Raw genomic sequence first — 144,179 nt, forward strand, 5'->3', positions numbered from 1 at the left:
GTTGGAACCAAATTTTGCCACCCAGTCGTGTGTGTACAGGGAATATAGTAGGGGGCTAAGTACGCAGCCTTGCGGGGCCCCGGTATGGAGGACTATTGTGGAGGAGGTGTTGTTGTTTATTCTTACGGATTGTGGTCTGTGGGTCAGAAAGTCGAGTATCAAGTTGCAGAATGAGGAGCCAAGTCCTAGGTTTTGGAGCTTTGATATGAGCTTGGCTGGGATTATGGTGTTGAAGGCGGAGCTGTAGTCAATAAATAGGAATCTGATGTCAGAATCTTTGTTGTCAAGATGCTCCAACGGTATGAGAATTGCAGTGGATCAAGGCGTTCTGGGAGTATGGAGGTGATGCGCTTCATGACCAACCTCTTGAAGCACTTCATTACGACTGAAGTCAGGGCCACAAGACAGTAGTCATTGAGGTACATTGCCTGGTTCTTCTTTGTGTCATGTGAGAGTACCTGTAAGAAATGGATGTTTAAGCAATGTACCTTTAAGAAATGGAGCTGATCATATTACTGAAGTGATGTCAGAGAGTGAGGGGAGCTGAGCTCACTTCTGTTTTCTGAGTTTCAGTTGAGAACGCAGCTGGGAGTGTCCGTGTGTTTTCCTGAGAGCTGCAGGAAGAAACACAGAGCTGGTCTGTTGATGTCTGCAATCCAAGGACCATAAATATGTTGAATGTAACCTGGTGTGTTCTTATTTTTGAAGGTTTGAAGTCTTTGGTATGTTTAAAGGAACAGTTTGAAGGATTATTTAGTGTTGTAGTTTTTTGGGGTTATCTTTGAAGTAATGGGTGTTAAGATATTCAATTTTTGTTTTTAAAAGGTTAACTTGATTTCATAGAATAAACATTGTTTTGTTTTAAAAACCATTTGTCCATAATTGCTGTATCACACCTGGAGAGTACGCAGTGTGCTTCCCACACCACAATCTATTAAAAGTTGTGGTCGGTTGAACTCCATGAAACACTTTACGGTTCTGTAAACGCATAACATTTGGCACTGGTATGATGGTGGTCTTCTTGAAGCGGGTGGGGACCTCGGAGTGGGATAGGGACAGGTTAAAGTTGTCCGCGAACACATCTGTCAGCTGGTCCGCACAGGCTCTAACTGCACGACCAGGTATCCCGTCCGGACCTGTCACCTTCCGAGGGTTCACTTTCAGGAAAGCCAGTCTGACTTCAGAAGCTGTGACGGTGGGCATGGGTGTGTTATGGGTTGCTGGGGCACTTGACAGCGGATCATTGGTTTCCTGATCCAACCGAGCAGAGAATGCATTGAATTAATCAGGGAGGGGTGCGCTGCTGCTGAAGTACTGCCAGGCTTCGCTTTGTAGGCCATTATGTTGTTTAGGCCTTGCCACAACTGGCAAGAGTCTGTAATGCTAGTCTGTGACTCTAGCTTGATCTGATACTCTTGGCATCTCGGATGGCTTTGCGGAGGCCATACCTGGGTTTCTTGTATAGGTTAGGGTTGCCTGACTTGAACACCTTAGATCGGTGGTGTTGTCGACAGTGTGGAAGGATGTAGCAGGTTACAGAGGGACATAGATAAGCTGCAGAGCTGGGCTGAGAGGTGGCAAATGGAGTTTAATGTAGAGAAGTGTGAGGTGATTCACTTTGGAAGGAATAACAGGAATGCGGAATATTTGGCGAATGGTAAAGTTCTTGGAAGTGTGGATGAGCAGAGGGATCTAGGTGTCCATGTACATAGATCCCTGAAAGTTGCCACCCAGGTTGATAGGGTTGTGAAGAAGGCCTATGGAGTGTTGGCCTTTATTGGTAGAGGGATTGAGTTCCGGAGTCAGGAGGTCATGTTGCAGCTGTACAAAACTCTGGTACGGCCACATTTGGAGTATTGCGTACAGTTCTGGTCACCGCATTATAGGAAGGACGTGGAGGCTTTGGAGCGGGTGCAGAGGAGATTTACCAGGATGTTGCCTGATATGGAGGGAAAATCTTATGAGGAAAGGCTGATGGACTTGAGGTTGTTTTCGTTGGCGAGAAGAAGGTTAAGAGGAGACTTCATAGAGGCATACAAAATGATCAGGGGGTTAGATAGGGTGGACAGTGAGAGCCTTCTCCCGCGGATGGAAATGGCTGGCACGAGGGGACATAGCTTTAAACTGAGGGGTAATAGATATAGGACAGAGGTCAGAGGTAGGTTCTTTACGCAAAGAGTGGTGAGGCCGTGGAATGCCCTACCTGCAACAGTAATAAACTCGCCAACATTGAGGGCATTTAAATGTTTATTGGATAAGCATATGGATGATAATGGCATAGTGTAGGTTAGATGGCTTTTGTTTCGGTGCAACATCGTGGGCCGAAGGGCCTGTACTGCGCTGTATCGTTCTATGTTCTATGTTCTATCTGTCCTTCAGCACGGAGTCAATCTCGCGAATGAGCCATCTTCCATTATATACCAATGTAACTCCTTCAGGAAGACAGATTTCCTTGTAGATTGGGAGACAGCCCAATTCCGATAAGTTTAAACGTCACTGTGACATTGAATTTCTATACCTGTGGGATATTCCAGGGCCCTCCAGTGGGCATGTCTGGTATCTCAAATGCAAACACTCACAAGTGCATAATGGAATTCTCCAATGTCTTGTTCACAAGAGCCAATGCAATTCACCACAGACACTGAGAGCCAGGCAACCAGGTCTGTGAGATTTGCTGCCATTATGAGAATTCTTCTGATAGAAAGGCAATTGACTGCACACATGTGGGGCTATAAACCGCCTGGGATTATTCAGCTTTCATTTTCCAACAAAACTATTGCTGCCTTATCATCATGTAAGGTGATGTCCCGTTTAAGACCGGGCTTGTAACCCTGGGGACTCCGCCTCTGGCTCCGCCCATCTGGGAGCCATACTTAAGGGCTGCCTCATGGTCTGTAACAGTCAGCTCTCGTCTCTAGCTCTAGCATAGTTATTAGTCTAATAAAGCCGTCTTTACAGTTTAATCTCTAAGCGTCATTATTGAGGGTACCTCAATTTATTAGGCTAAACTCGATTCAGGATGGACGCAGGCCTAAAACCAGAGAAGCTCAATCTGGAAGCACGAATGCCGGAGGCAAAGGAAATTTTTTAATACTGGCTGCGGTGCTTCGAGGCCTACCTGGACTCCGCAGAGATTCCCATCCTGGGGCCACGCAAGCTGCGTCGACTCCACGCCCGGGTGAGTCACAGAATCTCCGCCACGCTCGAAAAGGCGACGACTTATGAGGAAGCGATCGAGTTGTTCCGCAAGCGGTTTGTCAAACCCATCAATGAGGTGCACGCCCAATCTGCTCTCTACCTGCCGGCAGCGCTCGGGGGAATCGCTCGACGAGTTTGTTGAGAAACTCACCGCGCTTGCCAGGGACTGTGACCATCAGGATGTGACAGGGGAAGTCCATATGAACCTGCACATCAGGGATGCTTTCGTGTCCGGCATCTGCTCGACCTACATCCGGCAGCGGCTGCTCAAAAACGGGGCAAAAGACCTCCAGGAGATGCTAACGCTCGCCTCCTCGCTGAAGGTGGCCCGACATAACTTGGGTACGTACCCCGCGGACTCTGCCAGCCCCCTCCGGACTTCCTCAGACTCAACTGTATTACAGGCCTGCGCCACGCGGCGACCCGCTCACCATGGGGGCACACCATGCTACTTTTGCGGGTAGGGCCAGCACCCACGCCCACGCTGCCCAGCCCGCTCCACGATCTGCAGCGACTGCGGGAAGAAAGGGCACTTTGCGAGGGTCTGCCTGGCCAGACCCAGGGGCCAGAAAAACAAAGAACAACCGGCCCGAAAATCAGGCTCTCAGGCCCGCAAGCCTCGCAATGCTGCTGCGCACCGACCCGACACGTCCTCTTCTGACACGTCATCAGCCACGTGCGAATCATGGGAGCGGCCATCTTGTCGGCGGCCATCTTCTCGACCTGACACGCGCAGCCGGTGACGGCGGCCATTTTAAGAGTCCGACTCAGCTGACGACTCCAACTACCTGCGACTGGGTGCGATCACCCTCGATCAAACTCGGCAAAAACACCTGCAGAACTCCATGATGCAGGTGCAGGTCAACGGGCACGACACTGCATGCCTCTTCGACTCCGGGAGCACGGAGAGCTTTATCCACCCTGAAACGGTAAGGCACTGCTCCCTACGCACCCATTCCGCATCCCAAACCATAGCCCTCGCATCTGGGTCCCACTCGGTACAAATCACGTGGTACTGCATTGCGGATCTCTCGATCCAGGGTGCCAAATACACCCGTTTCAAATTTTATATCCTCCCTCACCTCTGTGCCCCCCTGCTGCTCGGACTGGATTTCCAGTGCAGCCACCGAAGCCTGACACTGAAGTTCGGCGGACCCTTGCCCCCCCTCACGGTGTGCTGCCTTGCGACACTGAAAGTCGCACCCCCCTCGCTATCCGCAAACCTCACTCCTGACTGTAAGCCCGTCGCCACCAGGAGCCGGCGCTACAGGGCCCAAGTGCCCCTTCTGCACTGTAAATTCTATGATATGGCTTTTATCAAGTCAGAGGTCCAGCGTTTACTGGGAGAGGGGGTCATCGAGGCTAGCAACAGCCCTTGGAGAACGCAAGTGGTGGTAGTCCGGTCCAGGGAGAAGAAACGGATGGTCGTGGATTATAGCCAGACCATAAACCGATTCACGCAGCTCGATGCGTACCCCCTTCCTCGCATCGTGGAAATGGTAAATCGGATCGCCCAATACCGAGTCTTTTCCACGGTCGACCTCAAATCTGCCTACCACCAGCTCCCCATCCGACCAAAAGACCGCCCCTATACTGCCTTCGAAGCAGCCGGCCGGTTCTTCCACTTCCTCAGAGTCCCCTTTGGTGTCACAAATGGGGTCTCCGCCTTTCAAAGGGCGATGGACCAAATGATGGACCAGTACGGTTTGCGGGCTACATTCCCGTACTTGGACAATGTCACCATCTGCGGCCATGATCAGCAGGACCATGACGCTAACCTCAAAAAGTTCCTCCAGACCGCCCGAGCCCTTAACCTGACCTATAAAGAGGAAAAATGTGTTTTCCACACCACCCGGCTGGCCATCTTCTGCTATGTCGTGGAAGACGGTGTCCTAGGTCCCGACCCCGACCGCATGCGCCCCCTTAAGGAACTCCCTCTCCCCCGCAGCCTCAAGGCCCTCAAACGGTGCTTGGGGCTTTTCTCCTATTATGCCCAGTGGGTCCCCAAGTATGCGGACAAAGCCCACCCACTCCTAAAGACCACCACTTTTCCCCTCTCGGCTGAGGCTCAATTGGCCTTCAATCGCATCAAGGCCGACAGCATCAAGGCCGCCATGCACGCGCTGGACGAAACCATCCCTTTCCAGGTAAAGAGCGATGCATCAGACATTGCCCTGGCTGCTACCCTCAATCAAGGAGGCAGACCAGTAGCGTTCTTCTCCCGAACCCTCACCGCCTCCGAGGTTCGACACTCTGCAGTCGAAAAGGAGGCACAAGCCATTGTGGAGGCTGTACGGCGCTGGAGACACTACCTAGCCGGAAGGAGGTTTACCCTCGTCACCGACCAACGGTCGGTCGCCTATATGTTCGGTAACACGCAACGGGGCAAAATAAAAAACGATAAAATTTTGAGGTGGAGGATCGAACTCTCCACCTACTGGTACGTCCAGGGGAGCTCAACAAGCCCCCAGATGCCCTGTCCCGCGGCACATGCGCCAACGCGCAGCAGGACCACCTGCAAGCCATCCACAATGACCTCTGCCACCCGGGGGTTACCCGGCTCGTCCATTTCATTAAGTACCGCAACCTACCTTACTCAACCAAGGCGGTCAAGGCCATGGTCAGGGCCTGCCAAGTCTGTGCGGAGTGCAAACCACACTTCTATCGGCCAGACAAGGTTCGGCTCGTGAAGGCCTCGGGCCCCTTTGAGCGACTGAGCGTGGACTTCAAGGGGCCCCTCCCGTCCACCAACCGTTATGCCTATTTCCTCACCGTGATCGATGAGTTCTCCCGTTTCCCATTCGCCATTCCCTGCCCCGACATGACCTCAGCCACGGTGATTAAGGCACTGCACAGCATCTTCACCCTGTTCGGTTTCCCCGCTTATATCCACAGCGACTGGGGTACATCGTTCATGAGCGATGAACTGCGTCAGTATCTGCTCAGCAAAGGAATCTACTCGAGCAGAACGACCAGTTATAACCCGCGGGGAAACGGGCACGTGGAGAGGGAGAACGCGACAGTGTGGAAGGCTGTCCTTCTGGCCCTGCGGTCGAGAAATCTCCCAACCACCCGCTGGCAGGAGGTCCTACCCGATGCCCTACACTCCATTAGGTCACTCCTCTGCACGGCCACGAATGAGACCCCTCACAACCGATTGTTTCTCTTCCCCAGGAAGTCTACCTCCGGGTCTCGCTTCCACCTTGGCTGAGGCTCCGGGACCTATTCTTCTCCGGAGGCACGCGAGGAGCCGTAAAACGGACCCCCTAGTTGAAAAGGTCCGACTGCTCCACGCCAACCCCTAGTTACGCCTACGTGGAGTACTCCGACGGCAGGCAAGATACGGTTTCCCTCCGGGATCTGGCACCCGCTGGATCCTCCACCACAGACGCCCCTTCCTGCGCCGCTCCCCTGCAGGACCTGTTGCCCCCTACAACACACCCCCTTCCGGCCCTACCACCCGTTGGTGAGCCCCTACTGTGCTCCCCCTTTACACAACCTGCCGACATCAGCTCCGCTACCCCCGGCCCTGCCTAGTTCCCCTGCCCCGACCCGGACCGAAGCTCCGACCGCTGTTCTCCCGGATGTGCCCTCAACCGGGACGTCCGTGCCCGCCGCATCACCGCCCGAATTGAGGAGGTCGAGGAGGATGATCCGGCCACCGAGACGGATGGACCTATGATGGCACTTCACCCCCGCCGGACTCCTTTTTAAACAGGGGGTGAATGTGATGAACGGTTACTGCCTTATCATCATGTAAGGTGATGTCCCCTTTAAGACCGGGCTTGTAACCCTGGGGACTACGCCTCTGGCTCCGCCCATCTGGGAGCCATATATAAGGGCTGCCTCATGGTCTGTAACAGTCAGCTCTCGTCTCTAGCTCCAGCATAGTTATTAGTCTAACAAAGCCTTCTTTACAGTTTAATCGCTAAGCGTCATTATTGAGGGTACCTCACTGTCTCAATGCGCTGCTGCTCTGTGATCACTACAAATGAATCCTTCAGCTGTGTGCTCACATCCCAGGACATTGTCATAATTCATATCCTCAGTCACTCTCAGAGACCAGGGACGGGATTTCCATCGGCCGACGGTGAATTCAGGAAAGGCGACTGAGTGGAGAATCGGTCTTGATGCTGAAATTGTGGCCGCGTTCAGTCCGAATCGCAATGTTCTGGTGCCTCGACAGTGGTGCCAATGCATTCTACTCTGTACGTATAGTAAACACTGCAGATTATTAGCTGACCTGACCTGGTATTCTCCGGGGCCTCCGCGATCCTCCACCAGTTGAATTTGTGACGATGAAGTTCACTTGTGCTTTTAAAAATCAGGAAACAGGCACCGTGGCTGATGATGGAGAGCGAGGAGGGAGGAGATGCAGAGTGGGCTGCCGGTCCTGACACTGGCTGGGCTGGCTTGGGGTGGCTCCTGTGAGGGCCAGTGGGGAGAGGGGGGCAGCGAGGGTGATGGGTTGACCAGGAGATGGACCGTGGGGCCGGGGTGACCCCCACGGAACCAGGATGTCGACTCACAGACAGCCATTGCCACGGCCTGCAAGCCACCATCTTGCTGCGCACCCCACTGACTACCTACCTTGGCCTGTGGTTCTGCAGAGTGTCACTGGCCGTATGGTGCCAACACCGCACGAGCCCCCACACCCAACCAGCCCCACCCTCGACTGTCCTGGCACCCCATCCTCCTCCATAACAACCCCCTCCTTTAAACGGCTGCTATCCTCCAGCGGGGCATCACGCACCACACCCAAGGGCAACACCCACAGTAGCCCCTATAGGGTGGTGCCGTATGGGGCCATGGAGTGTACTACTGACAAGGGCAGCACCAACCGATGGCACCCCTGGTTGCAGGGGTGGGCGTTAAGGCCAGAGGCCCTCTTGGTGTCGGGCACTGATAGGGCCAGGGATGCGTAGATGGGGGATGGGGGTGTTATGCGGGCTCAGGAGGATATGCTGTGCAAACCAGGGATATCATGTAGTCCGTTGGACCAGGTTGGGCATGGGGGGTACACTCCGTGCTGACATGTCGGCCTTTCACCCTTTGCAAACAATGGATATTGGAATTCAACCAGGAATGGCGTCCTTCCTCCTAGTCGCTGCAGGCCTGGGGGATGCACTGTGGCTGTACGAGCTGGAGCTGCTCGAGGAGGAGAATCATTCAGCAGCTGAGCGTGCCCCAGTGGAACAGGGGGCAGCCAGTGAGGATGTAAAACCGGCTTCCCACCAGGCCGAGGAGGAGGTTGGAAGGAGGTACAGCATCAGGCCCTGTGTGCACCGGGCCTGCCATCAAAGACTCCGGCTGAGCTGAGAGACAGTGACCTGAACAGTGGTATGCCAGAACACGGCATACATGTCTCTGGGGGGAATTAGGGAGGACATCCGCTCCCATGAGTCATCAAGGAGACGGTCATCCTGAACTTCTACGCCACAGGGTACTTCCAGTGGGGGCCTGTCCGCAATCCCACAGCGCTGGATGCACAGGTGCATCATTGCCGTCACGAAGGCCCAATATTACTGGTTGCCGCAATGCATCAATTTCAATGTGGACCGAGCCCACCTGAATGCATGAGCAGTCGGGTTAGTAGCCATCGCCGAGGTGCTCTGGGTCCAGGGGATGATCGACGGGATGCATGTCCCCATACGAGCAACTGCAGGTGACAGGCAGCACTTCACAAACCCGCGATGAGCTCTTGTGCACCACACATTTGCCAATGTCTGAGCCCTGCCCACAGTGGCAGTTTCCACCGTCCACCTGGGTGATCCCTGCATGCAAACTGACCATTCCTTCATGCGGTCCCACCAAACCCCTGGTGTGGCAAAGGGGGACGTGAGGGTGATTTGGGTGTGGGGCACAGGAACAGTGACCGCTGGCTGTACTGGAGTCCATGGCCCAAGCCCCCTCCCACACTCTGCCCACCACCCCACACGCCCCCAGCCCAGCTCTGCAGCCAGCCCAGCCCATCCTACACACCCTTCTGACAGAGCACCGAGATAGGTTGTAACATAGTGAACAGGTGTTTATTCTGAACATATATGAACAGGTTTGTGCCCTTGCCACTATCAATATGCTGCACCCAAGCCAACCTAACTGGTGTCTACCTTTCTGGCCTTACGGTACCTAACCCTTGGTCCAGGTGGATGCCCAAGCGGTACATCAGGAGTGGAGGCGGCCTGCTGCGATTACCACCCTGTGATCTGGGCCCCATTCGGCGGCTGTCTTCTGGGGTGATCGGGATGCTGCTCGTGTGTCCCAGGTAGCGTGGTGCTGCCCTGTTCTGCCCGCTGCCTGTGTAATGTACCAGGGACAGGAGGGGGGTGTCCGAGGCGCTGTGGTGATCTGTCACCTCGCCTGCTGCCGACATCGGCATGGATCCCATCACCTCCTCCTCCCTCGGAGTGCCAGATGGCCCCTGGGCTACTCCATGGGACGGCGGTGTGAGCGGAGGTAACCGCCACCTGGCACTGCCAGTCCTGGAGTCCCACTCTTGGCCCGACCAGGGTCTTCATGCTTTTGGCCAATGACTGGACCACCTCCCTCTGGGCTGTGCCGCATCACGCTGTGACTGTGCCACCGCCTTGTGGGTCTGTGCCACATCAGCCAGTGACTGAGCCATCTCTCTCCGGGACTGGGCCAGCTAAATTTATGTCTGTGCCAAGTCGGCCAATACCAAGGTAATGCTGCCGACAGTCTCAGTTATGTCCCGCTGTGAGTGGGACAGGCTCTGGAGTTCCGCTGCAATGTCCAGGTGGTTCTGGGATATGGCTGCCTGTGGTAAGGCAGCACTGACCTGGGCCTTGCCCACTGCCTGCACAGATTGCCCCAGGCCTTGGACATCTTGACCCAGGGCTGAAAACTTCGCCCCCAGGGCCTCACCGCAGACATCACTCGTGCGGTGCTGGCCTGGGTGGCACGAATGGTCAGCACTACCACCTGCTCCTGCTGATGGTTGGATTCCTCCATCTACTCCAGCAGGTACTGAATGGTTCCGACACCCCATTTTACAGCCCTGGCTCTTTGACTGCAGCTCCACTATCGATGGGACCGTCCGTTACAGAAGCCCAAAACCCATCTGGACAGCATCTAGTCCCTGGGGTCAGCCCACCCTCCGACCGTCTGTCCGCTCAGGAGTCCCTACCTCCACCTGCTGTACCGGAGCATGTGTGTCTGATGCACACCAGATAGTGCTCCAGGAGCATTTTCACTAAAGTGCCCAACCAGGGTGAATGTCTCTGAGATGATGGAGGGTGTTGGAAAAAGCTGCAATGGAAAGTCGGTGTCTTCCCCGGAATTGAGCTCCAGGGTGTCACAGGATGCGAGTCGAGGACTTCCGTCGCTGTCTTGTTGTTCTGGTAGTGGTCGGGGCGGTACACACCAGAAGGGCCTGTACCATCGCCAGGACCTCCTACAAGACCCAAGACAGGCCGCATGATTGGTTTGTGATCCAGGGGGGAGTGTGACGGGTGGGGTGTGTGAGAGGGAGGTGGGTGGAGGAGAGGTGTGGGGAGATGGTGGTGGGGAGAGGGTGTGTGGGGTGAGGTGCATGTGCAGTGGTGGTGGGGGGGGGTGACACAACTGCCATGGGGAACCGCAGCGTTGAGGGGTCTCAGTTCCTTGCCCAATGCCGACCTTTGCCTTGGTGACTGCGATCTCTCTGAGCCTACTGACCATGTCCAGTGCCCTCTGCTCCGCTGCGGTCCCCCTCCAGCCTTCTTTCTCTCATGGCGATTATGAAAAGTAGATTATTAAAAGTAGAGAAGTGTTGTTGCAAGTGTAGAGGGTGGAGTGTATCTGGAGTAGTGGAATGTATCGGGTTGGGTGTATCTGGAGTACTGCAGTGTAGAGGGTGGAGTGTATCTGGAGTACTGGAGTGTATAGGATAGAGTGTAACTGGAGGACTGGAGTATATAGGTAGAGTGTATCTGGAGCACTGGAGTGTATAGGTGGAGGGTATCTGGAGTACTGCAGTGTATAGGTTAGAGTGCATCTGGAGTACTGGAGTGTATAGGTGGAGTGTATCTGGAGTACTGGAGTGTATAGGTGGAGTGTATCAGGAGCACTGGAGTGTATAGGGTGGAGTGTATCGGGAGTGCTGGAGTGTATAGGGTGGAGTGTATCTGGAGTACTGGAGTTTATAAGGTGGAGTGTATCTGGAGTACTGCAGTGTAGAGGGTGCAGTGTATCTGGAGTACTGCAGTGTAGAGGGTGGCGTGTATCTGGAGTACTGGAATGTATACATAGAATTATAGAATTTACAGTGCAGAAGGAGGCCATTCGGCCCATCGAGTCTGCACCGGCTCTTGGAAAGAGCACCCTACCCACGGTCCACACTTCCACCCCATCCCCATAACCCAGTAACCCCATCCAACACTAAGGGCAATTTTGGGCACTAAGGGCAATTTAGCTTGGCCAATCCACCTAACCTGCATATCTTTGGACTGTGGGAGGAAACCGGAGCACCCGGAGGAAACCCACGCACACACGGGGAGAACGTGCAGACTCCGCACAGACAGTGACCCAAGCCAGGAATCGAACCTGCGACCATGGAGCTGTGAAGCAATTGTGCTAATCACAATGCTACCGTGCTGCCCAACTTAGGTTTAGGGTTAGGGTATACGGTGGGTTGTATCTGGAGTACTGGAGTGTATACGCTGGAGTGTGTCTGGAGCACTGGAGTGTATAGGGTGGAGTGTATCGGGAGTGCTGGAGTGTATAGGGTGGAGTGTATCTGGAGTACTGGAGTTTATAAGGTGGAGTGTATCTGGAGTACTGCAGTGTAGAGGGTGGAGTGTATCTGGAGTACTGCAGTGTAGAGCGTGGAGTGTATCTGGAGTACTGGAGTGTATACATAGAATTATAGAATTTACAATACAGAAGGAGGCCATTCGGCCCATCGAGTCTGCACCAGCTCTTGGAAAGAGCACCCTACCCAAGGTCCACACTTCCACCCCATCCCCATAACCCAGTAACCCCATCCAACACTAAGGGCAATTTTGGGCACTAGGGGCAATTTAGCTTGGCCAATCCACCTAATCTGCATATCTTTGGACTGTGGGAGGAAACCCGAGCACCCGGAGGAAACCCACGCACACACGGGGAGAACGTGCAGACTCCGCACAGACAGTGACCCAAGCCAGGAATCGAACCTGCGACCATGGAGCTGTGAAGCAATTGTGCTAATCACAATGCTACCGTGCTGCCCAAATTAGGGTTAGGGTTAGGGTATACGGTGGATTGTATCTGGAGTACTGGAGTGTATACGCTGGAGTGTATCTGGAGTACTGGAGTGTATAGGATGGAGTGTATATGGAGTACTAGAGTGTTTAGGGTGGAGTGTATCTGGAGTACTGGAGTGTATAGGATAGAGTGTATATGGAGTACTGGAGTATATAGGTGGAGTGTGTCTGGAGCACTGGAGTGTATAGGGTGGAGTGTATCTGCAATACTGGAGTGTATAGGGTGGGGTGTATCTGGAGTACTGGAGTGTATAGGGTGGAGTGTATCTGGAGTACTGGAGTGTTTAGGATGGAGTATATCTAGAATACTGGAGTGTATAGGGTGGAGTGTGTCTGGAGTACTGGAGTGTATATGGTGGAGTCTATCTGGAGTATTGGAGTTTATAGGGTGGAGTGTATCTGGAGTACTGGAGTGTAAAGGGTGGAGTGCATCTGGAGTACTGGAGTGTAAAGGGTGGAGTGTATCTGGAGTACTGGAGTTTATAGGGTAGAGTGCATCTGGAGTACTGGAGTGTATAGGATGGAGAGTATCTGGAGTACTGGAGTATATAGGTGGAGTGTATCTGGAGCATTGGAGTGTATAGGGTGGAGTGTGTCTGGAGTACTGGAGTGTATATGGTGGAGTCTATCTGGAGTATTGGAGTTTTTAGGGCCGAGTGTATCTGGAGTACTGGAGTGTATAGGGTGGAGTGTACCTGCAGTACTGGAGTGTACAGGGTGGAGTGTATCTGGAGTATTGGAGTTTTTAGGGCCGAGTGTATCTGGAGCACTGGAGTGTATAGGGTGGAGTGTACCTGCAGTACTGGAGTGTATAGGGTGGAGTGTATCTGGAGTACTTGAGTGTATAGGGTGGAGTGTATCTGGAGTACTGGAGTGTTTAGGATGGAGTATATCTCGAATACTGGAGTGTATAGGGTGGAGTGTGTCTGGAGTACTGGAGTGCATAGGGTGGAGTGTATCTGGAGTAATAGAGTGTATAGGGTGGAGTGTATCTGGAGTACTGGAGTGTATAGGCTGGAGTATATCTAGAGTACTGGAGTGTACAGAATGCAGAGTATCTGGAGTGCTGGAGTATATAGGTGGAGTGTATCTGGAGCATTGGAGTGTATAGGGTGGAGTGAATCTGGAGTACTGGAGTGTATATGGTGGAGTGTATCTGGAGTAGTGGAGTGTTTAGGGTGGAGTGTACCTGGAGTACTGGAGTGTATAGGATGGAGTGTGTCTGGAGTAATGGAGCATATAGGTGAAGTGTATCTGGAGCACTGGAGTGTATAGGGTGTAGTGTATCTGGAGTACTGGAGTGTATAGTGTGTAGTGTATCTCGAGTACTGGAGTATATAGGTGGAGTGTATCTGGAGCACTGGTGTGTATTGTGTGGAGTGTATCTGGTGTACTGGAGTGTATAGGATGGAGTGTATCTGGAGTACTGGAGTGTATAGGGTGGAGTGTATCTGGAATACTGGAGTCTATAGGGTGGAGTGTGTCTGGAGTACTGGAGTGTATAGGATGGATTGTATCTGTAGCACTGGAGTGTATCGGGTGCAGTGTATCTGGAGTACTGGAGTGTATAGGATGGATTGTATCTGTAGCACTGGAGTGTATAGGGCGGAGTGTATCTGGAGTACTGGAGTGTAGAGGTTGGAGTGTATCTGGAGCACTGCTTCCAGTTTTGGTCTCCTTAATTGATGAAGGATGTTGTGGCATTGGAGCAGTTCAGAGGAGGGTCACCAGATTGATTTTGGGATGAAAGATTTGATGTATGAGGAGAGATTGAACACTTTGGGCTTATACTTGCTGGACTTTAGAACAATGCGAGGGAATCTGATCGAGGTATAGAAAATACTAAGAGGGATTGATGAAGTAAATATAGACCAACTGTTCTCCCTTGTGGGGAAAACTAGAACGAGAGGTCACAGATATACGTTGTGAGGTGGTAGATTTAAAACTGAGATGAGGAGGAACTACTTCTCGCAGAGGGTGGTGAATCTGTGGAACTTGTTGCCCCATGGTGCAGTGGAATCTGAATTATTAAATGATTTCAGGAAGGAGATAGATACATTTCTTATAAAAATCAGGGTAAAGGGGTATGGGGAACATGCAGGGAGGTGGATTTGACACCAGGAAGAGATCAGCCATGATCTGATTGAATGGCGGAGTTGGCTTGAAAGGCTTCATTGCCTACTTCTGCTCCTAATTCCTATGTCCTTTGTCGTGGTGTTTTTAACGAATCCTGGTTTGAAAGGTTGGGAGCCAATGATGCAATTAACACATTGTAAAATGCTTGGATTGATGGAGTTGTGTTTGGATGAAGGTTATTCCGTGTGGAGTTGATTAGATTTCAGCTTGGTAAGGTGATGTAATTATTGGGAGGAGCTAAGGTATCAGTCATTTTGCAGTACGTTGAGGTTTAGATTGGGCTGTGGGCAAATGTCCACCATTTTGCTCTCACTGCAGTTCAGTCTGTAGACAGATTAACAGTTTCATTCCAAGCAGTTCAGAAATGTCTGATGAGAAGGTGAGTTGAAACAAACTGAGAAAAAACTTCTGAAGGAATGCAGCCAGAGTTTCTGCATGGTTCTGACAGGATTCAGGGGCGAAATTCTCCGGAAACGGCGCGATGTCCGCCGACTGGTGCCCAAAACGGCGCAAATCAGTTGGGCATCGCGCCGCCCCAAAGGTGCGGAATGCTCCGCACCTTTGGGGGCTGAGCCCCAACCATAATGGGCTAGGCCGGCGCTGGACGAATTTCCACCCCGCCAGCTGGCGGAAAAGGCCTTTGGTGCCCCGCCAGCTGGCGCGGAAATGACATCTCCGGGCGGCGCATGCGCGGGAGCATCAGCGGCCGCTGACGGCATTCCCGCGCATGCGCAGTGGAGGGAGTCTCTTCCGCCTCCGCCATGGTGGAGACCGTGGCAAAGGCGGAAGGGAAAGAGTGCCCCCACGGCACAGGCCCGCCCGCAGATTGGTGGGCCCCGATCGCGGGCCAGGCCACCGTGGGGGCTCCCCCCGGGGCCAGATCGCCCCACGCCCCTCCCAGGACCCCGGAGCCCGCCCGCGCCGCCTTGTCCCGCCGGTAAGGTAGGTGGTTTCATCTACGCCGGCGGGACAGGCATATTAGCAGCGGGACTTCGCCCCATCCGGGCCGGAGAATCGGGGGGGGCCCGCCAACCGGCGCGGTGCGATTCCCGCCCCCGCCGAATATCCGGTGGTGGAGAATTCGGCAACCGGCGAGGGCGGGATTCACGCCAGTCCCCGGCGATTCTCCGACCCGGCGGGGGGTCGGATAATCTCGCCCCAGGTCTTTTCTTTAAAACAGTCTCAGAGGACATTTCTGTCCAGTAAGTATTCCAGAGCGGTAACTGTATTTAACAGTGGATTGAGAACTAAAATGACTTTTTTGCTGTTTTGGTGGGAATAAAGATAGCAGTTAAGGGATATTGTGCCGCTGCATTGATTAGCATTGTTTAAGGGTTATTGTGAGCTATTTTCTCATGTAATGTTAAATATATTTTAATACTGTGTTAGTTATGGAATTTGTTCAAATATACCATATCACTCCTCGAGCGTTCTGACTGCACTGCCCTTGGTGGTCATCCTATGATATTCGAGACCTAGGGGGCTCAAGCCTGCTGAGGATCTCCTGTACAAGTGCAGGTGCACACTCCCTCAGCCTTACCTAAAAGGGGAAGAGGAGAAGCAGGATATCCTTGGAATCCCGATACACTGGATTGGCTTGCCAGTATTCCTTCGCCATGTCAGTGTGTGATATCAGCCTCCCTCAATCCAGGATGAGAAGAGGCACCCGGAGAGAGATCTAATTGTCTTGTTCCCCTCACCAAGCCACTGCTGTCTGGAGTGCATGTCCAAGATGTGGAATGCAAGTCCAAGCACACATCCAGTAACCATTGGGTGTTTTGTTGGAACTGATTCTTCCCAGCTCATTTCTGTATGATTATCTGGATCTCACCCAGCGAGAGTGAGATACACATTGCGGGGGGAATAGCAAGTCGTGTAACCCGCACAAGGTATTGCATCCGATGCAAAGGCCTATTTGGGCTTTGCCCGCTATTCATCATCAGAGCCAGCTCCGGGCCGGGCGTGATGCGGTGTTTGAATCACAACAAAGGTCTACATTGGAGCCCCTGTGAAATCATTGAAAACGCTTCACCAAATGATAAAATGGTCCTGTAGAGTTACAAACATTTCTGTGTAAAAGGTTCAGAAATGTCATCACATAATCGACAGATATAAATCTATTCACACACGCATCATTTGCAATTCAATCAATTTTAATTTTGTTTTGTATTGGAACATAAATGATTATATCCTTTCAACACAGTTCATAACAGTTGCAAAACAAAATATATTCCACCAGGGCACCATCTTTGAAATATATGCTTCACTTGTCAGATTTCCCTTATTCTAAAATGCATTAAAATAAATCAGTAGCTCTTAAAGAGCGACAGGATTTAAAGGGAGTCGAACCATTCAAAGCAACATTGTAATTTTACCAATCAGAAACATCAATGGTTTCCTTTTGAAAATATTTTCTATTTAACTCAGAGCTCAGGGTTTCCCCGATGTAACTCTGCTCACAAATGGTGCTGAAGTTTTATGTCCTCGTTGTGGCACTGACAGTCACAAATAGCCCAAAGTAGAGGGTAGCACCATTCAAATACAGTACAGGAGGTAAATTACTGGCACTTTCGAATTTAAGAGGTAATTAACAGAGGAATAAATATTTCAAGTGTTTTGCACTTAAATGGACTGAAATAAATCACTGCAGGGAAGACTTTGATCAAGATTAAAAATGTAGGAACTCAAGAACTTCTTACTAAGAAGAGTCTAATTTTTATCACTGGATTTTTTAAGAACTGATTTCTTTGATTGTGTTTAAATAATCAATTTCTCTTTTGCAGCAGGAACTTCTTTGATTTTCATTGTTTTCCTGTCACCTGCCAAAATGGAAACAACATGTCAAGGAAAGAAATATTGGTCAGCGCATTGCCCATTCCATATATTCAGCAACCCTGAGTTTGGGATTGTTTAACGTGGAATTGACTTTTAAATATTCTCTCATAATGTGTGAGGATATTTTCAAAGAAAAATTCACTCACAATAAAGCATATTCTATTTTAGTAATTTGATCCCAACGTTATTCAAGAAGGATCCAAGTCCAAACAAGTTTCAGCACAAAAATCTTCTGGGATGTATTTAAACAGGTGTCTCTGTGGCACATTAATAATCAGGGAAGAAGGTTTCAGCGGACAGTAAGGAGGAAACTCACTATGCAAGACTGCTTAGTTTATCACAACAGTCACAACTAAAAATGTTATCGGGCACTTGGAAAATTCAAGCCAATCCGATAGAGTTATCCTGGTTTTGTGAAAAGAAAGTCACGTTGAATCAAATAATTGGAGTTCTTTGAAGGAGTCACATGTGCTGTGTCTAAAGGGGAACTGGTGGATGTACTGTACTTATATTTCCAGAACACATTTGCTGAGGTGCCACATCAAAAATTATTGCAAAAATTAAAAGCTTATGGTGTAGAGCTTAACATATTGCATCGATAGAAGCTTGGCTAGCTAACAGGAAACAGAGAGCTGGCATAAATGGGCCATCGTCTGGTTGGTGGGATGTACCAAGTGGTGTACCACAGTGATCAGAGCTGGGGCTTCAACCTTTTCTATTTATGGAACTGAATTGGATAAAGAGACTAAAGGTATGGGCAGCATGGTACACAAGTGGCTAGCGCTGTGGCTTCTAGCGCCAGGGTCCCAGCTTCGATTCCCCGCTGGGTCACTGTCTGTGCGAAGTCTGCACGTTCTCCCTGTGTCTGCGTGGGTTTCCTCCGGGTGCTCCGGATTCCTCCCACAGTCCAAAGATGTGCAGGTTAGGTGGATTGGCCACGCTAAATTGCCCTTAGTGTCCAAAAAAGGTTAGGAGGGATTATTGGGTTATGGGGATAGGGTGGAAATGAGGGCTTAAGTGGGTCGGTGCAGACTCAAATGGCCTCCTTCTGCACTGTATGTTCTATGTATGTATGATTGTTATATTTGCTGATCACACGATGATAAATAGGAAAAAAAATTATGAAGAGGACATAAGAAGGCCACAAAGGGACATAAATAGGTTAAGTGATTGGGCAAAAATCTGGCACATGGAGTATAATGTGTGAAAATGTGAAATTGTCCATTTTTGCAACAAGAATAAGGAGAAACTTATACTCTGAACAATGAGAGATTGCGGGAAGATCTCTGTGTCCTGTGCAGAGCTTTACATACTTTTTTTCCTGGGACCAACTTTTACCAACTGGTTGACCTTTGGGACCCAGGCTGACCTTCGGGACCCATGCTGACCTTCGGGACCCACGCCGCCTGACCTTCGCGACCCATGCCGTCGGATCTTCACGACTCACGCCGGCTGACCTTTGCAACCGATGATGCTGACCTTAACCCAACCACAGGTCACAATCCTTAGTTTCAAAATGGCTGCACTTATGCATAAATCACAAAAGGATGGTGTACAGGTACAGCAAGTAATTAGGAAAGCTAATAGAATGTTATTGTTTATTGTGAAGGGAATTGATTACAAAAGTAGGGAGGTTATGCTATACTTCAAGTCACATCATATTTCAATTGTACAGGGAATTGGTGAGACCACAGAGTATTCTGTAAAGTATGGGGCGAAATTCTCCCCCAACGCCGCGATGTCCGCCGACTGCCGCCAAACACGGCGCCAATCAGACGGGCATCGCGCCGGCCCAAAGGTGCGGAATGCTCCGCATCTTTGGCGGCCTAGCCCCAACATTGAGGGGCTAGGCCGACGCCGGAGGGACTTCCGCCCCGCCAGCTGGCGGAAATGGCGTTTGTTGCCCCGCCAGCTGGCGCGGAAATGCGGCGCATGCGCGGGAGCGCCAGCGGCCGCTGACAGTTTCCCGGCGCATGCGCGGGAGCGTCAGCGGCCGCTGTCAGTTTCCCGCGCATGCGCAGTGGGGAGAGTCTCTTCCGCCTCCGCCATGGTGGAGGCCGTAGCGGAGGCGGAAGGGAAAGAGTGCCCCCACGGCACAGGCCCACCCGCGGATCGGTGGGCCCCGATCGCGGGCCAGGCCACCCCAGGGTCAGATCGCCCCGCGCCCCCCCCCCCCCAGGACCCCGGAACCCGCCCACGCTGCCTGGTCCCGCCGGTAAATACCAGGTTTGATTTACGCCGGCGGGACAGGCAATTTCTGGGCGGGACTTCGGCCCATCCGGGCCGGAGAATCCAGCGGGGGGTCCCGCCAACCGGCGCGGCCCGATTTCCGCCCCGCCCAATCTCCGGTACCGGAGACTTCGGCGGGGGCGGGGGCGGGATTCACGGCGGCCGACGGCCATTCTCCGACCCGGCGGGGGGTCGGAGAATGACGCCCATGGTCTCCATATTTAAGGAAAGATATAAATGCTTCAGAAGCAGTTCAAAGAAGATTTATCAGACTTATATAAGGAATAGGTGGGTTTCTTCTGAGGAAAGCAAGGAGTGACTAGATTTGTATCCACAAGAGTTTAGAAGGGTAAGAAACAACTTGTTCGATCCTGAGGCGTATTGACAGGGTGGACGTAGAGAGGCTATTTACCCTTGTGGGGGAATCTAGAACTAGGGATCACTGTTTAAAAATAATTGGTCACTCATTTAAGATAGTGGCGAGGAGAAATATTTAGTACGCGATTCAGCGGCCCCGTTGCGCCCGACTTGGTGTCAAGACAAGGCTGTTGAATCTTGCAAGAGGCATCTTGCAGGATTCGTGATGCTCGAAACATCTCACGATATTCAGCGGAATCCCATAACCTTCCCAGTGAGGCCTGAACCAGGCACCGTTTAATACTGGTTCACAAAGTCGTGAACCAGTTGTGATGGTACGTGGGCGGGGTGTCGCTAGGGAATTGAGGCCCCCGGCTGTTCGGGCACTGGGCAGGGTAGTACCTTGGCACTTCGTCTGTACCTGGCACACTGGCACTGCCAGTCTGGCATCTTGGCACTGCTGACCTGCTACCCTGGCACTGTCAGTGTTCCCAGGTGGAATGGCCAGGCTGGCAGGGGTACTTCCAAGCTGGCAGGCTGGCAGTGCCAAAATGCCAGGTTGCCCTTGTCAGGGTTGGGCCCTTGAGGGCCATGCCCGTACGAGGTGGCGTGGGGTGCTCGAGGACCCTGGAAGAGGGATGTTGGATGAGGTGGTGGGGGTTCGCAGACTGCAGTGGGGAAACTGAGTGGATCAAAAGATCAGGGCTGCCTTTAAAAATGAAGCCCCAATCTATGAGTAGTCTTCAGCGAGGAGAAATGACTTAAAGAGTGGCCTTGTCAGGGAGTTCCTTGCCAGGCCATAAAAAATGGTAAGATGCCTTTGAATGGCAGGGTCTTTCTCAGCCCTGCAGGCACAGAACAACACCCCGATAAACATGCCATTCAAAATCCACTGAATCGCACTCTTACGGTTATGAGTCTCTGGTACTCACTTCCTCAAAAAACAGTGGAAGCAAAATCTTAGAATATTTTTAAAGCAGAGCTATATAGATTCTTAACTTACACAGGGGAGAAAGATTATCAGGGAGGCAGCAATATGAGGTTACGATTAGAGTCAGATGGGCCATGTTCACGTTATGCTGCATTTGCAGATACTGATCAACAGGAAATAAAAAAGGAGTTTCCTGGGTTTGTGCAATTACTTTAAGCATTTCAGAGGAGTGTGCAGAGACCATTGAAATTTGCAAGAAACCACGAAAACAAAAATGGTGGCGACAAGTCAGACAGCATCTATAAAGAGAATACAAATTATCTGATGATTTGGTTTTGATGAAAGATCACGGGCGAAATTCTCCGGAAACGGCACGATGTCCGCCGACTGGCGCCCAAAACGGCGCAAATCAGACAGGCATCGCGCCGCCCCAAAGGTGCGACCCGGTGGGGGATCGGAGAATTTCACCCCACATGTCAGAATCATTGACTGGTTTGTGCTCTCTCGACAGATGCTGCCTGACCTGCTCAGTATCTCCAACTATTTCGATTTTTCTTTCAGATTTCCAGCACCTGCAGTATTTTGGGTTTTTGTTCAAAGGGAAAGCTGCCTCTGGGATTGGGGGAAGTGAACAGATTGATGCCTGAAAATAACTTTTTTAAATTCTTCTTTAGCGAGTCATGACAGGATTAAGGGGCGAAATTCTCCATTATCGGTGGAAAGTCCGCCGATCGGCGCAAAAAACGGCGCAAATCCCACTTGCGTCACGTCATAAAAATGGGCCGATAGTCTGCGGCCCGAAATGGGCTAGCAGCGACGTAACGGGATTTGTGCTTGCGCAGTGGTTCACGCCGTGCAGCGTCATACGCGCTGCACGGCGTGACGGCTCATAAGGCCGCGCAGCTCCCCCCCACCCAACCGGAACAGCCGACCGCAACACCCGACTTGATGGCTGGCCGTCGCTCAGCCCCGAGGTTCGAGTCACGGGATGTGGAGGCGCTCCTGGACGCGGTGGAGCAGAGGAGGGACGCCCTGTACCCCGGGCACGGCCGCAGAGTTGCCCCACGCCACAGCCGGCGTCTGTGGAGGGAGGTGGCAGAGGCCGTCACCGCTGTGGCCCTGACACCACGAACAGGCACCCAGTGCCACAAGAAGGTGAACGACCTCGTCAGAGCAGGCAGGGTGAGCCTCCCCCATATCCCCCCCTCCCCATATGCCCCCCTCCCCATATGCCCCCCTCCCCCATACCCCCCTCCCCCATATCCCCCCTCCCCCATATCCCCCCTCCCCCATATCCCCCCTCCCCCATATCCCCCCCTCCCCCATATCCCCCCCATATCCCCCCCATATCCCCCCCATATCCCCCCTCCCCCATATCCCCCCCTCCCCCATATCCCCCTCCCCCATATCCCCCTCCCCCATATCCCCCCATATCCCCCCCCATATCCCCCCTCCCCCATATCCCCCCTCCCCATATCCCCCCTCCCCCATATCCCCCCCTCCCCCATATCCCCCCTCCCCCATATCCCCCCCATATCCCCCCTCCCCCATATCCCCCCTCCCCCATATCCCCCCTCCCCCTATCCCCCATATCCCCAAGTGAATCCAGCCCTAACCTTAACCTCTGCAATGCACGCGCAACCGATGGCGTGTACCTGCCTAACACTGTTGCCTTTTACCCCTGCCACCACCCCCCCCCCCCCCCCCCCCCACAGGAGAAGCGCGCACACAACAATAGGGAGCATGTGAGGACTGGAGGAGGGCCCGCTGATGAGAGGCCACTGACCGTACACGAGGAAAGGGCCCTGGAACTGGCTGGCGGACCTGAAGACCGGGAGGTTGCTGATGCAGAGGTCGGGGGCCCACGAGCAAGTGAGCCATCAACAGCCCGTCCCCATATCTCCCCTCCCCTATATCCCCCTCCCCCGTATCACCTGATCACTGCCTGATGTCTAACCATGCATGCTTCATTGTGTATCGCAGGACCAAACGTCCAGGCACCCATCCCCGCAGATGCACACCGTCCGCAGGATGCCCCTCGGAGACCACAGGAGACGGAGAGACCCGCACCCTCCAGCATGCGACGCCCGCAGGATGCCCCTCGCATACCACGGGAGACGGAGAGACCCGGACCCTCCAGCATGCGACGCCCGCAGGATGCCCCTCGGAGACCACAGGAGACGGAGAGACCCGCACCCTCCAGCATGCGACGCCTGCAGGATGCCCCTCGCACACCACGGGAGACGGAAAGACCCGGACCCTCCAGCATGCGACGCCCGCAGGATGCCCCTCGGAGACCACAGGAGACGGAGAGACGTGGAGCAACAGGGAGACGACACCCCCGTCACGTGCGGGAGCGACCACCCAGCGATGAGGGGGGCAGCCACAGGCCCCCGTCACATCCGAGCCAGGACACCACTACCCAGGACACCACTATCCAGGAGACCCCTAGCCGGGACACCACTACCCAGGACACCCCTACCCGGGACACCACTACCCAGGACACCCCTACCCGGGACAGCACTACCCAGGACACCCCTACCCGGGAAGACAAAATACCGGACAGTGACTCAGAGTGGATGGGTGGAGACGAACCCCAACCCCAAAGTGCCATGGAGTCAGAGTGGGACGAAGAGCACGACACAACGCCACTGCTGTCACCAACACCCTCCACCATCGCAGAAACACTCACCACGGTTGGGCACTTTAGTGATGAGGCGTCTGGTACACTCACTGGTGCGCACAACACAGCTGTCCCGGTACAGCAGGTGGAGGTAGGAGCAGCAGAGGGAACGGGTGGTCGGAGGGCAGTCCAGGCCAAGCGAACATCTGCCGCCCAGATGGATCCCGGGTTCCTGCAGTTACCACACCCACACATAGATCCGATGCAACCACCGACACGGAGACGAGCGAATAGGGTGACGGGTGGCTTGCGGCGGCTGCGGTCGCAGGTGGAGGAGTCCACCCGCGCCCAGGAGCTGGGAGTGGTCCCGGTCATGCGTGCCACGCAGGCTGACACCGCACGGGTGGCGTCCGCGGTGGAGGCAATGGGTGCGACGGTGTCAGACATGGGGAACGGTTTGCCATGAGCCAGTGCCAGCGCCAGATGGCAGAGGCGCTCAACGCCATAGCCCAGTCTCAGCAGGCCATGGCCCAGTCTCAGCAGGCCATAGCCCAGTCTCTGCAGGCCATGGCCCAGTCTCTGCAGGCCATGGCCCAGTCTCAGCAGGCCATGGCCCAGTCTCAGCAGGCCATCGCTGAGGGCATCGGCGCCAGTGGCCATGTGCGAGCCAGCGTCACACTGTCACAGACAGGGTTTGCCAACCCCCTGGGCTCCATGGCTGCAAACCTGCAGACCCCTGTCGATACCAGCACGGGCCTCCAGGACTGGCAGCGCCAGATGTCGGGGGCGCGTCGGATGGCCAGTCCATTCGCATCCCCCACCCATGTAGAGGCCTGGGGGCCATCGGGCACCCCGAGGGAGAAGGAGGTGGTGTGGTCCGTCCCGGCTCCCTCTGTAGGGGAGGTCCCGGTACACCGCGACACCTCGGACTCCCCCCCTTCAGTCCCAGGTGCATCGGGTGGGCAACGGGCAGGACAGGCTGGCAGCTCGCCATCCCAGTCGCCCGGGCCGCAGCCTGGCCCATCTAGGCCAGGACGCCCCAGGAAACGGCCGCCAAAGGGATCCAGTGTCAGAGGGCAGGAATCACAGGAGTCCACCTCCAGTTCTGCTGTAACGTCTGGGGAACCACGTAGACGTAGTCAAAGGGCCCGTAAGGCCAAACAATTAGACACTGAGTAAGTTGGCATGGGTGCAGGGCACAGATGATTTTTAGGGGCTAGGGCACGTGCATGAACTCCTTTGGTTATTAAAGTCAATGTTACACCTACCGAAGCTGCCTTTGTGCTCTGTCCAAAGTGTGCGGGCGTGTCATGTACGTTGAGCGCAAGTGTGTGTGTGACGGGTGGTCTTACCTCAGCCCCAGGTGAGTCTGCCCCCTTCCCCTTGGGCCGCCATCAACATCCCCCGGGCAGAGGACGGGACCGTGCGCTGCAGTGTCACAGCCGCATGCAGGGATGGTCCGGGTGGATGGTTGTACTGTGGCCATGGGTCAGACATAGTCCAACGATGTAGAGCCAGGAGCTCATCGGAGGCGGGTTGTCATCATCCTCCATGGCCTGCGATAGACACGCGTCCACCCGCAACTGGGTGAGCCCGGCCCGTTGTGCCGCAGCTGGATCGGCAATTGGGGGTGGGGGTGGTGTGCATGCGGGTGGGGTGTGTGGGGTTGGGGAGGGGGGTGAGGGTGCTGGGTGGGTGGATGGGTGGGGGGTGTGGGTGGTCGGCTGTTGCCATGGTGTGCGGTCTGTGGCCATACTACCCGATTCCCACGCCCATCTAGTCAGTGAAGCGGGCGTCTATCAGTCTGTCCCGTGCCCGCTGGGCCAGCCGGTAACGGTGGACAGCCACCCGCCTGTGTCTACCCCGTCTGCCCTCACCATTGCCCCCATCCCCCTCATCTGGGGAGGACTGCGTCTCTTCCTGCTGCTCCTGCACTCCGCCCTCCTCTGCCTGCGGCACATCGCCCCTCTGCTGGGCTATGTTGTGCAGGACGCAGCACACCACAATGATGCGGCCGACCCTATCTGACCTATACTGGAGGGCGCCCCCAGAGAGGTCCAGGCACCTGAAACGCATCTTCAGCACGCCAAAGCACCTCTCGATCACTCCCCTTGTCGCTACATGGGCATCATTGTAGCGGTTCTCCGCCTCATTGCGTGGCCTCCGTATAGGCGTCATCAGCCACGATCGCAATGGGTAGCCCCTGTCGCCCAGCAACCAGCCACTCAGCCGGCGATGGCGTCCCTCGTACATGCCGGGGATGGATGACCGCGACAACACGAATGAGTCGTGTACACTGCCTGGGTGACGGGCGCAGACGTGCAGGATCATCATGCGGTGGTCGCAGACCACCTGTACGTTCATCGAATAGGTCCCCTTCCTATTAGTGAACACGGCCCTGTTCTCTGCAGGTGGCCGCACCGCGACGTGCATCCCATCGATCGCGCCCTGGACCATGGGGAACCCGGCAACGGCAGAGAAGCCCACGGCCCGGGCATCTTGGCTGGCCCGGTCCACGGGGAAGCGGATGTAGCGGTGCGCCATGGCATAAAGGGCATCTGTCACTGCCCGGATGCACCGATGCACCGATGTCTGCGATATGCCGGACAGGTCCCCACTCGGTGCCTGGAATGACCCCGTTGCATAAACGTTCAGGGCCACCGTAACCTTGACGGACACGGGGAGAGGGTGTCCCCCGCCAGTGCCATGCGGTGACAGGTGTGCCAGCAGGTGGCAGATATTTGCCACGGTTTCCCGGCTCATCCGGAGTCTCCTCCTGCATTCCCGGTCCGTGAGGTCCTGGTATGACTGCCGGGGCCGGTACACACGGGGCGCCCTCGGGTGCCTCCGTTGCCGTGGGGCCGCGACGTCCTCCTCCCCCTCCTTGTCCTGTCGGTCAGGTGTCCCTCCAGCCTGGGCGGCTGCCGCCTGCCCCTCTGCGGCAGCCTGCGCCGCCTCTCTGGCACGCTCCTCCTCCTCATCCAGGGCAACACAGACATGAGCGGCTGCCACCACGGCGGCCAACATCGCTGGATGGTCTGAAAACATGACGGCCTGGTGGGGGGGGAGGGGAACGACGACATGTCATCATTGCCCATATCCCCTCCTCCCCCCAGCCAGGTGGCATGGACCGCATGGGTCCAACTGTTGGAGGCTGGCAACTGGCCAGGTGGACCAACTCATTTGCCCTCCAATCACCCACCCCGGCACGGACCCCCCCCCCAACCTCCACCTCAGCACGGACCCCACCCCCAACCTCCACCCCAGCACGGACCCCCCCCCCAACCTCTACCCCAGCACGGACCCCCCCCAACCTCCACCCCAGCACGGACCCCCCCCCCAACCTCCACCCCAGCACGGACCCCCCGCCCAACTCCACCCCAGCACGGACCCCCCCCCCAACCTCCACCCCGGCACGGACCCCCTCCCCAACCCCCAACCTCCACCCCAGCACGGACCCCCCCCCCAACCCCCAACCTCCAACCCAGCACGGACCCCCCCAACCCCCAACCTCCACCCCAGCACAGACCCCCTCCCCAACCTCCACCCCAGCACGGACACCCCCCCAACCTCCACCCCAGCACGGACCCCCCCAACCTCCACCCCAGCACGGACCACCCCCCAACCTCCATCCCAGCACGGACCCCCCCCCAACCTCCACCCCGGCACGGACCCCCTCCCCAACCCCCAACCTCCACCCCAGCACGGACCCCCCCCAACCCCCAACCTCCACCCCAGCACGGACCACCCCCCAACCTGCACCCCAGCACGGACCCCCCCCCCAATCTCCACATCGGCACGGACCCCCCCCAACCCCCAACCTCCACCCCAGCACGGACCCCCCCAACCCCCAACCTCCACCCCAGCACGGACCCCCTCCCCAACCTCCACACCAGCACGGACCCCCCCCCAACCGCCACCCCAGCACGGACCCCCCCCCAACCTCCACCCCAGCACGGACCCCCCCCAACATCCACCCCAGCACGGACCCCCTCCCCAACCCCCAACCTCCACCCCAGCACGGACCCCCCCCCCAACCCCCTACCTCCACCCCAGCACGGACCCCCCCCCCAACCTCCACCCTAGCACGGACCACCCCCCCAATCGCCACCCCGGCACGGACCCCCCCCAACCCCCAACCTCCACCCCAGCACGGACCCCCTCCCCAACCCCCAACCTCCACCCCCGCACGGATCCCCTCCCCAACCCCCAACCTCCACCCCAGCACGGACCCCCCCCCCAACCTCTACCCCGGCACGGACCCCCTCCCCAACCCCCAACCTCCACCCCAGCACGGACCCCCCCCCAACCCCCAACTTCCACCCCAGCACGGACCCCCCCCCAACTTCCACCCCAGCACGGACCCCCCCCACAATCTCCACCCCGGCACGGACCCACCCCAACCCCCAACCTCCAACCCAGCACGGACCCCCCCAACCCCCAACCTCCACCCCAGCACAGACCCCCTCCCCAACCTCCACCCCAGCACGGACACCCCCCCAACCTCCACCCCAGCACGGACCCCCCCAACCTCCACCCCAGCACGGACCACCCCCCAACCTCCATCCCAGCACGGACCCCCCCCCCAACCTCCACCCCGGCACGGACCCCCTCCCCAACCTCCACCCCAGCATGGACCCCCCCCAACCCCCACCCCAGCACGGACCACCCCCCAACCTCCACCCCAGCACGGACCCCCCCCCAATCTCCACACCGGCACGGACCCCCCCCAACCCCCAACCTCCACCCCAGCACGGACCCCCCCAACCCCCAACCTCCACCCCAGCACGGACCCCCTCCCCAACCTCCACCCCAGCACGGACCCCCCCCCAACCGCCACCCCAGCACGGACCCCCCCCCAACCTCCACCCCAGCACGGACCCCCCCCCCAACATCCACCCCAGCACGGACCCCCTCCCCAACCCCCAACCTCCACCCCAGCACGGACCCCCCCCCAACCCCCTACCTCCACCCCAGCACGGACCCCCCCAACCTCCACCCTAGCACGGACCACCCCCCCAATCTCCACCCCGGCACGGACCCCCCCCAACCCCCAACCTCCACCCCAGCACGGACCCCCTCCCCAACCCCCAACCTCCACCCCAGCACGGATCCCCTCCCCAACCCCCAACCTCCACCCCAGCACGGACCCCCCCCCCCCACAACCTCCACCCCAGCACGGACCCCCCCCCCAACCTCCACCCCAGCACGAAACCCCCTCCCAACCTCCACCCCAGCACGGACCCCCCCCCCAACCCCCAACCTCCACCCCAGCACGGACCCCCCCCCCCAACCTCCAGCCCAGCACGGACCACCCCCCCAATCTCCACCCCGGCACGGACCCCCCCCCAACCCCCAACCTCCACCCCAGCACGGACCCCCTGCCCAACCCCCAACCTCCACCCCAGCACGGACCCCCTCCCCAACCACCAACCTCCACCCCAGCACGGAGCCCCCCCAACCTCCACCCCAGCACGAACGCCCCCCCAACCTCCACCCCAGCACGGACCCCCCCCAACCTCCACCCCAGCACGGACCCCCCCCCCAACCTCCACCCCGGCACGGACCCCCCCCAACCTCCACCCCAGCACGGAACCCCCCCAACCTCCACCCCAGCACGGACGCCCCCCCCGACCTCCACCCCAGCAAGGACCCCCCCAACCCCCAACCTCCACCCCAGCACGGACCCCCCCCCAACCTCCACCCCAGCACGGACCCCCCCCCAACCTCCACCCCGGCACGGACCCCACCCCCAACCTCCACCCCAGCACGGACCCCCCCCTACCTCCACCCCAGCACGGACCCCCCCCCAACCTCCACCCCAGCAAGGACCCCCCCCAACCCCCAACCTCCACCCCAGCACGGACCCCCCCCCAACCTCCACCCCAGCACGGACCCCCCCCCCAACCTCCACCCCAGCACGGACCCCCTCCCGGTACTCCGCCGGAGCCCAGCCTACTCTAACCCCCCCCCCGCCGCACACACACACACACAAGCCGAGACACACCTCTCCTCACGCAATCAGTCTGCGGCCACGCCATTTCCTGCCCAGAGCCAACTCCCCAGGCCGTCACTCACCTCCTCGCTGGTCGGCGTGAGCCTGGAGCACCGGGTCACGCCGATGAAAAGGAGGTTTAATTCACGTCAACGTGAATGGTCATCACGTCGACGGGACTTCGGCCCATCCGGAAGGGAGAATATCGGCAGGCCGAAAATCGGCTGCCTTGCGCAGACCCGTGACATTCTCCGCGGCAGCGGCGCCATTAACGCCCCGCCGACCTTTCTCCCTTCGGAGACTTCGGCGGGGGCGGGGGCGGGATTCACGGCGGCCAACGGCCATTCTCCAACCCGGCGGGGGGTCGGAGAATGACGCCCCAGAAACCTATGTTGAGACAGGATGTACATGAATAGAATCGGCAGAATTCTATCCCGAAAAAGCAACAAAAACTATCAGGTTATTAATTAAACAATAAATACCTTCAGTGACTTAATTTTGAAACCGAAGAATCAAGCCCATAATGTACTTAGTGAGGTTAAAGTGGAATCTTCAGATCTCAGTGCATCTTCCCACCCACCAAGCATGATGGGTGTCATTCTCCGACCCCCCGCCGGGTTGGAGAATCGCCGGGGGCTGCCGTGAATCCCGCCCCCGACGGTTGCCAAAGTCTCCGGTACCGGATATTCAGCGGGGGCGGGAATCGGGCCGCGCCGGTTGGCGGGCCCCCCCGCTGGATTCTCCAGCCCGGATAGGCCGAAGTCCCGCCGATAAATTGCCTGTCCCGCCGGCGTGGATTAAACCACCTTTTGAACGGCGGGACAAGGCGGCGTGGGCGGGCTCCGGGGTCCTGGGGGGGCGGGGGGGCGATCTGGCCCCGGGGCGTGCCCCCACAGTGGCCTGGCCCGCGATCGGGGCCCACCGATCCGCGGGCGGGCCTGTGACGTGGGGGCACTCTTTCCCTTCCGCCTCTGCCACGGTCTCCACCATGGCAGAGGCGGAAGAGATTCCCTCCACTGCACATGCGCGGGAAACTGTCAGCGGCCGCTGACGTTCCCGCGCATGCGCCGCCCCGATATGTCATTTCCGCGCCAGCTGGCGGGGCAACAAAGGCCGTTTCCGCCAGCTGGCGGGGCGGAAATCTCTCCGGCGTCGGCCTAGCCCCTCAATGTTGGGGCTCAGCCCCCAAAGATGCGGAGCATTCCGCACCTTTGGGGCGGCGCGATGCCCATCTGATTGGCGCCGTTTTTGGGCGCCAGTCGGCGGACATCGCGCCGTTTCGGGAGAAGTTCGCCCCAGGCGTCATGATTTTTGAGAGGGAAGAAGGAGGTGAGCACCTCTCTCCACCTAGTACCAGGGAGTCCAAGGGGACAGCCACTGCCAGCTCGAGAGTGTAATGTTCTAGTGCATGGTAGTGAGGAGAAGTGAAAATGTCGCAGGATTTCTGGACCAATAAACGTTTTTGAAATATTGTCCATGACGGTGAATCAAGGGGAAGGGTTTTCCAGAGCAAATGTATTCTGCTGTTACAACTCGAAATGTGGTATATGTAAATTCTAATGCTGCATCTAATAGCTTGTTGGAACTCTTGTACTACTGACGGCTGATGCCGATGGGACCATCAAAAGGGAACTTCATTAACAGGGCAGAGATAACAATTAAAAAGCAATTTACTCCAGGAATATTAAATGAAGGATTATTGGAGGAATGATAAGGTTACTCAGAACCTCTGGTTACATAAAGAATGTAAATATGATGCTAATGAAACCAGTAAAATTGATGATTTAAGAAGAACCAAATAAGATTTCAAGAAAAACAAGGCTCATCTCAGGGTTTGTTTTCATAGGTCAAGATATTTCTGATGCGGAATTTGTTCAAACTCACAAAGGAAACAAGATGGTAAATAAAATACAATTCAGATTCCACACCCTGGCTGCAATTTAGCATCTGTGCTGGCCATGGGCACAAATCCCGTAATAGCTGTGAAATCTCGTGAGTGGCCAAAGTAGGGGTTTGCATGGCGAGATTTTGTTTTGGGATCTTTGATGGTGTGATCAGGATCACTTGGGAAGGTTGCATCCCCGTGTTATGTCCTAACATATGCAGAAGATCTAAAGTCAATTAGGAATTACACATAATGTCAAAAGTAAAAGACAGTTTCAGATTCAAAATATTTTAGAAAATGAATCAGTTTCCATGTGCCATGGGAATGTAATATTACAGTGCTTCCACTATAAACAGACCGCATGGACAGGCCAATGACATTTACTCAGTTTCTAAGTGAACTGTGTGTAGGCCCCACATGTTCCAAGACATGGAGGCCCACATTCAAATGACCCTTTATAGCACAGTAAGTCGACTTTTGGTCAGATTATATAGTTGGACTGGTTTGGACATGTGATCAAATCTGCAAAAGTGAATAAGTATATTCTTGTGGTTAATGCCTCTTCACTGAATGGGTGGGGAGATTTTCCATATCTAAATATCCTTCAGAGATCACCATCATCCTGCGAATTAATCTCATGTTCAGGAGATGGGAGCAACTCCAGCACATAGAATCTGACCAGGTTCAGCGTTGATGTAAATAAAAGCAAATTATTTCAGATGCTGGACTCTGAAACACAAACAGAAAATACTGGAAAATCTCAGCAGGTCTGACATCATCTGTGGTGAGAAAATGGAGCATCAAAGCTGCATCCATTCATGTATCAGGTTTGTGACGACCTGAAGCTCTAAAGCTAAAACAAAAGCTTCATATTGCATTCTCTGGACAGGTTGTGTACATTAATCACAGAGTAACCAATCATCTTAAAATATCAGATGAACACGGCTGTGGAAAGAATGAAGATATTCATTACCTCTGGCTGACTGAGGCCAACTGGGGATTGTATCCGGGCAGATTTCATCTCCTTCCACCGACAATTACCTGAATTGGCTCCTGTCCCATATGCCACAAATTCAAAATTCTCTTGAAATCCCTTCACAAACTCATCCCTCTCGATATCTGTAATCTCTTCCAACCCGAAGCAGCAACCAGCCAATACCAACTGTGAGTCCTCCAATCCTGACCCTTGACTCTTGTGCATTTCCAGCATATTTACCCCATCATTGGCAGCTGTGTCTCAACCACTGAGGTTTCTTGTTCTGAAAATTTCCATGTAAATCTGTTAAAATCCACTGCAAATTACTCCTGAAAATTTCTCCTTGATTTTCAATCAATTATTTTGACACACTTCTGTGAAAGATCTTGGGGTATTTTTCTGGTTGATTGATGCACAGAATGTTTCCTTCCTACAAGTGGTTTTATCTTTAGGTCTACCTGAGCTTGCCGGTGAAGTTAAGATAAATGTTAGTTTAGTCCATAAAATTGAACATTATTAGTGCTTGAGATTCCACTGGGACTTACAACAATGCAAACAAACTGACTTCAACCTGATAACGAAAATCCCCACCAAGGTTATAGTTCATCTCATAACACAGCTAAAAGGTTCTTAGTAAGATGTGCTTACCTTGTTAGGAGTTTCCTAGGAAAGGAAAGAAAGGAAAGAAGAAGCGATACAGATTAATTCACATCGATCATCTAAAATATTTATGAATCAACAGTTAGTCAGGTGTTAGAAGGACCAAAGTTAACAGGCATATGAACCATGCTGCTGTCTCTGTTCAAACACCAATCTCCACTCTGCTCAATGCAACACACCTCCATCACTCACTCAGCAACACTTCACAGCACACTGGACTCACACCTAACAGCCACTTCCCCCTTACACACCCACCAATTCTATCAGCCTCACACTCATCTGATTAAATGGATCCAAGCCAGATAAAGTAGGAAACAAGACACAAATCGTTTCCATTATTGTGCTTTGGGCCCGGGTTTAAAAACTCCAAAGAATATTATGGAGTTCACCTGACCTACAACATTTTGTTGAATTTGTTTAAGGTGAGCACAAGAGCCCACTTTTCAGTTATTCAATGGACTTCTTCGGCGCTTTTAATTAAAAAAAACAACCTTTATTCCACAAATTTAGTTAACATTTGTACAAACACACACAGCAAGAATTTTTATCAATTACAAACACAAAGACCCCTCGCAGCTTCAGTAATCTATGTATAACCCTTAATGAATTCCCCTTTAACTGTTCCAATTGAATAACAAAATCCAAGTAGTACCAGAAACCCCTTTTCAGAGGTGTGGCCCAGCACACGGCACTCTCACTGGTATAAGACTGATACTCTGTTCCCCTTTTCAAACAGCAGATTTGAATTCCTTCCAGAAAGCAATTGTCTCTGTTAAATTACCAAGCAGTCTGGAAACAGCTTTTAAAATGAAGATAGAGAGAAATACTTCTGTCAACCTGTGCAGTTCAAACCAGTCCAAAACTCAAAGCGAAAGTAAAAACTCCCAGAGCCAGGGCCCAGCTCAACCCACACAATGAGATCACTGATGCCATGTGATAAGACAAAAATATTTCTTAAAGGAACACTCCCATGACAATTGGCAGATTTATTCACAGGATTCAGCATTACAGACTTCAACTTCCAAACTATGAACCCAATATCCAGCTAACTCATTTTATATTCTTTTCGAGTACTAACGAAAGAAAATAAACGAATGAGCAAATATTTAAACCGTCAGCTCGAAATCAGTAAATGCAGGGAGACCGTGGTGCTCGCAACTATACATAATTTATCACAGTAAAGATGTGAGAATTCCACCTCTGCAACACTCCTATTGCCAGTGGGGTACAGTCCCGATTCTCCCCTGACAGGAGCACTTAATGTTGAAACCGAAGAATCGCGCTCATAATGTACTTAGTGAAGTTAAAGTGCAATCTTCAGATCTCAGTGCATCTTCCCACCAACCAAGCAAGCCCTCTCAGGCACGAATTACTACTGCTTTTTACAAACAGGGACCAGACATCATGACCTTTGAGAGGGAGGAGGAGGTGAGCACCTCTCTCCACCAAGTACAAGGGAGTCCAAGGAGACAGAGCCGCTGCCAGCTCCAGAGTGTAATGTTCTAGTGCATGGACAATGATTGAGGCAATGCACCAAAGAACATCTAGTTCCAGACAAGGCAAATTTATTATTGTATAACAAGCTGTGGGTTGGAAACTAATACTAACAAACTGGAACAATCACAGACAAAACTAACCATGACAACCTCTTCTACAGACTCCCCCTCGGTTGCAGTGTCACATGGCATAACTTGCCTGCCGCCTAGTGGTCGGAGGTCAAACATACTTACATGCACTATTGCTTATGCATATCACTACAGGGTAGCACAGTAGCACAATTTTGATCACTTTTGCTTCACAGTGCCAGGGTCCCAGAATATAATCATGCTTGGGCCACTGTCTGAGCGGAGTCTGCACATTCTCCCCATATCTGCATGGGTTTCCTCTGGATGCTGCGGTCTCCTCCCACAAGTCCTGAAAGTCGTGCTTGTTAGGTTAATTGGACATTCTGAATTCTTCCTCTGTGATACACAAATAGGAGAGGGAGTGTGGCGACTTGGGAATTTTTACAGTAACTTCATTGCAGTGTTAATGTGAGCCTACTTGTGACAATAATAAAGATTACTACTCCATGCCCTTTCCTTGTGATTTTGAACAAAAAGATATATACATAATTTCAATAAATATTATATGTGATATGCACAACACAATAATTTATATCATGTGCAGCTACATTGTCCAATTACAGATTCAGTCTTTAAGGTTTCTTTCTATACCTTGTTGATCTTCTTAGCTTTGGTAGATCTGATGAATCTGCTTGACAGTCTTGTATTTCTGTAGGTGCAACTGGAATGACCATTAACACTGTTTGGAACTTCAGACTCTACAATGATATATGATTTGTCCTCTGGTTGTGTTGGTTTTAAAGAATACAAATTTTCATAGACATCGTCTGCTTGCAGTTGAACCACAGGTTGTTTAACTTTCTGTTTCTCTGCAGTGCCTGTCCTTGCTCCGTGATTACAGTGTAAGATCGCAGACCTATTTCCTGTAATACTGTTGCACATTTTGACCAACCATCAGAATCCTCCACCCTCACTACATTATTCAGATATTAAGGTTTCAGAACCTTGGTTGACTTGTCATGGTAACTCTTCTGCTACTTCTTTTGAGATTGCAGCTGATTCCTTATCTTGTCATTTACTTTCTGTTTGTTACGGCATGGCAGAGTTGTTCTTAGCTTTTCGATTCATCAACAGTTCTGATGGCGACAAAACACTACGCAAATGTGATGTTCGACAGCTGAACAATGCTAGAAATGGATCATCTTGACTGTCCATGGATTTTTCAGTAGTTGTTTAACTACCTGCACACCTTTTTCTGCCTTTCCGTCAGACTGAGGATACAATGGACTTGACGTTACATGTCTGAAGTCATAATGCTGTGCAAATGCCTTCCATTCTTTACAATTGAAACACGGATCATTGTCACTCATGAGGAATGCCATGACATGCAAATATTGCTTTTGTGTGCATAATAACACAATTGGCTGACGAGCTTGACATTGTGCCACTTCAGGATAGTTTGAATAATAGTTGACGATTAGCAAATATTCTTTACCTTCAAGGTAAAATAAGCTTGTCCCCACCTTTTGCCAAGGAACTGACATAATTTCAACCATCTCCATCAGTTGCTTTGTTTGTCGATATTGATATCGTTGACATACTGCACTCTTTTCTTGCATTTCTCGATCCAAGGTGAACCTCATGAATCTTTTACAGTATTCCTTTGCGCAGACTGTGGAATAACGATTCTCTGTTGTCTTGGTAACAAACCATTTGCTACACTTAGCTCTGATTGCATATTATGATACTTGGAGCATGAACCTTTCGGCCATCCATTGTTGAGATTATGTAACACCATTTGCAGACATTCAACTTTTTCCATTTCTGCAACAATCAGTTTTGACTTTGCATTGACACTGGTAGTGTCTCTGTGATCATACCCACATGCACTTGCACATTCTCTCCCATGGAATTGTCATCCAGTGCTGCTGTAGCTCTGGATAGCGCATCTGCTACTACAATTCATAGAACAATGTGCTTGCCCGGTGTATAGATCAATTCAAAGTCATAGCTCTGGTGTTTCATCATCACCCTTTGGATGCAAGGTGACATTTCACTAAAGTTTTTCTTGACTATGATTACCAACGGTCTGTGACCTGTCTCTACAAGCAAAGTAGGTAGGTCATACACGGAACTGTGAAATTTCTCTAATCCGTTGACTAATCCTAGACATTCTTTTCAATTTGAGCGACACTCAGACTCGATCACTGATCTGGATGCATTTGCTACTGGTTTCCAATCACTACCATTTTCACTTGCAGCAAAACTGAAACCTAAACCATCCTTCGATGCATCTGTCAAAATTTTGGTGTTCTTGTTCAGTTCAAAAAATATTAGAACTGGAGTTGTTGTCGGAGCTGTATTCAATGTGATCCACTCTTGTACATGTTTGTCTGACCAAGTGAAGATTTTCACTTTTTTTTAACTTCTCTAAGACATTGGGCTGGATTCTCGGCACCCTAACGGCGAAATCGCGTCCAGCGCGGGGACGGAGAATCATTTTCTGCGCACGGAATCAGGAGCGATGCCGGGTCCCCGATTCTCCGGGACCCAAAATGTTCTCGGAGTACGCCGCGCCATGCATCCCTTACCTGCGGCCATTGTTGGAGGCTCACCCCGTCATTCTCAGCCCCCGACCAGCTGAAGTCCCGTCAGCGTGGACCACTCATGGTCGTGCCATTCGGGATACTCACGTGGCAGCTGCAGGCTCAGTCCGCGGCCACCATGGTTGGGGGAGGGCCGATCAGAGGGCAGGGGTGTCATCATTCGGGACTATTTGTGAGGTCCAGCTCTGCGGTCTGAGTTTGCCATGAAGCACGGCGTGGCCTCTGACCCGGAAGTGCGAGGGCCAGTATCTGCAGCTAAAGCTGCTAGAAACACGCCAGGTTCCTACTAGCCACCTGCAGTGCTCTGAATATGCGGCCTTTTCATGCCAGTTTTTCTAGTGTGAAAGGCCGGGGGTGGAATTCTCCCCCCCACCCCGGGTGGGAGAATCGCCGGTGCGCCGCGCGAATCCCGCCACGCTGCCCCGGCACCCGAATGCGATTCTCCCCCCCCCCCCCAAACCAGCGCGGCCTCCTATCCTCCGCCGCCCCGCAAGAAGATGTCGGATGGCCGCGGGGAGGACGGCAACCGCATAAATGACGCGGCGCCGTTCCTAGCCCCCCGGGAGTGGGAGAATAGGGGGCTGGGAGCGGCCTCCGATGCCGGAGTGAAACACTCCGGTTTTCACTCCGGCGTCGGGACTTAGTCTCCCGATTAGAGAATTGCGCCCATAGTTTTTACGACGGCTTGGGGACATAGTCCCAAAAATAGAGAATCCAGCCCATGCTGTCTTTTCTGAAAGATTTGGGATAAATTTACCAATAAAATGAAACATGCCGAGTATTCTCAGTACTCCCTTTTGTTCTGTTGGTTGAGGCATATTCACAATGGCTTATATTTTCATGCCATCAGACTTTATTCCTTGAGCAGACAACCAAGCAGACAACCAACCTCTCCTTGGCATGTTATTTCCTTCACATCAAATTGATATTTGGCCTTGTTGAAGTGTAACCCATTTTTCTTGACATTCTGCAACACTTCTTAGCCTTTCAATGTGTTCCTCTTGTGTGGAACATCAAATGATGATATCACCGACATGTACTCGAACAATCTAAATGACTTCAATTATGGTGTTCCATCGATCGGTGGAAGATTTCTGATGCTGAGAGTATGCCAAAGGGCAGACGAAGAAAGCAATATCTACCAAACGGAGTATTGAATACAATACTTAGTACTCTCTTCACCTAACTTGATTTTCCAGAATCCCTGCGAAGCATCAAGTTTGCTGAAATATGTTGCACCTGACACCTCACTTGTGATCTCGTCCCACTTAGGTATCGGATAGTGTTCCCTTTTTATATTTGCATTGTGGTTTTTAGGATCCTGAGAACATTAATTCATTTTTTGAATGCACACCATCGAATTGACTGAACATGTCGGCTTTTCGATCTTTTTGATCACACCAAGAGTAACAAATCTGTCTAATTCAGCTTTTAGACGGTAACGTAATGGTGCAGGAACTCTTTTCGAAGCATGTATCACTGGTTGAGCATCTTTCTTGAGTTGAATCTTGTAGGCGAAAGGCAAAACACCGAAACCTTGAACCATTTCTGAAAAAGGTTACACAATGGACTCCAGTGATCCGCTGTCTGTGCTCAGTGCAAAGTCAGTCCTATCCACTCTTTTTACAAGTTCCAGTGCTTCACACGATTCAACACCTTGCAGCGACTCACGCTCTTTATGGAGAATTTGACTTTGCGAAAACATTATTTGGCAAAATGGTTTTTGCCTTTGCACTTTGTGCAGATTTTTCCATGTGCTGGATTGCCTCGGTAGGTTCCTGTTTCCAAATGTTTTACACATATTGGCAGCTTCTGGCAAATGTTTGAAATGGCCGCCGGTGCTGAGACCACGTTTTACCGTAGTACCTTGCAGTACTACCTGGGTGCCATGCTGGCACTGCCAAAGTGGCCAGATAGAACTTCCAGTTGGCAGGGACACTGCCAGGGTGCCAGGCTGGCACTGCGTGGGTGTTGGGGGTGTGTGGGGAGAGGGGCCCAGGGAACATTCGAGAGTGCGTTCGGCTCGGAGAGGTTGGGAATCGTTTTGGGGGCCTCCGAGATCGGACGCCATTTTTAATTGGAGTATCAATCTCTCGTTACACTGGGGAGTTCCGGTGAGCGGAGGTCACCACTGTGCAAAACGGGGCTATGTGCGGTCTCAGCCATGCATTCCCCATTCAGGCCCCTTATGCCAGTCACGATGAATAGCCGTGTGTTTCTCGGCACTGCGAGCATCAGCAAGCACGTACTAAAGTGCTTGCTTGGGGACTTTGTTTCCTTTTGGGAGAATCGCACCCAATGTTTTGAAGTTTCAGTAGCTCTTTGTATTTCTTTTGGGAAGTGGCCCTTTTACTTTATCCCTCAGTTTGTTCAATTTGATTTAATTAGTTGGAATCCGGAAGAGTTCAAAATCAAGGCAAAACCTGCTCCCAGGCCTGGAGAAACTTGCCATTAACAAGTCCAGGTATCAGGTGACTGAGGGGGGTCATCTAGCCCAACCGTCTGGCCCTCTTAAGCAGCTTCAGCTGTGGCTGCGTTTCCTTGGAATGCAACCGTGCGGTGTCCACGGACACAAGCAAGACGATCTGTGCCCCATGGGCACCGTAGTGTCTGCCGTGCTTCACTGACCCTTTAAATCACCATTTGATTTAATGTTTTTAAGTTTCATTTGCTCTTTATTTTTGTTTAGGGCAGTGCTCCTTTAAGGAATGGCCACTTTTAATTTATCCCTCAGCTTGTTAATTTACTTTAATTGGTTAGACCTTAAAATAGTTCAAAGTCAAGGAGAGTGATGATAACTCATGGTTCAAGGATAAATACTTGGGTGCATGGGATCATGTATTACTGGGAGGGGATGCACCCAGACTGCAGATTATGGCCTGGCCTGTTCGTGTGGTAGGTTATTTGATTTATTATTGTCTCATGTATTAGTATACAATGAAAAGTATTGTTTCTTGCATGATGTCCAAACAATGCATACCGTACATAGGGAAGGAAGGAGAGACTGCAGAATATAGTGCTACAGTTATAGCAAGGTGTAGAGAAAAGATCAACTTAATACGAGGTAGGTCCATTCAAATGTTTGATGGCTGTAAGGAGGAAGCTGTTCTTGAGTCGGTTGGTACGTGACCTCAAATTTTGGTATCTTTTCCCTGATGGAAGAAGGTGGAAGAGAGTATGGCCGGGGTGCGTGGGGTCCTTAATTATGCTGGCTGCCTTTCTGAGGCAGCGGGAATTAGATAGAGTCAATGGATGGGAGGCTGGTTTGCTGATGGACTGGGCTACATTCACGGCCTTTTGTAGTTTCCTGCGGTCTTGGGCAGAGCAGGCTCCATACCAAGCTGTGATACAACCAGAAAGAATGCTTTCTATGGTGCATCCATAGAAGTTGGTGAGGGTCGTAGCTGACATGCCAAATTTCCTTAGTCTTCTGAGAAAGTGAAGTCGTTGGTGGGCTTTCCTAACTATAGTGTCGGCATGGGGGGACCAGGACAGGCTGTTGGTGATCTGTACACCTAAAAGCTTGAAGCTCTCGCCCCTTTCTACTTCGTTCCCATTGATATAGACAGGGCATGTTCTTCACTACGCTTCCTGAAGTCGATGACAATCTCCTTCGTTTTTTGACATTGGGGGAGAGATTATTGTTGTCGCACCAGTTCACCAGATTCTCTATCTCATTCCTGTACTCTGCCTCGTCATTGTTTGAATTCCGACCCACTACGGTGGTGTCATCAGCAAATTTGAAAATCGAGTTGGAGGGGAATTTGTCCACACAGTCATAGGTGTATAAGGAGTATAGTAGGGGGCTGAGGACACAGCCTTGTGGGGCACCGGTATTGAGGATGATCGTGGAGGAGGTGTTGTTGCCTATCTTTACTGATTGTGGCCTGTGGGTTAGAAAGTTCAGGATCCAGTCGCGGAGGGAGGAGCCGAGGCCAAGGCAACGGAGTTTGGAGATGAGTTTCGTAGGAATGATGGTGTTGAAGCTGTAGTCGATAAATAGGAGTCTGACATAGGTGTCTTTGTTATCTAGGTGTTCCAGGGTTGAGTGCAGGGTCATGGAAATGGCGTCTACTGTGGACCTGTTGCAGCGGTAGGTGAACTGTCGTGGATCAAAGCAATCCGGAGGCTGGAGTTGATTCGTGCCATGACTAACCTTTTGAAGCACTTCATGATGATGGATGTCAGAGCCACTGGACAATAGTCTTTAAGGCTCGCTGCTTGACTTTTTTTGGTACAGGGATGAGGCTCGTCTTCTTGAAGCAGATAGGGACCTCAGATTGTTGTAAAGAGAGGTTGAAGATGTCTGCGAATACCCCCGCCAGCTGATCCGCGCAAGACCTGAGTGCTCGTCTGGGTACCCCATCTGGGCCAGTAGCTTTCCGTGGGTTGACTGTGCGTTGGTACAATGCGGATGGTCCGCACGCACACTAAACCGCTCGGGGGTGGAGTGGTTAATTCGGGTTAATGTTGGCCATAGTCCTCTTTGGAAACAGGGGGCTTTCCAGAACAGTGAGGAAGGTTTGAGCAAGGAGGGACCTGGAGGAAGAGCGAACAAAATGGGGAGCATTGTGAAAGGAGGGTTATGCAAGGCATGCGGCGAAGAATGAGACCTCACAATGATAGGCAGAGGGACAAGGAGGTGGATGAAGAGGGCAAACAATGGAAGGCAGAGGGAAGACAATGTCTCTGTCAAGGTTCCAGTTGAAGTTCAGAGGCTGGCAGACAGGAGTCACAGAGTGCAGACAATCCTGTTGTGAAATGGAAAGGAATCACAGATGGCAGGCGGTCCATGGGCTATGTGGACCTCACAGTCACAAGTCACCAATAGGAGACAGTGCAGAAGAGCAGTGGGCATGCAGCAGGAGGAATCATCAAATCTTCATTGGATGCATGAGGCAAAGGAGGTAAAGGTGTCTGAAGGCACACAGCTCCAGCAGGATGCACTGCATGGGGCAGACTGAGCATCAACAGGATTCTGAGGATCAGAAACACAGACAGCGGAGTTGACTGGCATCACTGAGACTCTATTGTTCATGAGTCTCCTTTCTATACATGAGTGAGAGGTTGTGGGCAGGCAGTGATTGTCCAGATTGTCTGCAACATATATCACATGCTCTAAGAAGACCTTGTGCCACGTGGGTTTGGAGGCTGCTTCCTACCAGTGGCCCTGAAGGTGATGACAGACTCTATTGCTTTGCCACTGGGTCTTTTCAGTGACCAACTAGGAACCTGTACGACATTTCCCAGCAGGCAACACATCGGTGCGTACAGCAGGTGTTGGGGGGGGGGGGCATAATTACGTGAACATTGCTCTGGATGAGGTTAGTCAGACTAAGAGATTCACGGTCTGCGCACCTATCTCTGGGTTCCCAAGAATACAGGGAGCAATAGACTGCACTCATGTGACTGTACAGGCTTCCTGGCAGCAATGCCTGATCTTCATCAACTGCAAGGTCTTCCATTCAATCAACGTGCCGTAGGTGTGTGACCATCGGAAGTAAATCCGGCACATTTGTGCACGATTCCCTGGGAGTTGCCATGACTCCTACATCCTCAGACCCTCCCAGGTGACTGGGGTCTTTATGGGGCCAGAATGTCTTCAGGGATGGTTGCTGGGGGAATAAGGGCAACCTACTTAAACACTGGTTCTTGACTCTGGTGCGTCACCTTCATATTTCAGCTAAGGAAAGGTACAAAAGTGCCCACATCACCACACACTCCCTCATGGAGAAGACCATAGGGCGTCTGAAGATGTGATTCAGATGTCTGAACCACTCCGGTGGCTCTCTGTAATATGGACCGGAGATTTTGCCACATGATTGCTGTGCCCTTCTCCATCTGGCTATACAGAAAGGAGAGCCCCTACAAAAGGGTGAACTGGAGGAGGAGCCCTCCTCGGAAGATGAAGATGAGCTGCAGGAACCTCTGGGGATGGTGAGGGATAATATGAGCCTGCTGATGCCATGGAGGAGGGAAGATGTGGGAGGTGAGCTCCATATACCCTAATAGCTGAAAGGTATTGAGCTAATAATCATGATATGCTGCACAGATTTCCTGATGATCCTTAGAAGGATCCTGAGGGATAGAAGTATAAGAACACCATGATGTTCAGTGCCACAGGCTACAATGCTGGCCCTCTGCCATTTGAAGGTAATTTGAACTCTGCTTGGACAACCTTCCTTCAGGGTAACATTGTCTCCCTGGGCAGCTCTGCTTACACCCCTCTCTGAGGCCTCCTTGTCCTTCAGCATCGCCAGCTATGTATGCAGTTGGCAAGCTGGTTGCTGCTACCTTTGACCAGCTGTTCTCCACTCCCTCATTCTCCTTCCCTCACCCTCACTTGAGGAACCTCCTCCAGAGTGCACTATTCCCACAGTCTCTGTACCTCTTTTTGTTTCAGTCTTCCCTGGGCTGGAACCTCCTTGCGTGGAGCCTCACTTTAAAATGCCTCCCTTCAGCTGAACCCTTCAGTGGCTCAATGTCAGAGATTTGCTCAGCGTGCTGAGGAAACAATTTCTTCACTCCTCATGCAGTCTCAGCTGCAGCCTCCAACCCCTCCTTGTGCTGCTCAGATACTGTCATTTAAACCACCATTATGCTCCTTCAATGATCCTGTCGTGATCGTCTCCTGCCTGTGAAGACTGTGTGACCACAAATCATGCAGGCAGCGAGAAATCACGGGGAATTGATAATTAAATTGCCACAATTATTTTATAATGTTGTCAAGTTCCTTTAAGAGATAACTGCATGATTGCCGAGTCTCAAGAAATGAATCCATAACATGTTTACCATATCCCTTATGAGCGATTGGTACCTTGTGTCTTGTACAGTAAATATGCCCAAGGTATTATGTCACTATAATAACACAACACATAATAGGCCTATACTGAAAGACAGACAAACCTGCTACTTTTAGCCCAACTCCTCGTTTGTAATATTTGAGTTGAGTGTGATGACCTTGGAGACTGTCTCAATGTTGCCAGGCCTGATTGTCAGGCAGCAATAGAACGTCATTCACCCATTGCGCAAATGTAATATTCTCTCTTTAAAATCTGGACATCATCAAAACAGGTGGAGCTGGAAGCAGGTTCCCATTTAGAATTGTAGCCATCTGGGATGGCCACTTACAAAGTAAGCATGGATACTTGCAAATACTCAAGGGAAATATGGCCAATGCAGGATTCAGGCAAACTCAGAGACTTAATGTATATTTGCTAACAGAGAACCAGACAGTATCGAAACCCCCAGCCGATCTGCATTCTCATGGCCCATTTTCCCAGGACAAAGGACTGGTACTCGGGTATCAGATACAATTCCAGACACATTGGCGCCACACCCTTCACCCACGAAGCCCAAACAGCCAAGGTCAATGACCGCTCAGGACACGCCCAGCCATCAAGGCACCCTCCCCTTTATTGGCTCAAATCGAAGGCAGGAATCGAAGCCTGCCGAATTATTGGGTCCAAAGCTATGGACTGCCCAAAAGAGCGCGAAACCCCAAAGAATAAAGAGGACACTGCCATGTGTTCGATCTCGTTTGGCCCTGGCACACCGGCACTCTTCAGCCTGGCCTATACCTGAAGACAACTGCAGCACCACGACCAGAAGCGAGTTCAAGATCAACGATCGCTACCAGACGGATGAGTCCAGCAGAACCGAAGTTACTTCTCCAGACCCAGCCACTCCAGATCCAAACAAAGGCCATGTTCCTCTGCCAAAGCCGGGTGCCTGAAGTTAAGTACAGGTTGTTGTAGTGTTAGGTATAATTTAGCTTGTAGTGTTTTTATGTTGCATGTGTGAGTTAATCTTGTGTGTAAATAAACTATTATTGAACTTGAACTAACTGACTGGTTGTTGGGTCTTTGATCAATATCCGGTTAAACCTTGTGGTGGTATCATCTGATACCGGGCGACTCTGAAAGCAATATCACTCAATATTAAAAAGGGCAACATTATTGGCGTCTCCGGTGCAAATTGGCAACAGAATAAATCCCAATGAAAGGATGGAATTTGACAAATTTAAAATCTCTTGGATTCGTGAATTCAGAAATGAAAATGTAAAGTTAGCTTTTACAAAATATTAAAGCAGTGTCATTACATATAAACTTGTCGACAGAATGACCTGGCAAAATATTTTGAAGATTTTTTTTTTAAAGCTGTAAAGATCATATTGATAGAAATGCATTTAGCACGAGAATAAAGGTAATTTTATATTTTGTTCTCTTAGCAGGAACTCTCGCCCTCCCTGTCACAAGTTCTTTTTCTCAAATGAACATACCCTGTCGAAAAAGCTGTTGGAACAGAAACTTACCTGGTCCTGGGCAATCCCTTTGGCAGTCCTCCATGGATTCAAAGTTGTTGTCATTCCCCTTACAGCCACCATATGTAAATTGCTCACATGCATTTATGGCTGGATTGTAATAATAACGGACCATGCTTGCCCGACACCATCCCACTACACGTGGCAGAGAGCAGATTGGATTGTCTAGAAAAATACAAATTGTTACATGTAACATCTGTAGAATTACATAATAATTGATTTAATACACAGATCTTGGTTACTACAAAAATAATAACATGAGGGGCATGATCTATTGGCGTGTTGCGCCTGCAAGATGGCAAGGCATGGCCGCTAGAAGCCGGGGGATCCCTCTTCTGGGATCCACCCAGTTTGCCATGACTCGCGAACTATAAAAGGATCACGTGAGACATCACGGGCGAAATTCTCCCCCAACGGCGCGATGTCCGCCGACTGGCGCCAAAGACGGCGCCAATCAGACGGAATCGCGCCGGCCCAAAGGTGCGGAATGCTCCGCATCTTTGGCGGCCTAGCCCCAACATTGAGGGGCTAGGCCGACGCCGGAGGGATTTCCGCCCCGCCAGCTGGCGGAAATGGCGTTTGTTGCCCCGCCAGCTGGCGCGGAAATGCGGCGCATGCGCGGGAGCGTCAGCGGCCGCTGACAGTTTCCCGGCGCATGCGCGGGAGCGTCAGCGGCCGCTGACAGTTTCCTGCGCATGCGCAGTGGGGAGAGTCTCTTCCGCCTCCGCCATGGTGGAGGCCGTGGCGGAGGCGGAAGGGAAAGAGTGCCCCCATGGCACAGGCCCGCCCGCGGATCGGTGGGCCCCGATCGTGGGCCAGGCCACCGTGGGGGCACCCCCGGCGTCAGATCGCCCCGCCCCCCCCCCCAGGACCCCGGAGCCCGCCCACGCCGCCTGGTCCCGCCGGTAAATACCAGGTTTGATTTATGCCGGCGGGACTGGCAATTTCTGGGCGGGACTTCGGCCCATCCGGGCCGGAGAATTGAACAGGGGGTCCCGGCAACTGGCGCGGCCCGATTCCCCGCCCCCGCCCAATCTCCGGTACCGGAGACTTCGGCGGGGGCGGGATTCACGGCGGCCAACGGCCATTCTCCGACGACCCGACGGGGGGTCGGAGAATGACGCCCCACAATCTGAATCCTGCCCGTTGCAGGTGGGATCACTATCTGGCAAATCTGCACATTAGAGTGAGACAACTAGTCTCACTCTATTATGCACTTGCTGCATCTACTGTGGGCCTGGAATCTAACCCGTTTTCCTCAGAGACCTCGGGCGAGCGCCGTTCAGTGCTGGTCCCCACAAATGCAGAGCAGATGGAATGGCACTGGTTGAGGTTTCCCAAAGGAACAGAAGCTCCCAGATGTTTGCCCTCTGGGCAGAGTGGCACTCTGGAACTGCTGGTGTCACCTTCGCAACTTTGCACTGCCAGCCTGGCAACCTGCTGATGCCACCTGGGTGGCAGACTAGCACTGACAAGGTGCCCAGGTGGCACTGGTCGGTGGCACTGCCAGGCTGGTGGTGCCTGACTGCCATTTTTCCAATGATGGGGATTGGGCCTGGGGATGCCCTACTTGTGTGCCGTGTGGGTGGGGGGGGGGGGGGGGGGGGGGTGAAGCTGTGGACCCCCTTGTCATAATATACACCAGTATATCATGGTGCAGACACACACTGATGGACACACAGTGGGACCAATCAACATACACAACACCGCAGCCAATCACCAGTGAGAGCACACGCACTATAAAGACAGGGGGCATCAGAGTTCCCGCTCATTCGAGTAGCAGCTAGCAAGGAGCACAGAGCTCACAGCCTGAAACGCAGACATTCACCATGTGCTGAGTGCTTCGACTGGTTAGGACAAGGCAAAGGTCTTTAGTTAAAGCTAGTATCGTATTAACCCACACTCTAAATATGTTTAAACACTTAATGATTCAATAAAATAGTATTCTACGATTTCAAGTGTTGGTGACCTGTATGTGATCCACACCCAACACATCACCCCTCAAAGATGAATTGGGTCTTTGGATAGTTGTGGGTTGATTGTGGGATGCCATCTAAAAATAGCGTCTCAAACTTTTCCTGCATTGAGGAGTTCTGGTGAGCGGAGCTCCTCAGTGCAGGAAACGGGAATAAGTTGGGCCTTGAAGGGGAGTTCTCTGCTGAGGCTGCAAATTGCAACACAGTCCCGATAGAGAGCGGGGTGTTCCTTGACTCCGGATAAACGTGCACGTCACGGGATTCCAATTTGGTTTGATCGCACCACATTGAAATCAAAACCTTTACTTGTGAGTCATCCGCGCCTGTAAGGAAAGCTTTGCTCGACACGGCATCCCACTCACTGTAATGTTGGGCAATGGCCCCTGCTTCGCAAGCCAGGAATGGTCCAACTTTGCCAGGAGGTACAACTTTGTGCATGTGACATCCAGTCCCCTGTACCCCGAATCCAACGGCAAAGCGGAGAAGGGCGTCCACATAGTCAAACGGCTCCTCCAGCACTTAGTGCCAAAAAAGAGCCCCCTTATTAAAAAATGAATCTTGCCATTCCTGGCTCCCTCGCTGACTGATTCGCCCAAATTGCATCTCAGCTGCTCGTCACTAACAAAGGGGAGCTATTTATAAACACTCCCTCACCACTCACTCCCAGTCTACACACAAACATGACAGCGTGCAGACCTGCCTCTCTCTTTGGCGATACCGACCTGATCAGGCTTCTCGATGCCGTCAATGAGAGATGGGGAACCCTGTTCCTCTGAGGGGATTGCAAAACCATCCGCAGGGTCAGCAATGCCTCCTGGGAGGCAGAGGGAGCTGCAATGGGTGTGGGCAGTGTGACCAGGAGGACCGCAGTCCAATGTAGGAAGAAGACAATTAACCTCCAACAAGCTGCAACGGTAAGTTACCACCTCCCTTCTGGCATCACTTCCGCCTGCCACCGCTCAATTTCCCAAACCCTCCCCCCAATCCACTGACTGACACCTCGCAACCCCAACATCCCATGTTCAAGCTTGTTTCTCAGGACCCTCTTGCACCCACTAGCACAGCCCTTTCATGTCCAGGTGCAGTGCCCTCACATGCCACCTGCGATAGAACTCCCTGACCCATCAAACGTGCAGCTCACAATGTCCTCTCTTTGTCCCCGCAGGAGAACGTGGTCCATTACAAGAGGGAAAGGGCGAAGACGGGGTGCAGGGGGGGGGGGGGGGGGGTGTAGACCAGAGATCTTGGGCGTCATTCTCCGCCGGCGGGAGTCTCCGTTTTGCCGGCACCAGGGGGTTTCCCGACGGCGTGGGGCTGCCCCACAATGGGAAACCCCATTGACCGGTCAGTGTTACGGAGACTCCCGCCGGCCGGTCGGCGCAGAAATGTGGCGGGGTGGGTAGGAGAATTTCGCCCCTTAGTCCTCACCTCCTATGAGGAATGGGTTTTGGAGATCATGGGGTTGTCTAAGGAGAGAGCAGTGACCACAGCAAGATTGGCCTGCGTCAAAGAGGTGAGCATCCACTGCCCCTTCACCCAGATGACCTGACTCAAGTGAGTTGTTGATGTCCCACCAAACTGTCCTTCCATTTCACTGAGCACATATCCATTGTCTTGCAGGATCACCATCTGATGAGGCCAGGCCTTCTCTTAAAAGAGGCGCAGAAGGAAGCGAACACTGAAGGGTGCCACCCATACCGGCCGGGAGATTTAGTCCTCGTGACGGTCTTCCAGAGGAAACACTGCCTGGAACCTCATTGGGAATGCCCTCATCAGGTGCTGCTGACAACTCACACTGCCGTGAAAGTCGAAGGGCGACCTTTGTGGATCCATGCCACACATGTCAAGCGGGCACCGACCACAGACAAAAGTGCCAGAACCTGAACCTTGACTGGACCATCGAGATATGGACTCTACTACTGACGTTGTTCTGCGCTGCCCTTACGGGGCATGGATTTAGAATTCTGCGGTCCAAAAGATGCAGGCCATTGCCTCACAGGGCAACTGGACCAATTGTTGGATTTGTACTCATTTTCCCACAAACCCTTCCTCCTCAGAGATGAGATTTTTGCCCTCCCCTTGGATTCTGCATGGTCCCAAGGTAGTTCAGGGGCACTTATCCGTCATACGCCCACTTGGAGGCGGCAGCCTACTTCTGTGGTTGTTAAGGGGTCAGTCTGGCTAAGCATTAGAAGGAATTCTACCCAGGGCAGTACTGGAGTGGGTGATTTACCATTAAGTTCCTGTGTCTATCTTGCTGCTTATGATTACGGGAAGCTCAATTCCGCTTCTACAACTAGTCAGGCCCAATGACATCCTTTTCAGAATGCAAAAGGAATGAGTCGACATTCCGACCCCAGGCACCTTCCCCTGAGGCCGATCTCACATATATACTAAACAGAATGGTTGTAACTGTCAGTGGGCGTATAATCTGACCCTGGGCAACTCCACAATCATCTGTGCCTCTAATGGCTACGTCAAGGGAAGGTTTGGGCCCTGTAATTATAGGAACACTACCAGAACCATACCTTTTGGTACCCGACCCTTGTTCGCAATGCTTCCCCCTGGCTTTGTGGGAATAGCGCCTACAAGACACTTCCTGTTGACTGGACAGAGGCCTGCGCCATTGGCAATATTATCACCGAAGCCTTCGGGGTCAAACACCTTGCCATTCACTCCCTCCATAACCACCTGGGACCTCCGGGGCGACCTTAAAGATCAATCTCAAATCCACTGGTTACCCTTAATTCCGGGATTCACCAGTTTGTACGCGCCCTAATCCCAGGTCTGGGAATCTCAGAATTAGAAAGGGTTATCATTAACTTCTCTTCCACTTTGGAAATCATTGAGAACAGAACGGTGGATGCCACCCAGGGGTTGCAATCAGAAATTCAGTTGCTCATTACAGTGGTACTCCAAAATCAAATGACCTTTGATTTCCTATTGACAGCGCAAGGGGGAATCTGTGCAGCCATTAACGAATCTTGCTGCTTTTATGCCAATGAGGACCAAAGAATCGAGACGGATGTGCGTGACAGACAGGAACAAGTTCGCCTTCTTGATTCTGTGGCTCAAGAAAAGCCTTTTGATTGGTGGGGATGGCTCCCTGATATTCGAGGGTGGTTTGGGGGATTTCTAAAGACCCTCCTCGTATCTGGGGATAGGCCTTGCCCTTCTTATCCTCCTCTGCATAATGATACGGATCCTCCTTTGTTGTGTTTGCTCTGGCTGCCGATTAAGGACTGAAAGCCCCAGTTAATGATCCCGCAGCCCAGCTCCTTCTCCTCCTCAATGATCAGAACCTTACGGACAAGGGAGCCCGACGGCTCGGGGAGACAGAGCTTGAGTAAAATCCTAAATTGTCCTTGAAAGACAAAAGGGGGAAAGTGTGGAATCCGTTAATATAACTGGTCCTGTGCAAGAGTAATGATTGGTTTCTGGGCAAGGGCCATAAGCTAGAATGAAATCCAAGCAAATAACTGATTTTTAGTAATGACGCAAGTCTGTGGAGACAGAAAGATGAAAGTAATCATAACAAGGATGCCTTTTTCTGTAAACTATCATTGTTTTCAGGTCAAAGGGAAGATAAGGAAGCAAGAGGGGGATGGAATGAGCTAGTGTTTCTATTGGTCAATTGCCCTGTTTTCTATCGCTTTCTATTGGCTAGAATTACTGTCCTTTCATTGGTCCAAAATGAAAGTTTAACTGTGATATTATTGGCATATGTGACGATCAATTAAAGGCTTAAAATGTATCTGTCAATTCTATTGGTTAAATCAAGCTATATATGTTTCTGCTTACCAGAATAATTTTGAGTAAGGCAGTGCATCGCACTGGTTTAGCTCTCCATGTGCACATGACAATAAAGTTTGATCAAAGAGCTCCTGTGTCAGCCTTGTAATACTTCGACAACATCATAAGTAATAAATGCAGGAGTTGGCCATGCAACTGCTTGAGCCTGCTCCACAATTCAATAAGATCATGGCTGATCGGACTGTGCTTCAACTCCACTTTTCTGACTGCCTCCACTGAACCCTTCTTGCCCCCACCCCTCCCTTAACATCACCCTCAACTCATTTTTGATCAAAGCCGATCCAAAGTAGCGTTGAATAGATTCAATGGCTTCATTGCTGTCTGGAGAAGAGTATTCCAAAGACGAATGACCCTCTGAGGAAAGGAATTTCTCCTCAACTCCATCTTTTATAGAAAATCCTTCATTTTTAAACTGCTAGGTTTTTTAAAAACTGCCAGTGCTAGTTTCTCCCACAAGGGAAGAATCCTCTCTGCATCTCCCTTGGCAAGTCACCTCAGAATCTTTTGTGTTTCAATAAGACGAGATCTCATTTTTCAAAACTCAAGTAGGTATAGGCCCAACTTGCGTAACATTTCCTCATGAGAACACACTTTCATCCCAGGAATAAACCGAGTGAACCTTCTCTGGCCTCTTTCCATTGCAAGTATATCCCTCCTTAAGTAAGGAGGCCAAACTGCACACTCCACTCTCAGTGTATGCTCATCAATGCCCTGTAAAGTTATGGCAGGACTTGTCTACATATATACTCAATCCCTCCTGCAATAAAACCAAAAGCTCTAATTGTCTTCCTAATTACTTGCTGTCCAACCTATTATATACAACTAATTTTTTGAGATTCATGTACAAAGACACAGAAATATCTCCATACCTAAGCATTCTGCGTCTCTCAACTCTTAGATAATATTGGGATTTTTATGCAGTGAAGGGGCAGCACCAGTTACACTTGTATGCCTCGGAACATCACACCAGATAGAAGAGATGTACACTAGACGCAACATTGACAGTAACAAATTATATTTACGTGTTTACAATCTATAAACAACCTTTGAACACCCAGGCCACCTCAGTGCGATTGGTATTTATTAATTTTTCATACACTACCTGTATCTCTTAGTGCCTCCCTCAGATCCACAGCTTTACTGGAGGCAGCCTGCTGAGTTCTATTTCCTGTTGTTACAGTGACCTTGGCGGGTGCCTTCTGGCGTGCTGAGGCCTTGGAGGTTTCCAGTCTGCTGTGCGTCTTCTGCTGTGGGACAGCCTTTGGCCTGTGCAGCTCAATCTAATGGAGTCACAGGCAAAGGAAATTTAGTGCAGCTGGTCGTCTATGGAGGGTCCTAAGTGGATTGTCCAGGAGCGTCCAGCTGACATTCTCCATGTGAGTGCCTGAGGGTGCCTGAGGAGAAGGGCCCCCGGAGAGAAATAGAGGTGCTCCATCCCAATCAGGTCTAGCCACTGATACATCCCACCAAAACGCTAGAGTGCACGTGCCGGATCCAAGTCCTGGACCAAGGTAAAAGGCAGTCACCATCCAGTATATATTTTGGTGTGTTGGCCTATTGGCACAATGACAATAAACTCACTGTGGGCGGGTTCTTCCATTCGCCCTTCTAATCTGCTGATGTCCTCTGATATGCCCATGCCTGTCTGGGAGGGTCCAACATCTCAGGAAGGGACAAGTCCACAGGCTCGGACTCAGCAGATGCCTGACCTCCAAACGTCTTCCGATTGACGGTGACTTTGGATGTCCCCACCTCTACCATGCTGCGGACCCCATTTGGTGCTGTGTTCACAAGATGGTGAACCCTGAGCCTGCTCCAGAACTAGGTCCCACCGAAGTGTGTGGGCGGATTCTCTGACCCCCCGCCAGGCTGGAGAATCGCCGGGGGGCGGTGTGAATCCCGCCCGTGCCGGCTGCCCCACGGCGATTCTCCGGCCCACGATGGGCCGACCGGCCTCCCATTTTAGGCTGGTCCCGCTAGCGTAAATTAGACCTGGGATGGGATTCTCCGACCCCAGCAGGTCTGGGGGTAGGGAGGGGCTAGGGGGGAGGGGCTGGGGGGAGGTGGAAGGGGAAGGGGGGGAGGGGCTGGGGAGGAGGGGGGTTGGAGAGGGTGCGTGGCGGAGAGGGTGCGTGCCGGGGAGGAGAGGGGGGGTTGGGTAGGGTGCGTGCCGGGGAGGAGGATGGGGGGTTTGGGGAGGGTGTGTGCTGGGAGGAGAGGGGGTGATTTGGGGAGGGTGCGTGTCAGGGAGGAGAGGGGGGGGATTTAGGAAGGGTGCATGCCGGGGACGAGAGGGGGGGTTTGGGGAGGATGCGTGCCGGGGAGGGGGGGGCATTGGGGAGGGTGCGTGCCGGGGAGGGGGGGATTGGGACGGGTGCGTGCCAGGGAGGAGAGAGGGGGGGGTTTTGGGGAGGGTGTGTGCCAGGGAGGAGTGGGGGAGGCCGGGGAGGGAAATGGTGGAGAGGGTGCGTGCCGGGGAGGAGAGGGGAGGGGGTTGGGGAGGGTGCGTGCCAGGGAGGAGGATGGGGGGTTTGGGGAGGGTGTGTGCTGGGAGGAGAGGGGGGGATTTGGGGAGGGTGCATGTCAGGGAGGAGAGGGGGGGGATTTAGGGAGGGTGCATGCCGGGGACGAGAGGGGGGGGTTTGGGGAGGATGCGTGCCGGGGAGGGGGGGGCATTGGGGAGGGTGCGTGCCGGGGAGGGGGGGATTGGGGCGGGTGCGTGCCAGGGAGGAGAGAGGGGGGTTTGGGGAGGGTGCGTGCCGGGGAGGAGAGGGGTGGGTTTGGGGAGGGTGCGTGTCGGGGAGGAGAGGAGGGGTTGCGGAGGGTGGGTGCCGGGGAGGAGGGGGGGGCGGTTTGGGGAGGGTGCGTGCCAGGGAGGGGGGTGGGGGTTGGGGGGGTGCCTGCCAGGGAGGAGAGGGGTGTTTGGGGAAGGTGTGTGCCAGGGTGGAGGCAGGGGGGGGGGGTTTGGGGAGGGTGCGTGCCAGGGAGGGGGGGGGGGGGTGTATTGGGGAGGGTGCGTGCCGGGGAGGGGGGGGGGGGGGGAGATTGGGGAGGGTGCGGGGGGGGGTTTGGGTAGGGTGCGTGCTGGGGAGGAGAGGGGGGGTGGTTTGGGATGATGCGTGCTGGGGAGGAGAGGGGGGGGGTTTGGGAATGGTGCGTGCCGGGGAGGAGAGGCGAGGGATTGGGGATGGTGCGTGCTGGGGAGTAGAGGGGTGGATTTGGGGAGGGTGCGTGCTGGGGAGGAGAGGGGGGTTTGGGGAGGGTGCGTGCCGGAGAGGAGAGGGGGGTTTGGGGAGGGTGCGTGCCGGGGAGGAGAGGGGGGTTTGGGGAGGGTGCGTGCCAGGGAGGAGAGGGGGGTTTGGGGAGGGTGCGTGCCAGGGAGGAGAGTGGGGGGTTTGGGGAGGGTGCGTGCTGGGGAGGAGAGTGGGGGGTTTGGGGAGGGTGCGTGCAGGGGAGGAGAGGGGGGTGTGGGGAGGGTGCGTGCCGGGGAGGAGAGGGGGGTTTGGGGAGGGTGCGTGCCAGGGAGGAGAGGGGGGGATTTGTGGAGGGTGCGTGCCGGGGAGGAGAGGGGGGGTTTGGGGAGGGTGCGTGCCGGGGAGGAGAGGGGTGTGTTTGGGGAGGGTGCGTGACAGGGAGGAGATGGGGGGTTTTGGGGAGGGTGCGTGCAGGGTAGGGGGGGGTTTTGGGGAGGGTGCGTGCAGGGTAGGGGGGGGTGTCCGCCTGGCCATGTGCCAGCTGGCAACAGTCGTGACCATTCAGCCCATGGCACCTGGTTGTGGGGGGGGGGGGGGGGTATGGGCAATGGTGACATGTCATCTAACCCCCCCACCCTCACCCCCCAAACCCTGCAGGCCGTTATGTTTGGTCATCACCCAGCGATGTTGGTCGCTGTGGGAGCCGCACTTCTACATGTTGCCCTGGGGGAGCTGGAGCAGGAGCGTGCCAGGAAGGGGGGCGGAGGTTGCCTCAGAGGAGCGTGCCGCAGGGAGGCAGTTGGCAGCCGCCCAGGCTGGACGGCCGCCCACACGCCAGGAAGAGGAGGAGGAGCAGGTGGTGGTGGTGCCACGGCGACGGAGACACCCGATGAGGCCCCGTGTGAACTGGCCCCGCTCGTCGTACCAGGACCTCATGGACTGGGCATGCAAGAGGAGACTCCAGATGAGCTGGGAAACCGTGGCACACATCTGGCACCTGATGGCACACCTGGCACTGCATGGTACTGGGAGAGGACACCCTCCCCCCGTGGCCGTCAAGGTTACGGTGGCACTGAACTTCTATGCCCTGGGGTCATTCCAGGCGCCGAGTGGGGACCTGTCCGGCATCTCACAGGCATCGGTGCACCGGTGCATCCGTGCAGTGACAAACACCCTCTATGCCATTGCGGACCGCTACATTCAGTTCCCTGTGCACCGGGCCAGCCAGGATGCCCGGGCAGTCGGATTCGCTGCGGCGGCCACGATGCCCATGGTCCAGGGGCGATCATTGGGATGAACGTCACCGTGCGGCCACCTGCGAATAACATGTCTGTGTTCACCAATAGGAAGGGTACCTATTCCATGAACATTCATCTGGTCTGCGACCACCGCATGATGATCCTCCATGTCTGCGCCTGGTACCCGGGCAGTGTACATGACTCATTCGTATTGGCGCAATCTTTCATCCCCACCATGTTCGAGGGACGCGCCCCCCCCCCCCCCCCCCGGCTAAGGGGCTGGTTGCTGGGCGACAGAGGTTACACGTTGCGGTCGTGGCTGATGACGCCTATACGGAGGCCACAGACTGAGGCGGAGAACCGCTACAATGATGCCCATGCAGCGACCAAGGGTGATGTTGAGAGGTGCTTTGGGCTGCTGAAGATGTGCTTCAGGTGCCTGGACCACTCTGGAGGGGCCCTCCAGTACCCGTCAGAGAGGGCCTGCTGCATCGTTGTGGTCTGCTGCCTCCTGCACAACATAGTCCAGCAGAGGGGCGATGTGCTGCAGGCAGAGGAGGGGGAAGGGGAGGAACAGCAAGACGAGCGCAGACCTTCCCAGGTGAGGAGGATAGGGGCAATGGTCAGGACAGATGGGCTGGACATGGACAGGAGGGTGACCACCGTTACCGGCTGGGCCAGCGGGCACAGGACAAGCTGATAGCCGCCCAGTTCACGGACTAGGGCGTGGGAATCGCCGCACAGACTAGGGCGTGGGCACAGACTGCACACTACAGCACCAGCCTACCACCGTCACCCCACCCATCCAACACCAACCACTCTCACCCCGCCCACCCAACCACCTGCACCCCCACCCGCATGCACATCATCCCTCCATTGCACATCCACCTGCGGCACAACGGGCCGGGCTCATCCAGGCCATGGAGGATGATGACTACCCGTCCTGTGATGAGCTCTGGGCCCTATATCGTTAGACAATGTCTGACTCATGGCCACAGTACCACCCTCCACCCGGACCGTCCCTGTATTCGGCCGTGACACTGCAGCGCACGGCCCCGTCATCTGCCCGGGGGGATGGCGAGGGCGACTCGGGGGGAGGGGAGGCGCATTCACCTGAGGGCGACGTTCTATCACCCCTCACACACCCACTGGCGCTCACCTCACACCACACCCCCGCACGCATCGGACAGAGCACAAAGGCAGCTTCTGTCAGTGTGAAAGTGATTTGAATGACAAACAGTGCATACACGTGCCCTAGCCCCAGAACTAATCTGTGCCCTGCACCCGTGCCAACTTACTCAGTGTCTAATTTTTTGGCCTTCTGGGCCCTATGACTACATTTAGGTGGTTCCCCAGACAGGACAGCAGAACTGGAGGTGGACTCCTGTGATTCCTGCCCTGTGACTAGGGACCCCTTTGGCGGCCGTTTCCTGGGGCGCCCCGGCCTAGATGGGCCAGGCTTTGGCTCGGGCGACTGGGATGGTGAGCTGCCAGCCTGTCCTGCCCGTTGCCCACCAGATGCACCTGGGATGGAAGGGGGGAGTCTGAGGTGTCGCGGTGTTCCGAGACCTTCTCTACAGGGGGACCCAGAACGGGCCCCAGCACCTCCTCTTCCCTCAGGGTGCCCGTTGGCCCCCGGGCCTCTACATGGGTTGGGGATGCGAACGGACCGAGCACCTGACGCCCCCCCGGCACCTGGCACTGCCAGTAATGGAGGCCCGCCCTGGTATCAACAAGGGTCGGCAAGCTTGCAGCCATGGAGCTCCGGGAGTTGGCCATCACTGCCTGTGTCTGGGTGACACCAGCCAGCACCTGGGCAATGGTGTCGATGGCCTCAGCGATGGCCTGCAGAGACTGGGCCATTGTCTGCTGAGACTGGGCCATGGCGTTGAGCGCTTCTGCGATCTGCTGCTGGCTCTGGGTCATGGCTGCCTGTGAGAGGGCAGCCATGTCCTGGGCCACGAAAGCCCCACACCTTGCATACTGCGACCCATGTCTGACACCGTCACACCCATTGCCTCCACCGCGGGTGCCATTCATGCGGTGTCAGCCTAGGTGGCACGCCTGACCGGCACCACTACCTGCTCCTGCACGCGGGTGGACTCCTCCACCTTCGTCTGCAGCTGCCACAAGCCGACCATCAGCCCCTTTGGGTCTATGGGTGGTGTGGTACCTCCAGGAACCCGGGACCCGTCTGGGCAGCAGATGGTTGCCTGCGCTGTGTTGCTCTCCGACCGGCCGGCCCCTCGGCTGCTCCTGCCTCCACCTGCTATACCGGGACGGCTGTGTTGTGCGCACCAGTGAGTGTCCCAAATGCCTCATCGTTAAAGTGCCCAACCGAGGTGAGTGTCTCTGCGATGGTGGAGGGAGTAGGAGATAGCAGTGGTGTAATGGCGTGCTCCTCATCCAACCCCAAGTCTGGGGTCCCCTGGTTATTCCTGTCCATCCGTCCCCTGTGTGTGGGTGTCCTGTGTGTCGGTGTTCTGTACGTCAGTGTCCTGTGTGTTAGGGTCCTGTGTGTTAGGGCCCTGTGTGTCAGTGTCCTGTGCGTCAGTGTCCTGTGTGCCAGTGCTCTGGGTTGGCTGCGACGGGGGCGTGTTGCTGCCCTCCTCGTCGCTGGGTGTGGCCCACCAGCGTCGCCGCACTCGCACTAGATATGGGTGGCGTCCGTCTGGTGCTCTGGGTCTATCCCTGGCCCGTGGCCACCCGGGAACGTCCTGAGGGTGGCGTCTGCCTGACGGGCCGGGTCTGTCCCCCTTCCCCCATATCCCTCCTTCCCCCACATCCACTTCCCCTATATCCCCCTTCCCCCATATACTCCCTTCCCCATATCCCCTTCCCCCTATCACCCCTTCCCCCATATCCCTCTTCCCCACATACCCCTTCCCCCATATCCCCCCTTCCCCCATATCGCCCCTTCCTCCATATCCCCCATTCCCCCATATCCCCCATATCCCCCCCTACCCCATATCACCCCCTCCACCATATCCCCACATATCACTCTTCCCCCATATCCCCCTTACCCCATTCCGGGGTAGGGGGATATGGGGAAGGGGGATATGGGGTAAGGGGGGATATTGGGGAAGGAGGCTGTGGGGAAGGGGGGATATGGGGGAAGGGGGGATATGGGGGAAGGGGATATGGGGGAAGGAGGATGTGGGGAAGGGGGGATATGGGGGAGGGGGATATGGAGGAAGGAGGATGTGGGGAAGGGGCATATGGGGGTAGGGGGTTATGGGGGAAGGGAGCATATGGGGGAAGGGGGATATGGGGGAAGGGGGGATATTGGGGAAGGGGGGATGGGGGAAGGTGGAAAGTGGGGCAGACAGTGAGAGGTCTCACATGGTGCTGTGCGGCAGGTGGCCATTTTGCCGGGTCTCCGGGGAGGGGCGCCTTTTATGCAGTCGCGTGAGAACATGACAGGTGACGCTGTCGCAAATGGCATCACGCCGCTGCTAGCCCCTTCGGGACCGGAGAATTCATGGCATTTCAGGGGGCCCGATGCCGGAGTGATTCGCGCCGTTTTTGGCGCCGGTTGTGGGCCATCGCGCCGATTCACGGAGAATCCCTGCCAAGGTAATTACCGGCGCGACCTGGCTCTGCGGGCGGCCTCTGGGGTCCTCGGGGGGGGGGGGGGGCGCAGGAGATCTGGCCCCGGGGGGGTGCCCCCAGGGTGGCCTGGCCCACGATCGGGGCCCACCGATCCGCGGGCTGGTCTGTGCCGTGGGGGCACTCTTTCCCTCAGCAACATCCGTTGTCAACCTCCGCCGTGGCCGGTGCGGAGATGAACCCCCCTGCGCATGCGTTGGGATGATGCCAGCACATGCTGGTTCTCCCGCGCATGCACCAACACCATATGGGGGTGGGGGAAGGGGGGATATGTGGGGATATGGTGGAAGGGGTGATATGGAGGCCGTTTGGCGTCAACGCCGCCGGCGTCGGCCTAGCCTCTGAAGGTGCGGAGGATTCCGCACCTTCCGGGTGGCCCGACGCTGGAGTGGTTCACGCCACTCCTCGGCGCCGGGACCGCCCGCCCTGCCGGGTAGGGGAGAATCCCGCCCACTGTCTCTGCACTGGTGGGGGTGCAAGTGAACACACTGACAATTTATCGTGGGTGCTCAGCATTCACATCCCAGGTGATGTGGGGGATGGGGCTGATGGACTGGGACTCTTCCTCTTCCTGATCGTGTTTGTGAAGGAGAGAAGTTATAATTAGTGATTGGCTGCATCATCACCAATATTACAAAGCACTCACAGTTTCTGTGGGTGATAGTGGAGACGTTGATGGATCCGAACTGGCACAATCTTGGTACTCACTGGCCAGCTCTGCCTGCATGTATTGTGAGTAGCCTCAGCTCAGACTGGGATCTCTCCTTGTAATTATGAGCGATCTTCTCCTGCATAAAGGCATATGGACAGACTGTGAGCAAGATAGATGCCAAAGAAGATTATAAGGATGCCTGCTGAGTGGACCTCTGTCAGGGGCGAGGACGTGGCTTGTGCAGTACGTGAGAATTGATGAAGATATGAAAGTGTGTGTGAGAGAATAATGGGTGCTATCCTTTATCGTGGTAGTCAGTGAGATCTCTGCGGACTGTAAACGTGCAAATTACAGATGGTCTTGTGAGAGTGTGAGGAGAATGTTGAATTACCCTGGTGGACAGATCTGAACATTCATCAGCTTCCTGTACTGGGTGGTGGATCTCCTCTGCAATGAGATATCACTGGCTTTCCTGGTGCCCAACTTGTAGATTCAGGTGGTCAAGTTGGTAGACCTCCAGTTCCCATCACGGGGAAAGATATGCTGGAGGATTGCCTCCAGTGCATTTTTTAAAATTCATGCATGGGACATGGGCATCACTGGCTGGGACAGCATTTATTGGCCAATCTTAATGCTCCTTGAACAGAGTGGTTTGCTGGGCCTTTTCATTGTCACTGAACTTCAGAGCAGTGGGATTCTTTCTTCAGAGAGTCTGCTGCTGCTTGTCATGACGAGTCCTGGGCTGCAGAGAGCGAATGATGCATGTTGGTGCGGTTTAAATATAGCATCCAGCAAGATGAGCCAATGTGGTGAATTTGGGGTGGACAAATCCCAGCCGCACTCCACCACAAGATATGACAAGCTTCATATTCTTGCATATATAATGAACTGAAAATTAATTGATCTGTTGTGTAAACCCACCATGACAGCTGGCTGGAAAAGTGTTCTCTTCCACATCCATCACCGCACTTAGACTCGACACTGCGGCACCGTAGCACAGTGGTTAGCACAGTTGCTTCACAGCTCCATGAACCCCGGTTCGATTCCCGGCTTATGTCACTATCTGTGTGGAGTCTGCCACGTTCTCCCCGTGCCTGCGTGGGTTTCCTCCGGATGCTCAGGTTTCCTCCCACAGTCCAAAGATGTGCAGGTTAGGTGGATTGGCCATGATAAATTGCCTTTAGTGCCCAAAAAAGATTAGGTGGGGTTACGGGGATATGGTGGAGGTGTGGGCTTAAGTGGGGTGCACTCTCCAAGGGCTGGTGCAGACTCGATGGGTCGAATGGCCTCCGTCTGCACTGTAAATTCTATGAAGTGCAATATTCCACCCTTTTTCTCCAGTGATCTTATTTGTTTTAAGTTCCCCAATCCCTTTTGCCTATTGATTTTCAACCATTCTTTAGAGGATTTTTGTGTCCTCTGCTGTGAAGGTGGATATAAAATACATGTTCTAAGTCTCTGACATTTCCCCTTTTCCCATTATTAATACCCCAGTATCAACCTCTACGGGGTCAATTCTTACTTCAGCTACTGTTTTCTTTTTTATACGCATGCAGAGATTTTTTAGCATCTGCTTTTCTGTTATGATTCCACTGGTATAGTACAACTCACAACTCCTCAGGTATTTCTTTCTTTCTTCTGCTTAGGTGCCCCTAGCTAGCAGAGATCATGATGTGTTTGAGTTTCACATTCAGTTTGAGGGAGAGAAGAGTGGGTCTAAGGCTAGTACTTTAAACATAAATAAAGGCATTTACAATGCCATGAAAGAACATCTAGCAAATGTGAACTGACAATTTAAGTTTCAAAGATAATTTCAAACTCAAAGAAAAAGCATTTCATTGTGCGAAGATGGGTGGCAGGTTGAATGAACAGTCAGAGGAGAAAAAAGATCAGAAAGGTGGGAACTATAGGCCAGTTAGCTTAACCTCTGGCATTGGGAAAATGTTAGAAGCTATTATTGAAGATATTATGACAGTGCACTTCAATAAATCCAAGCTAATCAGGCAGACTCAACATGGTTTTGTGTAACTGAAATCAAGTTTAACCAATTTATTGAAGTTCTTGATAGAGTCATAGAATCATGGAATCTTAGAATCTATAGTGCAGAAGGAGGCTATTCGGCCCATCGAATCTGCACCGTCCCTTGGAAAAAGCACCCTACTAAACCCACACATCTCTGTGATCTCTGTAACACAGTTACCCCACCTATCCTTTTTGGACACTAAGGGCAATTTAGCATGGCCAATCAACCTAACCTGCACATCTTTGGACTGTGAGACGAAACTGGAGCAATCGGAGGAAACCCATGCAGACATGGGGAGAAGGTGAAAACTCTGCACAGACATTACTTTGAAGAAGTATAGGTTGCTGTAGATAAAGGGGAACAAGCAGATGTACTGTACTTTCAGAAGGCATTTAATAAGGTGGTTCATCAAAGGATATTTTGGAAAATAAAAGCTCATGAGTAGGTGAGTAAGTAACATCTTGGCATGGATAGGAGATTGGCTAGCTGAAAGAAAACAAAGAGTAGACATAAATCTCTGTTTCTGGTTCATAGGATGTAATGAATGGTGTGCCAAGGGAATCATTGCTGGGCTTCAAATCTTTATAATTTATACAAATGGTTTGGATGGTGTGGTTGTTAAAATAGCTGTTGACACGTAGATGGGCAAGTAGATTGTGAAGATGACAAAAGTAGGCTGCAAAGCGATATAGGTAAAGATAAAGTCACCATAGTCTCAGGTGACCCTTTGAGCGGGGAGAGCTGACTGGTGGTCATTTAACTTGAGGATCACTACACCTCAGGCAAGGGGCAAGGTGGAGAAGATGGGGCCTTCAAGAATAACCAAAAGGATATAGATAGATTAGGTGAATGGGCAAAGATGTGACAAATGGTGTACAAAAATGTGAAGTTGTCTATTTTAACGGGACTATAAAAAAGAGGCACATTCTCTAAATGATGAGCGATTGCAGAGTTCTGGGGCGAAATTCTCCGGAAACGGCGCGATGTCCTCCGACTGGCGCCCAAAACGGCGCAAATCAGACGGGCATCGCGCTGCCCCAAAGGTGCAGAATGCTCCGCATCTTTGGGGGCCAAGCCCCAACACTGAGGGGCTAGGTCGGCGCCAGACGAATTTCCGCCCCGCCAGCTGGCGGAAAAGGCCTTTGGTGCCCCGCCAGCTGGCGCGGAAATGACATCTCCGGGCGGCGCATGCGCGGGAGCGTCAGCGGCCGCTGACAGCTTCCCACGCATGCGCAGTGGAGGGACTCTCTTCTGCCTCCGCCATGGTGGAGACCGTGGCAGAAGGGAAAGAGTGCCCCCACGGCACAGGCCCGCCCACGGATCGGTGGGCACCGATCGCGGGCCAGGCCACCGTGGGGGCACTCCCCGGGGCCAGATCGCCCCGCGCCGCCCCCAGGACCCCGGAGCCCGCCCGCGCCGCCTTGTCCCGCCAGTAAGGTAGGTGGTTTCATTTACGCCGGCGGGACAGGTCTTTTAGCGGCGGGACTTCGGCCCATCCGGGCCGGAGAATCGAGCGGGGGGGCCCGCCAACCAGCGCGGTGCGACTCCCGCGCCCGCCGAAACTCTGGTGCCGGAGACTTCGGCAACCGGCGGGGGCGGGATTCACGCCAGCCCCCGGTGATTCTCCGACCCGGCGGGGGGTCGAAGAATCTCGCCCCTGAGGTGAGAGGGCTGTGTGTGTCCTATTGTATGATGTTTGGATGCAGATGCAGCATGTTATGAGCAAAGCCAATCGAATGTTGTCATTTATTGTGAGGAGAATTGAAAACACGAGTAGGGAGGTTATGCTTCAGTTATGCAGGACATTGGTGAGGCCACATCAGGAGTGCTGTGTACAGTATTGGTCTTCATGTTTAAGGAAAGATGGAAATGGTTAGAAGCAGTTCAGAGTATGTTGACTAGATCAATGCCGGGAATGGGCGAGTTGTCTTATGAGGAAACCTTGGACAGGCTAGGCCCTTATCCCCTGGACTTTAGAAGAGTAAGAATCAACTTGATTGAAACTTGACAGCGGTGAATGTGTAGAGAATGTTTTCTATTGTGGGAAAATTTAGAACTGGTTTAAAAATAAGGTTTCACCCATTTACGACAGAGAACAGGGTTTTATTTTCTCCCTAAGGGTTATGAGACTTTGGAATTCTCTTCCTCAAAAGATGGTTGAGACAAAGTCCTTGAATATCTCACCATCAACATCCTGGGGGTTATCATGAACCAGAGACTTAAATCGACGAGCCATACACACACAATGACTACAAGAGCAGGTTGGAGGCTGGGGATCCTGCAGTAACACATTTCCAAAGTTGATTAGACATGTCAAGAATGGACATGGTACAAGTCAAGATTGTTTTAGAAAACTCTGGATATGCCTGGATGAGTGCAGCTCCAATAGCACTCAAGAAACCCACCACCATCCTGGACAAAGTGGCACATATGATTCGTAGCCTATCCCCAATCTGAAGCATTCACTCTCTCGATCACGAGCGCACAGTGACAGCACAGAGTTCCATCTACAAGATGCGCTGCGGCAACTTGCCAATAATCCTGTGGCTTGCCAGCAATACCCATATCTAGGAATGATTTAAACAAATAAAGAATTCTCCTCATTTTTGTCCATTTTTCATTTCTGTTGCTTTACCAGCAAATCAGACAGTTAATTCTAGCTCTCAAGCAGCAGAGGTATGATTTAATCACAAAAAAACAGAGTCCTGTTTTGGGCATGTATAGTGGGGTGTTTCACGGTTTTTGGTCTCAGTCAGGAACCCCCTGACAAGGCCACACAGCTGGCAAATGTGTTCGCTGACATCTTCAACATGTCCCTACTCTGCTCCGAGGTCTCCACCTGCTTCAAGTAGACTACCATCATACCGGTGCCAAAGAAGAACCAGACAATGTGCCTCATTGACGACTATCTGGTGGCTCTGACATTAATCTTAATGAAGTGCTTCTAGAGGTTGGCCATGAAGCACATCACCTCTATACTCCCAGGAAGCCTAGTTCCACTGCAATTCGCATACCGCCGCAACTGGTCCACAGCAGACTCCATCTCCCTGGCCCTATACTCATCCCTGGAGCATCTTGACAACAAAGACTCTGACATCAGATTCCTATTTATTGACTGCAGCTCCGCCTACAACACCATAATCCCAGCCAATCTCATATCAAAGCTCCAAAACCTAGGACTTGGCTCCTCACTCTGCAACTGGATCTTTGACTTTCTGACCCATAGATCACAATCAGCAAGAATAAGCAACACCTCCTCCACGATAGTCCTTAATACCGGGTCCCTGAATGGCTGCATGCTTAGCCCCCTACTCTACTCCCTGTACACACACGACTGCGTGGCATGACCACAGTGGGTTGGATGTCGAACAACGATGATTCAGAATACAGGAGGGAGGTAGAGAACCTGGTGGAGTGGTGTAACGGCAATAATCTCTCCCTCAATGCCAGCAAAACTAAAGATCTGGTCATTGACTTCAGGAAGCAAAGTACTGTACACACCCCTGTTAACATCAATGGTGCCGAGGTGGAGATGGTTAATAGCTTCAAATTCCGAGGTGTGTACATCACCAAAAATCTGTCCTGGCCAACCCACATCGACGTTAGCACCAAGAAAGCACAACAGCGCCTATACTCCCTCAGGAAACTAAGGAAATTTAGCATGCCAACACTGACTCTTACCAACTTTTGCAGGTGCACCATAGAAAGCATCCTATCTTTGGCTGCGTCACAGCCTGGTATGGCAACTGCTCGGTCCAAGACCGCAATAAACTTCAGAGAGTCGTGAACACCACCCAGTCCATCACACAAACCCGCCTCCAATCCATTGACTCTATCTACATCTCCCGCTGCCTTGGGAAAGCGTGCAGCATAATCAAAGTCTCTTCCCATCCGGCTTACACACTCCTCCAACTTCCATCGGACAGGGGATATAAAAGTCTGAGAACACGCATGAACATATTGAGAAACAGTTTCTTCTCCGCTGTTACCAGTCTCCTAAATGACCCTCATATTGACTGACCTGATTAATAGTACACTCCTGTCTGCTTCACCCGATGTCGGTGTCTAGGTGTACCTTGTGTTGCCCTATTATGTATTTTCTTTTCATGTACTAAATGATCTGTTTGAGTTGCACGCAGAAAAATACTTTTCACTGTACCTCGATACACGTGACAATAACCAAATCCAAATCCAAATCCAATCCACTTACCTCACTTCCTGCACCGACAAGGGCAGCAGTACCAGGGTGCCCAGGTGGCAATGCCAGAGTGCTCAGATGGCACTGCCAAGGTGCCAGCCTGGCAGTGCCAATGTGCCTGGGTGCCAGCAAAAGTGCCAGGGTATCACCCTGCCCACAGTCTGACCACCCAAGGCCTCTGATGGCCTGGCAGGCTTCCCAAGCTGCCATGACGCCTGGTCCATGTTTGTATGGACCAGTGTTAAACAGCAACATGGAGAGGTCTCCTAAGCACGGGCGTTCGTTCCCAGATGTCGGGAGAACCGGGCACCGACTTATGTAAATGAGCCTAATGGCTCACATAATTATGTAAATCTGGATCTCGCTAAGTGAGTGCGAGACCCAGACCCTGACTTCTCCGAGTGTCGCAAATTTGGCGAAAGGCCTCGCGTGAGAATTAACAGCCTCGTCGCATCACCGAGTCGGGCGTGACGAGGCCATTCGATTGTGCCTCTGATCTCTGTTGTTAAAACAGGAGGTTGTGGTAAATCTGAACCCAGCTGAGATTCAATTCCAAGACTTGTTACTTTGAGTCCTGGCTTTGTCCCTCAAAGGCCGTTCAGAATTATTTTTCTGTGGATGACAAATGTTTTAATCATTGCTATTTAAAACAACTGAAAATAATCTCAAATTCCACATGTTAGAATATTCTGAAACTATTACCTGTCTGCACAATGTCAAACTGCTGAGCCAGCAGTAAGATGCTGCAGATCACAGTGAGAAGCTGTAACTCCATGATTTGGACAGAGTGGGTTGAGTTGTTTCACTGTTGCGTTCTCGCTGTGACTCGTGACTTCAGTCTACTCCGGATCAGCGGAATCAAGTGGACTCTTCACTCTCTGATTGAACCTGGTACATTTATAAAGCGGGTGTTCCAGCCACTGCACTCAGTCTGACTCAGAGATGCGCCAATGTGACTCCAACTGGAAAACCAAAGGCGCCAATCTTAACTACGTTATCAGTTTCTCAAACCAAAATAAAGTGCAGTCAGTGATGCATATAACTCCCACAATGTTTAATATCCCAGGTGCATGTTTTATATCACTGCAAAATAATTGGCCCAAAATTGATATTTTTGCTCTGTACTATTATGTAACCCTCAGTAAGTATGTCTATTCATTTCAGTTAGAAGTTTAAGTAATTTTTGAATATCGCTGCCACATAATTTGACAGCTGGACAAACCAAAAACAGTGTGGACATGTGAAAACAAGCAGTTGCATTGGTTATGTGAATTAGGCTGCAGAAATACACACAGTTCCTATGTTTGTATTGGTTTATGAATAGAAAGGCATCTAACCCTAAAAGGGTACCCACTGGTAGAGCTGACCTCCAAATGGGTTCTTGAATATTTTTTAATGTAAGAAACAATATTCCATAGCTTTAAACACAAGGGATAGAAATTGGTCTCAGGTGGGTCTGAGTAGCAAAATGAGTGATGTTGGAGTGGTGGTTAGCACTGCTGCCTCACAGCGCCAGGGACCTGGGTTCAAATCTGGCCTTGGGTGACTGTCTATGTGGAGTTTGCACTTTCTCCCTGTGTCTGCATGGGTTTCTTCCAGGTGCTCCGGTTTCCTCCCACAGTACAAAGATATGCAGGTAAGGTGGATTGGCCGTGCCTAATTGCCCCCTTAGCATCCAGGAATTTACAGATTAGGTTACGGGGAGAAGGTGGGGGTGTGGGCCTACGTTGGATGCTCTTTCGGAAGGGTCGGTTCAGATCTTTTGGTTGAATGGCCTCCTTCTGCACTGCAGGAATTCTGTGGTTTTACGAATCAGCTACTTGTTATATTTATTGTCCAATATTCATTTTCATTGCAGTCTGTTAGTTGAAGATCAGGCCAAGTGTATGATGACTGATCTGGGGCGGGATTCTCCGACCCCCCGCCGGGTCGGAGAATCGCCGGGGGCTGGCGTGAATCCCGCCCCCACCAGTTGCTGAATTCTCCGGCACCGGAGATTCGGCGGGGGCGTGAATCGCGCCTCGCCGGTTGGCGGGCCCCCCCCCCGGCGATTCTCTGGCCCGAATGGGCCGAAGTCCCGCTGCTGAAATGCCTGTCCCGCCGGCGTGGATTAAACCACCTCTCTGACCAGCGGGACAAGGCGGCGCAAGCGGGCTCCGGGATCCTGGGGGGGGGCGCGGGGCGATCTGGCCCCGGTGGCCTGGCCTGCGATCGGGGCCCACCGATCTGCGGGCGGGCCTGTGCTGTGGGGGCACTCTTTTCCTTCCGCCTTCGCCATGGTCTCCACCATGGCGGAGGCGGAAGAGACCCCCTCCACTGCGCATGCGTGGGAAACTGTCAGCGGCCGCTGACACTCCCGCGCATGCGCCGCCCGGAGATGTCATTTCCGCGCCAGCTGGTGGGGCAACAAAGGCCGTTTCCGCCAGCTGGCGGGGTGGAAATTCCTCCGGCGTCGGCCTAACCCCTCAATGTTGGGGCTCGGCGTTCCGAACCTTTGGGGCGGCGCGGTGCCCGTCTGATTGGCGCCGTTTTGGGCGCCAGTCGGCGGACATCGCGCCATTTCCGGAGAATTTCGCCCCAGGTGTGGATGGCGCCGGTGGGAACCTGTCGTGTCGGGCACGCCGCTCGCCCATCCGGGCCGGAGAATCGCCGCTTGCCCATTACCAATGGCAAGCGGCAATTCTCCCAGTGGCCAGCCATGATTCGCGCCGTGCGGGTTTGGGGGTGGGGTGGGAGAATTGTGTGCGGGCGTCGGGACGTCGTGGCGGGACTCGCGCGGCACCTGGGCGATTCTCCCACCTGGCGTGGGGGGGGGGAGAATTCCGCCCATGATTCTAATCCGACACAGTATCAAAATTACATTGAACTACTTTTTACAGAAAGTGGTGAAAGATTGGAACAGGTTGATATTGACACAGTGGAGATGAATAGTATTGGAAAATTCAGGATATAGTATATTGGTGAAAAAAGCAAATCATTGGTAAAAAAAATGCAGAAGAGTAATATTCAAATATAACGGCCGGGATTCTCTGAGACAACATGGTTTTGTGAAAGGTAAATTGTGTTTGACAAAATTATCAGATCACCTTGAGCTTGTAACAAACAAATTGGATAAAGGGTAACCTAGTAGATGTTTTGTATTCACATTTCCAAAAGACATTTGATAAGATTCCACATAAAGAGTTACTATGCAAGAAGAGTGAATACAGTGTTGGGAGTGTCATGATATTCAAACACACACATCATGATAGACACACCAACAGACAAATCAGAACACACAACACCACAACCAATCACAGCCAAAGACAGGAAACATATAAAAGCACAAACACGACACCTGGTGGACAGTATTAGCTGGAGACGAGGACAAGGACAGACCTGCTACACGACACACTCAGGGAGACAGCACGTGCAGAGTATCCAGAACGAACTGTATATAAGAGTTAAAATAAAATAGAGTTGTACCACATACAGCTGTGTTGGCTCATCTGTGCACCAGAGCACCCAACACCACATGGTACAGGAGTGGATCGATACCTGCCGGCATACCTCAGTGTACACAGACAACCAGCAGTACCCAGGCAAAATGTTACAGCTCCCGGTTCCGCAGCCGCTCCAGTGCCACGGCGATCTCCGCGAAAACTGGCGGCGATTCCGGCAAGTGTTCGAATTGTTCCTGGTGGCAGCTGAACTCCAAGACCTGGATGATAGCGAAAAAATTGAATTTCTCCTCACCATCGCCGGTGCAAGGGCAAGAGAAATATTCACAAGGTTCAGGTTCTTCAGGAGGCCGCAAAGGTACGATTTCCAGGCAGTCCTGGACAAATTCTCCAAGTACTGTGAAGAAAACGCAATCCAATCGGCAAGTAAATGTAAGAAAAGCGGCAGTACTCACCTCGTGGCCGGGATCCCGGAGCCCGAATTCCCAGAGGCCGAAATCCCGGGCCTGAGAGAGGGCTGGGTCGAGGTCGGCGGCCATCTTGCTAAAGGTATCACTAGCACAGTTGCGCAAGCAGTGCGCAGAATCGGAAGTTTCGTTTGCGCATGCGCGAGATGCTGCGCATGCGCAGTCAAGAAAACGGCCATCGGTAAAGGAACAGCGATCTGAGCATGCGCAGTCGCTTCCTACGTGCTACATACCGAGCGTCAGGATGTCAGACGCCCCAGACCGCACCAATTTAAAGGGGAAACGTCCCAAATCCAATTTAAAAGGGAAAGGTCCCAAATCAAAAAAACAAAAATCTGTTAAAGCTGTAAAACAACCTTCCCTCACCTGGAATGACAGCACATTGCCGCAAATTGACCCAGGAGATGAATTTGACCTCCGAATAACCCTCCGACAAGCAGTTACCTACGCACAAGCCGATGATTCCGACCTCGAATACTTCGATGACGATCTTTACAGTGTTTCGGGACCTCGCGAGCCCAATGATAGCTCCGTGGTCCTATACGACTATGACTCGGACGAACCTTTCGTGTTGCACATTGGCGGCCCCCACATTGAATCCGACGCAGATGCGGATTCATTTTTCGGATTTGAAGATCTTCAACCCAGCAGATATGATGTCCCAACTTATCAGTGCCGGATGATGCTGCAGCCTGACATTAACAGACAGGGAGCGGTGCAAGCACACGGAGAGCGCCCTGCTGCCACACAGAGCGTGGTCCAAGTCCCGCTCAGCGTTCCCGACTCTATGAAAGAAGACATGCAAGACTCCAGAGCGCAGTCCTCGCATGAACAGGAAGTGACTCCAGAGTCACAAGCCTCCACAGCAAGCTCGTGGACAGACTCCACAATTGCAGAAACGCAAGACTCCAGAGCGCAGTCCTTGCACGAACAAGAAGTGACTCCAGTGTCACAAGCCTCCACAGAGAGCTCGTGGACAGCCTCCACGATAGAAGCAACGCAAGACTCCAGAGCGCAGTCCTTGCACAAACAAGAAGTGACTCCAGTGTCACAAGCCTCCACAGAGAGCTCGTGGACAGCCTCCACGATAGAAGCAACGCAAGGCTCCAATGTGCGGTCCTTGCAGGAACAAGACCATGAGGGTCTAGCAACCTCTCCTGACCAACCAGCGGCAGACGATGCAAGTCTGCCATGCTCACGTGAACAGCAAGAAGGCTATAACAGCCTACCATGCTCCACTACACAGCAGCATGACCATGACGGTCTCTCATGCTACAATGAAGGGCACAGCGCTGAAGACTGTTCAAGCCCAACTGAAGACAAGCCAAAGGAATCGCTTCTTCCAAGCCCGAAGAAAAAAGGTTTATGTGCTGACCTTCAGGATCATTATAGCCGAACAGAGATTAATAATGCTGCACGGTCACAGAAGGATGCTGAGGATTTGCTAAAGAAATTACTTGAATGTTTAACTTGCAAGGAGCAGACTGAGAATTGCCAGTGTTTTAGTACGGATCGAAAAAATGGACAAGACATTGATCCTCAGGTAATGGAAATAACACAACCTGAATCATATCTACAGCAGGGACAAATGTCTCCCTTCAACACAACACCGCAAAGTCCCAACTTCGGGGACCAGCAGTTAGTCAGTAATGACTCTTCAAACCTTAAGGGGAACATTAATTGCATTGAACCTATACACACTCCACTGATAAATGAGCAGAATATTGGAGCAAGAATCCTGAGGACACCGACATCGAGTAGCCAGATAACGAATTTAAAACCCGCAGCAGTTTCAAGTGAACCAAGTGTGCTTTCCACTAATGGTGAAGATGCAGATAAGGTCGACCCGATTATCCATTGTACCACACTAACCCCAGTGATTAAGCAGTTATGTATGGGGAGTATAATGTGGGCAATTGAGAACAGTAAAAGAGAGACTGTGACCATGCCAGTCCCAGCAAAATCAGACCCAGAGACCATGAAGGCATGTACATTAGACAAAGATACATATGAGGTACCTGAGAAGAAAAGTGAAACGGAATGTTCTTTGGAAAATAGTACAATGTCGATAGAAACATTGGATCCTATATTCGAGACCATACATATGGGAGAATTTGGGGGTAATAAACAAGGTTCTGCAATGTCTGGGAGAAGATTTAAAATTCCAAAGAAGTAAAGCCCAAATGAAGGACAACGGCAAGACAATGACAGTCCACCGACATGGTGTGCACCACCAGATGAAAACTCTGACAATTCACCCAACCCTAGTGAACAGCAAGCTGCTAATGAGGATCTATCCACGGGATGTGAGACGAGTGACGACAGCATCCCACTTCCCATGCAAAAGGTGCAAGGTGACAGACCTCGCCTAGTGCGTACCGAGGCACTCGACGATCACGGTGGGACCACTGACAACTGCGGTGGCGGCGCACCGCTTCCACCCTCGATGGCTCGAGCCTCTCCACTGGTCGGTGCATTCCTGCATGTTCTGACTCCAGAAGTGCAGCTTCAGGGAATCTCGGCTGCCTCCAGTGAACCTGTTGGGACTCCGGACGGGGAGCATCGACGGAAGGCAGACCGGACTCCAGATGGGGAGCAGCCAAGCGGCGACACTGATTCGCGCACGCCAGACCTTGCTCCGGACGGGCGGTGTCGCGGCCTCGGTGATGGCACGCTCAGGGTGACGGTGAATGCCACGGCGACAGGGAATGGATCGTGTGGCAGTCCCACTAGGTCGGCAGTGGCGACCAGCACCGGCGGTCTAAGACGGACACACCAATTCGCGCCATCGCCAGTCGTTGATGCGAGCAACAATTCTCTCTCCAAGGCGACATGCTTCGACGTTTCTCTGCGGAGTCGCCCTTCCGGCACAGCAGGTGGCCGGAACCAGCGTGCACGGTCTCGGCCAACTTCCACATCTGGCACAGTCATCGCCTTGCATGACATTAGTGATGGTGCTTCTTCGATGGCAACGACCCATCGGCTACAAGATGCCGTCCACCACAAACATAAAAAGAAAAAAGACTCCACCTTGTTCCTGGCATGCAGGGCGGATGGATTGGTGTGTAGGCGCAATCAGCGAGCTTTGCGCCGCCTTCCACGCTCGCAACTGAACCGTACACACACGCCGGATCCTCCACTGGTTCCCAAGGATGACTTCGTGGAGATGCCATGGATCATGCCCCTTCCATCGCCACCCGTGACCAGGCCACAGCAGCTAAAATCCTCCCCATGCAGAGCTAAGGCTGTTTCTGGGACATTGCCACCTGTCAAATCCAGGGCAAACTTTATTGAAGCAGACAAGTATTTTCTCCCTTTTGAGTTGACATGCCAGTCGAAATGTCCCCGCATAGTCAGCACATCATCTGACTGTTTACAGAAATTAATTGATAGAATTATAGAGACAATATGTGGTTGTTCTCAAGGACCACAAACCGACGAAGGTGTTCAGTTGCAGATAATTAAGGCCTTACTAACTACAGTAACATCTCAGCACATAGAAATACATGAAGGAACTGTGTTACAGGCTGTTAGAACGTGCTACAATATTCACCTGGCCAGCAAAAAAACTTAGTAAACCAAACCACAGCCAAGGCAACACTAACAAAGATGTTGAATGTTATATTTGCACGAATGAAAAACCAAGCACTGCATGAAGTACAACAAATGGAAAAGGAGAGACTTCGGCAACAGCATCACCTCCAACAGTCCAATGTGAACCAGTGTGAACCCAAATCTCCACAGCTGAACCGGCTTGAGGACCAGCCCATTCTTGAGGCGGTCACCCATTAGACTGGACTTATAACGCTGTTCATATGTTCAAAAAGTCAAACACTTCTGTATTATAACCTGTTGTTGTTTATCGTTCCAGATATCGTCTGACCGGACCACTGTTCAAGTTGTTTTTTTTTTTCTCGCATTCATGTTTTGTTATGGTACAACCTTGTTAGTGTGACGCACCCGACATCGCCCCATGTAAATAGTTATGTCATATACACACGCTGTACACAACACACGCACACACGCTTAGATGCACTCACGACACGATTATATTTATAACCACGTAGGCACATATCTTTGTAAAAAGGGGGGATGTCATGATATTCAAACACACACATCATGATAGACACACCAACAGACAAATCAGAACACACAACACCACAACCAATCACAGACAAAGACAGGAAACATATAAAAGCACAAACACGACACCTGGTGGACAGTATTAACTGGAGATGAGGACAAGGACAGACCTGCTACACGACACACTCAGGGAGACAGCACGTGCAGAGTATCCAGAACGAACTGTATATAAGAGTTAAAATAAAATAGAGTTGTACCACATACAACTGTGTTGGCTCATCTGTGCACCAGAGCACCCAACACCACAGGGGGTGTTTGTATGGATTTAGGACGAGTTAATTACAGGAAGCAGAGAGTTGACATAAATGGCCATTTTCAGGTTGGCAAATGTAACTAACAGAGTTGCATTATGCTCATTCCTGGGGCTTCAGATATTTATGACCTATAATACTGACTTTGAAAAAGGGACCACATTTCTCACAGCCAGATTTGCTGATGAGGGGAAGTGAGTCGGAACAGGTACAAAGTGACATAGATAGGTTAAGTGTGTTCGCAAAAACTTGGGAAAAGGTGAGGTTGTCCACTTTGGCTGGAAGAATGTAACAGCAGAGTATTAATTAACTGGAGAGAGACTGCAGAATGCTGCAGAGGCGCCTGGGTGTCCTTGTGCATGAATCACAAAATGTGAATGTACTGGGACAGCAAGTAATAAGGACGGCAAATGGAATTTTGGCCTTCATTGCAAGAGGGATGGAATAGGAATGTAAATAATATTTGTTACAACTGTACAGGGATTTGGTGAGACCACACTTGGGGCAGAAACATGCGAGGCTGCTGGGAGTAGGAAGTGAGGCGGGCACAGCTAATTCACTCTGTGGGGGGCCAAAGGTCAGCTTCCCAACAACGGAATAAAACTACAGAATAAATTGTTGGTAGATTGATTGTGAGTTCAGATTCCTGGTTGCCAATGTTAGGAACTCCTTTTCAAAACATTTATCTGTCATACATATGCATTAAAAGGCAAGCTCAACATAATTAGTGTAATAGAGAGCAAGTCAATGATGGTCGACACAGTGTTGCAGATGATGTTGGCAGATTGTACCAGGGGAAACCGGGTATCAGAGTCACTGGTAAAGAGTAAAGAGGGTTGGATCAAAAGTTCCCAAATGCAAGGGCAATGGAGTGAGGGCAGAGGGTAATGAAGAAAGGGAATCCAATAGACAAAAGGTTTGGACCAATATTCTGCCATGCCCGTTTTCAATATTGTTTTCCTTCTGAGTAAATAACGATTGGGGGAAATTGCAGGGTGATGGTATCCATTTCCAGGATCATTCCACATTCACGGATGAATGAACCACAAGGTGGAGTTGAGGATAATGGAGGGCAGTTCCACTGTGCCAGGGGAAACCCAAGTATCCGCTTCAACAGGTCAAGGGTAAAGAGGGGTGGATCAAAAGTTCCCAAAGTCAAGGGAAGGGTAATAGGGATAGAGTCGGAATGCAAGAAGGATGGAGTAGGAATGTTGATAATATTTGTTACAACTAGACAGGGATTTGGTGAGACCACACTTGGGTTGCCGAAGTCTCCGAAGGGAGAAAAGTCGGCGTGGCGTTAATGGCGCCGCTGACGTCGGAGAATGGCACGGGTCTGCGCAAGGCAGCCGATTTTGGGCCTGCCGATATTCTCCCTTCCGGATGGGCCGAAGTCCCGTTGACGTGATGACCATTCACGTCGACGTAAATCAAACCTCATTTTCATCGGCGTGAACCTGTGCTCCAGGTTCACGCCGACCAGCGTGGAGGTGAGTGACGGCCTGGGGGGTTGGCCGCTGGGCAGGGGATGGCGTGGCCGCAGTCTGAATGTGTGAGGAGAGGTGTGTCTCGGGTTGTGTGTGTGTGTGTGCGGCGGGGGGGGGGGGGGGGGGGTTAGAGTGGGATGGGCTCCGGGGGAGTGCCGGGAGGGGGGTCCGTGCCGGGGAGGGGGATGGGGGGGTCCGTGCCGGGGAGGAGGATGGGGGGGGGCCCGTGCCGGGGAGGAGGTTGGGGTCCGTGTCGGGGAGGGGGATGGGGGGGTCCGTGCCGGGGAGGAGGATGGGGGAGGGGCCCGTGCCGGGGAGGAGGAGGATGGGGGGGGGGTCCGTGCCGGGGAGGGGGATGGGGGGCTCCGTGCCGGGGAGGAAGATGGGGGGGGGTCCGTGCCGGGGAGGGGGATGGGGTGTCCGTGCCGGGGAGGGGGATGGGGGGGTCCGTGCCGGGGAGGGGGATGGGGGGTCCGTGCCGGGGTGGAGGATGGGGGGGGGGAACCGTGCTGGGGAGGAGGATGGGAGGGGGGGGCCCGTGCCTGGGAGGAGGTTGGGGTCCGTGCCGGGGAGGGGCATGGGTGGGTCCGTGCCGGGGAGGGGGATGGGGGGATCCGTGCCGGGGAGGGGCATGGGGGGCCCGTGCCGGGGAGGAGGTTGGGGTCCGTGCCGGGGAGGGGGATGGGGGGGTCCATGCCGGGGAGGAGGATGGGGGGGGGAGCGCGTGCCGGGGAGGAGGATGGTGGGGGGGGCCCGTGCCGGGGAGGAGGTTGGGGTCCGTGCCGGGGAGGGGGATGGGGGGGTCCGTGCCGGGGAGGGGGATGGGGGGGTCCGTGCCGGGGAGGAGGATGGGGCGGGGGCTCGTGCCGGGGAGGAGGATGGGAGGTTGGGGTCCGTGCCGGGGAGGGGGATGGAGGGATCCGTGCCGGGGAGGGGGATGGGGGGGTCCGTGCCGGGGAGGGGGATGGGGGGGTCCATGCCGGGGAGGGGGGGTGCGAGGGCAAATGAGTTGGTTCACCTGGCCAGCTGCCAGCCTCCAACAGTTGGACCCATGCGGTCCATGCCACCTGGCTGGGGGGAAGGAGGGGATATGGGCAATGATGACATGTCGTCCCCCCCCCCCCCCCCCCCCCCCCCCCCAACCAGGCCGTTATGTTTTCCGATCATCCAGCGATGTTGGCCGCCGTGGCGGCAGCCACTAATGTCCATGTTGCCCTGGATGAGGAGGAGGAGGAGGAGCGTGCCAGAGAGGCGGCGCAGGCTGCCGCAGAGGGGCAGGCGGCAGCCGCCCAGGCTGGAGGGACACCTGACCGACAGGACGAGGAGGGGGAGGAGGACGTCGCGGCCCCACAGCAACGGAGGCACCCGAGGGCGCCCCGTGTGTACCGGCCCCGGCAGTCATACCAGGACCTCACGGAGCGGGAATGCAGGAGGAGACTCCGGATGAGGCGGGAAATCGTGGCACACATCTACCACTTGCTGGCACACCTGTCACCGCGTGGCACTGGCGGGGGACACCCTCTCCCCGTGTCCGTCAAGGTTACGGTGGCCCTGAACTTTTATGCAACGGGGTCATTCCAGGCACCGAGTGGGGACCTGTCCGGCATATCGCAGACATCGGTGCATCGGTGCATCCGGGCAGTGACAGATGCCCTATATGCCATGGCGCACCGCTACATCCACTTCCCCGTGGACCGGGCCAGCCAAGATGCCCGGGCCGTGGGCTTCTCTGCCGTGGCCGGGTTCCCCATGGTCCAGGGCCCGATTGATGGGATGCACGTCGCCGTGCGGCCACCTGTAGATAACAGGGCCGTGTTCACCAATAGGAAGGGGACCTAATCGATGAACGTACAGGTGGTCTGCGACCACCGCATGATGATCCTGCAAGTCTGCGCCCGTTACCCAGGCAGTGTACGCGACTCATACGTGTTGTCGCGGTCATCCATCCCCAGCATGTACGAGGGACGCCATCCCCGGCTGAGGGGCTGGTTGCTGGGCGACAGGGGCTACCCATTGCGATCGTGGCTGATGACGCCTATACGGAGGCCACGCAATGAGGCGGAGAACCGCTACAATGATGCCCATGTAGCGACAAGGGGAGTGATAGAGAGGTGCTTTGGCGTGCTGAAGATGCGTTTCAGGTGCCTGGACCTCTCTGGGGGCGCCCTCCAGTATCGGTCAGATAGGGTCGGCCGCATCATTGTGGTGTGCTGCGTCCTGCACAACATAGCCCAGCAGAGGGGCAATGTACCGCAGGCAGAGGAGGGCGGAGTGGAGGAGCAGCAGGAAGAGGCGCAGTCCTCCCCAGATGAGGGGGATGGGGGCAATGGTCAGGGCAGACGGGGTAGCACAGGCGGGTGCTGTCCACCGTTACCGGCTGGCCCAGCGGGCACGGGACAGACTGATAGCCGCCCGCTTCACTGACTAGATGGGCGTGGGAATCGGGTAGTATGGCCACAGAGCGCACACCATGGCAACAGCCGACCACCCACACCCCCCACCCATCCACCCACCCAGCACCCTCACCCCCCTCCCCAACCCCACCCACCCCACCCGCATGCACACCAAGCCCCCCCATTGCCGATCCACCTGCGGCACAACGGGCCGGGCTCACACAGTTGCGGGTGGACGCGTGTCTATTGCAGGCCATGGAGGATAATGACAACCCGCCCTGCGGTGAGCTCCTGGCTCCACATCGTTGGACTATGTCTGACCCATGGCAACAGTACCACCATCCACCCGGACCATCCCTGCATGCGGCTGTGACACTGCAGTGCACGGTCCCGTCCTCTGCCCGGGGGGATGTTTATGGCGGCCCAGGGGGAACGGGGCAGACTCACCTGGGGCAAACGAGTTCATGCACGTGCCCTAGCCCCTAAAACTCATCTGTGCCTTGCACCCGTGCCAACTTACTCAGTGTCTAATTGTTTGGCCTTACGGGCCCTTTGACTACGTCTACGTGGTTCCCCAGACGGTACAGCAGAACTGGAGGTGGACTCCTGTGATTCCTGCCCTCTGACACTGGATCCCTTTGGCAGCCGTTACCTGGGGCGTCCTGGCCTAGATGGGCCAGGCTGCGGCCCCGGCGACTGGGATGGCGAGCTGCCAGCCTGTCCTGCCCGTTGTCCACCCGATGCATCTGGGACGGAAGGGGGGGAGTCCGAGGTGTCGCGGTGTACCGGGACCTCCCCTACAGGGGGACCCGGGATGGACCACACCACCTCCTCCTCCCTCGGGGTGCCCAATGGCCCCCAGGCCTCTACATGGGTGGGGGATGCGAACGGACTGGCCATCCGACGCCCCCCCGACATCTGGCGCTGCCAGTCCTGGAGGCCCGTGCTGGTATCGACAGGGGTCTGCAGGTTTGCAGCCATGGAGCCCAGGGGATTGGCAAACCCTGTCTGTGACAGTGCGACGCCGGCTCGCACATGGCCACTGGCGCCGATGCCCTCAGCGATGGCCTGCTGAGACTGGGCCATGGCCTGCAGAGACTGGGCCATGGCCTGCGGAGACTGGGCTATGGCCTGCTGAGACTGGGCTATGGTGTTGAGCGCCTCTGCCATCTGGCGCTGGCACTGGCTCATGGCCTCCTGTGAGAGGGCAGCCGTGTCCTGGGCCACAGGCGCCGCCTGCACGGAAAGCCCCAGGCCTCGCAAACCGTTCCCCATGTCTGACACCGTCGCACCCATTGCCTCCACCGCGGACGCCACCCGTGCGGTGTCAGCCTGGGTGGCACGCATGACCGGCACCACTTCCAGCTCCTGGACGCGGGTGAACTCCTCCACCTGCGACTGCAGCCGCCGCAAGCCGGCCGTCACCCTCTTCGCTTGTCTCCGGGTCAGTGGTTGCATCGGATCTATGTGTGGGTGTGGAAACTCCAGGAACCCGGGATCCATCTGGGCGGCAGATGTTCACTTGGGCTGGGCTGCCCTCCGACCGCCTGGCCCCTCTGCTGCTCCTACCTCCACCTGCTGTACCGGGACGGCTGTGTTGTGCGCACCAGTGAGTGTACCAGACGCCTCATCACTAAAGTGCCCAACCGAGGTGAGTGTTTCTGCGATGGTGGAGGGCGTTGGTGACAGCAGTGGCGTTGTGTCGTGCTCTTGGTCCCACTCTGAGTCCATGGCACTTTGGGGTGGGGGTTCGTCTCCACCCATCCACTCTGTGTCACTGTCCGGTATTTTGTCTTCCTGCGTAGTGCTGTCCCGGGTAGGGGTGTCCTGGGCAGTGCTGTCCCGGGTAGTGGTGTCCTTGGTAGTGGTGTCCTGGGTAGTGGTGTCCTGGGTAGTGGTGTCCTGGGTAGTGGTGTCCTAGCTCGGATGTGACGGGGGCCTGTGGCTGCCCCCCTCGTCGCTGGGTGGTCGCTCCCGCACGTGACGGGGGTGTCGTCTCCCTGTTGCTCCAGGTCTCTCCGTCTCCCGTGGTGTGCGAGGGGCATCCTGCGGGCGTCGCATGCTGGAGGGTCCGGGTCTCTCTGTCTCCAGTGGCCTCCGAGGGGCATCCTGCGGGCGTCGCATGCTGGAGGGTCCGGGTCGCTCTGTCTCCCGTGGCCTCCGAGGGGCATCCTGCGGGCGTCGCATGCTGGAGGGTCCGGGTCTCTCTGTCTCCCATGGCCTCCGAGGGGCATCCTGCGAGCGTCGCATGCTCGAGGGTCCGGGTCTCCCTGTCCCCCGTGGCCTCCGAGGGGCATCCTGCGGGCGGTCTGCATCTGCGGGGATGGGTGCCTGGACGTTTGGTCTTGCGATACACAATGAAGCATGCATGGTTAGACATCAGGCAGTGATCAGGTGATATGGGGGAGGGGGATATGGGGACGGGCTGTCGGCGCCCCCGACCTCTGCATCAGCAACCTCCCGGTCGTCAGGTCCGCCAGCCAGTTCCAGGGCCCTTTCCTCGTGTTCGGTCAGTGGCCTCTCATCAGCGGGGCCTCCTCCAGTCCTCACATGCTCCCTATTGTTGTGTGCGCGCTTCTCCTGTGGGGGGGGTGGGGGGCAGGGGTAAAAGGCAACACTGTTAGGCAGGTATATGAATGCACGCCATCGGTTGCGCGTGCATTGCAGAGGTTAAGGTTAGGGCTGGATTCACTTGGGGATATGGGGGATGGGGGATATGGGGGATGTGGGGGAGGGGGGATATGGGGGAGGGGGGATATGGGGGAGGGGGCATATGGGGGAGGGGGGATATGGGGGAGGGGGGATATGGGGGAGGGGGGATATGCGGGAGGGGGGGATATGGGGGAGGGTGGTATGGGGGATGCCTGCCTGCTCTGACGAGGTCGTTCACCTTCTTGTGGCACTGGGTGCCTGTCCGTGGTGTCAGGGCCGCAGCGGTGACAGCCTCTGCCACTTCCCTCCACAGACGCCGGCTGTGGCGTTGGGCAACTCTGCGGCCGTGCCCGGGATACAGGGCATCCCTCCTCTGCTCCACTGCGTCCAGGAGCGCCTCCACATCGCGTGACTCGAACCTCGGGGCTGAGCGACGGCCAGCCATCCATTCGGGTGTTCCGGTCGGGTGTTCCGGTCGGGTGGGGGGGAGCAGCGCGGCCTTATGAGCCGTCACGCCGTGCGGCACGTATGACGCTGCACGGCGTGAACCACGATCCCGTTATGTCGCTGCTAGTCCATTTCGGGCCGGAGACGTTCGACCCATTTTTCCGACGTGACGCAAGTCGGATTTGCGCCGTTTTTTGCGCCGATCAGCGGACTTTGCGCCGATAACGGAGAATTTCGCCCCAGCTTCCCAACAACGGAATAAAACTACAGAATAAATTGTTGGTAGATTGATTGTGAGTTCAGCTTCTTGGTTACAAATGTTAGGAATTCCTTTTCAATGCATTTGTCTCTCATGCATATGCATTACAAGGCAACCTCAACATGATTAGGGTAATAGAGAGAAAGTCAGCTTTGACAAAGGATCATCTGGACTCGAAACATTAGCTCTTTTTTCTCCCTAAAGATGCTGCCAGACCTTCTGAGATTTTCCAGCATTTTCTCTTTGGTTTCAGATTCCAGAATCCGCAGTAATTTGCTTTTGTTTATGAGAAACTCAATGGTGGTCGACAGAATGTTGCAGATGATGAATGGCAGGTCGAGGATAACGGAGGGCAGTTCCACTGTGCCAGGGGAAACAACGTATCTGTTTCAACTGGTCAAGGGTAAAGAGGGGTGGATCAAAAGTTCCCCAAATCAAGGGAAGGCTAATGGAGTGAGGGCCGAGGGTAATGAAGAAAGGGGATCCAATTTAAAAAAAGTTTGGACCAATATTCTTTCATGCCCGTTTTTATTATTGTTTTCCTTCTGAATAAATAATGAATGAGGGAAATTGCAGGGTGATGGTATCCATTTCCAGGGTCATTGTGCAAACTTCCACATTCATAGATGAATGAACCTCAAGGGTGGAGTTGACCACAGTGAGACCAAGGTATTGCTGATGCAAAGCTGAGAGCTTCCCTTTACCCAAAACTGCTGAGTTCACAAGTAAGGGCCGCAAAGACTGTGTTGACCAGATCTTTGCCTGATTTGGAACAGTTAGAGGAACAAGACAAGGGTGTCCCAGTACCAGACACAGCAATGGCCAGAATACCAACAAGTGGCACTAGCAGAACATTAGGCAGCCCAGGAGACTGGCAGCCAGGGGCTAAAGCAATGTTGAGCATTTGTGTATTATCAACTACACGGCTGGTGGTTTAATAACCTCCAAATATCAGAGATGTCACAGTCTGGTGAGGATGTCATGATTTTGCTTTATATACTAATGTAGCTCCTTCAAGAAAATTGATTTCCTTGTGGATTGGGAGACAGTCCAATTCCGATTAGTTTAAACATCACTGTGACATTGAATTTCTATACCTGTGGGATATTCCAGGGCTCTCCAGTGGGCATGTCTGGTATCTCAAAGGCAGACACTCACAAGTGCAAAATGGAATACAGCAATGTCCTGTTCGCAAGAGCCAATGCATTTGTGCGATTCTCCACAGACACTGAGAGCCAGGCAACCAGGGGCGAAATTCTCCCGAAATGGCGCGATGTCCGCCGACTGGCGCCCAAAACAGCGCCAATCAGACGGGCATCGCGCCGCCCCAAAGGTGCGGAATGCTCCGCATCTTTGGGGGCCGAGCCCCAACATTGAGGGGCTAGGCCAGCGCCGGAGGAATTTCCGCCCCGCCAGCTGGCGGAAACGGCCTTTGTTGCCCCGCCAGCTGGCGCGGAAATGACATCCCCGGGCGGCGCATGCGCGGGAGCGTCAGAGACCTGAACCGCGTGTATTGGGGCGTTTTCGGGGGGTTTCCAAAAGTGACCATGCCTGGAACCTGCTTTTGCTAGGGCGTCTGCTTTAACATTACCAGGGGGGAAAGAACGATGATGATTTTGAACTTTGATGATTCCATATTTACGGTCTTTGGCCGTTTTTAGGGTATGCTGGAGTAATGGGGCTGAGGGTAGGAGCTTTCCGTCTGCGGAAACAAATCCTCTAGTTTCCCACAGGGGTAGGAGTTCGGTTAAAATGTTGCAGACATATAAACTGTCCGAATATATGTCGGCTGGGGTCTGAAACGAGTCGGGGTGATCTACAATGTACGCTATGGCAGCCAGTTCTGCTGTCTGCGAGCCTAAGTGTCCTGGCAATTTTAACGAAATCTCTTCTAGGGCGCATCCCTGCACGTCCTCTACATAAATACCGCACTGTTTAGAACTGTGGAGGAACCATCCACATAGATTCTAAGGGGTACGTATGTGTCTGTGGGCTGGGGTCTCTGGGGTGTAGTTCCTAGTTTCGGGGGAGCTGACTTCGGTACAAAGGGTCCCGCATTATGCTTAGTGGATATTATTTCACACTCATGTGGGGTGCCTGCATATTGTAAATTACCGGCTAGGAAAGGGTGGGTCTTGGTTCTCTTAACTGTGATGTCAAGTCCCTGTAAGAGAAGGGTCCAACGGGCAGTGTGGATTTGGCTGACTGTGCCATCCTTAAGTCGACTATCTAGTAGTAGCTGTGTTGGGATATATTCAGTGAGAATGGTGATGGGGTTGGGTCCTGTAATGTAGGTGAAGTACTGTACTGCCCAAAAAACTGCGAGCAGGTGCCTTTCGCAGGCAGAAAATCCTTGCTCGACTGGGGCATCTGCCACGGGGCCTAAGCGATCATGTCGTTCTTGGAGGAGCACGGTCAAAAGGGTTTGGTCGGTAATTGCAACCTCAATTGCGTACGGGGAAAGTGGATCTGGGACCTGTAATGCTGAGGGCTCTTTTTAAATCATCCACGGCATCCATGTGCTGTGGAAGCCATTCCCAAGGTGCTTGTTTCTTGAGAAGGTCGGATAGGGGCGCTGCTTTTGTGGTGAAACCGTCGATATGGTTTCGGCAGTAGCCAACCAGTCCTAGAAATGACCGGAGGGCTGAGTCATTATGGGGCAGAGGTAATTTGACAAACGAGTCGATTCTATTCTGCTCGATCTCGCATTTGCCATGTGTGATTACTGTACCTAAGTAAATCACTTTTTCCTGTAAAACCTGGGCCTTCTTGGGGTTCACTTTACAGCCAATTTGTTGTAGGAGTCCTAAAAGTTCGGCGAGAAGCGAAATGTGCTCTCCCTTTGTGTCCGTCTGTAGTAGCAGATCATCTACATATTGGACCTGTTATGGACGAGGCCTTTTCAGAACCCCAAAATGTATCATGGAGTTCAACCAACCTCTCCCTTTAATGGATTTATTGCTTTTCCGAGCACACGGCTTTTTCCCTAGGTGTGGGATTATAATTATGGACACTGGGTTTTTAAACACAAAACACTATTTATTCCATGAACTCAACTTAACATCTTAAATAAATATTGGATCTCTTAACACCCCTTACTTCAAAGATAACTCAGAAAATATTGCAACAGTAAATAATTCCTCAAAATGTTCCTTCAAACTTCCAAGAGACTTAACACCTTTAAACAAAATCACATCAGGTTAAAGGTTTTACTATTGTGAGTTTAAATCACCCAAATGATCCAGAGATGGTCTTTTATGACAGAGATCCAGCTCACTGCAAACACAGACACACACCCAGCTCTTTTCCTCCAAACTGGCTTTCTCCCTGCAAGCAACTCAGAGCAAACCAGAACTTCTCAAGCTGCTGTCTCAAACTGGCTTTCACCTTTTAATCAGCTCACAGCAAAACAGCCAGGCACTTTGAAGCTGCACACAGCAAAACTGAAACCTCAAAATGGCTGAACTGAGCTGAGCTCCACCCACTCTCTGACATCACTTTTTTCTTAAAGGTACATTGCTTACACATTCATTTCTTAAAGGTACTCTCACATGACAGACCAGACAATTGGGTCGGGAAAATGTTGCTAATCCATTTGCCAGCTGTCGGTGGAAAATGGAGGGGGAGTTGTGGAAGCCTTGTGGAAGGCACATCCATGTATATTGCTGTCCCTGGAATGTGAATGCGAATTTACATTGGCACGCTTTATCCAATAGAATGGACCAAAAGCCGTTGCTAATGTCCAAAACCGAATTTTTTTTTGTCTGTAGTCCCTGTTTGAGCATGGTCTCGGGACACGTGGCTATGGTGGGGGCTGCTATTGGGGTTACTTTGTTCAGTTCCCGGTAATCAATGGTCAGTCGCCATGATCCATCGGGTTCCCGGACGGGCCAAATTGGTGCGTTATTCGTGGAGGCTACTGATCGGAGTACGCCTTAATCAAGCAGACTCTATATCACTTTTGAAATTTCTCCCTCTGCTTCTTGGGGAAAACCATACTGCTTTTGGGGTCTGGGGTCGGGACCTGTAATATTCACTAAGCCAGCGATCTTGCCACAGTCGTGCTTGTGCTGTGCAAATGCTGCTTTGTGTTGCTGCAGGACTTCCCTAACCTGTTTGTCCTGACTAATGGCTCGAGGGTTGAACCAGAAGTCTCCTACTGCGCTGATCCGATTTTCATACTCTCCAACTGTGAGCGTGGCGGGGGCTCATGCTGCCTTTAACATTCTCCACATACATTTATTTACCGGGTCAAATGAGAGGTTGTGGGAGCTCATGAAGTCAATTCCTAAGATGTGTTTGGCTGTCTGGGGTAGATCGACCAGAACTACGGGGTGTTTTGTTTTAATGTTCCCTATCTCGATTGCTACAGGGGCTGTGATGTGTCTCTGCTGTAAATGTCCTGTAATACCACTGAGTGTAATGGTGTCTGTCATGGGCCACGTGTCTCACTGAAACATCGTGGTGGAATTGAGCGTGGTGCGGGACCCTCCTATGTCCCAAAGGAATTCTACGGGGTGTCCCCGGACTGTGCCTGCCACTACCGGGCGACTGGACTCGTCACAGACCCATGTTGGGGAGCCCGAACACCGTCAGTCGGTGCCGTTCATATCTGTGTTCTCAGAACGGGCGCTAACACTGTGAATTGGCTTTGCCCAATTCTTATTTAGGCTGCCTGCCTGTTGGTTTCTCTGTTGCTTCTGGGGCGCATTGCACTCTCGTGCATAGTGTCCTAATTGTCCACAATTATAACACTCCTGGGATTTGGGTTGCTGTGGGCTGTTCCTGCCCTCATTTACCCATGTGGGGTTCTGGTGCGTCCTAACTGGATGCATGTCTGCCTGTTCTTCCTCTGTTTTAACAAATGCGGTTTTGCCTTGAATGGACTGTTCCCAAGTGCGGGACAATCTTTTCAAAACCCATTTCTCGTTGTGGGCCTCGTCTGAGGGTTCTTAATTTGCGCAAGCTCTCTGTCCTGTCTCTGTCACATGAGAGACTAGGATGCGAGTCCATTTGGCCATATTATCTGGGGACAAATGGGCGCGGACTAACTCTCCAAATACTGCCATGAAATGTATCCACAAGCATCCAGCAAACGCTGTGGGGTGTTCTGTTTTCTTTTGCCTACACTTGTTCAGGCCTTCTATGGGGTCTCCTTTGTTATAGCCGATCGCATCTCGGATCACTGTGTGCATTTCTTGTAGGGTGCCTCCTCCTACATTCTGTGGGCCGGGAAGGGCTGCCACGAGTGAAGGGTCGAGGCTTAAAACTGTGAGCTTCACTTGCTCCTTTTCATCCAGGCCGTACATGGTCGCCTGCTGTTTTACTCTAGCAAAGAACTGCTGGGGGTCCGATGTGGGTAGGAACGGTGTTATTTTATTACACGCATCCCGTAATTGAGTGACGGTTAACAGGGTAGTGTATAAGAAATCTGAGTTTCCTTCTGCTGCGGCCCTGCGATGTGTGGTTACAGGGTTCATAGGGGTGTGTTCTGCTTGTGTAGTCGGGGGTTGGGGTGCTTTTCGTTTCTGGGGTTTTTCCTGTGTTCATGTCCCATGTACATATCTGTGGGCAGTCTCATTTAACTCAAGCCAATCGGGGCCATTTTCCTGGTCTAACTGGGGTCCAAACGTGCTCTGAAACCCATTCTGAACAGAAAGCAGAGATTGCAATTCTGCAATTTGCTTCCGACACTTTGCGTGGGGCAGCACGGTAGCCTTGTGGATAGCACAATTGCTTCACAGCTCCAGGGTCCCAGGTTCGATTCTGGCTTGGGTCACTGTCTGTGCGGAGTCTGCACATCCTCCCCGTGTGTGCGTGGGTTTCCTCCGGGTGCTCCAGTTTCCTCCCACAGTCCAAAGATGTGCGGGTTAGGTGGATTGGCCATGATAAATTGCCCTTAGTGTCCAAAATTGCCCTTAGTGTTGGGTGGGGTTACTGGGTTATGGGGATAGGGTGGCGATGTTGACCTTGGGTAGGGTGCTCTTTCCAAGAGCCGGTGCAGACTCGATGGGCCGAATGGCCTCCTTCTGCACTGTAAATTCTATGATAATCTATGAACCGAGCTCTGCCTTTGTTCCGTCGTGGAAGTGTGGAGTGCTCGTAGGGATGCTTTTAAATCGCTGCACTGTTTCTGTAACTGCTCGACTTGTTCGGTTTCCTGTCTTACCAACACCGCGCGTTGCGTGTCTTGGTACGCTTTGTCATATTGGGACTGAAAGCTGCTCAAATGGGCGAGACAAGACTGGTGTGCCCGCTTGGCATCCTCCACCTCCTTGTCCCTCGCCGCTAACTGCTCTCTCAGTTCCTTGTTCTCTCTCTCATATGCACTCACATCTCCTTCATTACTCTTGTCTCTCTCCTCATTCTCTCTACGGAGTGTCCTAACGACCTCCTCTGTGCCTCGCAATTGTGCCAAGCAGGACACGATTGCCATTGGCTTGCGAGCTTTCCCTAAGCTCTTCTATGGATCTCTGTCAGGTTCTCTCACCAAGTATGCCCTATACTTCCGGGACTTGTTTCATCATTGGCGCAGAATTCACTCCAAAGGGGCCATCCTTTCCCTTTGAGATATTTTCTGATCACTTCTTCCCATACGCGACACTGTCCTACTCTACTGGTCGCTGCGACCTCGAATTCTTGGGGGTTCATAAGGCGTTCCATTGCCTTCATTGCCATTTTTCTCTATTTCTGTGGTCTCTACCCAATTTGGAACAGGGGGTGATAAAGCGGTGATGTAAACACGGGTGCGGCTTACGCTAATTTCCGGCCTACAAAACTCCCAACAGTTTTACGCAGCAAAATCGCTCAGGTTTACCTTATATCCCTGTTAGTACGCATGCATTAACACACTTCTGAATTTTGGAGGTTTGATCAGTATTGTTGTTAGACTTGTGGTTTTTTCTGTTTCCAATTGGATTCCAATTCAAATTTGGGTTCTCTCGGAGTGACTAGGCCACTTCTAGGTCGAGTCCCGTCAGATGTCGCCAGTAAATGTTGCTCTGTTTATTTGGTTCTAAATATGGTGGTCAATATGGTCGCCTTCCTTAATCCTAATTACGTTTGTTTTAGAGTCGCCAGGTATCTTTCGATGCCGCCATAAGGTTCAAACCCGAATACTGATCAAAGAGCCGATAAACCAGTTAGTAGTTCAAAGTCAATACTATTTATTTACACATACAGTAAGATCTACTCATGCACAAAATACTACAGACTAAACTATCACGACTGCTAACACACAATTGCTTCACAGCTCCAGGGTCCCAGGTTCGATTCCGGCTTGGGTCACTGTCTGTGCGGAGTCAGCACATCCTCCCCGTGTCTGCGTGGGTTTCCTCTGGGTGCTCCGGTTTCCTCCCACAGTCCAAAGATGTGCAGGTTAGGTGGATTGGCCATGATAAATTGCCCTTAGTATCCAAAATTGCCCTTAGTGTTGGGTGGGGTTACTGGGTTATGGGGATAGGGTGGAGGTGTTGACCTTGGGTATGGTGCTCTTTCCAAGAGCCGGTGCAGACTCGATGGGCCGAATGGCCTCCTTCTGCACTGTAAATTCTATGATCTATGATCTATACTGAGCTTCGGGCGCCCACTCAGTCAGAGGAACAATGGCCGTTATTCGGATCTGAGGCTGCTGGGGTCGAAGTGGTGATGGTGAACAGCTAAGGTCGTCCGTCTGGTAGTTCGCGTTGACCTTGGACTTACTTGCTTCTGGTGTAGCTGGTGGAAGGGTCTCTCCGCTTTGAGAGCCGATTCTAAGAGAGCGATTCTCTCTTGGGGCCTTCTTCTTATACCTGAAGGGGTTTCGCGCGTTTATGGGCGGGCCTTGAACTTGGCCCCAATCAATTGGGCTGGATCTCGATCACTTGTATTGATCTTGACCAATAAAGGGGTGGGTGCCCTGATGGCTGGGCGTGTCCTAGGTGGCCGGTGGCCTGGCTTTGTTTGTGCTTTCGGTTTGGGGAACTGGCGCCGTGAGGTCTGGAGCCAGATCGGTTACTTGAGTATCTCCCTTTGTTCCCTGAGATGGGCTGTCAATATGCTAATGGACCGACAGTTTCAGTCTCGTCTGGGAGCTGCGGTTCCAATACATGTAGAGGCTCTGTGCCTGCCTGCTTTCTTAGCATTGTCCAATATTCCCTGCAATCTTTGCAAACATCCATTTTGTATTCTGGAAGTGGCCATCCCAGATGGCTACAAGACGCAGAGTTGCAACAGTGGGCTGCCGATCCTGTAAGGGGGTGGCTCCTGTAAGGGACAGCGTGGGGAGGGACGCAGCGGGGGCAACAGGGGTGACCAGGGATGGGCCGTGGGGTCAGGGTTACCCCCATGGGACCAGGGTGTCTAGTCACAGACTGCCATTGTAGCGGCCTGCAAGCCACCATCTTGCTGCCACTCCACTAACCACCTACCTTAGCACATGGTTCTGCAGAGTGTCACTGGCCGTATGGTGCTGACATCGCACCATTCCCCCGCACCCCAGCCCCACCCTCCACCCCACTGTCCCTGCACCCCACACTCCACCATAACAACCCCCTACCCCTAAACGGTTGCCATCCACCAGCTGGGCATCACGCACCACACCCAAGGGCAATACGCACAGTAGCTACTATAGGGGGATGCTTGGCAAGGGCCATGAAGTGTACCACTGACAAGTGCAACGTTAGCCGATGGCACCCCTAGCAGCAGTGATGGGTATCAGGGCCAGAAGCCCCCACGGTTTCGGACACCGACTGAGCCAGGGGTGCGAATATGGGGGATGGGGGCATATGCAGGGTCAGGGGGATGTGCTGTGCAAACCAGGGCCACCATGTAGCCCGTTGGACCAGGTTGGGCATGGGGTACGCACCATGCTAACATGTCGGCCTCTCACCCCCTGCCGACAATGGATATTGGAATTCAACCAGGAATGGCAGCCTTCCTCCTCGTCGCCGCAGCCCTGGGGGATGCACTGAGGCTTTACAAGCTGAAGCTGCTCAAGGAGGAGGATCATGCAGCAGTTGAACATGCCTCAGTGGAACAGGAGGCAGCCAGTGAGGATGGGGAGCCGGCTGCCCAACAGGCCAAGGAGGAGGTTGGGAGGAGGCCCCGCAATAGGCCCCATGTGTACCGGCAGCGCCTGTCATTCGAGGACCTGACGGACCAGGCCTGCCATCAAAGACTCCGGCTGAGCAGAGAGAGATAGTGAGATTGCCAGATCATGGCACACCTGGCACCGCGGAGGAATTAGGACGGACACTCGCTACCGGTGGCCATCATGGTAACAGTCGCCTTGAACATCTACGCCATGGGGTCCTTCCAGTGGGGGTCTGTCCGCGATTCCACAGAGCTGGGTGCACAGGTGATGAAGGCCCTATATGCCAGGTTGCCACAATACATCAATTGCAATGTGGACCGAGCCCATCAGGATGCATGGGCAGCCAGGTTAGTCGCCATCACCGTGATACCATGGGTCCAGGGGATGATCAACGGGATGCATGTCCCCGTATGGACACCTGCAGATGACAGGCAGCTCTTCACAAACCAAAAGGGGTTCCTCTCGATGAACATGCAGCTGCCGTGTGACCACGAGATGCACATCAAGCACATCTTCACCTGATACCCGGGCAGCGTGCATGATGTCTTCATCCTGGCAGACTTGACGATTCCCGGCCTCTTTGAGGTGGCCCCCCAGCTGAGGGGTTGGCTCCTGGACGTCAGGGTCTATCTGCCGCACAACATGTGCCCCTGGGACAATGCACATGGGACGCTCTAATTGCCTCCAAGTTCACCGGCTACGGTTCTGGCCGAGACACGGACATCCCATCCCACCCCTACCGGCCCCATCAGCTCACCACCCCCTCGCATTAACACCTCTCCTGCAGCAGCCCCCACTCCCCCACCCCTTGCAACGCCCTCTGTAATTCCTACCTGCCTTATTATGGATTACGGGCACTGGGTTGGCTGTAACAGCGGGTCTGGTCCATGGGATGGAGGGTGATGACGACCTGCGATGAGCTCTTGTGCACCCACATATTTGCCAATGCCTGAGCCCCGCCCAGAGTGGCACTTTCCACTGTCCACCTGGGTGATCCCTGCATGTGAACTGACCATTCCCTCACGCGGCCCCACCAAACCCCTGTGGTGGTGGAGGGGGGCTGGTGAGGGTGGGGGGGGGGGGGGATGGTGGGGTGCACGGGAGCAGTGACCATTAGCTGCTCTGTGGCCTGTGGTCCAAGCCCCCTCTGACCCTCAGCTAGCACCCCACCCACCCCACCCACCCCCTCTGCAGCCAACCCAGCACATCCCTCACACCCTTCTGACAGAGCACCGAGGCAGATTGTAACATAGTTAACATGTGTTTATTCTGAACATATATGAACAGGTTTGTGCCCTAGCCACTATCAATATCTTATGTGCTGCACCTGTGCCAACCTAACTGGTGTCTACCTTTCTGGCTTTACAGTACCTAACCCTTGGGCCCCAAGCAGTTGACAGGATGTGGGGCAGAAAATAAATCAGGAGATAGAAAAGACATATGATAAAGGCAACATTACAATAATCATGGGGAACTTCAATATGGAGGTGGACTGGGAAAATTAGGTTGGGAGTGGATCCCAAGAAAAGGAATTTGTGGAATGTCTAAGAGATGCTTTTTGGAGCAGCTTGTGACAGAGCCTACGAGGGAACAGGCAATTCTGGATTTGGTGATGTGTAATGAGGCAGACTTGATTAGGCAACTTAAGGTGAAGGAACCCTTAGGGAGCAGTGACCAGAATATGATAGAATTTACCCTGCAGTTTGAGAGGGAGAAGCTGCAATCAGATGTAACGGTATTACAATTAAATAAGGGTAACTACAAAGACATGGAGCTGGATTCTCCGTTTTGGAGACCAAGTCCCCACGCCGGCTACCGATTCATCGTTTTGCTGGGGGATAGCAGGGAGGCAGCGTAGATCTCGCAGCTCCAGTTGCCGATATGGCCCGGAGCATTTCGGTTCCTGGCCACGTATGCACGCGGCAGTGACCTGCAGCGCCACGCCATGCTCCAAGGCGGACTCAGTCCGCGGACTCGGACTGCAAATGTAGTGCCCCCTTCGGCTGCTCGCGTGGCCCGGACCACCCGCCAACAGTGCCCCCAGCCCCGAATGAAGCCCCCCTGCCCGTGGATCGGCCCTCCACTGACTGTGGTGTCGCCGGACTGAGTCCGCATTGTGGGGCGGGCCATGGATAATCGGGGAGTACACCACCTTTTAGGGGTCAGACAATACAAAAACCGGCGCCACTCTCAGTATTGCCGTCAAAACGGATTGTCCGCTCCGTCGCCGAACGCGATTTTGCCGTCGGGGAGCGGAGAATCCAGCTCATGAGGGAGGAGCTGGCCAGTGTTGATTGGAAAAGCGGCATAGCAAGGAAGACAGTGGAACAGCAATGGCAGGAGTTTTGGGGGGTTATTCGGGAGGCACAACAGAAATTCATCCCCAGGAGGAGGAAACATGCTGAGGGGAGGACGAGGCATCCATGGTTGACAAGGGAAGTCAAGGACACCATAAAAGCAAAAGAAAAATCATACAAAGTGGCAAGAATTAGTGGGAAGCCAGAAGGTTGGGAAGCCTTTAAAAACAAGCAGAGGACAACTAAAAAAGCAATAAGGGGGGGAGAAGATGAAATATGAGTGCTAGCTAGCTAGTAATATAAAAGAAGATAGGAAGAGGTTTTTCAACATATAAAATGTAAGAGAGTGGCAAAAATAGACATTGGACCACTGGAAAATGTGGGTGGAGAAGTAATGATAGGAAACAAGGAAATGGCAGAGGAACTGAATAGTTACTTTGCTTCTGTCTTCAAAGTGGAAGACACCAGTGGGATGCCAGAGCTCCAGGAAAATCAGGGGCAGAGGTGAGTGCAGTGACCATCACTAAGGAGAAGTTTCTGGGGAAACTGAAAGGTCTGTAGGTGGATAAATCACCTGGACCGGATGGACTACACCCCAGGGTCCTAAAAGAGATAGCTGAGGAGATTGTGGAAGCATTGGTGGTGATCTTTCAGGAATCACTGGAGGCAGGAAAGGTCCCAGAGGACTGGAAATTGGCTAATGTAACACCACTGTTTAAGAAGGGAGGGATGTATTGCTTCTCGGCCTTTTGGCTAAGATCAAGTGTAATGTCGGCTCTGCCTATCGGCTCAGATCTGGTATGTCTCTCTTGTGGGGACCATGAATTTGAATTGGTTTTTGGAGCAGGCAAGGAGCTGGATTAGGGGTTCGCCCCTGTCCAGACTCTGAGCCCTGGCTTTATAACTCAGAAAAAGTAAGATAAAAAAGAAAAAAAAGAAAGGAAGATGGGAAAGTAGAGGCCGGTTAGCCTGACTTCGGTCATTGGTAAGATTTTAGAGCCTGTTATTAAAGATGAGATCGGGAAGTGCTTGGAAGGGGCGGTCCTGTCTGACAAATCTGTTAAGAGTTCCTTGAGGAAGTAACAGGGAAGGTAAAAGAAGGAGAACCAGTGGACGTGATTTATTTAGATTTGCAGAAGACCTTTGACAAGGTGCCGCATAGGAGACTGTTAAATAAGTTAAGAGCCCATGGTGTAAAGAGCCCATGGTGTTAAGGGTAAGATCCTGGCATGGATAGAGGATTGGCTGACTGGCAGAAGGCAGAGAGTGGGGACAAAGGGGTCTTTTTAGGATGGCAACCTGTGACTAGTGGTGTGCCTCAGGGTTCTGTGCTGGGACCACAACTTTTCACAATATACATTAATGATCTGGAAGAAGGAACCAAAGGCACTGTTGCTAAGTTTGCAGATGGTACAAAGATCTGTAGAGGGACAGGAGGGGGGATTCCAAGGTGCTCCCGTGTTCCATCACCTCACACGCGGGAGTCACTGGCACAGGACCCATCACTTCCTCCTACCTCGGGGTGCCTAATGGCCCCCGGGCTACTCCTTTGGACAGTGTGCAAGCGGAGCTATCCCCTGAGGCTCCCCAGCCAGCTGGCGCTGCCAGTCCTGGAGGCTCACTCTGGTCTCGATCAGGGTCTGCAGGCTTGTTGGCAAGGAGCACAGTCTCCATCTGGGACTGCAGCACATCACGCATAGACTGTGCCAATTCCTTCTGGGTCTGTGTCACATCATCCAGTGACTTCGCCATGTCCCTCTGGGACTGGGCCACCTCCCTCTGTGTCAGCGCTATATTGGCCAGCGCCTGGGCAATGCCACTGATCTTCCACCTATGGCCTGCTGTGACTGGGCCTCGTTCAGGAGCGCCACTGCAGTTTCCAGGTGGCTATGGGACATGGTTGCCTGTGAGACAGCAACAATGTCCTGGGCCTCAGCCAGTGCCTCCACAGAATGCCCCAGGCCGATCCACAGCCGAAACTGTCACCTCCAATGCTTCAACCGTGGACACCACCCATGCATTGTTGGCCTGGGTGGTTCACATTGTCGGCACCACTTCCTGCTCCTGCATGCAGTTGGAATTGTCCAACTGTACCTGCAGGTACTGGATGCTCGCCGGAAACCCCTCGTGTAGTCCCTGGCTCTGCGACTGCACCTCCAGTATAAATGGGACTATTTGTTCCAGAAGCTCGAGACCCATCTGGATGTCAGCTGGTTCCCTGGGTCAGCCTGCCCTTCGATCGTCTACCCCATCGGGTGCTCCTACCTCCACCTGCTGTACCGGAGCATCTGTGTGGTGAGAACCAGATAGTGCCGCAGGAGCCTCGTCACTAACATGCCCAACTGAGGTGAGTGTCTCTGGGATGGTGGAGGGTGTTGGAGACAGCTGTGACGGGAAGTCTGTGTCATCCCCCGACCTGAGCTTCGGGATGTCCTGAGTCTCGGGCGGAGGGCTGGCGTCCAAGCTGCTTTTAGCGTTAGTGCTCAGCTCATGGGGGGGCTCCGGCGGAGACACCAGCTGGAATTTGGGGATACTTGATGGACCCATCCCATCCCCAGCAGATCCTGTAACACACAAATCAAGACGCCTGATTAGAACCTGGGCGGGGGGGTAGTGGGGGTGGGCGTATGGGTGGTGGGCGGTGATGTGGGGGTGAGATTGGTATCAGGTGAGGGTTTTGTTGGGTGAGGGTGGTGTGGGGGTGAGGGTGATGTGGAGGTTTGGGTGGTGGGGAGGTTGGGGGGGGCTGTTGGTACCGGTATGATGGGGAACCGGACCTAAGCAGGGTTTCACTTCCTTGTCCGCGGCCGAGCTCCAACTCAGTGACATCCTGTTCCTCTGGGTCACCGACCATGCCCCTCTGTTCGGCCATGGTGAGGGTCCGCAGGTCCGGCAGTCCCCCTCCTGTCTTCTCCCGCTCCCAGCGGTTGTGCGTGGCATTCTCCTTGGGATGGGGGGGGGGGGGGGGGAAACAGAAAATGACAGTGTTAGGCAGTCCGACTCATGCAGCCCAGGGGGTGGGTAGCTGGTGGCCTCAGTGGCCAGGGCACCCGGCCATGGCAGCCGATATGGGTGCCAGCATGTGTGGCAAGTTGGGGGTTCGGCCACCTCCGGGTTGGGGGGAGGGGTGTCGAGTTACGGGTATGTGGGACGGCGATTTGTGCCTGGGGTACAGTGCTGCATCTCACCCTGGCCAGCCTGAGGAGGTTGTGCAGTTTCTTCCGGCACTGCTGGCCAATCCGGACGGGGTTGCTGGTGGCACTGACCGCCTCTGCCACCTGTGCCCAGGCACTGCAGCAATCTCTGCGTGTATTAATACATGTTCAGTTAAAGTAAAGTAAGTACAGACAGCTGATCACTAGATGGCAACACTAACAGGAGCTATATAAGGAGTTTCCCACTCTTTTTTTGGTTAGTGCATGTGGAGAATAGTTGGAGTGAAGACGTGAGCAGATCAGAGTGTAGTGTATTATCATAATTGTTAGTTTAATCTAAACTTACTTATTTGTTTTACTAGTCAAAGTATTAAAGTGAAAGAACTCTCGAGTTTATTATATATCGCTCAATAAATAATTTGTCATCATCTGGAAGATTGCGACTATTTCTCATCAGAATTCAATACAACTCGGCAAGACAAAAGAGTAATATTTCTATTACAATTTAGTAACATAACATGGCACCAGGTAAAAACAAGCTTTAAGAACAACTAGTAAAAAGATTAGAAAAGAAAAGAAAAAGTTCTGATACTGACTGTTCGACTGTGGAAGTCATTGTAGCAAACGGATCCTCGACAGCAAATCGATTCGATGGACCAAGTGCAGGCTCCCAGACATCTGAAGACTACCAGTAACTTAAATCTTAATTGGAAGTTATTTAAACAGCAATTCCAGCTCTATTTAGAAGCTCATGACTTAAATACAGCATCTGGAGCTAGACGCATAGCTTTGCTTCTGTCACTGGCAGGTCAGCGGGCTATTGAAATTTACAATTTGTTCATATTTGCTGAAGGAAAAGATAAAAGTAAATTTGGGGTGATTGTCGCAAAATTTGATGATCATTGCAAAATGCAAACCAATGAAATTTTGGAGCGATTCAAATTTCACAAGCGTTTACAAAAGAATGGATAATCCATCACTAGCTTTATCACTGATCTTAAACTTCAAGCCCAGACTTGTAATTTTGCTGATTTACACAAATCTGTAATCAGTGATCAGATTGTTTATGGAATAACGAACGAAAGTCTAATAGAAGCTCTATTATGGCAATATGATTTAACTCTAAAAACTGCGAATGAAAAGTGTATTTCAAATAAGCAGAGTAAAAACCAATACTTAGAATTTTATCCACGAGTAAAAGGCGGGAAAGTTCACCACGAGGTTGAGAAAGTTAAAATGGTGTCGCAGGCAGCAAAGAAGCACGTTCAGGGTGGCAGCTATCTTGCGTGCACACATTCCAATTTGGGACATCCGCAGTTCGTACAGAAATGCGAGACTATACAGTAGAAGTCTGCGCATGCGCGAACATCACTCATGAGTCAGAGAGACGACGTCATGACGTGCTACAGATGTGGTAACGCCCACTTAAAGGGGAATTGTCCTGCTCAAGGAAAACGGTGTTTAAAGTGCTCAAGATTAAACCACTTTGCTTCTCAATGTAAATCATCAGCAATTTGTCTCCTTACCGCACAGAAAAAGTATTTCAATGTAAGTTCAATCGAAAAAACTGAAAGAATAAATTCACAAAAGAATTTTTCATCTTCAAAGAAAAGATGAAAGTTTTTCTTTGGAAAACACATTTTTGTTGGAGTAATTGAAGCAACAACAACAGATCTTCAAGCAACAACAAAAGATCTCCATGCAACAAGGAGTTGCACATTAGTAACGACAATGAATGGACAATGACCGTGCATATTAACAACAGCCCTATAGTAGTTAAGCTGAACACTGGCGCTTCCGCCAATTTGCTCAACTGTCAGGATTTATCATCCATCCAAGGGGATTACAAGATTTTACCTGCGGTATGCAAACCTAAAGATTATAATAGCAATCAGATTGTGTCACATGGTTTGTGTCATTTAACAGCTCTTAACAGAGAACACTGCGTTTTGAGATTGTGGATGATCACAGATCTTCGTTATTAGGTGCTCAGGCATGCAAGGAGTTGCAGTTGATTCAAAGGACCTTCATGCACACAACTGAGACATCGAGATTAGAAGGTGACATTCAACAGTTACTCAGTGAATACCCTGATGTTTTTCATGGTATGGGCACATTGTCATATCAGTATAAAATTCTGCTAAAAAAGGATGCAATGCCTATCACCCATCCACCCAGAAGAGTACCAGCGCCTCTAAGAGAGAGATTGAAAGCAGAACTAATGAGAATACAATCTTAAGGAATCATATCCAAGGTAACACAACCGACTGATTGGGTTAGTTCCCTGGTCTGTGTGAAAAAACCGTCAGGAGGTATCAGAATTTGCATGGATACCAAGCAGCTTAACAAGAACATATATCAAGAACATTATCCTATTCCCAAAAGAGAAGAAATTACTTCTGAAATGTCAAATGCGCAGATTTTCACAAAAGGTGGATACATCACAAGGTTTTTGGCAGATGCAGCTTGACGACTCAAGCAAGCTCCTCTATGCATTCAACATGCCTTTTGGAAGGTACTGCTTCAATAGAATGCCCTTCGGGATCATCTCTGCCTCAGAGATTTTTCACCAAATTATGGAGCAGATGACCGAAAACATAGATGGTGTTTGAGTCTATGTAGACGACTTCATTATATGGTCTACCACTGAGGAAGAACATATTGCTAGGCTAAGGAAAGTATTCAAACGCATACATCAGTATGGTTTAAAATTAAACCAGTCAAAATGCACATTTGCTACCTCATCATTAAAATTTCTAGATGATAACATCACAGCCCAATGGTATCAAACCAGATGAAGAAAAGGTAGAAGCCATCAAGAAAATGCAGCAACCGAAAGACAAGAAAGCTGTACTTTCCTCGGGAAATTCATCTCCAATCTATCTTCAAGAACTGTTGCGCTACGACAATTGATTAAGAAAAACACTGAATTTGAGTGGACTCCACATCATAATGCAGAATGGCTAGACCTCAAACAACAACTAATACAAGCTCCAAGCTTGAATTTTTTCGATCCAACAAAGCCCACAAAAATCTCGACACATGCAAGTCAAGGAGGCATAGGTGCAGTCTTACTCCAGCAAGACGACCACACCAATTGGGTACCAATTGCATATGCATCAAGAGCCATGACAAAAACAGAGTGCAGATATGAGCAAATTAAAAAGAATGCTTTGGACTCGTAACTGGCAGATCTAAATTTCATGATTATGTTTATGGTCTACCTAAATTCACAGTTGAAACTGACCATTGACCTCTCGTAAATATCATTGATAAAAATCCTATCATTGATAAAAATCTCAATGAAGGAGAAAGGGGGTGGGATTCTCCCTTCTGGGGACTCAGTCCCCATGCCCGCTCGGAATCACTCCGGACAATCATTCCGGACTTTTTCCTTAACGGTCCGGGGTGATTATCCTTTTTCCAGGGGCTAGCAGAGCTGCGACAAGCGTCCCACAGCTCTGGCTGTCAGCGGGGCCCTGCTAGCCAAACCGTGCACGGCAGCCGCAAGCAGGTCCGCGCATGTGCACGGCGGCCACAAGCGGGTTCGCACATGCGCGCGGGGGCCCACCTCGGCGCGGGCGCCGCCATCATGGTGGAGCCACACAGTGGGCCTGTGCAGAGGAAGGTAGGTCCCTCCCAGATCGCGATGGCCCGCCGATCGGTGGCCCCCCATCGTGGACCTGGCCACCGTTGAGGCCCTCCCCCAGAGTCAGATACCCCCCCCACCGGGTCCCAGCACCCGCCGGGTGATACCACATGTAAACCACGCCAGCGGGGGATCGGACGGTCGATCGCGAGAATCACCGCGGAGGCCTGTTCCAACGGCCCCCAACCAGCGCCACATCGACCGCGCGTGCGGGACTGGCTGGACCACAGAGAATTGCGGAAGCGCCGTCGCGCCGGATTCCCGGCGTGAACAGCTATTCTCCGTCCCTGCACCGGGTGCGATTCCAGCGTGGAGGTCGGAGAATCCCGCCCATGATTTCACTCTAATCTATACGCCTAGTAATGATTTAGTAATTGCAGATACAATTTCGAGATCTATCAGCACAGAAATTCTACCGTTGGAATCAATCAATGATATCGAAGCTCACTTACAGTTACACAGAGAGACACTTCCTGCATCAGATCAAAAGCTGAAGCAGATTCATGAAGAAACACAGAAGGATGTAATCTTGCGTGGAGTGAACAATCATCTACAGCATGGGTGGCCAAAAGGACACTGTCCATAATACCAAAGTGTACAAACTGAACTGACAATATTAGATGGCATACTATTGAGAAATGATAGAATTGTCATTTCAGAAAATCTCAGGTCAGAAAGGCTAAGCAAACTTCATGAAGGACATCTCGGCATCGAGAAGTGCAAACGAAGAGCTCGGCAAGCAGTGTACTGGCCGGGTATAAACAAAGACATTGCAGAAATGATTATGTTGTGGTCAACATGTCAGAGACATCAACCATCCCAATGCAAAGAAACGTTAAAACAACATGACATGACTACGTCACCATGGGTGAAAGTAGGAAAAGATTTATTTCATTCATTTGGAAAAGACTACATTCTTGAAATTGATTATTATTACAATTTTCCGGAAGTAATGAGACTACCTGATCTCACCTCTACAGCTGTAATATTTATATTACAATTTAGTAATATAACAGGCACAACAAATGTTGGCAGCTGGTAGCCTCCTTCCGGGGCTGGGGTACAGGGTCATCCTCCTGTCCTCCACCGCGTCCAGGAGGGTCTCCAGCTCAGTGTCGGTGAATCATGGGGCTACGTGTCTTGCTGCCGTCTTGTTGGCTGGGATGGTGTGTGTGGGGAGTGACGTGTTTATGCAGCTGCAGCTTGTCAGCCTCCTGAGTGTCAATCTTAGACCCGGCAAATCCAGCACCGTTTCTCATTGGAATCGATTGTGTTCCACGTGTTTCTGGTGCTAGTCCCTTAACAATAATGGTCCAGGTGCGGCGCCAGTTATGCTGTTGTGAAAGTCCACAAATTCTACGTTGGCATCAATACTTGGGGTGGGATACTCCGGCAGTGTTCGTCGGACGACAGGAGAATCCCGCCCGGGGTCAATGGATTTTTCCATTGTCGGCATCTCGCCCATGGGGTTCTTGCAGCGGGCGGGGGGGGGGGATCCAGCCCTAAATCTCAGAAACGGAGCATCGCATCCATTTTCTTGCATGTATTGTCAAGGGGTGTGAATCCATCGTCATATACTTACAAATGAATCAATAACCTCACACACTGCTCCATTCAAAATCCCCTGCAATACTCACCTTCTGACAGGCTCAATCAAACAACATTGCCTCACCTCTCCCTTAGATACAAAGCAGTGTTGCAAGCCTCATGCTCTCATCTCACAGTTTGCATACACTACCTACTATTCAACTATGGTAAGCACATCAGCAAAAAAAAATCATTGATACAGTTTTCTCTGTTTTGCAGGACAGGTTGGCTATAGTCAGAGAAAGCACCACCTAACCAGTGGGGACAGGAATCCTGAGTGTTGTGTGGGAGTTCTGTATGATTCCATATTTAAGTGTGTGTGTGGGAAAGTATGCCACAACTAGATGTCAGTGCATACACTGGACAGCCATGTACTCCATCACAGGTGTGTAATTTTGGGCATGCTAAAGGAAAAAAGATGCAATTTAAAGTTGCCTATGTATCGAGAAGAAATCATAGTGTATTACTAGAAAATATGGCAGACATTATGGGGTACGTTTGGGCTAAACTTGATCACTGAGCAATGCAACTGGAGTTTGCCCTACATTACTCCCTTACTTGATTGAAATGGATTGTTCACATTACCAAACAAGCTGCCAGGAATCCACAATGAATAGCATTAAATCTCACTGATCACTCTTTGGAATTTCAATAAGTGTTCCCTACAGTCTTCATAAATTTCTCGATTTGCCGTCGTATTTTTGACCTGTCTAATTATTTCCAGGTCACGCTTCTACTTCCAGAGAATGACCTAAGCTTCCTGTCCCTCTCGATGAGGTTAACCAAGTGTTTGTCTTCATTTTCCTCTTTGATTGGACCCAAATAAATTAATTATCTTTCACACAGCATTTTATTAAGGATTGACTTGAATCGCTTGATAGCTCTGTTTGCAAGTTTACAGACCTGTGTGAAATCAGGCCTAACAAATGAGAAAATCTCCAAATGTAATCTTTGCTCAGAACTGAATGAATTTACCTCACTTCTTGTAGAATACGGATGCTAAAATATGATTCAGTGTCAGGCCTCAAGCATCAGAAAGAATGAATATCAGGGTCCCCACTCCTGGTTGTTCTGCAGTGACGACAGTTGCAAAATGCTTGTTTCAGCACATGAATAAGTTGAGATGAGACTTATTGTGAAGTGTGTTAAAATTGACGAGTCTGCTGGAATCCATGCCTAAGTTCACATATGAGGAGTGGTCATTTGGGCAGAGGGCATCTAGAACCCACCCTCAAAAGGCAATGGGCAGAATTTTCTCGTCCTGCCAGCGGCGGGCATCATGGCGGTCAGGAGTGAAAAATTCAGAGTGTGGCCAAATGTCACTTTTTCACCAGTGCGGTAATAATTTGCAATTTTCCAGATTTTTATGGAGAGTGCTGCTCCACAAGTTGGAAACCAGATGTACTTGCCTTTGCATCTCATGGATGCTTATTAAAAACCCAACTCACCAGAATCATGTTTACACTCCCAATCTAATCTGCCCCGGGCAGTTAATTTCATTTGTCTGATTCGCCACCAGTCGGGAGCGACACCCCGGATGTGGACTTCCTGGGGAAGGTAAAAACACTTTCATGGGGTGTGTTATTGTGGCGGTGCACAAGAGTGACCGGATGGAGTGTATAGCGTTAGGGAGGACCTCCTGCCAGTGAGAGGCGGGGAGGTTCCTGGACCGTAGGGCCAGTTGGACGGCCCTCCAAACCGACCCATTCTCCCGTTCTACTTGCCCGTTTCCCCGGGGGTTGTAGCTGGTCGTCCTGCTGGAGGCTATACCCCTGCTGAGCAGGAACTGATGCAGCTCAGCGCTCATGAATGAGGATCCCCTGTCACTGTGGATGTAGGCGGGGAAACCGAACAGAGCGAAGATGGTGCTGAGGGCCTTGATGACGGTGGCAGACGTCATATCGGGGCATGGGATGGCGAAGGGGAATCTGGAGTACTCATCGACCACCCTGAGAATGTACGTGTTACGGTCGGTGGAGGGGAGGCTTGCACTCCACACAGACCTGGCAGTCCCTGGTGACTGTCCTTACTTCCTCGACGGAGTAGGGCAGATTGCGAGCTTTGACCAGATGGTACAATCGAGTGATCCCCGGGTGACAAAGGCTGTCGTGTAGGGCCCGGAGTTGGTCCACTTGCGCGCTGGCACATGTACCTCGGGAGAGGGCGTCTGGGGGCTCGTTGAGTTTACCGGGGCGATACAAGATCTCGTAATTATAGGTGGAGAGCTCGATTCTCCACCGCAAGATTTTATCATTTTTGATCTTGCCCCACTGTGTGTTATTGAACATGAAGGTTACCGACTGTTGGTCCGTAAGGAGAGTGAATCTCTTACCGGCCAGGTAATGCCTCCAATGCCGCACAGCTCCTTTTCGACGGATGAGTGTCGGATTTCCGAGGCATGAAGGGTGCGGGAAAAGAATGCCACGGGTCTGCCTGCCTGGTTTAGAGTGGCGGCAAGGGCGACGTCTGAAGCGTCGCATTCTACTTGGAAAGGCAGTGACTCGTCCACTGCGCGCATCCCGGCCTTGGCGATGTCGGCTCTGATGCGGGCAAAAGTGTGTTGTGCCTTGGCCGCGAGGGAGAATTGGGTGGACTGAATGAGTGGGCTGGCTTTGTCCGGGACCCACTGAGCGTAGTAGGAAAAGAACCCTAGACAGCGTTTGAGGGCCTTGGGGCAGTGGGGGAGGGGAAGTTCCACGAGGGGACGCATGCGGTCGGGGTCGGGCCCGCGAAGTCCGTTTTGGACTATATAGCTGAGAATGGCTAACCGGGTCGTGCTGAACACACACTTCTCTTTGTTGTAGGTCAGGTTAAGAAGAATGACAGTCGGAGGAATTTATCGAGGTTGGCATCGTGGTCCTGCTGGTCATGGCTGCAGATGGTGACATCTAAGTACGGAAAGGTGGCCCACAAACCGTGCTGGTCGGCCATTCGGTCCATCTCTCTTTGGAAGACCGTGACCCCAATTGTGACGCCGAAAGGGACCCTAAGGAAGTGGTAGAGGCGACCGTCCGCCTCAAAGGCAGTGTATGGCCAGCCCGGCTTCCGGATGGGGAACTGGTGGTAGGCGGATTTCAGATCAATTGTTGAGAAGACCTGGTACTGCGCAATCTGATTGACCATATCAGATATGCGTGGGAGGGGGTACGCGTCGAGCTGTGTGTACCGATTGATGGTCTGGCTGTAGTCCACGACCATCCTGTGTTTCTCCCCAGTTTTAACCACTATCACTTGGGCTCTCCAGGGCTGTTGCTGGCCTCGATAATACCCTCCTTAAGCAGCCGCTGGACTTCGGACCTGATGAAGGTCTTGGCCTGGGTGCTGTACCATCCGCTCCTAGTGTCAAAGGGCTTGCAATCCGCAGTTAGATTTGCAAAAAGGGAGGGGGGATCGGCCTTGAGGGTCGCAAGGCCGCAAACGGTAAGGGGGGGTAAGAGCCCGCCGAATTTGAGGGTGAGGCTCTGGAGGTTGCACTGCAAGTCCAGGCCCAACAGGAGTGCAGCGCAGAGATTAGGAACGACATAGAGGAGGAATTCTACGCCCTGGAGCGTGAGGGTGACTGTACAAAAGGCTCGGATCGGGATGGAGTGGGATCCGGAGACTAGGGAGATCTTTTGATTGGCAGGGTGGACCGTGAGGGAGCAGCACCTTTCCCTGGGTGAACAAAGCTTTCGGTGCTCCCAGTGTCCAGCAGGCACGAGGTCGCGTGGCCGTTGATTTTAACCGTCGTCGACACGGTGGCCAGGTTGTGCGGGCGAATTTGGTCCAGCATCATCGAAGCGAGCTGCGGGTAGCCATCATATGCTTCGGGTAGCGAGCGTGTGCGGTTCCGATGTTGTGATGTCCGGAGACCCTGTGGGAGACAAGATGGCAGCGCCCATGGTGCGCACGTGGCCGAATGGGGACAAAAATGAGGCGCCCATTGGTCGCACATGGACCCAGGAGGAGAAGATGGCGGCTCCCATTGTGCGTCTGTCGTGGGGGAGGGGGTGATAGCGGGCACGATCGCAGCGACTGCGCGGGCCTGGCACACAGCCGCGAAGTGGCCCTTTTTACTGCAGGCTTTACAAACTGCAGTGCGGGCCGGGCAGTGTTGGAGGGGGCGCTTCTGCTGACTGCAGAAGTAGCAGCGGGGACCCCCGGGGGCGCAGATCGGCGTGCGGCGCAGGCATATTGGGAAGGCAGGGCCCCAGCTGAGGAGACCGCCGGTGGGGTCCAGGAGGGGTAGGAAGAAGTAGAAGGGTGGGCAGCGCGTCGGGAGGGGTACGATTGCACGTTACGGGATGTGACTGTCATGGAGAGCGCCAAGTTTTTCGTCTCCGCCAGTTCGAGCGTGGCCATTTCCAGTAATCGTTCTCGGATGCGGTCCAACGCAATCCCCGTCACGAAGGCATCGCGCATGAGGAGATTCATGTGTTCGGCGGCCATAACGGCCTGACAGTCACAGTCCCGGACGAGTGGAATTAGGGCCCGCCAGAAGTCTTCGATGGACTCACCAGGTAGTTGCGAGCGGGTGGTGAGTACATGCCTGGCGAAGAGCGTGTTCGCCTTCTGCGCGTAGCGTTCCTTAAGGAGTTCCATTGCTTTTGTGTAATTCGTGGCATCTTGAATCAACGGGAACACGCTGGAGCTCAGTCTGGAGTACAGGACGTTTATCTTCTGAGCCTCCGTTGGCGCGGGGTCCGCCGTGTTGATGTCGGCCTCAAAATATGCTAGCCAGTGAGCAAAGTCTTTCCTGGCGTCGGGCGAGTGCGAATCCAGCTGCAGGCGATCGGACTTAATTCTGATATCCATTCTGTGGAAAATCTGACTGTAATAAATTGATGCACGATCAATTGCACAAAGACTAAAGTTGGGTCCAACTGTGGCTTTATTACAGTCAGATGCGTGGCCTCCTGCTGCAGCTGGTGAAATGGCAGGGCACTGGAGGTCATGCATATTTATACAGCTCTCCGTGGGCGGAGCCAGCCAGCAGGAGCTACTGGCGAACCTGTAGTGCAGGTCCTACCTTACATCTCCTATTACAATGGTTCACCACAACCACTAGATCAGTTCAGCCTCCACCCACACAGTACAGATCTGTCCCATCGTGCTGAAGGAGCATTATGTGCACGTTTCCCAACCTCCAATCACCCTCCATTCTTCCCCTCTAATCCTTGATCCCATCATTATAGTTGTTGATATCCTGGTCCTCCAGCCTGAACCATTTGATGTTGATGTCCGGAGGCCCAATTTGACCAGGCTCCTCCCCACCTTGAGGGCTATTGTCACTTCTGCACACACCCCATGAGAGCATCAATTGCCCACCCCTACATTACCTCTTCTTTATCCACAGGCTGAAGATGCTTGGTATGATTGTGACTGTGCCAACTGCAGCCCGGTATGAAGTCACAACCTTCAGGACTGACATGTATGAGAGACTGACCACCTCCTGCACACCATGCCAGTCTGGAATGGTAAGCTGTGACTCAGACACCCCATTGCCTTCCCAATAGCCTTTCATGCTGTGAAAGGTTGACAAACATACCTCAAAGTCATGAGTTAAGTGCAGGACAACAGACTTATGCCACTTATATCTGGTCATGAATCATGCTGGTCTAATGAGCTGCTGGTGTGGCCCTATGATCTGCAGTGGAGTCATGATGTCCACGAGCTGCATTTAAAATGATTATTCATGATATTTAAAGAATGCAAATAGTTTCCTACAAAGTGCGGCAGGCGGGCTGTCTGTCCCACCATATAAGTTGGGAGCGGACTGTCATAAATCAATTATGCCGGTGGGAAAACAGCTCATGGCCATCCTCCTGATTTTCCCGCCCCTCTCACATGCCTCCTACACTGATAGGATCAGAAAATGGCAACCTTGATAGTCAATTATGTATGTTTGAAGTCAGTGCAGAAAATGGGCAGATGAATTAATTTATTAACAGAAACTAACACTGCAGGGTAAGCATTTAATTACTGCGTTCCAGACACAAGGCAGCATCATATAGTCAGAATAATGCAACACCAAAGGAGATTAATTCATCTATCATGTCTGGCAGTTTGGTCAAGCTTTTCTAATGATCTCAATCCCCTGATCTTTCTCCAGGACCCTGTTTTCTCTTCGGTTCAAGTACAGATATCCCCCGGTTAAAGCAGCTTCCAATACCTTATCATTGTTTCTGCACTGTTTGTAATTCAGGTAACTTACCCTAATAGCATTGCCAGCCCATGACCGCCATTTTGTTTTCCCGCTATTAATGCACAAATATATTTATTTTTATATGGTTCCTACTGCCTCATGCGCTATCCCCTCCCAACTCCTTCGTGCCCTCTCATTTTCCACCCATTAGCAGTTCATTTCCCAGCCCCCTCATTTCCTCCTACTTGCTGTCCCTTTCCCAGCCCCCATACAGCCTCTCAGTTACCTTTCCTCTCACCCACAGAGATCAGGCGAGAGATGACAAATGAGAAGCAGCAGAAGGAGAGGGAAGGTGAGGCAAGACACAAGCTGGAGGCAGCAAGAGGCTCCTGAGAGGGGACAATGATCAGGTAGCAGCAAATGACAGGTGGGAAGCAACACGTGGGAGCTAAGAAGAAAGAGCTTGTTTGGGCCTGTGAGGCACAAGGCAAGAAAAAGATTTTTAATGCAAAAATTACAGGATGGGAAACTAACCCCCTCATATCGTACGCCTTTTTATGGGAAATTGATTTTCACTGAAGTTGTTTTTGTTTAGCACATTGCTTTCAGGAACACATTGGGAGGGCTAAACAATGGATAACTGTGTTTATCCAATTCCCTTCCAAACAGAATCTGTTCCCATTACCCTTTCAGGCATTGCAATCCAGATCAAAACAATTCACTGTGTAAAAAATGTTTCTTCATTTCGTCTCTGGTTCTGCTGTCACTGGCAGCAGTTTTTACTTATTCACTCTGGGAAAACATTCATGGTTTTGAACACTTCGAGCCAGGAGAAGAAATCCAACTTCTCATCTTCAGTCTCTTCACATAACTGAGGGCTTCAATCACGGAATCATTCTCGTAAATCTTCTCTGTGTTCTCTAAAAGGATGCTATCTAAATACTGTGGGGACAAAAGCAGACTTGATGGGCTGAATGGCCTACTCCTACTCCTGTGCTGGATGTCCTTGCTGTCTTTCCTAATGTGTGGTGCCCAGAAATGAACACAAAACCCCAGCTGAGGCCTAACTCATGCTTTCTAAAAGTTTGACACAACTTCCTTGCTTTTGCCCTTTATTTCTTTATTATAAAACAAGGGTCCCATATGTTTTTAAAGTTCGTCCTGAACTTGTCCTGCCACTTGTATGCATACACTCCAGGTTTCACCCTTCCTACATTCCTTTTAAAAATGTGTCATTTGGGTTATATTGCCACTTGTTAGCGGAAGAAATTGCCATATGTATGTCAGAATTGATATAAGTAATAATAAAGATGTCTCAAGTATTATAACAGCACAGATCAAGGGAAAAACCAGCAGGCATGGGGTTAAAATGTTGGACCTCAGAGCAGCATAGTGGCGCAGTGGTTAGCAATGCTGCCTCACGGCACTGAGGTCCCAGGTTCAATCACAGCTCTGGGTCACTGTCCGTGTGGAGTTTGCACATTTGCCCCGTGTTTGCGTGGGTTTCGCCCCCACAGCCTAAACATACGCAGGGTAGGTGAATTGGCCACGTTAAATTGCCCCTTAATTGGAAAAAATTAATTGGGTACTCTACATTTTTTTTAAAAGTTGGACCTTAAAGAAACGTCACCTGCACTGGAGATAATTCAATCATCTCACAGGACATTAGGATAAGAAAGGGGACCCACGTCACAGAAATCATGGCTCCAGCCTGTCTGTAAGAGATTCATTGTCCAGCCCAGTGCAGGGGATAAAAACACATTAACACCCCAGCCAGAAGTTCAGGGTAAAGGAAATATGTTGAACAGAATCCAGGAGATTTTAAAGAAGCATTGTATTAGCTGCTCGTTTTCCCATTAAAGGGAAAATATGCATACTGATCACCTTGTATTGTTCCGACTGAATTGATGACGTCAATGCCTACTTGTAAATCTGAAAGAACCTTAAGTATATATGCGTGTAATTCGGACTATGATCAGAACTGATGTTTTTTTTAGAAAAGTACAGCACAGGAACAGGCCCTTAGGCCCTCCAAGCCCGTGCCGACCATGCTGCCCGACTAAACTGCAATCTTCTACACTTCCGGGGTCTGTATCCCTCTATCCCATCCTATTCATGTATTTGTCAAGATGCCCCTTAAATGTCACTATCGTCCCTGCTTCCACCACCTCCTCCGGCAGCGAGTTCCAGGCACCCACTACCCTCTGTGTAAAAAACTTGCCTCGTACATCTACTCTAAACCTTGCCCCTCGCACCTTAAACCTATGCCCCCTAGTAATTGACCCCTCTACCCTGGGGAAAAGCCTCTGACTATCCACTCTGTATATGCCCCTCATAATTTTGTAGACCTCTATCAGGTCGCCCCTCAACCTCCGTCGTTCCAGTGAGAACAAACCGAGTTTATTCAACATCTCCTCATAGCTAATGCCCTCCATACCAGGCAACATTCTGGTAAATCGCTTCTGCACCCTCTCTAAAGCCTCCACATCCTTCTGGTAGTGTGGTGACCAGAATTGAACACTATACTCCAAGTGTGGCCTAACTAAGGTTCATAAGACTTTTGCGAGCTAAGGCGAGCTGCAGAACTTGCCTCTCCTGTGTGCACACAGCAATTCCGAATAAACGCAACTTTTACAATTCCATGCGGTCGAGAACAGACTCTGAGTTTTACTTCCCTCTAACACCACTCATCATTCCTCACACCAAATTGAAATTCTTCTCACTTTTCACCACATGTGTGCTCAGCACCCCTGTCTATGTCCTCCTGATGGATGTTACGATCTCCATCACTTTTTTCTATTCATCTTGGGCCAAGTGCGGGCAACTGGGACTAGCTTAATGGTAAAAACTGGGCGGCATGGACTCGTTGGGCCGAAGGGCCTGTTTCCATGCTGTAAACTTCTATGATTCTATGATCTGTGAGATGTGAGCATCACTGGGTGAGGCCGGCATTAATTGTGCATCCCTAATTTTTCTTGCGAAAACTGTGGTGAGCTGCTTTCTTGAACCACTGCCGTCAGTGTGGTACAGGTACACACAGACACAGTGCTGTTCAGGACTTGAAGGATTTTGAGCCAATGATGGGGATGGGATAATAATACATTTCCAACTCAGGATGGTGTATGGATTGGAAGGGGGAACGTCGAGGTGTCCCTATGCTTCTGTTGCTCTTTTCCCACTGGGTGGTAAATGTCGTGGGTAAGGAAGGTGCTGTTAAAGGAGTTTTGGTGAGTTGCTGCAGTGCATTTTCTGGATGGTACACACTGCTCCAATTATGCACTTGTGGTAGAAGAAGAGAATATTCAAGATGCTGAATATAGTGATAATCAAATGGGCTGCTTTTTTCTGGATGATGTCGAACTTCTTGAGTGTTGTTGGAGCTGCACTCATCCAAGCAAGTGGAGGGTATTGCACACTCCTGATCTATGCCTTGTGGATAAGACCACAGGACCATAAAATATAGGAGCAAAATTAAGTCTTTCAGCCCATCAAGTCTGTTTCGCCATTCAATCATGGCTGGTATGCCTCTGATCTCCATTCTCCTGCCTTCACCCCATAACCTCTGATCTCCTTAGCCACTTGGGTCACTGTCTGTACGGTGTCTGCACGTTCTCCCAGTGCCTGCATGGGTTTCCTCCGGGTGCTTTGGTTCCCTCCCACAAGTCCCAAAAGACCTGCTTGTTAGGTGAATTGGACATTCTGAATTCTCCCTCTGTGTACCCGAACAGGCGCCGGAGTGTGACGACTAGGGGCTTTTCAAATAACTTTATTGCAGTTTTAATGTAAGCCTACTTGTGACAATAATAAAGATTATTATTATTAAAGAACCTAACTATCTCTGTCTTAAAGACACTCAGTGCCTTGGCCTCCACAGCCTTCTGCGGTAAAGAGTTCCACAGATTCACCACCATCAGGCTGAAGAAATTCCTCCTCATCGTCTCTGTTTTAAAGGATCGTCCCTTCAGTCTGAGGCTCTGCCCTTGGGTTCTACTTTCTCCCACTACTGGAAACATCCTCTCCACGTTCACTCTATCCAGACCTCTCAGTATTCTGTATTCCACCTCATTCTTTGAAATTCCATCAAGTACAGATCCAGAGCTCTCAACCGCTGCTCATTCGATATGTCCTTCATTCTGGGGATCATTCTTGTGAACCTCCATTGGATCCTCTCCAAGACTAGCACAACCTTCCACAGATATGCGGCCCAAAACTGCTCACAATACTCCAAATGTGGTCTGACCAGAGCCTTATGAAGCCTCAACAGTACATCCATGCTCTTGTATCCTAGCCCTCTCAACATGAATGCTAACATTGCATTTGCCTTCCTAATTGGCAAGTGCATATTAACCTTAAGAAAATCCTGAACTAAGATTCCTAAGTCCCTTTGTGCTTCTGAATTCCTAAGCCTTTTGCCATTTTGAACATAATCTATGCCTCTATTCTTCCTACCAAAGTGCACAATCTCCCACTTTTCTACATTGTACTCCATCTGCCACTATTCTGCCGACACTCTTTCTGTACTCCTTCCTTCTGCAGCCTCCCTGCTTCCTCAACACTACCAGTCCCTCCACATATCTTTGTATCATCTGCAAACTGAGCAACAATACCCTCAGCTCCTTGTCATCCTCAAAGTCATTAATGTAAATCATCAATCATTGTGTTCCCAACGTTGACTCCTGTGGAACACCACGAGTCACTGGTTGCCATCCTGAAAAGGACCCACTTTTGGGTTGTCTCCACTTCTGTCAGTCAGCCAATCCTTTATCCATGCCTGCACCTTGCCCCTAAAACCATAGTCTCTTATCTTATTTAGCAGCCCCCTGTACGGCATCTTGTCAAAGGTCTTCTGGAAATCCGAATGTATCACGCCCACCTGTTCTCCTTTTTCCAACTTCTTTGTTACCTCCTCAAAGAATTCTAACAGATTTGTGAGATATCTCCCCTTGAAGAATCTGTGCTGACTCAGCCATACTTCACCATGTACTTCTAAATACACCGCAATCTCATTCTTAATAATACACTGAATGGGTCAGCACTGCGGCCTCACGGCGCCGAAGTCCCAGGTTCGATCCCAGCTCTGGGTCACTGTCCGTGTGGAGTTTTGCACATTCTCCCTGTGTTTGCGTGGGTTTCGCCCCCACAACCCAAAAATGTGCAAGCTAGGTGGATTGTCCAAGCTAAATTGCACCTTAACTGGAAAAAATGAATTGGGTACTCTAAATTTAAAAAAGAAATCTTACCAACAACCGAAGTCAGGCTAACCGGCCTATAATTACATGTTTTCTGCCTCCCTCCCTTCTTAAACAGGGGTGTTACGTTCACCATTTTCTAATCCTTTAGACCCTCCCTGCCTCCAGTGATTCCTGAAAGACCACCACCAATGCTTCAACAATCTCCTCAGCTACCTCCTTCAGAACCCTGGTCCATCTGGTCCGGATTATTTATCCGCCTTCAGACCTTTCAGCTTCTCCAGTACCTTTATTGATGATCACTTCACTCACCTCTGCCCCCTGATTCTCCTGAGGTTCTGGTATGCCACTGAAATCCAAAACGGCGTAATTGGTGAATATGCTGCACGGCGTTGGAACGGCCTCAGGACATCACCCGAAGACCCTCCCCCGATGCTATAACCCCAATTGGCCGACTTCCCAATGGCATGGATCACTTGTGCTCTGAGTATTCGTCAACCTTGCGTGGTGGCGGCAGAATATGTTCAGCACAGCTACAGTTGGGGGGGGGGGGAAGTCGTTCCGCTGGCCAGGGAGGTTTCAACGGGGGCTGCCGGCACTGGTGGGGGTTGGTCCAGGGATGGCAAGGGGGATCAGGGGGGCACTATCTGGCAGGCCGGGTCCTTGCGAGGCTGGCACCATGTTGTACAGCACGACTTCTGCAGGTCATCGCCGTGCACATGCACAGCCATGGACCCAGCAATTCTCCGGCCATTTCTGTCGGGAACGCCGGGGGTTATATGTGGCGCGGCTGCTAGCGTCCCACCGGCCGGACCGTCGGTGCGGGGCTGCGCCGACTTTTTCATTGTAAGACTAGACACTTCCTTCGGACATGGCCTCAAAATCAGAAAATCCAGACCTAAGTCTCAGAAACAGAGGGCGGGATTCTCTGATCCTGAGGCTAAGTGTTAACGCCGTCGGAACCACCGTCGAGTTTCTCAACGGCGTCTACATGGCCCCAGGATCAGCAATTCTGGCCCCTACAGCGGGCCAGCAGGGCATTGGGGCAGTTCACGCCGCTCCAGCTGCTGATCCAGCCGTGGAATGCGCAGACCCACCGGCGTGATTTCCACGTACGCATGGAGTCTCCCTTGTCCGTGCCGGCCCCGACCCAACATGGTGCAGGAGTACAGGCGCCGGCGTGGAAGAAAGGAGGCTGGGAGACAGAGAGGCCGGCACACCTATCGGTGGGTCCCGATCGCGAGCCAGGTCACATCGGAGGCCGCCCCCAGGGTCGGACCCCCCCACAGGCCGCTCCCGGACCCTTCAACGCCAAGGTCCTGCCGGCTCAGAGCATGTTAGAACGGCGCCGGCGGGGCTTTTTTTTTTTTACGGCCATCCGGGCCGGAGAATCGCGTAGAGCGGCCCCCGACCGGCGCCGCGCCGACCACGCCGGCCCCAATGGTGCCGATTCTCCACTCTGCGAAGAATCACGTCCCGGTGTCGGGGCTGCGTGGCGCGATTCGCGCGGCCCCCTGCAGATTCTCTTTCCCGGCACGGGATCAGAGAATCCCGCCCAGAGAATCTGGCTCGACATGTTTTCCTGATAGGGGAAAGCCCAAAAGGGTATTTAATGGGTTAAAGAAGACGCACTATCAGTGAAGAGTGAACCCTCCACTTCCCCCCCCCCACCCACCCCCCCCCCCCCACCCCCCCACCCCCCCCGACGATCCCATCTCCTCCTCATCACCCCACACCAGTCCACCTCACAGAGAGCTTCAAATATGCATCTATTCTTCGACACTCTGTTTTCCCACACCTAGACTATTTGAATTACTGTGGTAAATAGACAGCCTGTCTGGATTCGGAGGCATCATGTCTTCATTCCAAGAGAACATCCACAGCTTTACATATTTTGGATCACCAGTTGCCTGCAATCTGTCCCTTGAAGCCAAAATTAATACCAGGATTGCCAAGGTTGAAGCTGTCATGTCAAACTTGTCAAGTTGAATATTGACCGACAGCAAACTAACTGAAAATACAAAGCTCCTTGTGTACCAGGCTTGTGTCCTCAACATCTTCCTTTACAGTAGCAAAGCATGGACAACTCATCCAAGCCGGGAAAAGCATCAGAACAGGTTTCGTCTCCACTGCCTCAGAGAAATATTGGGAATGTTCTGGCAGGACATAGTGCTGAATATGGAACCACACCACCCAGCAGGGATCCCGGCACTTTTGCCCTCTTGAGTCAGCGGTGACTCCATTGGCTGGGTCATGTGAGCCGACTGGATGAGAGCTGCATCCTCAAAGACATGCTCTAGGGCGAACATGTTATCGGCACAAAGTCAATATGTCACCCACATCCATGTGAGACTTCAAGTTGACTGGGATTGGAGTTAGTGCATGGGAAGTCTTCACTGTTGACCAGAGAGCCTCGAAACAAGCAGTCAGGAAGGTTGTGGAAAAAGCAGAGGACAAAAGAAACGACCAGATGGCAGGAAAGAGAGCCCACTAGAGTGAAAAGACCATCTCAGGTCAATATTATTCATTTTTGCCATCTGCAGACGGGACTGCCAATCACAAATCAGCCTCAACAACCACAACAGACCATGTCCAGCTATTTTCCAACAACAGTCGTTAAACTAATTGGTCTATAGTTTCCTACTTTCAGCCTTTCTCCCTTTTTGAACAGGGGTTTTATATTATCCGTTTTCCAATCCACTGGCCCTTTCCAGAATCCAGGGAATTTTGGAATCTTTTAACCATCACCTCTACTATCTCTGCTGCCACTTCCTTTAAGACCCTAAGATGTAGACCATTGGCCCTGGTGACTTGTCTGCTTGTAATTCCAATAGCTTGCTCAGTAGTTTTTTCCTAGCGATGGCAATTATTTTAAGTTCCTCCTTTTCAACAACATCTGCGTTACCTGTTATGATTGGGATGCTTCTAGCATCCTCCACCATAGAAACTGAGGAAAAATATTGATTTAGTGTCTCTGCCATTTCTATGTTCGCCATTATTATCTCCCCAGTCTCATCCTCTATGGGGCCAATGTTGACTTCAGCTCCTTTTTATATACTTAGAGAATCTTTTGCTATCCATTATTATATTTTGTGCCAGATTTCTGTTATAATTTACCTTTGCTCTTTGTATTGCTTTTTTAGTAACCCTTTGTTGATCTTTTAAAGTTTTCCAATCTTCCAGCCTGCCACTGGCCTTTGCAATATTGTATACCTTTGTTTTTGTCTTTAAATTATCTTTAACTTCCTTGCTTAGCCACAGATGCATTTTTACAATCTTTCTTCTTCTCTGGTATATATGTTAGTTTGGAGGAATTGAATATTTCCTTAAATGTTTGCCACTGTTCCTCAACTGTCCCACCTTGAAGACTTCCGGTTGCGACTATGTGGAGCTAAGTCGCACATTCGGCGGCTCCAAAAACGGACTTTTGGGCTCTTTTCAGGGCCCCAACGGCACTTTTTCGACGTTTCCCGGTGTGGGAAGGAGATTACAACAATTCCCCGATAGTATATGGCTTTTACCAGGAGAGGGGCGACTAAAAAGGTGGTGGTGGCCCCGAAGAAGGTGCGAGGGAGGAAGAACAAAATGGCGGCGGGCGGAGACCAGGCAGCGTGGATGCAGTGGGCGCAGGAGCAACAGGCGGGTATCCAGCGCTGCTTCAGATTGATTAAAGCGGACTGGCTTGAGCCGATGAAGGCTTCTATTGATAAGCTGCTGGAGACACAGACGGCCCAGGGGGTGGCGATCCGCGAGGCCCGACAAAAGATCTCTGACAACGAGGACGAGATCTTAGGCCTGGCGATAAAGGTGGAGGCGCACGAGGCGCTCCACAAGAAATGGCAGGAGCGGTTCGAGGAGATGGAGAATCGGTCGAGGCGGAAGAATCTGCGGATTCTGGGCCTCCCGGAGGGGCTGGAGGGGCCGGACGTGGGGGCCTATGTGGTCACCATGTTGAACTCGCTGATGGGAGCGGGGTCCTTCCAGGGGCCCCTGGTGCTGGAAGGGGCCCATAGAGTGCTGGCGAGGAGGCCCAAGGCTAACGAGCCTCTGCGGGCGGTGCTCATGCGGTTTCATCGGTTCGCTGATCGAGAGTGCATACTCAGGTGGGCCAAGAAGGGGAGGAGCAGCAGGTGGGAGAACGCAGAGGTTCGAATATACCAGGACTGGAGTGCGGACGTGGCGAAGAGGACGGCCGGGTACAATCGAGCGAAGGCGGTGCTGCACAGGAAGGGGGTGAAGTTTTCATGTTGCAGCCGGCGCGACTGTGGGTCACCTACAAGGACCGGCACCATTATTTTGAGTCTCCGGAGAAGGCGGGGGCCTTTGTTCAGGCCGAGAAGTTGGACACAGATTGAGGGTCGCTTTGGGCGTTTGGGGATTGCGGTTGATATGTTACTTTTGAAGGGGGGGGTCCTTTGCTCTTGGTTTCTTTTTTTTTCTTTTGTTTGTGTTTTTCTCTTTCTGGTCGGTGAGGGTGGTTAGGGCGGGTTGGGCACTGTTTTGGTTGGGTTGGTAAGTGGGTGGAGCAGGGGTGGATGGCCAGCGGTGAGATGGGGCCCCACGGGGGAGGGGGAGGGGGGGATCGAGTTGCTGCTGCTATGGTCAAGGGGGAGCTGGAGCGAGTGGGGGGGGGGTCGAGACGGGGGGCAGTCGCCGTGGGGAACGGGCCGGGCGAGGGGTGCGGGCGCCTGGCTGGCCGAGGAAGGGTTATGGCTAGTCGGCGGGGGAGGGGGGCGGGTAGCCCCCTGATAACCTGGAATGTAAGGGGACTGAATGGGCCGGTCAAGCGGGCCCGCGTGTTCGCGCACCTGAAGGGGCTGAAGGCGGATGTGGTTATGCTCCAGGAGACACACCTGAAGGTGGCAGACCAGGTAAGATTGAGGAAAGGGTGGGTTGGTCAGGTGTTTCATTTGGGGCTGGATGCCAAAAATTGAGGGGTGGCGATCTTGGTGGGAAAGAAGGTATCATTGGAGGCGTTGAGCATTGTGACAGACAATGGCGGTAGGTACGTAATGGTAAGTGGTAAGCTGCAGGGAGAGAGGGTGGTACTGGTCAATGTGTATGCCCCAAATTGGGACGATGCGGGTTTTATGTGGCGCATGTTGGGTCGGATCCCAGACTTGGAAGTGGGGGGCCTGATAATGGGAGGGGACTTTAACGCGGTGCTGGATCCGGCACTGGATCGCTCCAGGTCTAGGATGGGTAGGAAGCCGGCGGCGGTTAGAATGCTGAGGGAGTTTATGGACCAGATGGGAGGGGTGGACCCTGGAGATTTGCAAGGCCGGGGGCGAGGGAATTTTCATTCGTCTCACATGTCCATAAGGCTTATTCCCGAATCGACTTTTTTATTTTGAGCAGGGCGCTGATTGCGAGAGTAGAGGATACCGAGTACTCGGCGATAGCCATTTCGGACCACGCCCCGCATTGGGTGGACTTAGAGCTGGGGAAGGAGAGGGACCAGCGCCCGTTGTGGCACTTGGAGATGGGGCTGTTGGCAGACGAGGAGGTGAGCGAGCGGGTCCGAGGAAGTATAGAGAGGTACCTGGAGGCCAACGATAACGGGGAGGTCCAAGTGGGGATGGTATGGGAGGCGCTGAAGGCTGTGGTTAGGGGAGAGCTGATCTCCATTAGGGCCCACAAGTAGAGGAGGGAGCGGGTGGAGAGGGAGAGGCTGGGGGGGGAGATGGTGAGGGTAGACAGGAGGTATGCGGAGGTGCCCGAGGAAGGATTGTTGAGGAAGAGGCGCAGCCTCCAGGCCAAATTCGACCTGGTGACCACCAGAAAGGCAGAGGTGCAGTGGAGGAAGGCCCAGGGGACGATGTACTAGTATGGGGAAAAGGCAAGCCGGATGCTGGCGCAGCAGCTTCGGAAGCGGGACGCAGCTAGGGAGATCGGGGGAGTTAAGGACAGTGGAGGGAGTGTGGTGCGGAGTGGGGTTGGCATCAATGGGGTCTTCAGGGACTTCTATGAGGAATTATACCGGTCCAAGCCCCCACTGGAGGAGGGAGGGATGGGCCGCTTCCTGGACCAATTGAGGTTTCCGAAGGTGGAGGAGGGACTGGTGGCGGGATTGGGGGCCCCGATTGGGCTGGAGGAGCTGATCAAAGGGATAGGAAGCATGCAGGCGGGGACGGCACCGGGGCCGGATGGTTTCCTGGTCGAATGCTACAAAAAATATATGGACCTGTTGGGCCCGTTGCTAGTTAGGACCTTCAATGAGGCAAGGGAGGGGGGGGAGAGGCTTTGCCCCCGACGATGCCCCGGGCACTGATTTCCTGGATCCTGAAGCGGGACAAGGATCCCCTGCAGTGTGGGTCTTACAGGCCAATTTTGTTGCTAAACGTAGATGCCAAGGTGCTGGCCAAGGTCTTAGCCACGAGGATTGAGGATTGTGTGCCGCAGATCATCCACGAAGACCAGACGGGGTTCGTGAAGGGAGGCAGTTGAACGCGAATGTGCGGAGGCTTTTGAACGTTATCCTGATGCCGGCGAGGGAGGGGGAGGCGGAGATAGTGGTGGCGATGGATGCTGAGAAAGCCTTCGATAGGGTAGAGTGGGGATTGGATTGGATTTGTTTATTGTCACGTGTACCGAGGTACAGTGAAAAGTATTTTTCTGCGAGCAGCTCAACAGATCACTAAATACATGGGAAGAAAAGGGAACAAAAGAAAATACATAATAGGGCAACACAACATATACAATGTAACTACATAAGCACTGGCATCGGATGAAGCATACAGGGTGTAGTGTTAATGAGGTCAGTCCATAAGAGGGTCATTTAGGAGTCTGGTGACAGTGGGGAAGAAGCTGTTTTTGAGTCTGTTCGTGCGTGTTCTCAGACTTCTGTATCTCCTGCCCGATGGAAGAAGTTGGAAGAGTGAGTAAGCCGGGTGGGAGGGATCTTTGATTATGCTGCCCGCTATCCCCAGGCAGCAGGAGATGTAGATAGAGCCAATGGATGGGAGGCAGGTTTGTGTGATGGACTGGGCGGTGTTCACGACTCTCTGAAGTTTCTTGCGGTCCTGGGCCGAGCAGTTGCCATACCAGGCTGTGATGCAGACCGATAGGATGCTTTCTGGGGTGCATCTGTAAAAGTTGGTAAGGGTTAATATGGACATGCCGAATTTCCTTAGTTTCCTGAGGAAGTATAGGCGCTGTTGTGCTTTCTTTGTGGGAGCATCGACGTGGGTGGACCAGGACAGAATTTTGGAGATGTGCACCCCTAGGAATTTGAAACTGCTAACCATCTCCACCTCGGCCCCGTTGATGCTGACAGGGGTGTGTACGATACTTTGCTTCCTGAAGTCAATGACCAGCTCTTTAGTTTTGCTGGCATTGAGGGAGAGATTGCTGTCGCTACACCACTGCACTAGGTTCTCTATCTCCCGCCTGTATTCTGACTCGTCGTTATTTGAGATCCGGCCCACTATGATCGTATCGTCAGCAAACTTGTAGATGGAGTTGGGACCAAGTTTTGCCACGCAGTCGTGTGTGTACAGGGAGTAGAGTAGGGGGCTAAGTACGCAGCCTTGCGGGGCCCCGGTGTTGAAGACTATTGTGGAGGAGGTGTTGTTGTTCATTCTTACTGATTGTGGTCTGTTGGTCAGAAAATCGAGTATCCAGTTGCAGAGTGGGGAGCCAAGTCCTAGGTTTTGGAGCTTTGATATGAGCTTGGCTGGGATTGTGGTATTGAAGGCGGAGCTGTAGTCAATAAATAGGAGTCTGATGTAGGAGTCCTTGTTATCGAGATGCTCTATGGATGAGTGTAGAGCCAGGGAAATGGTGTCTGATGTGGACCGATTGCAGCGGTATGCGAATTGCAGTGGATCAAGGCGTTCTAGGAGTATGGAGGTGATGCACTTCATGATCAACCTCTCGAAGCACTTCATTACGACTGAAGTCAGGGCCACTGGACGGTAGTCATTGAGGCACGTTGCCTGGTTACCGGTATGATGGTGGTCTTCTTGAAGCAGGTGGGGACCTCGGAGTGGAGTAGGAACAGGTTAAAGAATGGAATGCACTGCCTGTGGAAGTAGTTGAGTCGGAAACATTAGGGACCTTCAAGCAGCTATTGGATAGGTACATGGATGACGGTAAAATGATATAGTGTAGATTTATTTGTTCTTAAGGGCAGCACGGTAGCATTGTGGATAGCGCAATTGCTTCACAGCTCCATGGTCCCAGGTTCGATTCCGGCTTGGGTCATTGTCTGTGCGGAGTCAGCACGTCCTCCCCGTGTCTGCGTGGGTTTCCTCCGGGTGCTCCGGTTTCCTCCCACAGTCCAAAGATGTGCGGGTTAGGTGAATTGGCCAATGATAAATTGCCCTTAATGTCCAAATTGCCCTTGGTGTTGGGTGGAGGTGTTGTGTTTGGGTATGGTGCTCTTTCCAAGAGCCGGTGCAGACTCAAAGGGCCGAATGGCCTTCTTCTGCACTGTAAATTTAATGATAATCTATGATTAATCTAGGACAAAGGTTCGGCACAACATCGTGGGCCGAAGGGCCTGTTCTGTGCTGTATTTTCTATGTTCTATGTTCTATGTCCGCGAATACCTCTGCCAGCTGGTCCGCGCAGGCTCTGAGTGCACGACCAGGGATCCCGTCCGGGCCCGGCGCCTTCCGAGGGTTCACTTTCAGGAAGGCCAATCTGACTTTGGAAGCTGTGATGGTGGGTATGGGTGAATTATTGGCTGCTGGGGCACTCGCCAGCGGATTGTTGGTTACCTGCTCGAACCGCGCATTGAGTTCATCGGGGAGGGGTGCGCTGCTGCCAGAGATACTGTTCGACTTCGCTTTGTAGCCCGTTATGTTGTTTAGTCCTTGCCACAACCGCCGAGAGTCTGTCTGTGACTCTAGCTTGGTTTGATATTCCCTCTTGGCATTCCGGATGGCTTTGCGGAGGTCGTACCTGGATTTCTTGTATAGGTCAGGATCGTCTGTCTTGAACGCCTCAGATCTGTCCTTCAATAGGGAGTCAATCTCGCGATTGAGCCATGGTTTCTGGTTGGGGAACGCAGGTACTGCTTTCTTCGGCACGCAGTCGTCCACACATTTGCTGATGAAGTCTGTGACGGTGGCGGCATACTCATTTAAGTTGGTCGCTGAGTTCTTAAATATGGACTACTCCACTGTCTCTAAGCAGTCACATAAGAGTTCTTCTGTCTCCTCGGACCAGCACTGCACAACCTTCTTAGCTGGATTCTCCCGCTTGAGTTTCTGCTTGTATGCCGGGAGAAGGAGCACCGTCTTATGGTCTGATTTCCCAAAGTGTGGTCGGGGATGGAACGGTAGGCGCCCTTGATTTTTGAGTAGCAGTGGTCAAGAGTGTTGTCGCCCCTGGTGGGACAGGAGATGTGCTGGTGGAATTTTGGCAGTACACTCTTGAGGTTGGCCTTGTAGAAATCTCTGGCCACGATGAACAAAGCCTCTGGGTGTTCTGTTTCGTAGTTGTTCATCACTGTGTATAGTTCGTCCAGCGCCTTCCTCACTTCTGCCTGTGGTGGGATGTAAGCCGCTGTGATAATGGCTGAAGTGAACTCACGTGGAAGATAATATGGGCGGCACTTCACGGTCAGATATTCCAGGTCTGGGGAGCAGTAGGTCGCCAGGGTCGCCACATCCAAGCACCAGGAGGAGTTGATGAGGAGGCAAACCCCTCCACCCTTCGCTTTGCCTGATGATGCCGTGCGGTCCGCCCGGTGAATTGAGAAGCCTTGAGGTTGTATGGCACAGTCCGGTGAGGCGGGGGTGAGCCATGTCTCTGGAAACAGAGCACACAGCAGTCTCTTACTTCCCTCTGAGAGGTAAGTCTGGCGTTAAGCTCATCCAGCTTGTTTTTGATCGCTTGGACGTTTGCCAGTAGTATGCTGGGGAGAGAGGTCTTGAAACCGCATTGCTTCAGTCGAACCTGCAGACCTGATCCTGGGATTCGATGGCAGATGTCAGCTCTTGTGGAAGGTAGGTGGTCGTGTCTGGCGGGGTCCAGTGCGCTGGCGGGGGCCAGGGCGCTGTTTACGTATCTGGGGTCGCATCTGGCAGGGTCCGGGCGTTGGTTGAGGTAGAACGGTTGCTAGGGGGACATGTTTGCGATCTGGATGAGTCCCGGCGTTCTGCGGGCGTGGGAATACCTTGCAGCGCATTTGGGTCCTTGCGCGTGCTCTCCACCATATCGGGGGTCCTGGGTCATGGGCAGGGGCTTCCTGAGGCAGGTTGGGCTGGGTCCCATGGTCTGTTCCCCCCCTGGGCGCCCCTGAGTTTGGATCTTGAAGTAGGCCCGGTCAGGCCTCCACGTGGGTTTTTCTTTCTTCCATCACCAGGTAGGTCGGGTTGTTGGGCGGGCCTCTGGGGGTCGCGTTAGCCGGGTCTTGCCGTCGGGAGTCGGGTCGGGAGCTCCGGGGACTGGGCAAGGCAATCCTGGGGCTGGCGTCGGTAGTTAGGCCTGGTTGGGAGCTCCGAGGTCCGGGTCGGCTCCAAAGCGAGGTTGGGGCTTCACTTCCGGTTTGGGCCCGATCCACTTCCAGGTCGTGTGTCATGATATTCAGGTAAACATCATGGTGCAAACATACATACATACTGAAGAACAGATCAACGGACCAATCAATACACACAGAACACCACAGCCAATCACAGGCAAGAGCATACACACTATAAAACGGGGAACACGACACTTCCCGTTCATTCTAGCAGGAAACAGCTCAGGGCACAGAGCTCACAGGAAGCCACTCAGACATCCACCATGTGCTGAGTGCCACTCCAAGATAGTGTTAGGGATAGGTCCACAGATTCAAGGGTAATGAACGAACCACAGTAGTCAGTTTACCATTGTAAATATTGTTAGTAATAAAACTGAGTTGTACCATCCGCAACCGTGTTGGTTTGTCTGTGTAGCAGAGCACCCAACACGACACATGGAGGTCAGGTCGGGTCGGGACAAAAGGTCTCCACGGGCCTCGGAGGATTTTCAAGCCTGCAAGAGAAGATAAAAGAGAGAGGTTAGTAATAATGTTAGTTTTAGAATTAATTTTTAAAAGATTAGAACGAGTATAAGTTAAGTAAAAAGTGGATCTGTTGGGGAGAGCTCGCAGAGAGTCGCCTCGCTCCGGCGCCATCTTGGTAAACCCACCTGTGGGAGGTGCTGAAGAGGTTTGAGTTTGGGGAGGGGTTTGTCAGGTGGGTTAGGCTGCTGTATGAGGTCCCGATGGCAAGTGTGGCCACAAACAGGAGGAGGTCCGAGTACTTTCGGTTGCACCGAGGGACGAGGCAGGGGTGTCCCCTGTCCCCCCTGCTCTTCGCACTGGCGATTGAACCCCTGGCTATGGCACTGAGGGAGTCGAGGAACTGGAGGGGGTTGGTGCAGGTGGGGAGGAGCATAGGGTGTCGCTCTATGCAGACGACTTGCTGCTATATGTGGCGGACCCGGTGGGGGGAATGCCGGAGGTAATGAGGATCCTTAGGGAATTTGGGGATTTCTCGGGGTACAAGCTCAACATGGGGAAGAGCGAGCTGTTCGTGGTCCACCCAGGGGACCAGGAGAGGGGGATTGGCGAGCTCCCACTAAAAAGGGCGGAGAGGAGCTTCAGGTATTTGGGGGTCCAGGTGGCCAGGAGCTGGGCGGCCCTGCATAGGCTTAATTTCACAAGGCTGGTGTAGCAAATGGGGGAGGAGTTCAAGAGGTGGGATGCGTTGCCGCTGTCCCTGGCGGGTAGGGTGCAGTCAGTCAAAATGACGGTGCTCCCAAGGTTTTTGTTCCTGTTCCAGTGCCTCCCCGTGTTTATCACAAAGGCTTTTTTCAGGTGGGTTAACAGGAGTATAATGGGGTTTGTGTGGGCGTGAGGGACTCCAAGGGTGAGAAGGGTGTTCCTGGAGCGGAGTAGAGATAGGGGGGGCTGGCGCTCCCCAACCTCTGTGCGTACTACTGGGCCGCCAATGCGACGATGGTGTGCAAGTGGGTGATGGAGGGGGAGGGGACTGCATGGAAGAGGTTGGAGACGCGCCTTGTGTGGGTACGGGTCTGGGCGTGCAGGCAACGGCGCCGCTGCCGTTCCCTCCAAGGAGGTATACCACAAGCCCGGTGATGGCGGCTGCCCTCAAAATCTGGGGGCAGTGGAGGCGGCACAGGATGAAAGCTGGGGCCTCGGTGTGGACCCCAATATGGGGGAACCACCGATACGTCCCAGGGAGAACAGATGGAGGGTTTTCTGGGTGGCACAGGGCAGGGATATGAAGGTTGGGGGACCTGTTTGTGGACGGGAAGTTCGCAAGCCTGGGTGAGCTGGAGGAGAAGTACGGGCTCCCCCCCGGGGAACACCTTCAGGTACTTACAGGTAAGGGCGTTTGCCAGGCGGCAGGCGGTGGAATTCACGCTGCTGCTGCCACACACAGTACAGGACAGAGTGCTCTCGGGAGGGTGGGTTGGAGTGGGGAAGATCTCGGAAACTTGCCAGGTGATCCAGGAGGAGGAGGAGGCCTCGGTGGTGGAGGTGAAAGGTAAGTGGGAGAAGGAGTTGGGAGAGGAGATTGAGGAAGGGACGTGGGCAGATGCCCTAGGGAGGGTGAACTCTTCCTCATCCTGCACGAGCCTCAGCCTCATACAGTTTAAGGTGCTGCACAGGGCACACATGACCGGGACAAGGAGGAGCCGGTTTTTTGGGGGTGAGGACAGGTGTGTTAGGTGCTCAGGGAGCCCAGCAAATCACACCCATAAGTTCTGGGCATGCCCAGCGCTGGAGGAATTTTGGAAGGGCGTAGCGAGGACTGTGTCGAGGGTGGTAGGTTCCAGGGTCAAACCGGGCTGGGAACTCGCAATATTTGGGGTGGCAGAGGAGCCGGGAGTGCAGGAGGTGAAAGAGGCCGGTATTCTGGCCATTTCGTCCCTGGTAGCCTGGCGAAGGATTCTTCTTCAGTGGAAAGATGCGAGACCCCCAAGTGTGGAATCCTGGATCAATGATATGGCGGGGTTTATTAAGTTAGAGAGGGTGAAATTCGCCTTGAGAGGGTAGGTACAAGGGTTCTTTAGGCGGTGGCAACCGTTCTTAGACTTCCTGGCAGAACGGTAGACATTGGTCAATGGCAGCAGCAACTCGGTGTGGGGGCGGGGGGGTGGGGGGGGGGGGGGGTTACTTTACTTTATTTTTATTTTTGTTTTTGTTATTTACACTGGAGGGTCTGAGGGGGTGTATATACCTGTTGTGTTAAGTCGGGGTGTCAATGTTAATTTATTATTTATGTACAGGGGGGGGTACGGAGGGTTGCTTTTCTTGACTGTGTTTTGTACTTAACCCTGTTGGGTTCCTTTTTCATTTTGTTATTGATATTTTATGAAAACCTTATTAAAAATTATTTGTAAAAAAAAACTCTCCCACCATATTGTCTTTCTGCCCAGTCCACTTATTGTCCATATCTGCCCTCATGTCTCTGTAATTACCTTGGTTTAACACCAGAACACCCATATGGGCCTCAAGGTTATTGCCCTCAAACTGAATTTAAAATTCCAGCATGGAATGCTCACTTTTCCCTGGAGGATCCTTTACTACAAGATCACCAATTAATCACTTCTCATTATGCCATACTAAATCCAGAATATCCTGCTCCCTGGTTGGTTTGACAACATATTGTTCCAATAAAACAATCTCTAATAAACTCTATAAACTCTCCCTCGAGGCTCCCCTTTCCAATTTGATTAATTTGATTTATATGTATATTAAAATCCCCCATGATTATGACAGCAAGTAAGGGCAGCAATACAATGACCTTCCCTGGTGAAATTCAGAGGCCTGTTGCAGAGAGGTATGTTGATGTTGAACCTTTTGTTTATAGGAAGTGTTTACTTAATGGAGGGTTGGATGGGCATCAGAGGTGCCTGAATGTTGAGGTGTTTGCCAGCAGTAGTTCCATCAGAAAATCTGAACCACAGTATTCTTTTAATATATAGATAATTGAATTTCAATCCTGATCTGGCATTCAGATTGGAACAGCACATCCTTTGTTAAGTTGTTTAGAAGCACTGATATTCTCTAAAATGTGCAGCTTACAACCAGGGCAAACTGGGAAGTAAAAGCAACTTTCTCAGTAGAGACAGCAATAAACCACTAGGTGTCAGTATTAGGTGATCATACTTCAATCTTTCCTCATTGTTGACGCTTATTACTTATTGGTATTGTAGGTATAACAATAGTTATATAAACTATTTTTAATATTATATTTTATTTTATACTTATTTCAAACGTATCTTATTCAGTTTTAAGAAATCAGTGGTATAAAGATAATTATGCGAAGGTAAGATTTTCTTGCTGTTGTCGTTACAAGTAACATAGCTATTACAAGCACACATAAAACAATGTATTCTCTTCTGAAATTATAATAATGATCAAACAAATGATACTTCCTAACTGTGGCGCAGGATACAGAAACCATGTTTTGCTTGAGGTGGGATTCATTTTTCATCACCAACTTCTTGTTCCGATTTTAACACCCTCGCTGCACCCTGGAAGCTAGAGCTGGGATTGAGGGGAAGCAGTCGGGTGGAAGGAAGAGGAGTGTGGGGATGTCTCACCTTTTGTTGAGTTGTGTTTGTGTGTGGCTATTGCCTGGTTCCAGCAGACTATGTGGTTTCACCACACTGGCTGGTAGCTGCTGGGGACGTGTGTCAGACGCCATCTCAACCGACTGCATTGTGGTCGCTGATGGATACAGAGGCTCTTCTGGAAGTTGTTCTTGCTCTGCCGTCACCTCCACTGAGGGTGCTGTGGTAACCTCCTGTGCTGTGGGTTGCCCTGGTCCTTGGTTTGGTTTGGGTACCTGAAAAGAAGAACAGACCATGCACAGGGGAAAGCGATTTCAAACAAAGTCAACATTGGGTTGCTGCTTTGTAATTGGGCTTTCGAAAGGCAGCGGTGTAGTGGTAATTGTCACTGGAATAGTAATCCAGAGACCCAGGGTAATTCTCTGGGGGCCCGGATTCGAATCCCACCATGGCAGACAGTGAAATTTGAATTCCGTAACAATCTGGAATTATGATGACCATGAAACCAATGCCGATTGTCGTAAAAACCCATTTGTTTCACAAACGTCCTTCAGGGAAGGGAATCTGCCATCCTTACCTGGTCTGGCCTAATGTGACTCCAGATGCACGCAGAAATGTGGCTGACTCTTAACGGCCCCACCCTGAAATACCCCAGCAAGCCACTCCGTTCAGGGCAATTAGGGATGGGCAACAATACTGGTCCAGCCAGCGATGCCCACATCCCAAGATTGAATAAAATAAAAGGATGAGCCCCTGGCTGGATTATGACCGAGGGTTGGTTTCGGTGCCATGACATGTCCCCACCACTGATCGGTTCCTCCTTGGCCGAGCATATTCTGTGATGGCTCTTCTGCCAAGCGGTGTTGCTCACACTCTTTACTGAGAACTTTGGTCTTCGCTTGCCATTAAATGTTCTTCAGCAGATTCAGGCACAGTCCAATGATGACATGTCGTCTGTCCCCCCACCCCCTACAGGCCATTCTGTTCGGTCATCACCCAGCGATGTTGGCCGCCGTGGCGGGAGCCGCACTTCTACATGTTGCCCTGGGGAGCTGGAGCAGGAGCGTGCCAGGGAGGCGGTGGAGGCTGCAGCAGAGGAGCGTGCTGCAGGGAGGCAGGTGGCAGCCACCCAGGCTGGAGGGCCGCCTGCACGACAGGAGGAGGAGTGGTGGTGGTGCCATGGCGATGGAGATGTCCGATGTCCTGCTCTGATCTCCAGGTCATGTGCTTTCATACGTCACCCAATGGGCGATACTGTACTCAGTGGCAGGTTACTTCTTAACGTACCAGATCCTTCTACTATAAGTAGGAGACTTATACTTGGTGGGTGTGGGTGGTATAATGATACTTATTTTTGAAAATAAATTTAGCATACTCAATTACTTTTTTCCCAATTAAGGGACAATTTAGCGTGGCCTTTCCACCTACCCTGCACATCTTTGTGTTGTGGGGACGAAACCCATGCAAACACGGGAAGAATGTGTAAACCCCACATGGACAGTGACCCAAAGCTGGGATCGAACTTGGGACCTCGGCGCCGTGAGATAGCAGGGCTAACCACTGCGCTACCGTGCTGCCCGTGGTATAATGTTACTTATGACTGCGGACGAAGTGTTCACATTCTTGTTTTTCACACTGTAAATCAGCCTGTGAGAAAATGTTCACGGGCGAAATTCTCCATTATCGGCGGAACGTCCGCCGATCGGTGCAAAAAACGGCGCAAATCCGACTTGCGGCACGTCGGAAAAATGGGTCGATAGTCTCCGGCCCCAAATGGGCTAGCAGCGACGTAACGGGATCCGCGCTTGCGCAGTGGTTCACGCCGTGCAGCGTCATACGCGCCGCACTGCGTGACGGCTCATAAGGCCGCGCTGCTCCCCCCCACCCGACCGGAACACCCGACCGTAACACCCGACTGGATGGCTGGCCGCCGCTCAGCCCCGAGGTTCGAGTCACTCGATGTGGAGGCGCTCCTGGACGCGGTCGAGCAGAGGAGGGACACCCTGTATCCCGGGCACGGCTGCAGAGTTGCCCCCACGCCACAGCCGGCGTCTGTGGAGGGAAGTGGCAGAGGCTGTCACCGCTGTGGCCCCTGACACCACGGACAGGCACCCAGTGCCACAAGAAGGTGAATGACCTCGTCAGAGCAGGCAGGGTGAGCTCCCCCATATCCCCCCCCTCCCCCATATATCCCCCCCCCCTCCCCCATATCCCCCCTCCCCCATATCCCCCCCCCTCCCCCATATCCCCCCCCCCCTCCCCCATATCCCCCCCCCTCCCCCATATCCCCCCCCCTCCCCCATATCCCCCCCCTCCCCCATATCCCCCCCCTCCCCCATATCCCCCCCCTCCCCCATATCCCCCCCTCCCCCATATCCCCCCCTCCCCATATCCCCCCCCTCCCCATATCCCCCCCCTCCCCCATATCCCCCCCCTCCCCCATATCCCCCCCTCCCCCATATCCCCCCCTCCCCCATATCCCCCCCTCCCCCATATCCCCCCCTCCCCCATATCCCCCCCCTCCCCATATCCCCCCCTCCCCCATATCCCCCCCTCCCCCATATCCCCCCCTCCCCCATATCCCCCCCTCCCCCATATCCCCCCCCTCCCCCATATCCCCCCCCTCCCCCATATCCCCCCCCTCCCCCATATCCCCCCCCTCCCCCATATCCCCCCCTCCCCCATATCCCCCCCTCCCCCATATCCCCCCCCTCCCCCATATCCCCCCCTCCCCCATATCCCCCCCTCCCCCATATCCCCCCCTCCCCCATATCCCCCCCCTCCCCCATATCCCCCCCCTCCCCCATATCCCCCCCCTCCCCCATATCCCCCCCTCCCCCATATCCCCCCCTCCCCCATATCCCCCCCTCCCCCATATCCCCCCTCCCCCATATCCCCCCCTCCCCCATATCCCCCCCTCCCCCATATCCCCCCCTCCCCCATATCCCCCCCTCCCCCATATCCCCCCCTCCCCCATATCCCCCCCCTCCCCCATATCCCCCCCTCCCCCATATCCCCCCCTCCCCCATATCCCCCCCTCCCCCATATCCCCCCCTCCCCCATATCCCCCCCCTCCCCCATATCCCCCCCCTCCCCCATATCCCCCCCCTCCCCCATATCCCCCCCTCCCCCATATCCCCCCCCTCCCCCATATCCCCCCCTCCCCATACCCCCCCTCCCCCATATCCCCCCCTCCCCCATATCCCCCCCCTCCCCCATATTCCCCCCCTCCCCCATATACCCCCCTCCCCCATATACCCCCCTCCCCCATATACCCCCCTCCCCCATATACCCCCCTCCCCCATATATCCCCCCCTCCCCCATATATCCCCCCCTCCCCCATAATCCCCCCCTCCCCCATATCCCCAAGTGAATCCAGCCCTAACCTTAACCTCTGCAATGCATGCGCAACCGATGGCGTGCATTCATATACCTGCCTAACAGTGTTGCCTTTTACCCCTGCCACCCCGCCCCCCCCCCCCACAGGAGAAGCGCGCACACAACAATAGGGAGGATGTGAGGACTGGAGGAGGCCCCGCTGATGAGAGGCCACTGACCGAACACCAGGAAAGGGCCCTGGAACTGGCTGGTGGACCTGAGGACCGGGCGGTTGCTGATGCAGAGGTCGGGGGCGTAGTAGCAAGTGAGCCACCGACAGCCCGTCCCCATATCCCCCCTCCCCTATATCCCCCTCCCCGTATCACCTGATCACTGCCTGATGTCTAACCATGCATGCTTCATTGTGTATCGCAGGACCAAACGTCCAGGCACCCATCCCCGCAGATGCAGACCGCCCGCAGGATGCCCCTCGGAGGCCATGGGAGACGGAGAGACCCGGACCCTCCGGCATGCGACGCCCGCAGGATGCCCCTCGGAGGCCACGGGAGACGGAGAGACCCGGACCCTCCGGCATGCGACGTCCGCAGGATGCCCCTCGGAGACCACGGGAGACGGAGAGACCCGCACCCTCCAGCATGCGACGCCCGCAGGATGCCCCTCGCACACCACGGGAGACGGAGAGACCTGGAGCAACAGGGAGACGACACCCCGTCACGTGCGGGAGCGACCACCCAGCGATGAGGGGGGCAGCCACAGAACCCGTCACATCCGAGCCGGGACACCACTACCCGGGACAGCAGTACCCGGGACAGCATTACCCAGGAAGACGAAATACCGGACAGTGACTCAGAGTGGATGGGTGGAGACGAACCCCCACCCCAAAGTGCCATGGACTCAGAGTGGGACGAAGAGCACGACACAACGCCACTGCTGTCACCAACACCCTCCACCATCGCAGAAACACTCACCACTCGATTGGGCACTTTAGTGATGAGGCGTCTGGTACACTCACTGGTGCGCACAACACAGCCGTCCCGGTACAGCAGGTGGAGGTAGGAGCAGCAGAGGGGCCGGGCGGTCGGAGGGCAGCCCAGCCCAAGCGAACATCTGCCGCCCAGATGGATCCCAGGTTCCTGGAGTTACCACACCCACACATAGATCCGATGCAACCACCGACCCGGAGACAAGCGAAGAGGGTGACGGGCGGCTTGCGGCGGCTGCGGTCGCAGGAGGAGGGGTCCACCCGCGTCCAGGAGCTGGAAGTGGTGCCGGTCATGCGTGCCACCCAGGCCGACACCGCACGGGTGGCGTCCGCGGTGGAGGCAATGGGTGCGACGGTGTCAGACATGGGGAACAGTTTGCGAGGCCTGGGGCTTTCCGTGCAGGCGGCGTCTGTGGCCCAGGAAATGGCTGCCCTCTCACAGGAGGCCATGTGCCAGTGCCAGCGCCAGATGGCAGAGGCGCTCAATGCCATAGCCCAGTCTCAGCAGACCATGGCCCAGTCTCAGCAGACCATGGCCCAGTCTCAGCAGACCATGGCCCAGTCTCTGCAGGCCATGGCCCAGTCTCTGCAGGCCATGGCCCAGTCTCTGCAGGCCATCGCTGAGGGCATCGGCGCCAGTGGCCATGTGCGAGCCGGCATCGCACTGTCACAGACAGGGTTTGCCAACCCCCTGGGCTCCATGGCTGCAAACCTGCAGACCCCTGTCGATACCAACATGGGCCTCCAGGACTGGCAGCGCCAGATGTTGGGGTGGTGTCGGATGGCCAGTCCGTTCGCGTCCCCACCCATGTAGAGGCCTGGGGGCCATCGGGCACCCCGAGGGAGGAGGAGGTGGTGTGGTCCGTCCCGGCTCCCTCTGTAGGGGAGGTCCCGGTACACCGCGACACCTCTGACTCCACCCCCCTTCCGTCCCATGTGCATCGGGTGGGCAATGGGCAGGACAGGCTGGCAGCTCGCCATCCCAGTCGCCCCGGGCCGCAGCCTGGCCCATCTAGGCCAGGACGCCCCAGGAAACGGCCGTCAAAGGGATCCAGTGTCAGAGGGCAGGAATCACAGGAGTCCACCTCCAGTTCTGCTGTACCGTCTGGGGAACCACGTAGACGTAGTCAAAGGGCCCGTAAGGCCAAACAATTAGACACTGAGTAAGTTGGCACGGGTGCAGGCACAGATGAGTTTTAGGGGCGAGGGCACGTGCATGAACTCCTTTGGTTATTAAAGTCAATGTTACACCTACAGAAGCTGCCTTTGTGCTCTGTCCAAGGCGTGCGGGGGTGTCATGTACGTTGAGCGCAAGTGTGTGTGTGTGTGAGGGGTGGTCTTACTTCAGCCCCAGGTGAGTCTGCCCCCTTCCCCCTGGGCCACCATCAACATCCCCCGGGCAGAGGACGGGACCGTGCGCTGCAGTGTCACAGCCACATGCAGGGATGGTCCGGGTGGATGGTGGTACTGTGGCCATGGGTCAGACATAGTCCAACGATGTGGAGCCAGGAGCTCACCGCAGGGTGGGTTGTCATCATCCTCCATGGCCTGCGATAGACACGCGTCCACCCGCAACTGTGAGCCCGGCCCGTTGTGCCGCAGGTGGATCGGCAATGGGGGGGGGGGTGGGGTGGGTGGGGGTTGGGGAGGGGGGTGAGGGTGCTGGGTGGGTGGATGGGTGGGGGGTGTGGGTGGTCGGCTGTTGCCATGGTGTGCGGTCTGTGGCCATACTACCCGATTCCCACGCCCATCTAGTCAGTGAAGCGGGCGTCTATCAGCCTGTCCCGTGCCCGCTGGGCCAGCCAGTAACGGTGGACAACCACCCGCCTGTGTTTACCCCGTCTGCCCTGACCATTACCCCCCATCCCCCTCCATCTGGGGAGGACTGCGCCTCTTCCTGCTGCTCCTCCACTCCGCCCTCCTCTGCCTGCGGCACATCGCCCCTCTGTTGGGCTATGTTGTGCAGGACGCAGCATACCACAATGATGCGGCCGACCCTATCTGACCGATACTGGAGGGCGCCCCCAGAGAGGTCCAGGCACCTGAAACGCATCTTCAGCACGCCAAAGCACCTCTCTATCACTCCCCTTGTCGCTACATGGGCATCATTGTAGCGGTTCTCCGCCGTGGCCTCCGTATAGGCGTCATCAGCCACGATCGCAATGGGTAGCCCCTGTCACCAAGCAACCAGCCCCTCAGCCGGGGATGGCGTCCCTCGTACATGCTGGGGATGGATGACCGCGACAACACAAATGAGTCGTGTATCACTGCCTGGGTGACGGGCGCAGACGTGCAGGATCATCATGCGGTGGTCGCAGACCACCTGTACGTTCATCGAATAGGTCCCCTTCCTATTAGTGAACACGGCCCTGTTATCTGCAGGTGGCCGCACGGCAACGTGCATCCCATCGATCGCGCCCTGGACCATGGGGAACCCGGCCACGGCAGAGAATCCCACAGCCCGGGCATCTTGGCTGGCCCGGTCCACGGGGAAGCAGATGTAGCGGTGCGCCATGGCATATAGGGCATCTGTCACTGCCCGGATGCTACCGGTGCACCGATGTCTGCGATATGCCGGACAGGTCCCCACTCGGTGCCTGGAATTACCCTGTTGCATAAAGGTTCAGGGCCACCGTAACCTTGATGGACACTGGGAGAGGGTGTCCCCCGCCAGTGCCACGCGGTGACAGGTGTGCCAGCAGGTGGCAGATGTGTGCCACGGTTTCCCGGCTCATCCGGAGTCTCTTCCTGCATTCCCGGTCCGTGAGGTCCTGGTATGACTGCCTGGGCCGGTACACACGGGGCGCCCCTCGGGTGCCTCCGTTGCCATGGGGCCGCGACGTCCTCCTCCCCCCCTCCTCGTCCTGTCAGTCAGGTGTCCCTCCCAGCCTGGGCGGCTGCCGCCTGCCCCTCTGCAGCAGCCTGCGACGCCTCTCTGGCACGCTCCTCCTCCTCCCTCTCCTCCTCCTCCTCATCCAGGGCAACATAGACATGAGAGGCTGCCGCCACGGCGGCCAACATTGCTGGATGATCTGAAAACATGACGGCCTGGTGGGGGAGGGGAACGCCGATATGTCATCATTGCCCATATCCCCTCCTCCCCCCAGCCAGGTGGCATGGACCGCATGGGTCCCAACTGTTGGAGGCTGGCACCTGGCCAGGTGGACCAACTCACTTGCCCTCCATCCCCCTCCCCAGCAGGGACCCCCCCCCCCCCCCCCCCCCCCCCCCCCCAACCTCCACCCCGGCACGGACACCCCCATCACCCCCCCCCCAACCTCCACCCCGGCACGGACTCCTCCAACCCGGCACTACCCCCCCCCCCCCCCCCCAAACCTCCATCCTGGCACGGACCCCCCCATCCCCCTCCCTGGCATGGACCCCCTCCCGGCACTCCCCCGGAGCCCAGCCTACTCTAACCACCACCCCCCCCCCCCCCCCCCCCCCCCCCCGCCGCACACACACACAACCCGAGACACACCTCTCCTCACGCATTCAGACTGCGGCCAACGCCATCGCCTGCCCAGAGCCAACCCCCCAGGGCCGTCACTCACCTCCACGCTGGTCGGCGTGACCTGGAGCACAGGGTCACGCCGATGAAAAGGAGTTTAATTTACGTCGACATGAACGGTCATCACGTCGACGGGACTTCGGCCCATCCGGAAGGGAGAATATCGGCAGGCCGAAAATCGGCTGCCTTGCGCAGACCCGTGACATTCTCCGCGGCAGCGGCGCCATTAACGGCCCGCCGACTTTTCTCCCTTCGGAGACTTCGGCAACTGGCGGGGGCGGGATTCACGGCGGCCAACGGCCCATTCTCCGACCCTCTGGGGGGTCGGAGAATGACTCCCCACGACTTCACACTCCAAGGAAAGTGTGTGAAGGTGGAAAACCAAACAGCTCAGATTGTTGTAAACTCTCCTCCGCTTGGTGTTGTATGTGACTGCGTGGGTTTCCTCCGGATGCTCCGGTTTCCTCCCACAAGTCCCGAAAGATGTGCTGTTAGGTCATTTGGACATTCTGAATTCTCCCTCTGTGTACCTGAACAGGTGCCAAAATATGGTGACTGGGAGCTTTTCACAGTAACTTCATTGCAGTGTTAATGTAAGCCTACTTGTGACAATAAAGATTTTTTTTTTTTTAAACCCATTTTTGTTCAAAAAAAGACTCCTGATTTCACACCACTGAAATCGCCAAATAAACAAATGTCCAGGGTACATTGAATATAAAATTCAATTCATTAGTATCAAATAAGTTGATGTGCTTAAGTGAGCCTTCGATATCAGCGATCTTGTTCCATATCTGGGTACTGCTTTGACTGACTCAAATGCCTAAACCTGGCTTCCAAATTGGTTTCAGTCACTGCTGCACATTTTAGTTCTGTTAACATTTATATCATTGTTTTACTCATGACCTTCCTTCCTTTTCAAGCAGTGATCAACGGCTGAATCTGTTTAATTTTGTATGGGCCCTTGGGATTCTGTGGTGAGATACTGGGGCGGAATGCTCTGATAATGGGGCTTTGTCCCCAGGCCCGCGAGAAAACGGGCGCGAATCACTCTGGACTTTCGTGGAGAACGTCCAGAGTGATGCTCCGTTTTGAAGGGGGCTAGCAGGGCCTTAAAGTGCTCTTCGCAGCTCCGGCTGCCGATACGGGGCCCTGCATTTCCGGCTGCGGGTCCGCGCATGCGCGTGGCGGCCGCGTGCGGCAGCGGCCCCGCGCAACATGGCGGACCCACACCGCGGGCCAGCCACCGATTTAATATAGGCCCCCCCAGATCGCGTGCGCCCACCGATTTGGTGTCCCCCGATTGCGAGTCTGGCCGTCCTGGAGACCCCCCGCCCCCACCAGGCTGGCCGTGGACTGGGGTCCGCAGCTGCCACTCTGCACTCCCGCCGGGTGGAACATGTATGAACCACTCCGGCGGAAACTCGGCCAGTTGTCGGCGGAGAATCACAGCGGGGGCCTCTTTCAATGGCCCCCAACCGGCGCCGCATTGATCACGCGCGCACGACTGCTGCCGATTTGCCCCATTCTCCGCCCTCGCGCCGAGACCGATTTCAGCGTGGAGGCTCGGAGAATCCCGCCCATTCAGTCCCTGGGCGGGATTCTCCGGTCTCCGATGCCAAAATAGTGTTCTGCGATCGGCCGGAGAATCCACATTGGCGCCGAAATCGCTTTTGCAATGCTCCACTCCCTCCAAAACTCCTAGAGTACACCGCACACCATCATGACGGCCTCAGAACATTACCTGAGGCCCCCAACCCGATGCTCCGCCCCCAATGGCTGAGTTCCTGATGGCATCGGTCGCGTGTGGTTTTTATTTTCGGAACTCGGTGTGGTGCCTGCGGACTAAGTACAGTGCCGCCACACTCGGTGGAGAGCCGATTCACGGGCTGGGGGGCTTTGGCGAAGGCTGGGGGCACTGGTGGGGGGTGGTCCGGGGATGGCGAACCTGGACAAAGGGTATCACTATTTGGCAGGCCGGGTCCACCGTGGCCGCGCCATGTTGCACAGCGCAGCCACTGCAGGCCACCGCCTTGCGCATGCGCGGCCACGGACCCAGCAATTTGCCAGCCATATCTGCAGCTTGAACCGGGTTCTCTATGCTGCGTGCCTGCTAGCCCCCCCACCAGACGGGGGATCAGTGACCATTTTGCGCCATTTATTTGGTTGTAAAACATCACCGTCCCCATGCGGGTGTCTGCACTTAGTCTCAGAATTGGAAAATCCTACACATCGAGCCCAGTGGTAATGGCCACACTGAAAACATGGGGGCCAGTTAAGACAGCGTTTCGGGCTAACTGGGATATCCCCCAGGGCACCCATCTGTGGTAACCACATATTCCCGCCAGCCATGCTAGATGCAACGTTTTTTAAAAATGGTACGAAGTCTTACAACACCAGGTTAAAGTCCAACAGGTTTGTTTCGATGTCACTAGCTTTCAGAGCGCTGCTCCTTCCTCGGGTGAATGAAGAGGTCTGTTCCAGAAACACATATATAGACAGATTCAAAGATGCCAAACAATGCTAGGAATGCGACCATTAGCAGGTGATTAAATCTTTACAGATCCAGAGATGGGGTAACCCCAGGTTAAAGAGGTGTAAATTGTATCAAGCCAGGACAGTTGGTAGGATTTTGCAGGCCAGATAGTGGGGGATGAATGTAATGCGACATGAATCCCAGGTCCCAGTTGAGGCCGCACTCATGTGTGCGGAACTTGGCTATAAGTTTCTGCTCGGCGATTCTGCGTTGTCGCGGGTCCTGAAGGCCGCCTTGGAGAACGCTTACCCGGAGATCAGAGGCTGAATGCCCTTGACTGCTGAAGTGTTCCCCGACTGGAAGGGAACATTCCTGCCTGGTGATTGTTGCGCGATGTCCGTTCATTCGTTGTCACAGCGTCTGCATGGTCTCGCCAATGTACCACGCTTCGGGACATCCTTTCCTGCAGCGTATGAGGTAGACAACGTTGGCCGAGTCGCACGAGTATGTACCGCGTACCTGGTGGGTGGTGTTCTCACGTGTAATAGTGGTATCCATGTCGATGATCTGGATACCACTATTACACGTGGAGAAAATGGAGACAGGACGGGGGAACACTGACAGTTCAGGACCTCTACGTAGGGCACAGACTAGAGATGCTGAACGACCTGACGGAGGAATGGGAATTGCTGACAGGACAGGAAATGAGACACTTACAAATAAAACATTTCCTCCGCAAAGAGACAGTAGGATACCCCAGGGCCCCGGAGACTATACTATTGGAGGACCTGATGACCGCAGACACTAAGGAGGGGGGGGGGACAAATACATGGACAATTGGACAGAGCTCGAACATCACTGGACGAGACCAGGTGGAAATGGGAGGACGAACTGGGGATAGATGTGGGGTGCGGACTCTGGAGCGAAGCCCTGAGCAGGGCCAACTCCACCTCCTCTGCGCAAGGCTCAGCCTCATGCAGCTCAAAAGTGGTGCACAGAGCAGACCTGACCAGAACCCAAATGAGTAGGTACTTCCTGGAGGTGGAGGATAAATGTGAGCGGTGCCAGAGGGAGCCGGCCAACCACACCCACATGTTCTGGGCTTGTCCCAAACTTGCAGGGTTCTGGACAGCCTTCTCCGAGGCAATGTCCAAGGTTGTGGGGGTGTGGTAAACCACTGTTGCACTTGTATTAAGTGATGTACGGTAGGACCTGTACTACAGGTTTGCCGGTTGTCCCTGCCTGTATAAATATGCCTGTCCTCCAGCCAGCAGCCATTTCGCCAGCTGCTGTGGGAGGCCACACATCTGACAGCAATAAAGCCTCAGTTGGATTCAATATCGTCTTTTGTCCAATTGATTGTGCCTCAATTTATTGCCATCATTTTCTAAGGATGGACCTCCGTATCAAACCGGATCACCTGCAGCTGGATCCTCACTCAAGCGACGCCAGAAAGGACTTCCAGCACTCGTTAGCTTGCTTCGAAACGTATATCAACGCGGCGCCAATCCCTGTTCCGGAGGCTCAGAAGATTCAGATTTTATATTCCAGGTTGAGCTCCAAAGTTTTTCCGTTAATCTAGGACGCGCCGAACTACGCCGAAGTCATGACTCTGCTCAAGGACAACGACGCACAGAAAACGAACACGCTCTTCGCCAAGCACGCACTCGCCACTCGCTCTCAACTCCCTGGTGAGTCCATAGAAGACTTCTGGCGGGCCCTAATCCCACTAGTCCGGGACTGTGACTGTCAGGCCACGGAACACTCAGACTCCCTTCTGCGGGATAACTTTTGTGACTGGATTTGGGTCAGATCTCATACGCCAGCGGCTCCTAGAACGGGCCATGCACAGCCTCGCAGAGACTAAAACGCTAGCACTCTCCATGACGGTCGCCCTGCGCAATATCCAGTAATACACCCCCAGCTGCCTACCCCTCCTACGCTTCGAGGACCCCACAGAAAGCCGCCCTAGCGGGGACGCTGCCCAACCAATACGCCTGCGCTGCACGCCAGCCAGCGAACCCCGGGGGCCCCCGATGCTATTTTTGCGGCCAACAGAAGCACCCCCACCAACACTGCCCGGCCCGCGCTGCCCTTTGTAAAGCCTGCGGGAAGAAGCGCCACTTTGCCATGGTGTGCCAGGCCCGCTCTGTAGCCGTTATCGCCCCCACCCCCTCGCTCACGGACAATGGGCGCCGCCATCCCACCCCCCTCAGACCCACGTGCGGCCAGTGGGCGCTGCCATCTTCCCCTCCGCGCAACACGTGCGTTTCATGGGTGCCGCCATCTTGTTCCACCCCCGCAACGTGCGTTCCATGGGTACCGCCATTTTAGAACCCTCAAGATCTCCGGGCGCTGCCATCTTGTCTATCCCTCAGCACATGGGCACCACCAGCATTCCAGGACCCGGGGTCACCAGCCGCCCCATTACCAGACGACCAACCAAGACTCACCTCCATGTCAATCGACCAGTCTCGTCCGCATAACCTGACCAACGCATCCACCAGCGTGAAGGTCGACGGACATGTAACTTCCTGCCTTCTGGACTCTGGAAGCACCGAAAGCTTCATACACCCGGATACGGTAAGGCGCTGCTCCCTCACGACACCCCGCCAACCAAAAAATCTCCCTGGCCTCCCGGATCCCATTGCGTAGCGATCCGGGGGTACTGTACGGTCACACTCATGGTCCAGGCGTAGAATTCCACGGCTTCCGCCACTAGGTCCTCCCTAACCTCTGCGCTGCACTCATCCTCGGCCTGGACTTCCAGCGCAACCTGCAGAGCCTAACTCTGAAATTCGGAGGGGTCTTAATACCCCTTACTGTGTGCGGCCTCGTGACCCTAAAGGCCGACCCACCTTCCCTTTTTGCCAATCTAACTCCAGATTGCAAACCCGTCGCCATCAGGAGCAGACGGTCCAGCACCCAGGACAAGACCTTCATCAGGTCCGAAGTCCAGCGGCTGCTTCGGGAAGGCATCATCGACGCCAGCAACAGCCCCTGGAGAGCTCAAGTGGTAGTAGTTAAAACTGGGGAGAAACACCGAATGGTCGTGGACTATAGCCAGACCATCAACCGGTGCACGCAGCTCGACGCGTACCCCCTCCCACGCATATCTGACATGGTTAACCAGATTGCGCAGTACTGGGTCTTCTCAACTGTCGAGCTGAAATCCACCAGCTCCCCATCCGTAAATCGGACCGTCCATACACCGACTTCGAGGCAGACGGCCGCCTATACCACTTCCTTAGGGTCACCTTCGGCGTCACAAACGGGTCTCAGTCTTCCAAAGGGGGATGGACCGAATGGTCGACCAGTACAGGTTGCGGGCCACCTTTCCGTACCTAGACAACGTCACCATCTGTGGCCATGATCAGCAGGACCACGACGCCAACCTTGCTAAATTTCTCCACACCGCTGCTCTCCTAAACCTCACTTATAACAAGGAGAAGTGCGTTTTCAGCACAAACCGCTTGGCCATCCTCGGCTACGTGGTCCAGAACGGAGTTCTGGGGCCCGATCCCGACCGCATGCGCCCCCTCATGGAACTCCCCCTCCCCCACTGCCCCAAGGCCCTGAAACGCTCCCTGGGGTTCTTTTCGTACTACGCTCAGTGGGTCCTAAACTATGCGGACAAGGCCTGCCCACTCATGCAGTCCACCCAGTTTCCCCTGACGGCCGAGGCCCAACAGGCATTCGCCGGGATCAGAGCTGATATTGCCAAGGCCACAATGCACGCTGGAGATGAGACACTGCCCTTCCAAGTAGAAAGCGACGCATCAGACGTCGCCCTTGCCGCCACCCTCAATCAAGCAGGCAGACTCGTGGCATTCTTTTCCCGCTCCCTTCAAGCCTCAGAAATTCGGCACTCATCCGTCGAAAAGGAGGCCCAAGCTATCGTTGAAGCTGTGCGGCATTGGAGGTATTACCTGGCCAGCAGGAGATTCTCCTCACTGACCAACGGTCGGTAGCCTTCATGTTCAACAACACACAGCGGGGCAAGATCAAAAATGATAAAATCTTGTGGTGGCGAATCGAGCTCTCCACCTATAACTACGAGATTATGTATCGCCCCGGCAAACTCAACGAACCTCCAGACGCCCTCTCCCGAGGTACATGTGCCAGCGCTGACCAACGGACTGCGGAGACTTGGCTCGCAGCTCTGGGAACCGTGCTTCTCCGTAAGCACATCCGACTCCACAATGCGGACCCGTTGGTGGAGAGGGTGCACTTGCTCCACGCAAACCCCCAGTACGCCTACGTGGCATTCCCCAACGGCCGCCAGGATACTGTCTCCCTCAGGGACCTGGCACCAGCAGGTTCCACCCCCTCCGCCCCTGGCACCACCCTCCCCTCTCCCATAGCTCCCAACAGCACCCTCCCCAGGACCATCCGTCTCTTCCCCCCCCCCTACTGACGCCCGATGATGAAGAGGATTTCGGCACGCTCCCGGAACCACCATTGACCAGATCAGCACCAACATCGCCGACACCACTGCGTCGCTCCCAGAGGAACATCAAGGCCCCGGACCGGCTAAACCTCTGACCGGTCCACCGGACATCAAAGGACACTTGTTTGCTCAAATCTTGTAAATATTAACTCATTGTTGTATTTAGTTATCCATCACCCCCCGCTGGACTCAATTTTTAGCAGAGAGTGAATATGGTAAACCACTGTTGCACCTGTATTAGGTGATGCACGGTAGAACCTGTACTACAGCTTCGCCGGTAGTCCCTGCCTGCTGGCTCCGCCCAGGAGGCGGGGTATAATTATGCGTATCCTCCAGCCAGCAGCCATTTCGCCAGCTGCTGTGGGAGGCCACACATCTGATAGTTGAATCCAACTGAGGCTTTATTGCTTTCGGCTTTTGTCCTATTGATCGTGCCTCAGGGTGTGAGGGTGAAACCATGCCCAAATGTGGCAATCTTCGGGTTGTTAAAGCAGCCAGAGGTACACAAGGGGAAGAGGGCCGACGCCCCAGCTCTGACTTCCCTAATCGCACGCCGGAGAATCCTGCTCGTCTGGCGATCAGCACCACCCACCGCTGCAGACTGGCTCGCTGACCTGTTGAAATTTCTGCATCTGGAGAAGATAAAATACGCCATCAGAGGGTCAGAGGAAGGTTCCTTACTGCATGGGGGCAATTTGTCGGTGTGTTCCAAAACCTGTTTGAGGCCAGCAACAACCAATAGAGGGAGAACTGGAATGAGTAGAGAAGGACAAAAAACAAAAGACAAGGAGCAATGCCAGGGACGCACAATCCAGGGGATGGGGGGGGGGGGGGGGCGGAGGGGGCAGAGAGTCTAAGAGAGACAACACGGGGGGGGGGGGGGCGGAGGGGGCAGAGAGTCTAAGAGAGACAACACGGGGGGGGGGGGAGGGGGCAGAGAGTCTGAGACGGGCAAAGAGGGACAACACGGGGGGGAGGGGGCAGAGAGTCTGAGACGGGCAAAGAGGGACAACACGGGGGGTAGGGGGGAGGGGGAAGGGGGAAGGGGGAACCCACCCTCGCCCTCCCCCCCCCCCCCCCCCCGTTCATCCACCAAAAAAAAGGGGAAACACCCCGTATCGATCAAGGAGGATACCCAGGGGGGAGGGAGATGGGAAGTGGTTAAAGAAAGGGGGGCTGCGGGGAAGGAGGGGGAGGACATGCCCAACTAGACGGCAGCAATCTGTAAATAAAGTAAAGTAAGACAAAAGCCTTTTTGCGTTACACTATACAATAAATAAACACAAACGTCAATGTCCATAATGTTGAAAATGCCAATAAAAAGATTTTTTAAAAAGAATCGGAGATCCAGCCTCCTGACTCCCCAGCAAAGCCTGTGCAATATCGACAAGGCACAAGTCAGGAGTGTGATTGAATATTTGTCTGGCTAAGTGCAGGTCCAACAGTATATAAGAAGTCCAACCTCATCCAAGACAAAGCAGCCCGCTTGATTGGCATTCTATTTACTACCTTAAAACGTTCACTTCCATCACAGCCAGGCTACAGAGTGTACCATCTAGGAGATGCATTGTAGTAACTCACCAGGTTTATTTGACAGCACCTTCCAAATACATGACTTATGTCGTGTTGGGTGTTCTGGTTCACAAACAAGCCAACAATGCTGGAAGTGGTGTAACGCTATTTTATTAACTGTTCAACTATGCTAACATACTGTAAATGAGGGTATAAGCAATACCAGCTTAACTGTGGACCCTTTCCTATCACTAGCTATGGTGAGGCACTCAGCACATGGTGAATGTCTGTGATGCAGGCTGTGAGCTCTGTGCTCTGAGCTGGCTGCTGCTAGAATGAGCGGGAACTCTCCTGTCCCCTGTCTTTATAGTGCTTGTGCTCTCACTGGTGATTGGCTGCGGTGTTATGTATGCTGGTTGGTCCTACCGCATGTCCATCAGTGTGTGTATGTGATTGCACCATAATGTTCTGATGTATATTATGACATCCCCCTTTTTTACAAAGAACATGTG

At 53.1% G+C, this 144,179-nt stretch overlaps 1 protein-coding gene and 1 non-coding gene across 2 annotated transcripts; one reads left to right on the forward strand and one right to left on the reverse strand.

Annotated features, from left to right (window-relative positions):
- Positions 1 to 16,714: 16,714 nt before the first annotated feature.
- On the reverse strand, positions 16,715 to 67,138 carry LOC140425111 (kunitz-like toxin PcKuz1). The gene is made up of 4 exons (XM_072509024.1): positions 66,970 to 67,138; positions 45,556 to 45,729; positions 33,059 to 33,073; positions 16,715 to 17,398 (listed from the first exon to the last, which is right to left on the reverse strand). The coding sequence occupies exons 1-3, from the start codon at positions 67,040 to 67,042 to the stop codon at positions 33,063 to 33,065; spliced, it is 258 nt and encodes an 85-aa protein (XP_072365125.1). The 5' UTR covers positions 67,043 to 67,138; the 3' UTR covers positions 16,715 to 17,398; positions 33,059 to 33,062.
- A 26,771-nt stretch (positions 67,139 to 93,909) lies between these two features.
- On the forward strand, positions 93,910 to 94,093 carry LOC140425962 (U2 spliceosomal RNA). The gene has a single exon (XR_011948102.1). It is a non-coding gene; the product is annotated as a U2 spliceosomal RNA (small nuclear RNA).
- Positions 94,094 to 144,179: the final 50,086 nt, after the last annotated feature.

This window comes from Scyliorhinus torazame, chromosome 6 (assembly GCF_047496885.1).
Source record: "Scyliorhinus torazame isolate Kashiwa2021f chromosome 6, sScyTor2.1, whole genome shotgun sequence".
NCBI lineage: Eukaryota > Metazoa > Chordata > Chondrichthyes > Carcharhiniformes > Scyliorhinidae > Scyliorhinus > Scyliorhinus torazame.

Bases quoted from the DNA above. Each gene is read 5' to 3' on its own strand.
- LOC140425111 (XM_072509024.1), bottom strand. From the start codon at position 67,042: ATGGAGTTACAGCTTCTCACTGTGATCTGCAGCATCTTACTGCTGGCT. The intron at 45,730-66,969 runs GTAATAGTTTCA...GTATTTTTCTAG, and splicing joins GTTTGACATTGTGCAGACAG to ACAATCCAATCTGCTCTCTG.